Source organism: Carcharhinus amblyrhynchos, chromosome 7, assembly GCF_965287045.1.
Source record: "Carcharhinus amblyrhynchos chromosome 7, sCarAmb.v2.hapA, whole genome shotgun sequence".
NCBI lineage: Eukaryota > Metazoa > Chordata > Chondrichthyes > Carcharhiniformes > Carcharhinidae > Carcharhinus > Carcharhinus amblyrhynchos.
This window is the reverse complement of record NC_137330.1, coordinates 45,261,244-45,405,422: the sequence shown is the minus strand read 5'-3', so window position 1 is coordinate 45,405,422 and position 144,179 is coordinate 45,261,244. Positions and strand designations below refer to the sequence as shown.

General features: G+C 41.1%; 1 protein-coding gene across 1 annotated transcript; it reads right to left on the bottom strand.

Moving 5' to 3' along the window:
* Nucleotides 1-63,131: 63,131 nt before the first annotated feature.
* On the bottom strand, nucleotides 63,132-133,184 carry apoba (apolipoprotein Ba). The gene is made up of 28 exons (XM_080193420.1): nucleotides 133,130-133,184; nucleotides 131,753-131,865; nucleotides 131,099-131,244; nucleotides 129,946-130,099; nucleotides 129,184-129,339; nucleotides 128,945-129,066; nucleotides 127,165-127,250; nucleotides 123,030-123,255; nucleotides 121,242-121,469; nucleotides 119,756-119,873; nucleotides 119,516-119,662; nucleotides 115,725-115,936; nucleotides 113,478-113,715; nucleotides 110,072-110,251; nucleotides 109,798-109,986; nucleotides 109,213-109,380; nucleotides 107,059-107,264; nucleotides 106,804-106,965; nucleotides 98,994-99,115; nucleotides 97,664-97,874; nucleotides 95,891-96,069; nucleotides 92,353-92,552; nucleotides 87,906-88,048; nucleotides 79,954-80,336; nucleotides 70,649-78,439; nucleotides 70,136-70,250; nucleotides 67,577-67,760; nucleotides 63,132-64,670 (listed from the first exon to the last, which is right to left on the bottom strand). Exons 1-28 carry the CDS (start codon nucleotides 133,182-133,184, stop codon nucleotides 63,207-63,209), a joined length of 13,698 nt encoding a protein of 4,565 aa, XP_080049546.1. The 3' UTR covers nucleotides 63,132-63,206.
* Between the last annotated feature and the right edge of the window lie 10,995 nt (nucleotides 133,185-144,179).

Genomic DNA, 144,179 nt, shown 5'->3' with positions numbered 1-144,179 from the left:
GCTTCTTCAGTGGCACATTGCTGAGAGTCTGGAGTGATTGTGAAAATGGCACATTTCCTTATGTAAATATAAGGATATCATATAAAGATATTATGTAAATATTTTGACACACTAATTACAAATTATTATTTTCAACAAAATAAGGAACTAGGTAAACTGGACTACTGTGAAAATAGTTACTTCATCAGGATAAGAATTAGAGGACACAAATAAACTCAAACCCAATTCCAGCCTTACACCAAGGATTTCTGATGGTCTTTTTGTAGGGGGAGGAGGAGAGTTGGTTCTTGAAGTTCCCGTTCGTCTAAAGCAAATTGATAACTGTTAAGAGGGGAATGTTTGGATATCCTGCTGCAGGAGTTTCTGTTTTACTAGCCCTCTGAGGGACCTATGTATGGGTGCAGAGGTGCATCTGGTGAGAACTGGCATAGAAAGCTGACTAATTGTCAAAATAATGCCCCCACTCAGTGAAGTATTTTTAATATGTTTACAAATGAGACCACGTGGGACCTTTGGAACTTCTCTTCCGTCACTAATGACTTGCACTGGGTTTTCTGATGCCATCATGGAATTGGCTAGCATCCTTATCGTAGTAACATTTTTGGTGGATAGAGTATAGATTAGTACATTATACCTAAGTACTGTTCACCATTATTCAGTTTATACAATTATTTTTATTTGAAAGTGGAGTTTGCACATTCTCTCTGTGTCTGCATGTGTTTACTCCAGGTGCTCCAGTTTCCTCCCACAGTCCAAAGATGTGTGGGCTAGGTTGATTGGCCATTCTAAATTGCCCCTTAGTGTCCCAGGATGCACAGGTTAGAGGGATTAGTGGGTAAATATGTAGGGGTATGGGGATAGGGCCTGGATGGGATTGTAGTTGGTGCAGACTTGATGGGCTGAATGGCCTCTACCTGCACTGTAGGATTCTATAAGTGCTGCTGGCTTTTCCTTGTAATTGTTTTTGTAACTTGCTTAGCTAGAGTAATTTATTGGGAAGTATTTGAAGCATATTGAATGATATTTGTTCCTGAACAGCCAGACATTATTTATATCCTTAGGATAACTTAAAGCACATTTTAAATGTCGACTGAAGTGCCAGTTACTGATATAGGTTCACATCTAATATAAATCTCCTTTTAATCACTGAGGCATAGATAAGTGTCCTTTCCTTCCAGTATTAGTAATTTTTATATTTTATGCAAGGATTGGAAGATCTTTATGACGATGTTGCCTCGTATTTTAACACCCTCTTCTTGACCCTGTTCAATTTATATATTGAATTCAAATGATCCACTTGCTTCCTTGGGACGATGAAGAGATTTAGTAATGCCCATTTAGAACAGTTTCTCCTTGGAGGCCAGATTCCTCCAGCTTTCACATTCCAATGCTGATAGGGAGGATGGTTATATAAACACCTGCTACAACACTCAAAGTTCTAAGGGGCCAAAATACAAGCTGCTTGTGAAATCCTAACTGCTATCAGCTACTGTGTTAACAGCAGGCTCCCTTGAATAATGGCCAGAAAAGGTATAGAATGTCCATTTTAAGAGGAGTGCTTTTTTACAGTTATAAACAGTTGCATAATAAATCACAAAACCTCGTCTATGTTCCAAAAAGGCTGTCAAAGGCTACGCAGAATCAAGTGCCTCTGAAATGAACTTCTGAAACCCTATAGTTCTCATTGTGCACATAATGTATTGAAATATTAGAGCTTGGGGAATTTGTGCCCTATAAGAACACATTTCCTTCCTCTGCCGCCTCCCCCCTCACAAAAGCCAAAATATGAGACAATAAATTTTAGAAACATATGATTTGAATAATCTATAGGTGGAATACATTAAGTTTAATTTTATGATTTTTTCAATCAAAGATGGGGCAAGAATCACTGTGTATAAATGGTTCTGGGGTGGCCATGTTAGAATTAAAAGTAGGTTATTCAACTCAGCTCACAAAATACTATTGAAAAAATTCACATCTTTCATCTGAACGCAAGAATGCTGCCTTTCTCTTTAAAAACATGCCGCAAGGCTCTGAAATTAATATATTTGGAAAATCTAAGATAAATTATATTGGGATCAGTCAAAACATCATGACCTTGGTTTAAAATACCGTTACTCTTCAGGTGTTGTGACTGGTCAATTCGATCAAAATCCAACATGTGTGGTTAAGTTCCCAAATTCCTTTTCTTTTGTCAATATTTTCTCGCCACGTACACAAAGGTATTTTTGAAATAATTGTGGCATAGGAATTCAAGTATGCCCATTTTTGCACACTTGTGGATGCACCCTGCACATGAATGGCTGTGTCCAAGGCCCATTGGGCATTGGGACCTCAGGATTCATTATCATCAAACTGGCAACCTGCAGATAACCAACACTGGCGGAGAGAAGTCAAGGATCATACTGCTGAGAAGTGAACAATGGCCCTCGGCTAAGGACCTAATACTTAAGGGATGAGATCCACATAGACAGGAAAGCGACTGGTTTATGAAAGAGGTTGATGATGTTGGGAAGGGAAGTGTGATTGGCTTGTGAGGAAGTATGATTGATTCAGGAGTGTTGGGGAGGTGGGGGTTATCTTGTGAATGTAATGCTGGCCAGTAGGCGGTAGGTATTTGTTGGGACAGGTGGCTAGAGGATAGAAGCTAAGTTATATCAGGGCAGGCAGAAGTTGGGAGTGGAGGAAATGGGGAGAGAGGTTGAGCTGGCAGTTGGAGGGGACGCAGTAATGCCTAAATTATTTGACTGAACGGCATGATGGCACAGTGGTTAGCACTGCTGCCTCATAGCGCAAAGGACTCCAATTCCAGCCTTGGGTCACTGTTTGTGTGGGGTTTGCGCATTCTCCAGGTGCTCCAGCTTCCTCCCACAGTCCAAAGATGTGCGGGTTAGGTGGATTGGCCATGTTAAATTGATCCCAGTTTCGGGGGGATTAATAGGATAAATATGTGCGGTAACAGGGATAGGGCCTGGATGGGATTGTGGTTGATGCAGACTTGATGGGCCGAAAGGCCTCTTTCTGCACTGTAGGGATTCTATGATACTCTATGATTCTACGACTGATTGGTGGGGAGGACCATACCTGTACTTTTGGCTGCAAGCAGACTTGTTTCCTGCACAAAGCCAGCCTAGTGCTTGTTGCATTCAGGGGAACCTAATATAGTGCAAGGGATCTCAAACAGGAATTAAGCCTTGATTTGAATGTGCATATATCTGAACATATATTTCAGGCGTGAACTTGGATGCCGATATTTTAACCTGGTAGTGGGCTCATTTCCTGCTCAGAATACAAACGTTTTACTTGTCCAATTTTAGAAAATGGTTTATTGCCTGAAAAAATATTTTATTTTGCACCACCTTACATTTACTAAAATTGCCTTCCACCTGCCACCATTTTCTCAATAACCTTTTTAACTTTCTTTCAACTTCAAGATTATTTACTCTGCTTCCTATTTAACATATGACTTCTACTCGGATAAGTTTATGTTCTTTTGAAGTTTCCGCCAAAATGCAAATGGATCAGTCTGCAGACACATAGCAATATTGCTGGATAAAGACTGAGGTGTGGATTGACTCCCCAAGTGGGATTTACATCAGTTGATATTCTATCAGTCTTCTGGCTCCTGGAATATCACCTCTTTCCTCAACATGCACAACTTTACTTGGGTTCGACCGTGCTGGTTATATCCGGGCCCTCATCTAAATCATTAGTCTCCTGCTAGAATTACTTTTGTTATGCACTAGAAAGCCCATGCAACTTCTTTGATTCTGAACCACAGCACCTGCCAATAATATGTTAATTAGAAGAAAGATTCCATGTATTATATACTTTCTGAGATCCCAGAACCACAGGTCCCAAAATACTTCCCAGGGATCTTTCTGTGGACATGTGGTCAGGGAAAATATAGGCACTAACCCCATACAGCTTTCCTTACAGTATTCCTTGCATGAGGAATTCTGAAGAATTGCATCCTTGCCCAACTCTGCATCTTTGAACATTGAAGCTCAGTACAGGCATACAACAACTGGAAAGTTTTCAAAGGGCCCTGATTGATGTCTTAATGAGTATAGTCTTAATTTTGTGCTTTTTTTGCTCCCCAGCATTGCACTACTCCTTGTTTATTTGGTGTGGAAGTTTACTTATTCACATTTAGCTATGTTCATTGTGCCACATGGGAGGTAATGGTCATTTTTTTTGTTTTCACCGTGCCATCTTAAGTTACCATTTTTTCTTGAGGGGAAAATATCTCTTCGATGGAGTGGAAAAAACCTTTTCTATAATTATCTAATATCAGTTCGGGGTAATGTTATTTGATTCTTAATTTCAACATACAATCACATTCTCAAAGGCAGTTAACAATGGCAATAAATGTTGGCCTAGCCAGCAATGTCCACATCCCAAGAATGAATTAAACAAAAATTGATTCTTCACAGACCTGATTACAGAATCAAGAAATTGTTGACAAAATGTAGAAAAGGAAAGAATATTGACATCAAACAAGAAGCTATATGCATTCCATTTAAAGTTTTTTAATGATTTGATCAGCTGTAAGGTTTTCTATCAGGCCAAAGCTACTGTCGAGACACAAAGAGAAAAGGTCTGAAAAATGTGTATTTATTTCTCTAGATGAATAAATTATGTCATTTTTGCAGATGGTTTAATATTTTCATAGAGTGAACATGTTCCAAGCAGTACGTTCTCATATTTTCACCACTAAATGCCAACACAGCTAAAGCAGCATATAAACAATCTGCATTTTTCACATCATGAAAATATCTTTTCTTAGGTTAATGCTTTGTTTTGCCATGTTCTTCTCACCTGCATGTTCGAGCCTATTACTGAAACATAAATTGCTGCTGGCAAGAGTTTATTTCACATCTCGTCAATAACTAGAGTGGGACATTTGCATTTTCAGATGGCAGGAATCACCCAGCTGTTCACATGGCCAGCATTTAGTGATGGACCACAATGAGACAATTCTTTCTGCTATTCCTATAAACACTCATGGTAATAATGTTCTGAGGTACAGGTTGTTCATCTCGTGGCACCCTCAAGTTCTAATTGCTTTAATAAGTATATCCTGACATCAATTACAAGCCAATTCCTCTCCACTACATTCTAAGGTCAATTACAGGGTGATTGTCTTTGTGTAGATTGGGAACAACGGAATGGCAAAACAAATCTGGTTTTCTTTGTAGTTTTTATTTATGAACATGCTAAGTAGATGTAGCCATTCAGCCCCTCAAACCTAGTCCATCATTCAAAAAGATAATGCCTCATCTGTTTGTGCTTCAAATTCACATTCCCATTACTCCTGATAACCTTTGATTCCACTGTCCATGAATCCATCTATCTCCACCTTAACAATTTTCAATGACCCTCACCTCTACCACTTCCTGCAGCAGTGAGTTCCAAAGTTGCAGGACTCTAAGAGAAAAAAATCTTCTCATGCTTTCTGATACAGAACCTTAAGTTTTATCATTTTGCTACCATTGTAACATCTAGTCTTGACTGTTGGTATATGCTTAGATTTTTTTCTTTCTATTCCTTCACTAACCCTCATTTCTCAGGTTACTATTTTGCTCTGCAAACTTGACTCTACCACTTGATTTGCTAAATCTACCCAAACTTGGTCCCTCACCCCACTTGTTTAATTTAAAGCCCTCTCTACTTTCCCAGTTACGTGATTTGCTAGACTGGTCCCAGTACAGTTCAGTGTAGACAACCCCAACATAACCACCCCTACTTTCCCAGTACTAATGCCAGTAACCCATAAACTAGAACCCACTTTTCCTACATTTGGAGCAGTAGCTGTTCCATGAATTAATTTCTGTCAATTTATTTGCCTTATGCTAATTACACAGCTCAATTAATAATCCAAATAATCCAGAGATTAGAACCTTTGAGGTTTTATTTCTTAATTTGGTGCCTAGCTCCTCATCCTGATTGTGCCAAGTCTTTTTCCTCGTCTTGTCCATGTCATTGGTACCAACATGTACCATGGTAACTGGATTTTCCCCATCCCAATGTAAGTTCCTCTCCAGCCCTGGCAGATGTCCCAAACCTGACACTAGGCAGTCAAGATGTGGATATGCCACCGTTGGATGGGGTAAGCACAGTAAGAAGTCTCACAACACCAGGTTAAAGTCCAACAGGTTTATTTGGCAGCACAAGGTTTTGGAGTCTCACTTCTTCTTCAGGTGAGTCAACTTGAAGAAGGAGCAAAACTCTGAAAGCTTGTACTGACAAATAAACCTGTTGGACTTTAACCTGATGTTGTGAGCCTTCTTATTGGGCAGTCAACACAGCCATCTTGACTTTCTCACTTTGCTGCAAGCAACCGTGTCAATCCCCCTCAATACACTGTTCGCTACTATCCTACATTCCTTTTTTCTTTCCCCACCTAAACTGCTTCCTGTACCATGTGCCATGGCCATCCAGCTCAACCACCTTGCAGACCTCACTTGTAGTCCACACAGGTCATGAGCGTCTCAAACCTGTTTGACAATTGTGAGGTCTAAGGCTCCTCAACTATAGAGTACTTTGTCCCTTTGGCTGCTTCACTCATGTTCACGTTTTTCTGTCCCTCAGTTCTGTCCAAAATAGATGACACTATTCTCAGAAGTGTGGCTGTCTTTTGGAACTCAATGTCCAGGTATTTCTCCACTTCATTTAGGTTGTTCGGTGTCTACAGTTGGGCCCCTAGGACAATAATCCTGATTCAGAATTCCTCAAATTGCTTACACTTTCTGCAGCCATGTTTGTCCTGGATTGCCTTGGCATCCAGGAGCATCCACATTCCACAGTTGCAACACAACACCTATCAGGCCATTGTTAAAGTTTAAAGTTTATTTATTCGTGTCACAAGAAAGCTTACATTAACACTGCAATTAAGTTACTGTGAAAATCCCTTAGTCACCACACTCCGGTGTCTGTTTGGGTGCACTGAGAGAGAATTTAGCATGGCCTATGCACCTAACCTGCACGTCTTTAGGACAGGGGGAGGAAACCGGATCACCCAGAGGAAACTCACGTAGACTTGGGGAGAACATGCAAACTGCAGACAGCCAGTGACCCAAGCCGGGAATCAAACCTGGATCCCTGATACTGTAAGGCAGTAGTGCTAACCGCTATGCCTCCCTTTGTTATTTATGTTATTTAGTTAACTTAAAATAATTCCTATATGTATTACAATGTACTGTGCCTATTAAAGCTAGTACCACTGACAGTTATAAGTAATATGCTTCTTAATTACACAGATATGCGTTTTAGGTATTTCTTTTATTTTTATTTATCTTAAACAACAAACCTGACTATTCCCAATAAGCTTTTCTGCTGCTGTTACAAAAATCATATTATGAAGAAAATCTTAGAGCTATCAATAAATTGTATCATTAATTAAAGATAAATGAGATAAATAGACTTAAAATACTCATCATCCAATCACATATCGGAGCCACTAGTTTAAGTTGAGCGAATATGTCATATAAAGTTTTGGGGAATCGTTACAGGTGCTTTGGAGAAAGAAATCCATCTTTTTCAATTATTCTGGGGGAATTATAAATGAGTATAATTTAAATAAATGAGTATATATTCCATTAACAAGATTATTTTCTCCTATCATTTAAAACCTGGAATACATATTAAGGTGGTTGCAAGCTATGCCAGTTGAAGTATTTCTATTGGGAATTGCCACAGAATTTCACCCAATGGGCTGCTGTAACTTTGCAGAAACTCAGAGGCACGGGTTTCCAACATTTTTCTGATGAAGTTACGATAGCTGATTAGCAGAAGTCCCAAGCAATTCCTAGCTGTAGCATTACTGGGCAGGGGTGGGCTTTAGCAGCATTGGGAACAGTCTTTGGTTTGGTTGCAGTGTCTGAGACTCCTGGGAAAATTGGAGTGGCAGAGCTGGAGATTGGCAGTAAGAGTGAAAGGGGATTTGTAGTCAGCTATAGAAGAATTGATTATTTTTGTAAGATCTTAACAGTTTCTCACTGGCACCTTTCTAACCCTTTTATTTATTCTCTACATTCTTCCATTCCCAAATTCCTAATTTGTTGCTTTTTACTTTGACCTAATCAGCAAAATATTACAGCAAAGGTGTAATGGTAAATTATAAGAAGAAGCCTTGTTAAATCATTGTAATCAGTAGGGTTAGAGCCAAAAGATGGTCTGAAAACTATTTTTCTCCCCCATATTACTTTCAAATTTAGCAGCATCTATGTTCAGGTAAGGAAATTCAAAACATATACAAACCATCAATGCCACTTTGAATTGAATGATCCTAAATCAGACTAAAGAAACATTAAAGGAATGTTAGAATCACTACATATGACACAATAAACAAAGAGTTTAGATTTTTTCCTTGCTTTTTGCAACATAAGCTTTTAATTGCATGCAAGGAATGTTAGAAAATCTTTCTTTATCCTTGAGCATGTTGTAGTAATGAATCCCTTCACAATGTGGGCATTATCTGTAGTGATTCAGCATCCATCTAGTCAAATTGTCCTCTCCAATTTATGTAGCAGGAGCTGAAAATCCTCAGATCCATTCTTTGTGACCCTTGATTCTGACCTTGCCACTGGTTCTGGGGTCAGAGCAGGATCGCTTCATTTCAATCATTGTTACAGGGGAGTGAGGTAGAAGAGCCTCTTTAAAGTTATGTTCCTGAGAAGCCACTGGGCTTATGGGCAATGCTTTTATCTTCTTATATTCACAGCTTCAAAGGCCACTGATAACTTCTAAATATCCTTGCGCTGGCCCCGAAGCGGGAAATATTTATTGACCCTGACTGAATAAGAAGGGCCGGAAAATCCCCTATTCCACAGGATCAATTAATAATGTTTCTCCAGATATTTTCCAGGGACTTCCAGGCCACATGCCTGGCCTGAAAATTCCTGTGCGTTCCACTTTCCCCCATTGCATGAATCTGGGTGCTTCTTACATGCCGACATCCAAGTCTTGAAGTGCAAAGGAGGAAGGGCTATGGGAAATCTGTTAGATTAAACTATTTCAATGACCCCCTCCTCTTCTGACATTAACAGGGCTCTCAGTGGGATTTTCCTTTGCTTGGTCATCAAGCGAGAGATCAAAAATTCAAATCTTTGCTAAATTCATGTCTGACTCTCACTGCTCCCTTTACTCCTGAACTCCTTAACCTTCACCAGTTCTTTTGCTTCTAAGTATACAAGAGACTTTACTGGCTGCTGATGACATTGTTTATTTCTGACAGTATTTCTAACTACACCAGAGCACATACCTGACAGTGAAGAGTTAGACAAAACAGTTTGGATCCTTTCTCTGCGTAATTTGTCATCTCAGATGAGTTACTGTGAGGAGGTGCCAAGGATTGCCTCACAAGGGAAAAAATATTAAAGAGCAGGTTGTCAGTAGGTTGATGTTACACGCATAATTGAATGTGATTCAGGAAGAGCATTAGTGGATTTTTCGGAGAGGAACACTCATTACACATTCCAGGCTGCTGGAAGCAATTATTCAGTGGGATACTGGAGAGAAAATAAAGGTTTCATAACTTCACCTGAACAAAAGTTATTGACACCAAGTTATGGGGTCAGCAATGATGATGCCAATGATTAGTTGATAGAACCATAGAGTCCCTCCAGTGCAGAAGGAGGCCATTCTACCCATCAAATCTGCACTGACTCTGCAAAAGAACATTGTACTGGTATCAATCTCAACTTGTATCTTGTTGGAACAATTTAAATTTTCCATTGTTGCTAGAATTATTTTGTTATTTCATGAAAATGCTCTATGTGCTGGCAGTGTTAAGAGCACAGCTGATGTTAAATGTTAGGATATTCCAAATCCCAGGAGGGAAACTTGGAACGCCTGCTCTCAACTGTACTTTGCAATTTGGTATAATGTGAGAAAAATGTGAAAACAAGTGAAGGATATCCTAAGCAATTTGGTGATGATTTTAAACAAAATAAACATTTATTTAAACAGTAAATCACACAACATGTCAAGTAAAAATATGTCTAACTTCACAGATGATTATACATAATGGGTGGACTTTTCCACCCCTCTCACGATATTTTCTGTGGCGGTAGAGATGGCCCATCATTGGCCAGTGGTGGGGTCTTCTGGTCCTGCAGCTGTCAATGGGTTTTGCCATTGTTTGTAACTTCTGCTGCTGGAGAACCTGCCAGCGGGAACGACTTGGATAATTAGGCCAGTATCTTTCAGGGTGTCCAGTTCCAAACCCTTCTACTTTTCTAAGCTCCAAGCTAACCTCAAACAACATCCCATTGGTTTTAAACTCTAAGTTGAATCCAGCAATAGTTACCATTCTTGGCATCTATATTTTTCAACTACTTCTGATTTAGGATAGAGACAACTGGCTCCTCAAACAGCCTTTCCCCAGGCACAGCGTGTGGTATTTGACACAGTTTCCTGATATGTGGGCTGCAGTCTCAAAACAACTCCCATTTTTTATTCATTCGTGGGACATGGGCATTGCTGGCTGGCATTTATTATCCATCCCTTTCCAGTTGCCCTTGAGAAGGTGGCGGTGAGTTGCCTTCTTGAATCACTGTGGTCCATGTTCTGTGGATTGACTCACAATGCCATTATGAAGGGAATTCCAGGATTTCACAGAGCGACCTTGCCTCTGATGTATTGTTTTTACTTTTGACCTTTGCTAATCTAAATTAACTGTCTCAGAAGTCACTCTTAATTATCTTTAATACAAGTTCACCTTTTATAATGTAAGTTAATGTAAGAGATGCACCCTTATCTCCTCTTTTGAACTTTTACCATCTTTACTTTAACTTTTGACACTTAATCTCCCATTGTTACCAATTTACCTTCAGTAAACATTTGGCTACAGTGTTGTTAGCAGCATATCAAAACACTAATTCCACCAACACAGCCAACATGCCTTGATTACAATTTCCATTTCAAAATCTCTTGTTTTCTTTAACCATATAACTACCAGAGCACATTCCCAATGATTGGATTCCTTTTTTTTCCATTTTTATCACAATATTCTAACAGCAAAAATGGTCTATATCGTACCATATGTGAGGAACAGATTGGAGAATGTTGATTAACACAGTGCTAAAGGTTTTGATGTCCCATTTTTAAAATCAGGTTGTTGCTGAAGTTCAGCATTAACCTTGCTTAAACAAGCAATTCAACATGAAAACTGGAAGTGATCAGAAGAGGTAGAGATGATTCTGGGAAACGTAGATCACAAAAGTTTGCCTTATTTTAAATGACATGCTTTCGAAGAATTGTGGAAGTCGCAGCCAATTATTTTTTTAAAAATGGGAAGTCATCGCCTGATACCTAGGGAGTTTTTGGCAAGTTTGCATATGAATGTTATCATGAAGTTGCAATAGGCACATATACTACTCTTCTGCCTTGTTTCCAGTATTCCACATTTCCAGGTCTTCTTTAATGTGGTGAATGTGGTGAGTGGAAGATTCAAGGTTTGGGGAGGCAGCAACTGTCATCATTCTGCCTGGTTTTCTGAGCTGAATTGTGCTTAATATCAAATGCAACAATTGAAGGGCAAAAATAGTATTCAGCGTTCAGTACCCTTAGGCTGTGTCAAAGAGGTTTTCTCTTCCAAAAGTGTCTGCGTTCTTTCCTCCGCCCCACTGCTTTACATGCACTATTGCTGCAAGAAATTATGCAGAGGGTGGTGACTCAGTTTTCGGTGGCAAAGAGATAAGAGGCCAGAAGAAATTTGCTCAGGGCCAGTGGAAGACTGTGGTCATTCGAGTCAGTGCTATTGCGCCAGAAAAGTTTTAATGAGTTTACCAGTTCAGGCTAGCTAAGGGGAGGCAACAATACTTTCCATGAATTAATTGGCAGGTCCTCCACTCACAATGACCTACTCCCATCAGAATGCTTGAATTGTTCAACAATGCTAGAAGGCTAGGTGGTACTCATTGGTTACCATGATACCAAATGAAACACAAGTATTATTATGTTGGTGCAGGATGAGGTCCATTGTTGTTGTTTTTTGCTTCTCTTCCTCCACCTTGAGGAGCACAAGGGAGACTTTCATCTGTTTCATAGCTGTTTTCTTCTGGAATTTGTCACTAGTCTGTTGTTTGAGGGGCACCACTCACAGCAAGCATAGCTGACCAAGAGTCTGTCTTGCTCTTTACACCTGCCATCTGCATGTGTTGGAAGGATTTTGTCAGTTGATACTCACCCTGTTGCTTGCGTTATAAACACAGCTTCCTTAACCAGAAAAGCCTGGGGTAGGACTCGAATCCAGAGTTTCTGGCTCAGAGGTGAGGACACCAGAATGACATGCATACCAGAAGTCATTGATGGGATGAATGCAGATGATGTAAGTGAAGTAACATCTTCAGGTGAAAGCTGGGGCAACAAGGATAGGATATTATTTCCTGTCATTGATGGATCATTACAGCACTTTAATACTGTATGAAAGTGAGTCAATGTGAGTGGCGGATCAGCTTTGCATAGTAAATTATTGAAATGTGTGGTTGATGATTCTTACCTTGCATGAACTGGTTGAAACTTTTTCTGACGCTATGGCACTGACTGCCCGATTCACCCTCAACAGTGTTCTTCAAGCTCTGTATCTCTTTGTTATAAACAAGTTCTCCATCCTCTGCATAGCCTCCTGCAGCAGGAGTGCGTGAGAAGTAGTAGGGATGGAAGGAGAGATTATCCTGCAACGGAGCGTTTTCAGATGACAAAGTCTGTTTGGTGCAGACCAGTTTGTGGATACCAGACCTTTTAAAGAACTGGGCTAGGGAATTAAATTCAGCAGCTGCTTACCATTTCCTGTCTTTCAGTGGGCAAGACCTCAATCAGTAACATTTCTGCTGCTTGGAATATTCTCAAATTATTAAAATTAGCCTGACCCAGAAACATAAAAATTAAATATTAATCGAATTGTGTTCTAATGGTGTAATGAAACTGATTGGTAAACTCCAGTTAGAATGTGATACATGGCTCTGGCCTCTGTGCTTCTGAGAGACATTGATGTATTTGAAAGTGTAGCAGAGGATGAGTCCCAGATTCCAAACATTTCAAAATAAAGAGAGTATCTGCAGCTTGAATTATGCTCATTCAAGAGAAGATTAAGTGAGTAACATGATTCAAAACTTTATTCTGAATGGAGAAACATTAGCAGGTTCTTTCAGTTAAATTGTGGAAACAGAATTACAGGGGGATGAATTCAAAATGAGAGAACTCATAAGGCAAATGAGGCACAAAGGGAATTCCTTTACACACAGAATGCTAGGTTTCTGGGAGAGACATGCTCCTATGAATTCAATACTCCTGTCAGTCCTCTCCTCCTAAAGGGAATTCGATAGAGACTTGGTAGAGAAAAATATAGGCATACAGCAATATACATTTCAAAAAAAGCTATGGGGCTAAGTCAAAGTAGGCATGTGTTTCAGATAAACAGTGTAATGTGCTCACTGGATAAAATTTGAGACCCAACCTATTTAAACTCAAGGATGATGTCGAAAAATTGTGGAGGTTGTCCATTTTTGTGCTCTGTAATAAAAGTAAAATACTGCTGGAATCTGAATCAAAAATAGAACGTGCTGGAAAATCTCAGCAGGAATGACAGCATCTGTGGGGGAGAGAATAGAGCCAACATTTTGAATCTAGATGACCTTTCATCAGAGCTAAGAGCAAAGAGAATCAGCAGAGATTTATGCTATGAGGGTTGCGGGGGTGGGGGGGTTGTCTGCTGGAATTAGGCAAAGGAAATGTGAATGAAGATGAAGAAGGTGGCGAAAGGTACTAAAAATGTTCATTAAGTGATCAGAATGTGCGCATAGCTCTTAGCTCTGATGAAGGGTCATTTAGATTCAAAATGTTTCTGGGGAAATTGATGGGATTGATGGTGCATAAATCTCCAGGTCCTGATAATCTTCATCTCAGAGTACTTAAGGATGTGGGCCTGGAAATAGTAGACCCATTGGTGGTAATTTTCCAAAATTCATTGAACTCAGGGATAATTCCTACTGATTGAAGGGTAACTAATGAAAGCTGCTATATAAAAAAGGAAGGTAGAGAGACAACAGGAAACAATATACCAGTGAGTCTAACGTCAGTACAGGGGAAGTTGCTAGAGTCTATTACCAAAGATTTCATAACTTGGCATTTGGAAGACAGTGGTATAATCAGACAAAATCAGTATGGATTTACTAAAGGGAAATCATGCTTGACAAATCTATTGGAATTTTTTGAGGATGTAATTAGTAGAGTTGACCCAGGAGAATTAGTGAATGTGGTTTATTTAGACTTTCAGAAGGCTTTTGACAAGGCCTCACAGAACAGACTACTATGTAAAGTTAAAGCACATGGGATTGCAGGTAATATCTTGAGATCGATAAAAAGCAAAAAGTTGACATAAATGGGTCACTTTCTGATTAACAATCAGTGACTAGTGTGGTTCCACAGATCAGTGCTGGGGTTCAACTGTTCACATTATATATTAAGGATTTGGAAGAAGGAACTGAATACATTATCTCCAAATTTGCAGATAAAAAGTTGGGTGGGAGAGTGAGTTATGAGCAGGATGCAGAGATTCTTCAACATGATTTGGACAGGCTGAGTGTGTGGGCATCTGCATGACAGATGCAGTATAATGTGGATAAATGTGAGGTTATCCACTTTGGTAGCAATAATAGAAAGACAGATTATTGCTTGAATGTGTATAAATTGAGAGAGGTGGATATTCAACGAGACCTTGGAGTCCTCTTGCATCAGTCACTGAAAGTAAGTACGCAGATACAGCAGGCAATAAAGAAGGCAAATGGTATATTGGCCTTCATGGTGAGAGGATTTGATTATAGGGATAGGGATGTTTTGCTGCAATTGTCTTGGGCATTCGTGAGGCCACAGCTCAAGTATTATGTACAGTTTTGGTGTGCTTATCTGAGGAAGGATGTCCTTGCTATAGAGGGAGGATAACCAAGGTCTACCAGCTGATTCCTGAGATGGCAGGTCTGTCATATGAGGAGAGACTAAGTTGGTTAGGATTATATTCACTGGAATTTAGAAAAGTGAGAAGGGATCTCATAGAAATTTATAAAATTCTAACAGGATTAGACAGGGTAGATTCAGAAAGGATATTCCCAATCATGGGGGAGTCTGGAACTAGGGGTCATAGTTTGGGGAAAAAGGGGTAAAACTTTTAGAACTGAGACGAGAAGAAATTTCTTCACTCAGAGGGTGGTGAATACATGGAATTCACTACCACAGAATGTTGTTGAGGCCAAAATGTTGCCTGATTTCAAGAAGAAATTAGATAGCTCTTGGGGCTAAACGGATAAAGGAATATGGGGAGGTGGGGGGGAAGGGGAGATCAGGATATTGAATTTGATGATCAGCCATGATCAAAATGAATAGCGGAGCAGGCTCAAAGGGCAGAATGGCTTCAAGTTTCAAAGATGGCCTTTGATTTTCTGATTGTCATCAGCCCACCCCTAGAAATAATGGATATCAGGGACTCACACTTATATATTATATTTCCCTCCTTGCTTTATAATGTCAGTGCGGAGAGGGTATTAAGAAGGTTTGTCAGAAGGAAAGGGGGAGAAATCTGGAAGAGCTCTCTTGCTCCTCCTGACTCCAAGAGGAAAATTTACAACATGCTCTGTGGATCCCTTTATCTTCTCCTTCAGTTGCTGATCTGTTTCACGAAGATGGAAAAGCCATAACTGACAGGTGAATGGTCATCAGCCTGAAACATTAACTCTGATTTTCTCTTTATGAATATTGTCTGGCCCACTGACTGGTTTCCCTCATTTTCTGCATTTTCTTCCCATATTTCCACTATCTGTGGGACTTTGGTTTTGTTTTAGTTATAAGATTGAAAACTGGAGAAAGCAGAGAGGAAGATAGAGTGTAATATAATTGTGTACATAGAACATAGAACATAGAACACTACAGCACAAACAGGCCCTTCGGCCCACAAGTTGCGCTGATCACGTCCTTGCCTACCAAGCCGAAGGACTATCTGTAACTCCCAATCCCATTAAATCCCATATACTACCCCCTTTACTCAGAAAGGAAAGGATGTAAATGCCCACCTGTCTCCTTCTCTTTGGTATTTGCAATCCTTTGTATTTCTTAATTTTTTGACGTAAAATATTTCCATCAATATCTCAGAAGACGAGAAACTGAGTTAACGGAAGAATGAGTGAAGTTCAAGAGCTTTGAAAACAAACTGCTATGAAAATGGCTGAGGGGATGATCTTACCAGTTTGTCCCACTGGTCGATTGGTGAGGTGGACTGGTAAGGTCAGGCGAGATGTGCAAAATTGGGATAGCGCCCTGTTTTTCTCCTCTCGCGATCTTACCAGCGAAATCGTCTTTGTGCCCAGAAAGAGCATGAAGCCTATTTCAAAATGCATGACATAATTTAGATGTCATTAGAGAGTCTGAGACACAATCGTCTGGGCTCACTTGATCTGTCTTGCTCAGTGGTAAATGTTCTCAACAGCGAGGATCATCATCCCCCTGCCTGTCACTGTTGCAATGCCCACCTGGCACATTGGTCATTCGTCTTGAACAGCAGGTTAGGTGTAAGGATTCGCATTCTAATCAGTAATCTCTAAACTGTCTGTGCTTTATATGCTCTGTCTGAGGCCAGAACTCTCCATTCACCTGACGAAGGGGCTAACCCCGAAAGCTTGTGAGTCTATTATCAAATAAATCGGTTGGAATAAAACCTGGTGTTGTCAGACTTTTTACTGTGTTTACGCCAGTCCAACGCCGGCATACCCACATCATGACATTGGCACTGCCCAGTGGACAGTGCCTGAGGGGTGAAGCCATGATGATAGGGGCCATGATGGGGGAGTATGACAGAATGGAGGCAGGGGAGGGAGTTCTGTATTGGCGTGGGGGGAGGGAAACAAAAGGAGGTGTTTGATCGACCAGGGCTGAAATTGGGAGGAGGATTGGGAGGCGGCATTTGGCCAGGACAGCAGTTGGAGGGTTGGTCAACTGGGACAGCAATTAAGGGGTGTTGATTGACCGGGGCAGCAATTGGGGAATGGTGGAGGGCAATTTGGGGTGGTGTCGACTGGGGGGTTAGTCAATGTTTAGGGAGTGAGAGCCCAGCACAGGGAGACATTTGGAGCGGGGGTGGTGGGGATGCTGGTGGGAGGAGTAGGGAGTTTGAAGAGATTGGTGGCAGGTCCTGATGTTTTTGGGGCAAGAGTGACAGGAGATCTTTAAGTGCACTGGGAGATTGGGGTGCCTGCACAATAGCTCCCCTAGAGTTCAGCAGCCAGCCTCACTGGCAGGATGAAACTCTGCCCTGTTCCCTACTAGTGAGTATTGCATTGGAGCACTTGCTTTGATGAAATGCCATAAGATTGCTTTTTTTTAATTCCCCCCAAAAAAAGCCTGAAATGTTCTTATTTTTGCGCTTGTTCAGCATTTAGAATTCTTCTCGTAAAATTCTACCTCAAAGGTCAGAAGTTAGAAAATAAAAATAAAACATAACTTTGCTCATAAGCATGATCCCAGCCTTCGGTTGCTCGCCATTTTAAACTAACATCTTGCTTCCATTCCCACATATCCATCCTCAGCCCATTGCAATATTCCTGTGATATTGGCTAAAACGAAAGATTAACAATCATGTGGAGACTGTATGAGAGGATTTTTTGTTTTGCGTATTCTCACTATGTAGTGAAGTCCACATGGTAGCATGTCTGGCCCAGATGGTTCTCATCTGAGATCCCAGCAAAGTCTTCTTCCATCTGAACCATTTGCCAACAGCCCCAGGAATAAAGTTGGAGGGGAAGTGGGGTGCTGGCAGGCGATAAGGAAAGGACGCCTATGAGGGGCATGCAGGTGAATGGTGGCCAACTTGCAACTGGAAACCTCCATCCTGTCAGGGGAAAGGAGTTGCCTGACAAGGGTTCATGTGGTTAGTCTTTCCATTGTGACAAAATTTCATCACTGAGTCTCAAGAGTAATTGAGACAAGTGGAATAGTGTGAGTGGGAGGGTCTCACACATAACTGTTATCATGCACCTTTTTCAAAGGATGATGTCTCCATGCAGAGTCATGTGACTGGTGGAGGAAGACCCATCTTTGATCTTCCATTGGAAGCCGTGAAATGCACGCAACCAATTAAACACCGAGCAGTGAGAATGAAATTCAGGAGATCCCAATCAGTGCAGCGTGATTATATTTACAAATGCTAAATTTAAACACAATAACTATAGACCTGGGCCATGAATGTTAATTCAAAAGTTCATAATTTCCTCATTTTGCATGGGTGCAGTCCCAACATCCACAGCAGAATTGGAGGCAGCCAATTGAATACCATGTGCTCTTATCTGTGGTAATTTTGGTGGTTGCCCTCTGGAGGTCTGAGGCTTGGAGGGCCTTCTTCAGGCCCCCTGTTCAGGGGTAAGTCCATCCCTTGAGGTCTCAGAAGCTGGAGCTGAAGGGATTACAGGCAGAGGAGCTTGGGAGTGTCCTGGGTGGATACCTAACCCGCCTCCTCCCTTTGGGTGTCCACAGGCCCCTCCCTGAGGAGAAGGAGCCATTGCAGAATTCTCGTACTGGCTGAGGTTATTCATGCAGGCCCTGCCTTCCTAATCTTATCCCTCTCCTGAGGTGTGGCGATCGTCAAGTTAAAAATACCACCGGTCACAGTCTATGGTCATTTGGGACTGTATTGACTTTTACCTGTTACATACTCAAAGAACCCTAATCAAGTTATCAATTTCACTTTCACAAAATCATGTTGCCTTTGCTTGATTATATTTTGATTTTCTAAATGGCCTGACACTGCTCTCTTACTTCACTAATGTGATTCTGATTTGCTGAACAAACACAGCGAGTATTGTGTGTTCATTGTTACACCTTCACTCACTCAAAATAATGGGCCAGAGTTCATTGGAGGTGATGGGGAGAGGGTTAAGTGTGCTTGGCAGCACACTGTTAGTATTTACCATCCTTAGTCTTCTGAAGCTAACCATAACTCCTGGATGTTGGTCCTGTATAGGTTAGCATGGAAAGACTGAAGCTAAGGCCTGTCAGCCAGGGCTCCAACACAGGCTGTGTTGTGGAATACTGTCTCTGCAACCCCTGCCCAGAGCCAGCAAGCACTGAAATCAGAGAGAATTTCAAATTTCACCCTCCCATATTTCTGCTTAAAAAAACTATAAAAAAGCCATACCTTGCTCAATCAGGTATAACTGGATGTTAAAAGACAAACTATTAATAAAATTTGGTTAAAAAACTTGGCCAGTAAAAGTAATTCTCTCTTCCTGGAGTGCTGTTGTGTGGTTCATTGGGAGATAAGAGCATAAGAACATGAGAACTAGGAGCAGGAATAGGCCATCTGGCTCCGCGAGCCTGCCCCGCCATTCAATAAGATCATGGCTAATGTTTTTGTGGACTCAGCTCCACTTATCCACCCACTCACCATACCCCTTAATTTCTTTACTGTTCAGAAATGTATCTATCCTTGCCTTAAAAACATTCAACGAGGTAGCCTCAGCTGCTTCACTGGGCAGGGAATTCCACAGATTCACAACCCTTTGTGTGAAGAAGTTCCTCCTCAACTCAATCCTAAATCTGCTTCTCTTTATTTTGAGGCTATGCCCCCTAGTTCTAATTTCACCCGCCAGTGGAAACAACTTCCCTGCTTCTATCTTATCTCTTCCCTTCATAATCTTATATGTTTCTATAAGATCTCCCCTCATTCTTCTGAATTCCAATGAGTATAGCCCCAGTCTACTCAGTCTTTCCTCATAAGTCAGCCCTCTCAATTCCAGAATCAACTTATTGAATCTCCTCTGCACCCCCTCCAGTGGCAGTATGTCCTTTCTCAAGTAAGGAGACCAAAACTGTACACAGTACTCCAGATATGGCCTCATCAGCACTTTGTACAGCTGCAACATAATCTTGCTGTTTTTGAACTCCATCCCTCTAGCAATGAAGGACAAAATTCCATTTGCCTTTTTAATTACCTGCTGCACCTGCAAACCAACTCCTTGGGATTCCTGCACAAGGACACCCAGGTCCCTCTGCACAGTAGCATGCTGCAATTTGTTACCATTTAAACAATAGTCCATTTTGCTGTTAATCCTATCAAAATGGATGACATCACATTTACCAACATTATTCTCCATCTGCCAGACCCTCACACACTCACTTAGGTTATCTGTATCCCTTTGCAGACTTTCAGTGTCCTCTGCACACTTTGCTGTGCCAATCATCTTAGTGTCATCTGTGAATTTTGACACACTACACTTGGTCCCCAACTCCAAATCATCTATGTAAATCGTGAACAATTGTGGTCCCAACACTGATCCCTGAGGCACACCACTAGTCACTAATTGCCAACCAGAAAAACACCCGTTTACCCCCACTCTTTGCTTTCTGTTAGTTAACAAATCCACTATCCATGCTCATACATTACCCATAACACTGTGCACCTTTATCTTATGTAGCAGTCTTTGGTGCGGCACCTTGTCAAATGCCTTCTAGAAATCCAGATACACCACATCCACAGGTTCCCTATTGTCCACTGCATATGTAATGTTCTCAAAAAATACTATCAAATTAGTCAAACATGACCTGCCCTTCATGAACGCATGTTGTGTCTTACCAATGGGACAATTTATATTCAGATGTTTTGCTATTTCTTCCTTGATGATAGATTCAAGCATTTTCCCCACCACAGAAGTTAAGCTAATTGGCCTATAGTTGCCTGCCTTTTGTCTACCTCCTTTTTTAAACAGTGGCATCACATTTGCTGTTTTCCAACCTGCGGGAACCATCCCAGAGTCAAGCAAATTTTGGTAAAATACCACTAGTGCATTTACTATTTCTCTGCCATCTCTTTTAATGCCCTGGGCTGCATTCCATCAGGATCAGGAGACTTGTCAACCTTTAGCCCCATTAACTTGCCCAACACTACCTCTTTCGTGAAAATGATAGTTTCTAGGTTCTCACCTGCCATAACCTTCCTGTCATTAACTTTTGGTATGTTATTTGTGTCTTCCACTCTGAAGACCGACACAAAATGCCACAGCCATTTTCTCATTTCCAGTTATTACATCCCCCTTCTCTTCCTCTAAAGAACCAATGTTTACATTCGCCTCTCTTTTTTGCTTTATATATTTGTAGAAACTTTTGCTATCTGTTTTTATATTCTGAGCTAGTTTACTCTCACAATCCATCTTACTTTTCTTTATAGCTTTTTTGTGGCTTTCTGCTGACCTTTAAAGATTTCAAAATCCTCTAGCTTCCCACTAATCTTTGCCACTTTGTATGCATTTTCTTTCAATTTGATACCCTCCTTTATTTCCTTAGATATCCATGGCTGATTATATCTTTTTCTACAGATCTTCCTTATTACTGGTATATACTTCTGCTGATCACTGTGAAAGATCACTTTGAAACTCCTCCACTGTTCCTCAATTGTTCCACCATAAAGGTTTTGCTCCCAGTCTACCTTAGCCAACTCCTCCCTCATCTCTTTGTAGTCTCTTTTGTTTAAGCACAAGACACTGGTCTTACTTTCTCATGCTCCATCTGTATTTTAAGCTCAACCATACTGTGATCGCTTATTCCAAGAAGATCCCTAACTGCAAGATCATTAATTATTCCTGTCTCTTTACACAGGACCAGATCTAGATAGCTTGCTCCCTTGTTGGTTCCATTACATACTGTGCAAGGAAGTTCTCGCGGATACATTCTATGAGTATGAACTCCTCCTCAAGACTGCCTTAACCGACCAGTTTGACCAATTGATGTATAGATTAAAATCCCCCATGATAATTACTGTACCATTTTTACATGCACCAGTTATTTCTTTGTTTATTTCTTGGCCCACCATGATGCCATTATTTGGTGGCCTATAGACTACGCATATTTGTGACTTTTTCTCCTTACGATTTCTAATTTCCACCCAATTGGATTCAACCTTTTTTTCTATCGAACCTCTATCATTTGTCACTACCACCCTGACATCATCCTTAAATATCAGAGCTACACCACCTCCCTTACCTTGCTGTCAGTCCCTCTGAACTGTTTGATAGCCCTGGATATTCAACTCTCAGTTGTGACCATCCTGCAACCATGTCTCTGTAATGGCCGCCAAATCATATTCGTTAGCAATGATTCGTGCTGTCAACTCATTTACCTTGTTTCAAATGCTACAAGCGTTCAGACAAAGTGCCCTTATGCTAGTTTTTGTACCTTCCTTTTAATTCTAACACTCCCATTAATAACATCTCTTGAGTTCTTCTTCCTTTTAACTTTTTTCCTGATTTTTGATGTAGTTGGAACCTTTTCCCCACATTTTGACCTTGCTCCCTTTTTTAAAGCTATATATTTTAAATTTTTTTCTCTAAAAAGATTTTTCAGAATATTTTAGCTTTTACATTCACTCAGTGTGTGTCCCAATTTTTAAACTTCTTCAATGTAAAATGTGTAAAAAGTGCTTTTAATTTTGTGCTGTTTTGTTTCCTGTTTGAGTGGCTAAAAATTCTTTAATGTGATTAGCTGCTTGGACAGCCTGATGACAGCTCCACAGTGGAAATGCCCAGTAATTAAGCTGCAATCAGTTGCAGCATGTCTGTAAAGCGATAGAGGAGAGAAGCCAATAAGAAGTTCCATGCTTGTTTCCAAGGAAAATACTGAAAGTGCAACATCCACATCTTAATTATTTCCTAGAGTAAACCTGAAACAACACCAGCACCTAGAGAACATTGGTTCACCAAACACTTGCACGGTGCATATAGTCTGGTGGTCCTATTGGGTGAGGATTTCTCCCTATGGTTTAGCTTTGACCTATTATTTTTGATTGGAAACATTTTTGTGCACAAATAGCTAATTTAGTTGACCGAACCAGCGATCTAAATTACAAGAAATGATTGGCCTTTTTCCTAAAGAAAACATATGTTTGTACTTAAACAAAATGATTCAGCTGTTTGAGGAATAGATCCCTAAGCCTGGTTTCATCTTCCTTCCACAGAATGCATACTTATTCCACTTGTGGACAGTATGTCAAGGCAAACACACAAAATGCCACCATAAATTAAAGCAGTCTTGGTGAAAAGTGGGTTTAGTGCAAACTATTAGTGAGCAATAGTCCTCAGCTTTGTAATTCAAGTCTTGTAAATCAAATTGCTGGGCTAAAGTTTCAACAACTAATGCAATTTTTATGATTGAAATCTGTAGTTTTAACAGATCATAGGAATATATAGACTTCAAATTTCAATGCTTTCTTTGTACTTTAACATCTGATAACATTAATTTTCTATGTGTAAATTTACCTGAAAAGGAATCTGTCCCGATTATTCAATGTTTAAGATGCACCAGTTGTTAAAGTCGGACACACAGACTAGGAAGTTCTCAGGTTTGGTCCTCTTTCATTTCTCTTGAATTATCCTGGTGGATCGTGGGATGCGATAATTAACTGCAGCCTCCTAACCTACTGTGAAAGAAAGAGTTGCCTTAGTTCCTGCTCTTTATCACAAGCCAGTGATCTATGCTGATAATATACCAACGAATTGATTTTGTCAGTAGAGTCAGGTTCAGCTATAATGCGTGGTTATGATACTTAAATAGTTTGTCAAGTCTCACACATGAGGAATGGCCATACAGCTGAGATAGCAGAGGGTTTATAGAATCACTGGCAGCATATTTTTGTGCTGGTAAAATCTTAATAGGAGGAAATGAAAATATTGACAGGGAATCTATTTTGAATGCAGTTTACCTTCATTTGTTGTTGACCCTTAGCTCCTTAGTGCTGACCCTCAGCTCCTCAGCACAGACCCATTGTTCCTTAGCACTGACCCTCAGTTCCTCAGCACTGACCCTCAGCTCCTCAGCACTGACCCTCAGCTCCTCAGCACTGACCCTCAGCTCCTCAGCACTGACCCACAGTTCCTCAGCACTGACCCTCAGCTCCTCAGCACTGACCCACAGTTCCTCAGCACTGACCCTCAGCTCCTCAGCACTGACTCTCAGCTCCTCAGCACTGACCCACAGTTCCTCAGCACTGACCCACAGTTCCTCAGCACTGACCCTCAGCTCCTCAGCACTGACCCACAGTTCCTCAGCACTGACCCACAGTTCCTCAGCACTGACCCTCAGTTCCTCAGCGCTGACCCTCAGCTTCTTAGCGCTGACCCACAGTTCCTCAGCACTGACCCTCAGCTCCTCAGCACTGACCCACAGTTCCTCAGCACTGACCCACAGTTCCTCAGCACTGACCCTCAGCTCCTCAGCGTTGACCCTCAGCTTCTCAGCACTGACCCTCAGCTCCTCAGCGTTGACCCTCAGCTCCTTAGTGTTGACCCTCAACTCCTTAGCGCTGACCCTCAGCTCCTCAGTGCTGCCCCTCAGCTCTGAGGTGGAGATGCCGGCATTGCACTGGGATGGGCACAATAAGAAGTCTCACAACACCAGCTTAAAGTCCAATAGGTTATTTGGAATCACAAACAACCCCTTCAACAGGTGAGTGGAGGTTAGTTCACAAACAGGGCATATATAGGCAAAGACACAATTGCAAGATAATTAGATTTGGAATATGAAGAATGGTTGGAATGTGAGTCTTTATTGGTAATCAAGTCTTTACAGGTACAAACATTCTACGTGAAGAGAGGGATAATCACAAGTTAAAGAGATGTGAATTGTCTCAAGCCAGGACAGTTCATAGAATTTTGAAAACCCAGGCAGTATGGTGTGGGTTACAAGTGGTGTGACATGAACCCAAGATTCTGGTTGAGGCTGTCCTCATGTGTGCGGAACTTGGCTATCAGCTTCTGCTCAATGATTCTGGGCTGTCGTGTTTCTTGAAGGCTGCCATGGAGATCGTTTGCTTGAAGGTTGGGGGCTAAATGCCATTGACTGCTGAAGTGTTCCCTGATTGGAAGAGAACACTCCTGCCTGACAATTGTTGTGCAGTGTCCATTGTCGTAGTGTCTGCATGGTCTCCCCAGTCTACCATGCCTTGGGACTTCCTTTCCTGCACCGTATCAGGTAGACAACGTTGGCTGAGTCGCAAGAATATGTACTGTGTACCTGGTGGGTGGTATTCTCACGTGTGATGGTGGTATCCTGTGTCGATGATCCAGCACGTCTTTCAGAGGCTGCCATGGCAGGGTTGTATGGTGTCATGGTGGCTGTTCTCCTGCAGGTTGGATAGTTTGCTGCGGACAATGGTCTGTTTGAGGTTGCGCAGTTGTTTGAGAGCAAGTAGGCGAGGAAGTGTGGGGTAGGCCTTGGCGAGATGTTCCTCTTCATCGATGACGTGTTGAAGGCTCTGAAGAAGATGTTGTAGTTTCTCTGCTCTGCAGAAGTACTGGATGACGAAGGGTGCTATGTTGGTATTGTCCTGTGTTTATCTTCCAAGGAGGTCGATACAGTTTTTTGCTGTGGCGCGTCAAAATTGTTTATCGATGAGTCAAGCACCGTATCCCATTCTTAAGAGGGTCTCTTTCAGTGTCTGTAGATGTCTGTTGTGTTCCTCCTCGTCTGAGCAAATCCTGTGCATTTGGGGGGCTTGCCTGTAGGGGATGGCTTCTTTACTGTGTTTAGGGTGGAAGCTGGAGAAGTGGAGCATTGTGAGATGATCCATGGGCTTGGCCCTCAGCGCTGACCTTCAGCTTGAAGAGTGCAATGAATTCCTCTCTCCAATGGAAGGCAGCTCCACATTGACTGAAAATGCTAAAAAACCTCAGCAGGTCTAACAGCATCTGTGGCGAAAGAATAGAGCCAACGTTTTCAAGTCTGGATGACCTTTGTCAAAGATGAAGACAAAGAAAATAAATCTTATTTTTTCTTATTTACTTTAATTAATTTATAGTATTATTTTTAATTTTCATTTGTTCCATTGTTTCCTAAAAATCTCATTTTTCATCTTGTCCCCCACCCCACAAGGGCCATCTATCACATACCTCAGGTTGCCCTTCGACATTTTACATCCTTCTTCTGCCATTTTGACTTCTTAATGGACGTCATTAGCAACATTCTCAGCCATGATCACCACCATTTACATTCCCTTTGTCCTTTTGTCTATGACATCTTTGCCAATTACTTCTCGCACCACCCCCCCCTCACCCTTACAGTATAAATCTCATCCTGTTTTCTTTGTCTTCACCTTTGATGAAGGGTCATCTAGACATGAAACATTGGCTGTATTCTCTCTCCACAGGTGCTCTCAGACCTGCTGAGATTTTCCAGCGTTGTCTATTTTTGTTTCAGATTCCAGCATCTGCAATAATTTGTTTTTATCCACATTGACTGACCTTCCCCTCAAGCTTTGCCTAGATGTTGTAACTTATAAATAATCAGGGATCAGACAACCCATGATCTTCATGCACTGTATATTCGTTTCTCTACAGTTGTATTAAATTCCATTCGAGGTATGTAATTAAGTACCTGTTTAACAAACCCAATTGCTTTCCTGTCACATCCGTCCAACAGCAATGTCTTGTTATCTTCCTTCCACTGGTAAAGTAAAGTAATAAAGTAAAGCTTATTTATTAGTCACAAGTAAGGCTTACATTAACACTGCAATGAAGTTACTGTGAAATTCCCCTAGTTGCCACACCCCGGTGCCTGTTCAGGTCAATGCACCCAACCAGCACATCTTTCAGATTGTGGAAGGAAACTGGAGCACCTGGAGGAAACCCATGCAGACATTGGGAGAATACAACATAGAACATAAAACATAGAACACTACAGCACAAACAGGCCCTTCGGCCCACAAGTTGCGTTGATTACTTCTATACCTACTAAGCCATAGACCTATCTATAACCCCCAATCCCATTAGATCCCAGATACTCATCCAGAAGTCTTTTAAAAGACCCCAGCGAGTTCGCCTCCACCACCACTGACGGTAGCCAATTCCATTCACTCACCACCCTCTGAGTGAAAAACTTACCTCTAACATCTCCTCTGTACTTGCTTCCCTGCACCTTAAATCTGTGTCCTCTCGTAGCGAGCATTTCAGCCCAGGGAAATAGCCTCTGAGAATCCACCCTATCAATTCCTCTCAACATCTTATAAACCTCTATCAGGTCGCCTCTCAACCTTCGTCTCTCCAGGGAGAAGACTCCCAGCTCCCTCAACCTATCCTCATAAGGCATGCCTCCCAATCCAGGCAACATCCTTGTAAATCTCCTCTGCACCCTCTCAATAGCTTTCACGTCCTTCCTATAGTGAGGCGACCAGAACTGCGCACAGTACTCCAAGTGGGGTCTGACAAGGGTCTTATAAAGTTGCAGCATTACCTCCCGACTCCTAAACTTAATCCCTTGATTAATGAAGGCCAGTACACCATACGCCTTCTTGACCACATCCTCCACCTGCGAGGCCGATTTAAGAGTCCTATGGACCCGGACCCCAAGATCCTTCTGCTCTTCAACACAGCTAAGACTCCTACCCTTGATATTGTATTCCTTCATCCCATTGGTCCTGCCAAAATGGACCACTACACGTTTATCCGTGTTGAAGTCCATCTGCCACTTCTCCGCCCAGTCTTGCATCCTATCTATGTCCCGCTGCAACTTCTGACATCCCTCCAGACCATCCACAACACCACCAACCTTCGTATCGTCTGCGAACTTACTAACCCATCCCTCCACTTCCTCATCCACGTCATTTATGAAAATGACAAACAGCAAGGGTCCTAGAACAGATCCCTGGGGCACTCCACTGGTGACCGACCTCCATGCAGAAAAAGACCTATCCACAACCACTCTCTGTCTTCTGCAGGCAAGCCAGTTCTGGATCCACAAGGCCAAAGCCCCCTGGATCCCATGCCCTCTCACCTTCTCAAGAAGTCTTGCATGGGGGACCTTATCAAACGCCTTGCTGAAGTCCATGTAAACCACGTCTACCGCTCTTCCTTCGTCAATGTGCTCAGTCACATTCTCAAAGAACTCAACTAGGATCGTAAGGCACGGTCTGCCCTTGGCAAAACCATGTTGACTATTTCTGATCATTCTAAACTTCTCCAAGTGCTCATAAATCTTGTCCCTCAGAAGCCTCTCCATCAACATACCAACCACTGAGGTCAGACTCACCGGTTGGTAATTTCCCGAGCTATCCCTGTTCCCTTTCTTGAAAATAGGAACCACATCCGCAATCCTCCAATCCTCTGGAACCTCTCCCGTCTCCATCGACGACGCAAAGATCATCGCCAGAGGCTCTGCAATCACTTTCCTCACCTCCTACAGTAACCTGGGGTACATCCCATCTGGTCCCGGAGAATGTGCAAACTCCACACAGACAGTGACCCAAGCCAAGAACTGAACCGAGTCCCTAGTGCTGTGAGGCAGCAGTGCTAACCACTGGTATAATGTGGCACGGTGTTGCCTGCTTTGCTGTTCCAAAGCAGCACTTCATGGGTCATTTTACCTCTTGCCTCTCTCCCCTCCTTATTGGGCTCTATTAAACTCCATCCTTGCATGCAGATGTATTTCTTAATTTCATTCTAGCTCCAATTTCAGACAGTGCCCATTCGTCCTACACTCCTGAACCAGCAACAAATGTTTCTCCCAATTTATGCTATTAGTTCCCTCTAATATCTTGAAAACTTCCATCAAGTCACCTCCTAATCTTCTAAATTTTAGGGAATAAAACCATTGTTTGCATTACCTTTTTACATAATAATGCTTGGAGTCCAGGTATCATTCTGCCACATGTATACTGCAATTCCTCCATGGTTGATATTTCCTTCCTAAAGTGTGATGCTCAGACATACTCACAGTACTCAAGGTGCGGTCTAACTAGTATAGCTATGACATGGCTTATATTCCAGTTCCGTAAATACAAAGGCCAAAAATTCCATTAGCCTTTCTGATTATTTTATGAACCTGCTCTACACCTGTTCATGGCATTTTAATCCGTGTACCTGAACCCCTAGGAAGAGGTCTCGAAAAATGTAACCTTTAATACCCAGCAAAGCTTATTGTCAACTCTTGATGCATCAGTTCAAAGTCATGTATATATCAGAGATACTCCACTATTTAATGGTAATTGCTCCTTCGATATGCTTTTACTATTTTGATTCATTACCAGTCGTTATTTGCTCTCAGATTCTTTGTCCATCGTTGTGATGAGAATAAAGTACAAAAAATCTTTCCATAGGGAATGGCATTCAAGAAGGTCAATGGCCTAATGTTAAAATATTCCAAGTAGTATTGTATGCAGTTTTGGTCTTCTTATCTGATGAAGGATGTTCTTCTCTAGAGGGAGTGCAGTGAATGTTTACGAGACTGATTCCTGGGTTGGCAGGACTGACATATGAGGAGGAGGATTGGTTATTGTATTAATTAGTTAGGATTGTATTAGAGTCATAGAATCATAGAGGTTTACAACATGGAAACAGGCCCTTTGGCCCAACTTGTCCATGCCACTCTTTTTTTAAAACCTCTAAGCTAATCCCAATTGCCTGATTTGGCCCATATCTCTCTATACCCATCTTATCCAAGTAACTGTCTAAATGCTTTTTAAAAGACAAAATTGTACCCGCTCCTACCACTATTCCTGGCAGCTTGTTCCATACACTTACCATCCTCTGTGTGAAAAAATTGCCCCTCTGGTCCCTTTTACATCTCTCCCCTCTCACCTTAAACCTATACCTTCTACTTTTAGATTCCCCTGGAGTATTCACTGGAGTTTAGCAGAATGAGGGGGGTTCTCATAGAACTCTATCAAATTCTAACCAAACTAGGTGGGGTAGATGCAAAAAGTATGTTCCAATTGTGGAGGTGTCCAGAACTAGGAGCCACAATATGAGAATACAGGGTAGACTATTTAAGGCAGGGATGAGGAGAAATTTCTTCACCCAGAGAGTGGTCAGAGTATAGAATTTGCTACCACAGAAAGTATTTGAGGCCAAAACATTTGTTTTCAAGGAGCAGTTAGGTATTGCACTTGATGTGATCAAAAGATATGAAGAGAAGTTGGGATCAGGCTATTGGGTTGGATAATCAGCTATGATCATAATAGATGGTGGAGTATGCTCAAAGGGCCTCTTCCTGCTCTATTTTCTATGTTTCTATCACATTATTACAACTTGTAAATGCAAAACAATAAAGAGATCAAGTGTTTCACATCTAATCATATGAGTAGTCTTATTGAAGGTTCTCTTTTTCTCTGGCAGGAGTAACTTCCTGTAATTATGTAAAATTATATTACTAATAGTGTTATTATAATCCATCAACATTGCAAAGCAAACAAGCTCATAGTATAAACATCTTGTAATCAGCGTTAGATCATAAATATCTCTTATTTGTGGAACTGCACATGCTCCTTATTATCAAAAAGCTACATTGTACTAAGTGTGTAACTATATATGTGGAGTTCATTAATCAAATCACTGAGAGCTGCTGGCAGCGCACATCTACCTTTAATATTTGCAAAATAAAATCTGCAGACATAGCAGTTAAGAGAAAAGTTTCTGAGTTTCTGCAAAAAAAAACTGGCTCGTGTTTTCTGATAAACATTGTTGTGTAACAGAATAATGATTATAGCAATTATAATATACAGAGTGGTGAGGCTGCTTGTTCGAAATTATTAAACTGCCTTTGATCTTTCATCTGGTAAAGTTTACTGAGTGTGCTTTTAGTCATTACCATAGAGTAAGATTATTAACGGCATGCGTTGACTTGACGCAGTTGTTACTTCTTTCTCTGTGCAGCTATTGTGTGTATCACAGAGCCATTTAACTTAAATTACAAAACAGGTGTTGTTATATTTATCCATAGTTTGAATAAAGCGCAAAGCTTTGTTTCCTCGGCATCTTCAAACGCAAAGGCTTGTGATGTTCCAAGTCCAAATGGTTAAAAGCATACTGATAGCTGCATACAAGAAAACAAACACCACTGTGTGGTTGCTGGTTTAATGGGGTCAGTGGTAACAGAGAGAGGCTGGATAGTAACATGCAGTAGTGGAATTTGGAGGTAATGATTGTGGAGGAGAGTGAGTGGAATTTGGGGTGCGGGTATGTACTGGGCAAACTCAACAATGTTTGGAGAACCATCTTCGCCCTTATTCAGTCTTGACACAGTTGGAAAAACAAGAGAGAAAGAAATGATTATGGGTGGAGCTCAGGACTGTTTAGGCTGAGTGAAGATGTATTCTTTTTCATTATTTTCTCACGCCATGGAGAACCGGGTGCCAATGATTCCTATTCCCGAGGGTCACATTCTTGGCGAAGGTGCTTTGTGACTAATGAAACATATTCATGTGAGAATCCATCAAGTTTTGGAGCTATATTTGAGTCCAGACAGAGGCATGTGTAAAGGGATGGAGGTTAAATCATTCTAGGGCCACAGCTGCTGGGCAGCAACTAGATGCACACTCCAAACCTCACTAATCCCAGTTAAATGGAAGGCAAACCCTCGGATACCCAGGGAGTTCCGACAATTCTTGCATCTTGATGCAGTCACAGGTGCCACAGGTCTTTGAGGTGCCTTGGTGCTCTCAGAGCTGATTCCTCAGGGACAAGGGATGCCCCCAGAAAATGTGACTCACAAAGCCCATTTGTCATCCACATAGTGCTGCTGAAGAGAAATACAATTCTATGCCTTCTGCCACAAGGTCCTTGAAAGAGCAAATAACTTCTGGTACAATAACAGAAAATGCTGGAAAATCTCAGCAAGCCTGACAGCATCAATGAAAAGAGAACAAAGTTAACATTTTGAGTCTGGATGACTCTTTGTTAGAGCTGAAGACAGCAGAAAACAGGAGTCAGTAGCCACAGTAGTTATATGGCTAGCTCAGTTTGGTTTCTGGTCAACGATAACCCCCAGGATGTTGATAGTGGGGATTCAGTTGAATTCATTGAATGGCAAGAGTAATGGTTAGATCCTCTTTTATTGGAGACGGCCATTGCCTATCACATGTGGTGCAAATGTTACTGGCCACTTGTCAGTCCATATTGGATATTGTCCAGGCCTTGCTGCTATTGGACATTAACTGCTTCAGAATCTGAGGAGTCGCAAATGGTGCTTAACATGTCATCATTGAACACCCCCACTTCTGAACTTATAATGGAAGGAAGGTCAGTGATGAAACAGCTTTGTGGTGATTGGAGGTCGATCATTTCAGCTCCAAGACGTCACTGCAGGAATTTCCTAGGTAGTGTCCTCGGCCCAAATATCTTCAGCTGTTTCGTCATCGACCTTCCTTCCAGTATAAGTTCAGAAGTTTGGATATTTGAGGTATCCAAATATCCAAAGGTATTTGGGCCAAGGACAGTACCTAGGAAATTCCTGCAGTGAAGTCTTGGAGCTGAAATGATTGACTTCCGATCACCACAACCATCTTTCTTTGTGCTCCGTATGGCTCCAACCAAGGGAATCTTTTTCCCCTAATTCCCATTGACTCCAGTTTTGCTAGGGATCTTTTAGTCAAATGTTACCTTGTTGCTAAGGGCAGTCATTCTTGCCTCACCTTTGGCATTCAGTTGTATTGTCCATGTTTGAACCAAGGCTGTAGTGAGGTCAGAAGCTGACTGACTCTGGTGGAACTCAAACTGAGTGTCTGTGAGCATCTTATTGCTATGGGAGTGCTGCTTGACGACACTGATGACCCCTTCCATCACTTTACTGATAATTGAGATTACACTGATGTGGCAGTATTTGATTGGGTTGGATTCATCCTGTTCTTGTGTAAAGGATACACCTGGGTAATGGTTCACATTACTGGGTAGATACCAGTGTTATCCTGTACTGGAACAGCTTTGCCACGGATGCGGCGAGTTCCGGAGCATAACAGGACTATTCCCAAAATATTGCCAGGACCCAGAGCTTTTGTAGCTTCCAGTGCCTTCAGCTCTTCCTTGATGTCATTTGGAGTGAATCAAATTGGCTGAAGACTGACATCTGTGATGCTGGGGACCTCCAGAGGAGGCTAAGATAGATTATCCATTCGGCATTTTTGTCTGAAGATTGCTGCAAATTCTTCAGCCTTATCTTTTGTACTAGTGGTCTGGGCTCTTCCATCATTATTGAAAGGGGTAGTTGTAAAGCTTCTTCTTCCATTGAATTGCTTAATTATCTATAACCATTCATAACTGGATGTGGCAGGACAGCAGAGCTTAAATCTGATTCATTGGTTGTGGGATCACAAACTGTCAATCAGGATCGAGGGTTAGCCAGCTGTGAATGGAAATCAAAATAAACGCAAGTGGCTGGAGGACGAGAGAAGTCCATTCTTCTGACAGCTGAATCTTTTACGAGGCACTGCACTGCACACTGAATTTGTTACAGATCAAAGACTTCAAGTGCAATGGAGAGGGTTCAACAATTTCCGATTGCTGGGAAGCCACAACAACATCAAATCAAAACTGGGGTTGAATGCACAGCTGGGCAGAATGGAACTCTGCCCTCTCCAGATGAAATTGACATCTCCTCTTTGTCAGAGGACTTCAAAAGGGGCCTGCTGTCACCTGCTGACAGGGAGGAAGGAAAATCTCTGCAGTGCTGCAATGATTTAAAATCCTGCCAGGTTAGTGGAGGTTAAAGTAACACGGCCACTTCAGAATTTGCACAGCTGACAGACAGGAATGCAAATGCCTGAAATCGTCATACCAGGAATGATCTTCAGGTTTGTCAGGGCTAGAAGAGGAAATCCAGCCACAAGACCCTCATCCCAGTGGGGAGTGGGGAGGTCATCCCCTTTCCCACAGCCACAGAAACCCCCAGCCCCAGGACCCTTGAGGGACCCTTCCTCTACAGCCTTGAAACAGCAGAGGGGCAAATGGTCACTAGACCTACCTCCTCTAGTCCCCCCAGGGCTCAAAACATCAGGCCAGGGTGTCAGTGCCAGTGCACTGTTGGCACTGACATCGGGGCAAGTGTATTTGCCAGTTGAGCTAATGAGGAGCCCTGTAGAGAATGTTACTTCATGTAATGCTGATGTATTTCACGGTGTTGGGATGGCACGGTGATTACCACTGCTGCCTCACAGCACTAGGGACCCAGGTTCAATACCAGCCTTGGGTCATTTTCTGTGCGGAATCTGTTCATTCATCCTGTGTCTGTGTGGGTTTTCCTCCAGGTGCTCCGGTTTCCTCCCACAGTCCAAAGATGTGTGGGTTAAGTTGATTGGATATGGTAAATTGCCCTTTCATGTCAGGGGGATGAGCAGGGTAAATATGTGGAGTTACGGGGATAGGCCTTGGGTGGGTTTGTTGCTAGTGCAGACTCGATGGACCAAATGGCCTCCTAAGCTAGATTATCCATTCGGCGTTGTACTGATTCTATGGTACAACCAACCTAAGTGATCTGAGAGCATGGAAAATTTTAAAAAAAATGATCAAGGGTTGCTCAAAGGATTGTTCTAGTGTCTATAGGAATTATAGATTCATTTCCTGGACACTGCCACAAGCAATCCAGGAAAATAATCAGAGGGGCATTAGAAGGCATTTTTTAAAAAAATCTTTGAACTTCCTCATCTAATAATCATAAAAATATTGCAGATAGGAGGGCAACTTCAGGAATATGCCTGACAGTGTTGGAGTCCATAAGAGGATTGAGTACATAATGAATGACTAATGGACTTTGATTTAAATAACGTCGAAGGGGGAATGCACATTGCAGAAGAATTCAGTTGAAATGTTCACCAGATATATCAAACAAGTGGGACAGTTTTTAAATCCATTCACTGGCCCATGGAAGGCTTGAAATAAATTGAGTGTGAAAAGCAGTGAGCAAATAGGTCCGATCACACTGGGCTGTAAGTCAGCATTCTCGATGCATTCCAAACCACTTAAGGTGAAAGAAGAAGCTGCCAATGAGGTATGTGAAGACAAAAATCATGCTTACTGGCAGAACAAAAATCATTTGTTAAAGACAGACATTTCAATTCTGACAGCTCACTCCACTGCAGCCACTTGTTACTTAAGTTGAATCAGACATGATGTGAATGCACAAGGGGGAAGAGCATGTAAAGTATGTCAACATTCAACTCAACTAATCGATCAGGAGGTTGGCAAGGATGTATCCCAGATGCTAGTAAAATGAAGTTGTTCAGATGGAAAGATGATTGATTACACTATCTGGAAGATGCTGTGATTATGATAACGTGAGTCACAGCAGATGGTGCTCTCCTCATTTTTTTGGAATCTAATGAAAGTTTTACATATTCCTGAGAAATAATCTCTCCGTATTCCTCATACCAGTGTAAGTAGACCCAGGTAAAGCAATTGAAAGGTGAATAGGCTTAATGATACTGTTGAGACTGTCACAATAGAAACACAAGAGCTGAGTGATGGAGGGCAGCTGTTTTGTTTTCAGATTTTTCTTAGTTTCTCTTCCAGTCTGTGCCTGGCTGTTACAGTGAGGAGCTGAGTCAATAAAATACAATTTGAAATGACCAACGGGGAAAGCTGGTTGATAGAAACAAACCAGGACGCTCATGTTTATACCCAATAGGCAGTTAGAATTTGCTCAGCTTCAAGTTGCTAATCAGAAAATAGGGTCTGTGCTTTGAGAAACACTCTGCTGAACTCTCCCAAGAAACAACTAACAGTGAGAATAACTTGTCAGTCCGTCAGGCACTCTGCACTGCAATCCTCTGACTGGAGTCGGGTATGGGGGGGGGAAGTGCGGTGGGTGGGCTAAACACGCCAGGGAGCCCAGCTTCAGAGTGCTGATGCATCATTTCACAAGGGCACCCAAACCTCACAGTGCACTCCCTCCCTCCCCCCATGGACATTGGAATGCTCCACTCTCATTGGCGGCATGTTCCCCAACCCCCTCCCTGACATGGGTCGCCGGCATTAGGATATAATTCCAATGGATGCCCCCGCCAGATCCCAAACATGACACTAACATGTCCCTCCTGCATGATCCCACCCTGCATAGCTGTGCCCTCCCCCCCACCTCCCTTGTAATACCCACCATGCATAACCCTCCTGTCATAGGCCACTCAGACCCATTAACCCCTGGGCACTGCTCCTAGCACACTGACAGTGTCCGGCTGGCACTGCCAGAGTGTCCAGTGAGCACTGCCTGATGAGTACTGCCTGGCCATGTCCCTGATTACCCAGGGGCTTCAACCGCCTCTGAGCTCTCCGGTGTGGCTCTCATGCCAGGTTTCCACTAGTTCTTGTGCTGACTCCCAAGGCCGGAGGATTCCTTGCACTGGGAGTCAAACAGGCTATGCATATTTAAATATTAATAAGCCTCGCACCCTTTCTAGGCTTGATCCGATTCATATCATTAGAAAGGAATCACAGCATTGTAAATAGTTTGGCATTGGGCGCGGAAACAATTTTTAGGTCCATATGCTATTCTCCAGGATAAGCACAGTCTGCGAGGTCAGAGAACCACCTCCACTGACTCTTGTTGAGAAACAGACATTAAACAACACCTTTAACAAAGTAAAATGTCCCAAGTTGCTCACAAGTTAAATTGCCCCATTTGCACTAAGAGCAGATTTCACAAACAAGAGGAAATATCCCCCAATAAAGTCAGAACCAGACTTCCTGCTTTCTTTTATTCCAACCTCTAATCAGTTTTAGGATGTCTTAAATTAACACAGCCCACAGTTGTTGTCATCCATACAGTAAATCATCAGAAAGTTAAAATATCCTGCATATATACCACATTGTCCCTCATTTTCTTCTCACTTGCGTTATGATCCCCTTGGAGACAAATAAATTATAAAATCTGAACTTTCATGTGACCCCAATGAAAGAAATTGTTGGACAAGATTGAATTTCATGTAACTTTTAATTTAACCATCAAACCAAAATCAACAAAAATGAAATAAGGATTTACAGGAAAATTGAATTCAATAGAATTCATAAAGTACACTTTTAATTCCCGATCCAAAAACAATAGACGTTGTGGATTTACTGACAGCCCTCTTAACACATATGGTACCATATGCAGTTACAAAAACCTTCAAAGTTCTCCCTTCTGCAGTTCAAAATCAACTCCTTATCTTCATATAGGATTGACTTTTCAAGTCAATAGCAGTTTGCACTATACAGATTCCATAATATAATCATCAGCAAAAGGACACATTTCTGTACAACCTCCTTAGGTTCCAATCTTTTTAGCTGTCCCATGCACAGATCTCCACAGCCTGCCTGCCTTGACCTCTTGCTGAAATCTGAACTGTTGAAAGTTCTAAATATTTTCCTTTGGATTCAGTCAGATTCTGCTTTCAGGTCACGTGTCTGATTTCCCAGAAGCCTGATGTCACAGTCCAGAATTCAAAGTTACAACCCATTTCTTCAGAAACTGAAGCTTTGGGACAGGAATTTCCACTTGCAAATTGGGTACGCTGCCTCCCCCACGCTTACATAACATTTGGCATGATGGTGTCAGGTTATCAACCCAACAACGTTGCATCTACCTGCAATAATGCAGAAATTATGCTCATGCCCAAATTGGTAACTGTCTGTTATTTAAAAAAAACTAATTAAAAAGTGTCACAAACAGAATTTGTGTGCTCTCCTACTGCCCATGATAAGTTTATTTTATATGGAAAGAAGCACTTATTTTCTTACACTTGGAGTGTGTATTTCAATTAATCAATTCAGCAGCAACCTTTTATGAGTTTAAAAGAAAGAAGATAATTTATTCCCATACGCTTACCCTGAATTAATGCAATGTTACATACGTTGTCTCTCACACCGAAACACGCATGATTGGATATGGATAAAGAGAAAGTGCCTTTACAGATGACAGTGAATTCAATCTCTGATTTATGGTCCCTGGTCTTCCACTTTGCAGGCCTGCAATTTGTGGAATGGTTTTAAACCTGAAGTGTGGGTCTTGTAAAGCAAAAGTTCGCACCAAATTAAAAGGTCAATTACTTGAAGTTGAGTTTCTAGGAGGTTTGTTCTCAGGTGAACTGACATGTGGAACAGGCTGGGGGAGTCCTTCTCTTTGTTGAGATCTCCCACTTTAAATATATTGCTGTTAATTATCTTGGTGGCTTGATGCCTTGTAGCTAGTTCAAGGTTCATTTTTGACCAACTGACTGTCTGATGGCTCCTGCCAACAGTTCTTAGTTAATTTTTAAAAGCTGACAAAAACATGACAGTCTCACCACATGGCTTTTCACAAATTCCATGTCTTTTCAAAATCCGTGTTATGGGTTCACCCAGTGCAGTTTTGATGGGGGAGGCTATCATGAAATAATGGGAGGTTATAGTGCTATTCACTTCCATTGGCCACAAATTAAGTTTTGATTTTGTCCAGAATGAAACATGGAGAGAGGCAGTCTGGAAACTTCATAGTCCTTTTGTGTCGGTGCACATTAAACAAAGAGATGAATGAATTTGTGGATGGCTGTGAGGATCCTCCCATATGTCCATATTTAATTAAGTACTCACTGGGGATTTGGTACTATCTATAGTTTGAATGCCAAAAGTTATATACTTGGCAGAAGCTATCATAACAGCTTGACTGAAAGTTTGTAGTGTGATACACTTGTACATGAGATCACACGCAATACAGCATAGCAAAGCAATTAACTGATATTTTACATGACCCACTCCATTTTTTGCTAGAAATGTTGGAAAAGTGCTGGAACTGATTCATACCAGGTAGGAGCATGCATTGCAAGAATGAGTAAAAAGAGTTGTGAGCAGAACTATGGCTGACTTCTGCAGAAGTGTCTGCTATTCTGGGTGGAAGCATTTATGAGAAATGCTCCTTCATATTCATTTTTCTGAGCTTTTCAAAAGGAGATTGGGTGTTTACAGCCAGGGCTACAGTGATCTTTGTACACTCCATGATATCACCCAGAATTCACAATCCCCCACTGGCATTGTGCATTCAGGAGAAAAGTTTTCCTCCAGTAAGGAGGAAGGAAGACAAAGACAGGGGGGTAGCCATGCTGAGACAAGTGAACATTGTGGACCAAGCAGATAGGGTACCTATTGCTGCACATAGACTTCTACTAGATAGACAAGAGCAACAGGCACACAGTGGCATAAGACAATATTTTTTTGAGACAGAGTGTACAGATCAAGAATGACATACTTGCAGATGTCAGAGCACCAATTCCTCAGAAGACTATGTCACTCTAGGGAGGATCTTTTGTGACACTAGTATGTCTTTAAGTAATTTTTTAAAAAATCATGTTCTCTGCAGTTTGCAAGCAGGTCTTTTGGTTTCATTGTGGTATTGGCTGCCTGCTTAGAAATCCTTTTATTGTTGCTTCAATGGTTTAAATGGAGTTTTGTTTATTTTTACCCTGGGTTTCATGCAGTGTCCAGGACTTTATGACCTCTTGAATTGTTAGAGGGAAAATTGATTACAAGTCAAAATCAAGTGATTCTTCCCCAGAAGAATCCAAGATTCACTTCTGGTTTGGTTCAGAGTCAGAAGCTGTCCTGGTTGTCAAGTGGCAGGCAGGTCTTTTCTCTCTCTCTTTCTCTCTCCCTGGTATTGAAAATTCTGCTGGCTAGCTGGGAGCAGGTCTTCTGGCCTTCCTGGAGTGAAAATTCTGCTGTTTGTGGTTTGCTATCTAATAACTAGAGTCTCTCTGTCTCTGTTTTTTTGGGAAGTTGTTCTGGCTTCAAGTTTGTCTATGTGTATATCAAGAGAACTGCAGAATCCAACCAAAGGACTAAATTCTACGATCATGTGAGCATTTGTATTTTCTGTGCTAAACCTGTGGTAAGAATTTTCTTTATGGGATTTGTTTGGTTGGAATGGTATTTAGCTGTTAAGGTTTATACAATATCATAGGTTTCTTTTCTTGTTTATAATTGGGAAAGGTTATTGATAATTTTTTTCTATACATGTTAACTACATTCTTAAATAAACTTTGTTTGATAAAAGCTCCCTTGTGGGTCATTTGAATCATACCTGAAGTGAAACATCTCATGCTCATCCTTGCAAAATTCAAATAGCAAAATCTATGATCCAGGCGGACTTCATAAAACATTTTAGACTTTCTGACCTGAATTATAATACTTTGCAGGATCTTACAAACCAGCTTGACACTATTTGAGCAAGATTATCAAAGATGCAACCTTTAGGCATACTCATGAATTCATCACAATCAGCACAGACAAAGCCAGTCATCTGGAATACTATATATAGTGTTGGTCTCTTTATTTGAACAAAAGATACACTAATAGGCATTAGTTGCAGCTCAGAGAAAGCTCACTTGATTCATTCCTGGAATGAAAAACTTATGAACAAAGGTTAAACAGGTTGGGCATGTTTCTGCTCCAATAGCATCTTCTTCATATTTTCGTCACCCAAATGATGAGACCTTGTGCAGCTGTCAATAATTTCTGCCAGGATGCCTTCAAATGGGTGGCTGTGACCAAATTCCTGTTCTTGGCTTGACCTCTCTCATGCTGGACATCCCTCACTAAAGGACCGTTTGGGTGTTCAGCACAGCCTTCCTTTACCTAGTTGTCTGGCGGCTGTTTATTAGTCACAATGTACTTTGTTCAATGTGTAGCAATGATAGGAGTGGGAGTCAGCAGACTGCACACTTATGGGTCTGCCTCCCTTATGCTGCTGAAAGTGGTAAAATCTGGCCCTTAGTTTCTCTTTCAGTCAAGGACTGACTCACAAAAATACAGGCTTTGAAAGCAAAAGTAGTGCAGACAACAGCTCGCAAAATATTCTCCCCTTAGTCTCACAAACAGCAAATTTTTATCACACTATATTTTAAGATAATGACAGATGAGTTAAGGTAAAAACAATTCTAAAGGGAAGGCAGAGCAATTGCTAGAGAATGGGTATCAAGTGGGAGATGATGATGGTATAGTGATAACACCACTGAATTAGTAAAGCAGAAGCCCAGGCAAATGCCCTGAGTACATGGGTTCAAATCCCACCATAGCAGCTAGTAAATTCAATAAATTTTAGAAACTTGGAATTGGATGCTAGTCTCAGTAATAGTGACAATGAAACAATCATTTGTTGTCATAAAGACCTGTCTGGTTCATTATTGCCCTTTAGGCAAGGCAATCTGCCAGTTTGGCCTACATGTGACTCTGGGCCCACGGTCGTCTTAATTGTCTTCTGAAATGCTCAGTTCAAGGGCAATTAGGGATGGACAACAAATGCTGGGTTTGCCAGTGAGACCCCCAGTCCACAGACTAATAAAGGAAAAGAAGTGGTTTAATGGCAACAGTTTGCACCACAGCCCTGGTATTCGATAGCTAGAATCCACACCTAATTATATTTGCAGACGTTTCATAATTAATCTCTTTTGGAGCAAGATGTAACCAATGAAAATGTGTTTTTTCTTTATATTCTGAATGAGTTCAAGTCACATTATTGGTTGTGAAAAACAGAAACTGCGACAACAATTTGGTCAAAATCCTGGAACTCCCTCATATGTACAGCCAGTGGGCTGACGAATGGCAGATGGAGTTTAATTTAGATAAATGCGAGTTGATGTATTTTGGTAGATTGAACTAGGACAGGACTTACTCAATTAATGGTAGGAGGTTGGGGAAAGTTACAGAACAAAGAGATCTAGGAGTACATGTTCATGTGAGCACTTGGGAGTCACCTCTACCACATGGTTTGCAGTCTTTCAAGAAGGTAATTCATCATCACCTTCTCAAGAGCAATCCAAATGGACAATAAATGCTGGCCTTATTAATGATGCTCAAATCCCAAAAATGAATGAAAAGTATCATTAGGCTTATATTTTAATGATAATTTAGGAATTGCATCAGAACATAGGAACATAGGGACAGTCAGCATGGCTTTGTGAGTGGAAAATCATGTCTCACAAATTTGATTGCATTTTTTTAAGGGGTAACCAAGAAGGTAAGCTGAAGACAGTGCAGTCGATGTTGCCTACATGGACTTTAACAAGCCTTTGACAAGGTACCACATGGTAAGTTGTTGCGTAAAGTTAAATCTCATGGGATCCAGGGTGAGGTATCAAAATGGATACAAAATTGGCTTATTGACAGAAGCCAGAGAGTTGTAGAGAGTTGTTTTTCAAACTGGAGGCCTGTGATCGGCTGTGTGCCTCAGTGAATCAGTGCTTGGCCCACTGTTATTTGTCATTTATATTAATGATTTGGGTGAGAATATAGGGGGCATGGTTAGTAAGTTTGTAGATGACACCAAGATTGGTGGCATGGTGGACAGTGAAGAAAGTTAACTTCAATTGCAGCAGGATCTTGATCAATTGTGCCAGTGGGCTGACGAATGGCAGATGGAGTTTAATTTAGACAAATGTGAGGTAATGCATTTTGGTAGATTAAACCAGGGCAGGACATACTCAGTTAATGGTAGGGGGTTGGGGAGAGTTACAGAATAAAGGGACCTAGGGGTACATGTTCATTGCTCCTTGAAAGTGCAATCACAAATGGACAGAGTGGTGAAGGAGGCATTCGGCATGCTTGGTTTTATCGGTCAGAACATTGAATACAGGAATTGGGATGTCTTGTTGAAGTTGTACGAGACATTGGTAAGGAATATTGCGTGTAGTTCTGGTCACCCTATTATAAAAAGGATACTATTAAACTAGAAAGAAGGCAGAAAAGATTTACTAGATGCTATCAGGACTTGATGGATTGAGTTATAAGGAGAGGCTGAATAGACTGGGACTTTTTTCTCTGGAGCATACAAGGCTGAGGGATGACCTTATAGATGTCTATAAAGTAATGAGGGCATAGACTAGAGGGGCATAGGTAGTCAATTTCTTTACCCAAAGGCAGGGGAATCTTAAACTAGAGGGCATAGGATTAAGGTGAGAGGGGAGAGATACAAAAGTGGCCAGAGGGGCTATTTTTTCACACAGAGAGTGGTGAGTGTGTGGAACAAGCTGCCAGAGGTAGTAGTAGAGGCAGGTACAATTTTATCTTTTAAAAAACATTTAGATTGTTACATGTGTATGATGGGTATGTGTAAGAGGGATATGGGCCAAATGTGGGCAATTGGGATTAGTTTAGGGGTTTTAAAAAATGGTGGCATGGACAAGTTGGGCTGAAGGGCCTGTTTCCATGCTGTAAATCTCTTTGACTCTATGACTCTATATGTAGGGGTCTGATTACCTGTTCAATGTCTGAACTGTAGATTGGTTAGGTTAGGATCATAGAATCAGAAGGAGGCCATTTGACCCAATGAGTCTGCACTGACAACAATCCCACCCAGTCCCTATCTCCGTAACTCTATGTATTTGCCCTGCTAATCCTCCTGACACTAAGGTGCAATTTTAACATGGCCAATCCACTCAACCTGCACATCTTTGAAGTAAGAAACTGGAGCACCCAGAGGAAACCCATGCAGACATGGGAGAAACAGATTGTCACCTGAGGCAAGAATTGAACCTGGGACCCTGGCACTGTGAGGCAGCAGTACTATCTATCATGCTGCCTCTAGTTTTTCTTACCTTCACATCTTCCCTTGGAGAATAGCATGATGTGGTGAATGGATTCATGAGCTGCTGAAAAGTCTTACAGAATGTTCCCTTACTGTAACCTTTGTGAATTAATCTACAAAATTGCAATGCAGAAAAAAATTAACCCATCAAACATGCCCCACATGAATAATGGAGAACGCTTACCCGAAGATCAGAGGCCAAATGCCCGTGACCGTTGAAGTGTTACTCAACCAGGAGAAAACACTCTTGCCTGGTGATTGTCGAGTGGTGTTCATTCATCAAGGCAGCCTTCACGACATATGACAGCGCAGAGTCGCAGAGCAGAAACTGATAGCCAAGTTCCGCAGACATGAGGATGGCCTCAACCGGGATCTTGGGTTCATGTCACACTATCTGTAACCCCCAAGATTTGCCTGAGCTTGCAAAATCTCACTAACTGTCCTGGCTGGAGACAATACACATCTCTTTATCCTGTGCTAAACCCTCTCTTCACTCACATTGTCTGTATCTTTAAGACTTGATTACCTGTAAAGACTCGCATTCCAACCATTCTTTTGTAAATTGAGTTTATGTCTTTATATGCCCTGTTTGTGAACAGAACTCTTACTTACCTGATGAAGGGGCAGCACTCCAAAAGCTAGTGGCTTGTGCTACCAAATAAACCTGTTGGACTTTAACCAGGTGTTGTGATACTTCTTACTCAGAGCATTTGTCCAGGCCCCTGGATGACTAGTTCCCTGATATTACCATTCTGTCATCAATAGCATAATCTGCAACTTTTACAATTCATTGTTTAGTTTGAAATCCACCGGGTGGCACAGTAGCAGAGTGGTTAGCACTGCTATCTCATAGCACCAAGTATCCAAGTTTGATTCCTGGCTTAGATGACTGTCAGTGTGGAACCTGCACCCTCACCACGTAGATGTGCGGGTTTCCTCCGGGTGCTCCGGTTCCCTCCCACAGTCCAAAGGTGTGTGGGTTAGGTGCATTGGCCATGCTAAATTGCCCTTTAGTGTTGGGGGAATTAGGAATGTTAATATGTGGGGTAACAGGGATAGGACCTGGAATTGTTGTTGATGCAGACTTGATGGGCCGAATGGCCTCCTTCTGCACTGTAAGAATTCTAAGATATTATGATTAATTGAAAAAATAGATTCAGCAGCCAGGCCAGCACTGTGGAAATGTTACTCCCTTTACACGGTAACCTATGGCTCTCCAGTGCTCAAGCCAGCAAGGGGAAACTCCAGGCTTGCTTGGAGTGCTAGGCCCCAACTCTGCCACCAAGTGCTCACCTCCCAGCACCTGAAGTGGTTCCTGCTTGAACTAAATAAGGCTATTAATGAACCTGATTAGGGCACTTGCCTACATGTAGGCAGGTAATTCTGTTGACCGTCATTCCCACCTTCACAAAGATGGGTTGGAGATGGGTCAGCCAGGGAATTGGCATTCCGGTTGCCTTCCATCCCAGTCCCAGTGGGGGGTGAAAATTCAACTTTATCTCTGGGATTTGATGAGTTCTGCCTGGACTAATTAAACTGACGGTCTCCTCTGTTAGTAAGCGTCCTATGTAGAATAAATTTGGACGGCATTTGTATTTCAGCCAAGAACATTCAAAATCCAAGACAAACTATTTTGATGTTACTGATGGTTTCAAAATTTTAAGCACCAAACTGCACATTGGTAATTATCAAATCCACAATATAGGATAGATTCAACAAAATCACACACACAATTCAGAACTTTGAGAGAAGGAGCACATACCAGAAATTTGGATGCATAGATCAGCTTGCAGTATTTTCCATCTATTGATTTGAATGAACTGAAAACACTGTTGAAACTGAACTTTGTGAATGAATTCCAAGTATGTGCTCCCACCGTGTGTAGCCCTACATTTGGAATGTGAATTTGTTAAATCTGCCCATATAAGTGGGGCTTAAGTGAAATTAAATTTGTCATGGTGAGGATAAACTTATCCATTGATTCTAATTGATGTAGTTCTGAAAATACAGTCGTTAGTTACTCTGTGCATCAGAATATTTAATGCAGTTTTCTTCAAATATCACATGTCACCATTGGAAAGCTCATTATACCAGAGTGTGACCACGTAATTGCTACTGGTAAAATGTGTTTTTTAATAACTTATAATTGCACTGAGCCTACAGCTTGGTGAAACATTGTCAAATAATTCATGGGGTGGTGGGGGGAGGGGTGCAGGGGAGTTTAGACACTGAGAAAATTTTGAAGAATTGAATTCTGGAGTAAAATGTAGGAAAATTTTTGAAGGTGGGGATAGATGAAGTAAATGATTTGGCATTAAGGATAGGGCAGCAGTGGCTAATGGTTGAAGTCTCCTTATTAATAATTGAATAACTAGAGGGGAGATATTCCAGAGTCAGAACAAGTTAATGGAGGTTGCAGAACAGGGGTGGAATTGATGTCAAAGAAGGATCTGTCGACAAAAAACAAGTTTGGAAGTTAATGGGTTGATCTGGACATAAAATAAAGGAACAAAAATATTCATTCAGCCTCTTGAGCTTATTTCATAATCAATCAGATCATGTTTGCTCTGTGCCTCAGCTGCTTTTGTTTACCTTTGGTCCACAAGTGTTGATATGCTTAGCACAGATGAGCATGATCCATCGGCTGCAATATTTAGAAAGGGATCTTCTATTCATTTTAGTCAGGGCTTTAACATATTGAGTTGACAAGTCTTTTAGAATCAATTAAATTCCAAACAATTTACACAAGTCACACCTGATGAAAAATTGGGAAATGCTAATCAGATGGTGTATACCAAGCATTGTCCAGAAACACTGAGTACTTGATAGGGAAATAAACATCAAACACTTAGTGCATCTAAAGGGATAATCGCAAAATCATGATCTGGCAGTCTGGAGATTGTTACAAGGATATCCTGAAACTGTCATCTTAGATCTGGCAGCATTTGTGGGAGGAGGTTGCAGCAGGAAATAAATCCTCGTGGCAGTTGCATAAATAGGTTTGCTATCCTTTTTAGCCATTAGAATTGGAATTTGATTAGGTCGTGAGATGTTAGGGGATGAAAAATAAAAGCTGATCCTTCTTGGTGTTGCCCTAAAGTTGACAGCAAGGATTGTGGATTTGGAAAGAAGTGAAGGTGAAAAACAGATAATTAAAGCTCGGGTCTGATGAAATTTGACATATCTGAGTCAGCTGGTGCTGTAGCCTTATCACATGTCGCATTCTAAAATCGTCTTTTATATCCACAAAATAAACTGAAGAAGCATTCCCTTTTGGTATTTGTTAAAAATGTTATTGTTATAATAAATTATGTGGTTAGAACGTTACTATGTAGGTTTTTTATTAGGAAAAATACATAAACAGAGCTTGACCTTATTAGATTCCATACACAAAGTATAGATCCAGATCAATTATAATGATACTTTGTCATGCATTGTTGTTGTTTTCATATGAAAAGATAATGCAAGATTCACAGACTGATTAACAGTTCGACAACTGCTTCTTCCTTGACCGCAACCATCTTCATATCAATATACGGTAGATAGTTCATCCTATATGAGTACTCATAACCCATATATAGAGTATAAGAACATAAGAACATAAGAAATAAGAGCAGGAGTAGGCCATCTAGCCCTTCGAGCCTGCCCCGCCATTCAATAAGATCATGGCTGATCTGTCGTGGCTCAGTTCCACTTTCCCGCCCTCTCCCCATAACCCTTAATCCCCTCTCTTATCAAAAACCCATCAACCCGCGTCATAAAAATATTTAGCGAGGCAGCCTCCACCACTTCAACGGGCAGAGAATTCCAGAGATTCACCACCCTTTGAGTGAAGAAGTTCCTCCTCAACTCTGTTCTAAACCGCCCCCCCCTTTATCTTGAGGCTGTGCCCCCAAGTCCTACTGTCTTTTTTGAGCGGGAAGAGTCTCTCCACCTCTATCCTATTAATCCCATTCATCATCTTATACGTCTCAATGAGATCTCCCCTCATTCTTCTAAACTCTAACGAGTACAAGCCTAGTTTATTCAGCCTCTCCTCATAGCTCAATCCCCTCAACTCCAGTATCAGCCTAGTAAACCTCCTCTGCACTCCCTCCAAGGCCAAAATATCTTTGCGCAGGTGCGGCGCCCAAAACTGCACACAGTACTCCAGCTGCGGCCTCACCAATGCCCTATACAGCTGCAGCAAGACCTCCCTACTTTTATATTCAATCCCCCTCGCTATGAAGGCCAGCATCCCATTTGCCCTCCTGACCACCTGCTGCACCTGCAAGCTGGGTTTTTGCGACTCATGCACAAGGACCCCGAGGTCCCTCTGCACCGTCGCCTGCTGCAGGTTTTCGCCCCGTAAGTAATAGTCCTTCCTACCATTCTTCCTACCAAAGTGGACCACCTTGCACTTGCCAACATTAAATTCCATTTGCCAGTTCCTGGCCCATTCGCCCAGCCTATCTAGATCCTTCTGTAGACTCTCCACACCCTCCGCACAATTTGCCATTCCCCCAATCTTGGTGTCATCAGCAAATTTCGACACCCTACACTCGGTTCCCTCCTCCAGATCATCTATATAAATGGTAAAAAGCTGAGGCCCCAGCACCGACCCCTGGGGCACTCCACTAGTCACCATCCGCCAATCCGAATAGCACCCGTTGACCCCCACTCTCTGCCTCCTATTTGACAACCAATCCTCTATCCACGCTAACACCCTACCCCCAACTCCATGTCCCTCGACCTGCTGCAATAACCTCTTGTGAGGTACTTTGTCAAACGCCTTCTGAAAATCCAGAAAGACCACATCCACTGGCTCTCCTCTATCCACTGCCCTAGACACATCCTCATAGAACTCCAGTAAATTTGTCAGACACGACTTCCCTTTAATGAAACCGTGCTGCGTCTGCTCTATCAAGCAATTCCCCTCAAGATGCCTCGCAATTTCCTCCTTAATGACGGATTCTAACATTTTACCTACCACAGACGTTAAACTAACCGGCCTATAATTCCCCGCCTTTTGCCTGGCACCCTTCTTAAACAACGGCGTAACATTAGCCGTTTTCCAATCTTGCGGCACTTCCCCGGAATCCAGCGACATCTGGAAAATAACCACCAAGGCATCCACTATCACCTCCGCCATTTCTTTCAGCACCCTCGGATGCATTCCATCCGGTCCTGGGGACTTGTCCACAATCAGCCCCTCCAGTCTGTCGAGCACCGCCTCCCTAGTAACAGTAATGTCATTAAGACCCTCCAGTCCTACCGCCTTTCCATCGCTAACACCCAGCAAATTATTCACGTCCTCCTCTGTGAAGACAGACACAAAAAAGTTATTCAATACCTTAGCCATATCCCCATCCCCTACCACTAGGTCCCCTTTCTCATCCTCTAAAGGACCAACGTTCACCCTAGCCAGCCTCTTCCTTTTTATATATTTATAAAAACTCTTGCTATCCTTTTTTATATTAAGCGCAAGCCCAGCTTCATAGTTTCTCCTACCCTTCTTTATCAACTTCTTTGTCAATCTTTGTTGACATTTAAACCTCTCCCAATCCTCTTCTCGCCCACTACTCTTAGCTACTCTAAATTCCTCCGCTTTTAATTTAACACTTTCCTTCACCTCCTTCGTTATCCACGGCTTATTACCTCTCCTCCTACAGTCCTTTTTGACCATCGGAATAAATTTCCGCTGAGCACCAAGAAAGATCTCCTTAAAGATTCTCCACTGCTCCTCAGCAGACCCTCCCTCCAACGTGCTCCCCCAGTCCACATTCGCCAATTCTTCTCTCATCCTACCGTACTCCCCTCTATTCAAACAAAGGACGCGTGTCTGGGAACCCACTTTCTCCTCCTCCATCTGCACCAGAAACTCCACCATACAATGATCACTCTCCCCAAGAGGATCCTTCACCGCAAAGTCCCTAATTCTACCTGCCTCATTACATAGCACCAGGTCCAAGATAGCTCGCTCCCTCGTCGGCTCCAACACACACTGTTCCAGTATGCCGGTATCCACTGCGATCGGGCATCACATGGCATGTGAAATCAAATTCAGAGCTGGATCTGAATGTTTCATTTGCCATGACACTTGACTAGGGATTAAAACTTCTAGTTCAGAAGCACTATATTGCCATTAAGGCAAAGGCTCACTTTTGTACTGTGATGTGGTCATATAAATAAAGCCAGGAGTTTTTCAATTTGGCCATAATGTAACCATATTTTGCAATCCATTTACCTAGATTTCAATTGGTAAAGCCAGTGATAGATTTTCCAGTGTATCATAAGTACAAATCAGGAAACTGAAAACAACATGCTTGTGATTATCCAATTCATGCTCACAACAGGCCAGCTACTCAAGATGGCAGGCTTTCTCCCAAAACTAACAGAAAGACCTGAATACAGCACCGGCACAGTACGTTAACACAAGGAAGATCACCAGATTTATCTCCAAGATTTATCACAGCTTTTAAAAATCTGAATTATAGAATGTCACATATGAGCAATTAGCTTTATCTATTGGCACTTACATCCAGTACATATTACACTTTACATCCAGGCAAAAAGCACCCCAAGCAAAAATGTGTAACAAAGAATATTACTTAAAAATCCATCATTTTAACCAGGAAAAATGAATATGCTATTATATGTACGAGATGGAAAAGCATGAAATTGATGAAAAGATTTTTAAGACACTTGTGAGTTTAAAGTAATGGGCATAGATGAGTGGGCATGCTGAATATACTAATTCACTTGTGATACTAAAGTGAACAAAGAAAACAATCCCTGCCTGATGGTGTAAAAGTCAATTGAGCTTGGTCCCATTCAACATAGACCACAGATCAAAACTACCGCTTTGCTGGTCTTCAGACTCAGCTTTGAAAATTTCCTTACTAATTGTTCTATGAGGAACGGAAAATAAAACTGTTGATTCTTCCAGTGGCATATTCCATCTCAATCATGGTAACCTATTTTTGTTAATTTTGTTAGATTTTTAAAATCTTTGCCCATGGAGAAGTACCCAGTCTATTTTAAGCTTGGATAGGAAATTCACTGGCATGTCAGTTTTCTGATATGCATTACTGGTGGACCAAGAACCATGCCAGAAGCAAAGACTTGAAATATATGCTCCACAGTCTAAATTTGTCTTTGAAATCAGGTAAAGCCATTTGAAAAGCATGGCGACATTACTGCTGAGTAAAAAAACTGCTTGTTTATCTACCTATACAAATGTACGCTATCCTGTTTACTATGTGTACTGTTTGTAACAGTTGATTCCTATGCACTGATTACATATGCAACAAGTGCTTGGGAAATGTTTCAAGCCTCATCCACTTTGATCATTGGAAGTTATAGCTCAACATCACTGATTGTAAACTGAAGAATATCTTTCACTTGTGGTAAAATTACTTCACACTCACAAAAGACAAGCTCTAATAGACTTCCAGCAGTCACAACTTTTTATTTCTTACTTTGTATGTCAATCTTTAAGAAATGCTAATACTTGAGCATTTTACTTTCACAAACTGATTTAGTTCAATAATGTTTTGCAAGGATAGAAAGGCAATCTCATCAAAGTTAGTGTATTCTTGTGTGTACCATAACACTAACTGCTAATGATCATCTCAGTATTAAAGCCTGACAATGTGTTTCCGATGGCTGCTTATCAGTTATCCCAAAAATCGAAGGAGGTATTAACACAAGTATTAACCTACATTTTTCTCTTTCAGATGCTGTTAGATAACACTTAGCATTTCTATTTCATTCACATGACACATGCTTTGGCACACGAGTTAGCTTTAAATAGCATGATTCAATGAAGTGTTAAGCTTTGAATAATTATACAGAGCTAAAGAAATCATTTATTGAGCCTATTATTAATACATATAATTGAAATCTTTTATCCCAAGGATGATTGAGAAGTAATAGCTTTTATATTAACTGTCACTGCTAATTTCCTTTAAAAGCAATTCACTGTCTTTGGGGCTAATGTGAAACTGTAAAGATACAAAGAAAGTGTGGTTCTCACTTGCTGTTTATTAATGTCCATCCTTACCCACTCTTTGTGTAGCTTTACTTAATGTGACGGCACACTGTGACACAGCATGATTAGCTCAAAGTTTCTCTAATGATCCCAAAGTGAAACTTCAGTTCTTTCTTCCCTACCCATTCCTTCAGCAGATGTCAAACACGCTTTAATAACTGAAAGTACCCAGCAGTTAAAAAATTTCATTAGTTAGACAGAAATAAAAGGAGACATTTTATCAATAGCTTGATATTGGTGGGCTTTTTTGTCAATTTGACCCATATCTAATCAGATTATTGTTGCAAGTGAGACAACTGTTTCTACAGCGACCTAATGTTCTGCCTATTATGTGCACATGATCTATAACCTTTTAAAATACTACTGTGGGAAAGCAGAACACTTCACTGCAGACCCAAGTCATAGATTCCTAACAGGTGGCAGTCTTTCACTTAGCAACATTTGTTACAGAATCCCAATGTTGAGTATATTGGAAATATCAGGGGGCACAGTTTCCTACCAGGTATCCAGGGGAAATAAGCAAAGAGAATGTAAGAAGGCATAATCAACATAAATACATGCAGCTGCTGTCGGTTTATGAACTTGAAGAGATCTACAGCTCAGACCACATCAGGTTTAAAATGATTTGTTGTTATCTGCAGCGCCACCTTATGACTTTCATAAAATAAAGCAGCTGAACAAGGACTTTGGAAGAACATTCAGTCAGCAATGTTAAGAAACAGTTTTTACCTTTGTTTTGTATAGGAAAGTGTTAGTGTTAAGTGCTCCTTGTTAATTATGGATCGATTAATATTCCTGTCCTAAAATACTTTTCTGAAAATTAAGCCAAGAAAATGTTCAGGACCTCTTACAGACCAATAAAGGGAAATTCCAATAGCCATTCTGGCACTAAGGAGACTATTTTAATCTGATTTTAGTAATAAAACAAAATCCTAAGGTATGCATAGCTTACTCTGAAGAATCTGATTGCTCTGAGATTGAATGATCATTCTGTATGATCATTAAAAAATATGTATTTCAGTCGAAAGCATATAGGATATTTTCATTTTGCACAAGTTTGTTTTTAAATGACTGATTCTAATGCCATAGATATATTAGGATTGAGAAAATTAAATTCTAGTTCCTAAGTAAAGCAATTCTGTGGTGGAGATTGATTGAATAGCTTTTTGTTGTAAATTCATTACTGTAGAAATGGATCTCTTTGAATTAAAATTTTCATTTGAGCTCCTATACATACCTAGATCAGTTCATTTACAAGCCTGAAAGAAAACAACAAAAATCTTACTCAAGAATTTTGTCCACCACATTTTGAGTTGCCTCAATTATAATATTGAGAACAGGGATTCCTCTCCTTTCGATGGTGGGAGGGTCATGGACTGGGTGAAATAAGGGATGTAAGGAAAGTCAAACTGCATTAAAGTTTACGTTTATTTATTAGTGTCACAAGTAGGCTTATGTTAACATTATAATGAAGTTGCTGTGAAAATCCCTTGCTCCGCCACACTCTGGCGCCTGTTAGGGAACATTGAGGGAGAATTTAGCACGGCCAATCCACCTAATTAGAAGCAGAGTACCTGAACCCATCCTTACCAATAACCATCTATCTGAAGGCAGAGACATACCTATTTTGGAATGTTGGTGAACAATGCAGACTCCACTCCATTAGGAAGCCCATGATCAAGTTGTACATAAACTTGAAATTTGAGTTCCAACTGACCCCACACAAACACTACCTCTGTTGAGGCCCCACACCTCTGAACATATGCTTTTGGTTCATTCCATATTATTATAGAGGACATCCGCCTTGACTTGTCGGAGGATTCTAAGGTCTAAATATGTACATTACATTTTGATTTTGATTTAATTTGATTTATTATTGTCACATGTATTAGGATGGGGATCGAAGGATATGAACTTCGTAAGTGCACACGGTTTTAGTTTAGTTAGGGCATCGTGATTGGCGTAGGCTTGGAGAGCTGAAGGGCCTGTTCCTGTGCTGTACTGTTCTTTGTTCTTTGTATCACCAACGTTATCCAAACCACAATTCATGGATGCATGAAGCAAGATGCATTATTAACCAGAGCAAACAGTTTTACTGTTTTCCTCATGAACAACCAGTTGCAAAATGAGAGGGCACTATATTTTTCATATCGCACAAACCCTTATATTGATTGTGGATAATATTTGGCCAGAAATAGTTGTTGTTATCCATGTGCACTGCAGACTGCAGAGGTTGAATAGGCTATGAATAGGCTACCTGCACTCTGTAACTTTGTGCCACCACAAACCGTTATGAAACGAGTACGGCATGATTTCTAGGAAGAGTTCTGGACCTTCCCCTGGTAGAAGAGATCACAAACCCACCTAGCAAGTGCTTCATCTCAAGGTGGCCAATCTGGACCTACCTGCCTGAGCTAGCCAGTTGTGCTGCGGACCTGTTGAAGGAACTGTGGTACAACAACAGCACAGCCCATTCTCAGCACCTGGTTGATGGTCAAAAATTGGAAATCCCGGACTTCGATCTCCCACTTGGCAAACGAATCGAACTAAACAGATTTCACACTTGAGTTGGAACCTACCGTAGCAACCTCTTCTTTTGGGGACATTGTGACTCATCCTGTGCAACTGCAGCAAAACCACAGTGCACAGAATCATCAAGGGCCCCGCCTGTGCTTCAGTGGTGGCCTCACTGCCCTATGCCAGGCTGATGAAGAGGCTGCTAACTGGCTGGAGAATTTCAATTTGACATCGAGCTGTTCATCAGTGCTTTTAACCAAGGAGATGATGCCGTCACTTCAGTGCAATGAGGCCAACATTGCGAAGACGGCATCTGCAGTAAGAACCTGGCACTGGATGAGCACTCCACGGTAGGAGATATCTGCACCATGGCTCAGCTCATGACCTCCATGTCTGCGGACTTTTGCTCCATTGTGCTAGACATTGATTGCATGGTGCAGGCACTAGTGGATATCCATGAGTGTTAGCGCCAGAGGACAGCAGTGCTTCTGGATCTTACTCCAGCTACCCCTCCATCCCATGGAGCACGGCGGTCCCCGGAACCCAAAGGAAAGAGGATCGGCAGCAGTACAATCTGGGGCTCTCCAGCTAGGGACCCTGGACATTGCCAATCCATCTGATACCCTACCCTCCACCCTGTGAGGGACACTCCTTCAGACCCTGACACCAAGGAGGGCAGCAATTAAACATCCGTGCTGCCTGAAAGAAGACTTGGATCCTCCAGATACCATCCCCCGCAGGGCATAGATACCAAGACCACCTCAGGCAACAGGATAAAAGACATCTGGGACCTTATTTGTGCATTTATGTGTGGTTGACTGGGAGATGCTGCACAGAATGCCTGAGCTGCCCTGGAATGAGCCATTTGCATAGAAATTCAGAGTGGCTGTGAGTGTAAGGGCCACAGGCAGTGGGTGTACTCTCATTCCATGTTATGCCAGTTCATGCAGAGTCTGGTAGAAGTGGCCCAGGACAGGTACAACTTTCTACGACACTGACTTCTGCAAGTACAATGACTGACTTTGGAAAACTCTCCACTGATACCGAGGCATCTGCAGTGCTGCACCTGAAATAGAGAGAAGCCTAGGCTCCTCCGCAGGGTGCTGGTCCTGGACAGATGCCATGGCATGTTGGTGTCTCTGCCGCTTTGACAATAAGTAAGTTAGGCAGCTAGAAAGACTCCATGATCCCCTAGACCATGCACTGTAACGAAAAGATCACAGTGAGCCAGAAGAATTTGTGAGAGAGTCCGGACCCTCATCCTCCAATTCCTCTGGGACTATCACCCAATTGCGTCACATGCAGTAGATTCCTCAACACTATCCCTCACATCCTTCTCTCAGACACATCTTCGCATTAGTCCCTGTCAACTCCAGCAGGATGTAGCACATGGACTCACCAGGATCTCAGTGACACCAAATACCTGCATTCCTCCAGCCTCCAAGCCCCTTCAAAAAACCTGGCATCATGTTAGAGGGCAGCCAGGTGGCTGCAAGTAATCAGTGTTTGCATTCTGAAGGGGGACCTTGCCAATGCATCCTGTAACGACCTCGATTGGGATGTGTGATGATAGATATCATCATCACACCTTGTGTAGGAGGCATCAGTGTTATCTGTGTGATGTTACCACCTTCCTGCGATTGGCAGCTCACTGCCTGGGACAGTGGCTCGCAAAGTTGGCCTCCACTAAATGGCTGTGCTGTTTGGCTGCAGCCCATTTAATGGCTTAATCACTTAATCAGTGGGGGAGGGTTGGGCTGCCTGTTCAGCCATGTCTGTCTTTTGTGGCAGATGAAGAACAGCGAAATTGTGAAGCCAGCAATTAGCATGTCCAGCCAATTCCCAGATGGCACCCTGTTTCTCCATGGTCATGGGTGGCACAGTAGCACAGTGGTTAGCACTGCTGCTTCATAGCTCCATGGTCCTGGGTTCGATTCCTGGCTCAGGTCACTGTCTGTGTGGAGTTTGCTCATTCTCCTTGTGTCTGCATGGGTTTCCTCTGAGTGCTCCGGTTTCCTCCCACAGTCCAAAGATGTGAGGGTTAGGTTGATTGGCCGTGCTCAGAAATTGCCCCTTAGTGTACTAGGATGTGTAGGTTAGAGGGATTGATGGGTGTAATATATGGGGGTAGGGCCTGGGTGGGATTGTGTTCGGTGCAGACTCGATGGGCCAAAGGGCCTCTTTCTGCACTGTAGAGTTCTATGAAATTCAATCTATTCTATAAGAGGTGGAGAGCTGAGCAGCTCCGTGACCCATTGAGATTTGCCGTGACACTCTAGCACCCCAACAATTGATTTTGGACTTCCAGGCAGTCTCTCCCCTTTGTCCTCACACCATTGCCTGAATGTGGGTTTCAGTTGCACTGCAGTCATCCTCCCCCAAGTGCAAGGTGCTTGAGGCTGCATGAAGGGAAACACAGCCCATTCCTGAGTCCCTTACTCTGGCTGCCAGAGTGCTGGCAGCCTAGCCTCCCATGGGTCCCCACCCAGGTAACTCACAGTCGCCCAGAGTGTGAAACCTTTTGGTTTGAAGCCCTCCCACCTTCTGGCCAGCCCCCACTAAGGAAGGGCACTCTCTCTGCTGTGATATGGAGATGAAGCCAGGAAGGCAGACACCGAAAGCATTGCCTGCATACCAGCCTTCACAACACCTCTAAAGCAAGAGGCACTCCAACATGAAGAGAAGATAAGACCTACAAGTGAACCCTGTGGGCTGCTTCTCCCAATATGGCAATTGTAGGGTCCCCATCCTTGGCCCCAAGTTGCACTTCCCTGTGTCTCCAGGGTCCGCTCTGGTGCCCCAGCGCAGTGAACACTCCAGAGGTTGATGACTGCCTGAGAACTCACCCTGAACTCCTGAACTCCGCCTCAGAGGAGAACATGCCAGGTTCTTGCTTATTAGCTGTTGTAAATGGTGCTGGCATGACATTACAATGGCACTCATTGAATATTCGATGTGTGGGGGCAAGTCCCAGAGAGAATGCTTGCTAATAATATGCTGATGTATTAAAATGAGCTTCCTGGGGTCACATGGCATATTTCACACTACTGTGCTGGTGAAGGGGCTAGAAGATAGGAACTTGGAAACTTGCTGGCACAAATCACGCTTTCCAAGTCTACCCCAATTTTGTGAGTATTTTACCTTTCCCGCGGATGGAGAGTCCGGCCTCAAAATTGCCCCAGTAAGTTAAGACTGTCAACAAAGATTTGACAGATGGAGTATTATTGGGAAAATGTGAACTTGTCCGTTTGGCAAGAAGAATCAAAAAGCAGCATAGTATTTAAATGGGTGAGATTGCAGAACTCTGAGGTACAGAGGGAACTGGATGGTCTGTTACACGAATCTCAAAATGTTAGTGTGCAGATACAACAAGTGATTAGAAAGACAAATGGAATCATAGAAACCATAGAACCCTACAGTGCAGAAAGAGGCCCTTCGGCTCATCGAGTCTACACCGAACACAATCCCACCCAGGCCCTACTCCCATATCAATTACACATTATACCCACTAATCCCTCTAACCTACATACCCTTAGACAGTAAGGGGCAATTTCTTAGCATAGCCAATCAACCTAACCCGCACATTTTTGGACTGTGGGAGGAAACCGGAGTACCCGGAGGAAACCCACGCAGACACAAGGAGAATGTGCATGTTGCAGTTTAATGTAAGGCAGATGGAATATAAAAATAGGTACGTATTGCTATGTTTATATATAATATTGATGACACCATCTCCAGATTCCTTTGTGCAGTTTTGTTCTCCTTATTTAAGAAAGGACGTAACTGCATAAGAAAAAGTTCAGAGAATGTTCACTCAATTGATTCCACGGATGACAGGGTTATCCTGTGAAGAAAAGTTCAACTGCCTGTCCCTATATCCACTGGAGTTTTGGACAATGCGAAGCAAACTTGTTGAAACAGATGAGATCCTGAGTAGGCAGAATGTTTGTTGACAGGATGTTTTCCTTGTGAAAGAGGCTAGAGCTAGTAGACTCAGTTTAAAAATAAGGGGTCTACTTTAGGATATTAATGGAAAAAGATGAGTGCTGTCCTAAGGGGAGGGTGTTAAATTGGGGGAAGGCTAGATACAGCCGGATTAGGCAGGAACTTAGGGTTACAGACTGGGATAGGCTGTTTGAGGGCAAGTCCACGTTTGGCACGTGGGAGTCTTTCAAGGGAAAACTAAAATGGTTGCCAGAAAGACATGCCAGTTAAGAGGAAGGATGGGAAAGGTAGGATTAGAGAGCCGTGGATTACTAGAGATATTGAGGACTTGGTCAGGAAGAAACGAGAGGCGTATATTAGGTCTAAGCAACTGGGAACGGAGAGAGCATTGGAGGAATACAGAGAGAGTAGGAGGGATCTCAAAAGGGGAGTTAGAAGGGCAAAAAGGGGGCATGAAATGGCTTTGGCAGACAGGATTAAGGAAAATCCAAAGGCATTTTACTCCTATGTCAGGATCAAAAGGGTGGTTAGAGGAAAAATCGGTCTTCTCAGGGACAGAGGAGGGGAACTGTGCTTAGAGTCCGAGGGAATGGGGGAGATCCTAAATGAATGCTTTGCGTCGGTATTCACGAAGGAGAGGGGCTTGATGCCTGGTACTGTCTTCGAGGGAGCTGTAGACCAATTGAAGGAACTATCCATTACGAGGGAGGAAGTGTTAGGGCTTTTAGGTAGCATTAAAACTGATAAATCTCTGGGGCCTGATGGCATTTATCCTAGGCTGCTTAGGGAGGCAAGAGATGAAATTGCTGGGCCTCTGACGCAAATCTTTGTCTCTTCTTTGGACACAGGTGAGGTCCCAGAGGACTGGAAGATAGCGAACGTGGTACTGTTGTTTAAAAAGGGTAGGGGGGATAACCCTGGTAACTATAGGCCGGTGAGTTTGACGTCAGAGGTAGGCAAGTTGATGGAGAGGATTCTTAGGGATAGGATGTATGAGCACCTAGAGCGTTGCGATCTGATTAGAGATATGCAGCATGGCTTTGTTAAGGGTAAGTCTTGCCTTATGAATCTGGTAGAATTTTTTGAGGAGGTGACAAAAACGGTCAACGAAGGACGAGCCGTTGATGTCGTCTATATGGATTTCAGTAAGGTGTTTGACAAAGTCCCTCATGGTAGGTTGGTTGAAAAGGTTAAGGCTCATGGGATACAGGGACAGGTATCTAGATGGATTGAAAACTGGCTAGGGTAAGGAGACAGAGAGTAGTAGTGGAAGGGTCCTTTTCTAGCTGCAGGTCTGTCACTAGTAGTGTGCCGCAGGGCTCAGTACTGGGACCTCTTCTTTTTGTAATATACATAAATGACTTGGAAGAGGGAGCAAGTGGTGTGATCAGCAAATTTGCAGATGACACTAAGATGGCTGGATTGGCGGGCAGTGAGGAGCAATGTCTGGCAATACAACGGGATATAGATAGGCTGGTATATTGGGCAGATACACGGCAAATGGAGTTTAACCCTGATAAATGTGAAGTGATGCATTTTGGCCGAAATAATGTAGGGGGGAGTTATACGATAAAGGGTAGACCTATAAAGAGTATAGAAATGCAGCGGGACCTGGGGGTGCAAGTGCACAAGTCTTTGAAGATGGCAGTACAAGTGGAGAAAGTTGTGAAGAAAGCTTATGGTATGTTAGCCTTTATAGGAAGAGGTATAGAGTATAAGAGCTGGAGTCTGATGTTGCAGTTGTATAGAACGTTGGTTAGGCCGCATTTGGAGTACTGTGTCCAGTTCTGGTCGCCTTACTACCGGAAAGACGTGGAGACCCTGGAGAGGGTGCAGAGGAGGTTTACTAGGATGCTGCCTGGTATGGAAGGGCTGGGTTATGAGGAAAGGTTGAGCAAATTGGGGCTGTTTTCCCTTGACAGAAGGCAGCTGAGGGGAGATCCAATAGAGGTGTATAAGATTATGAAGGGTATAGACAGAGTAAACAGTGGTAAGCTTTTTCCTATGTTAGAAACGCACGTTACGACAGGCCTCGGGCTTAGGGTGAGGGGGGGCAAGGTAAAACGTGGATGTTAGAGGGAGGTTTTTCACACAGAGTGTAGTGGGGGTATGGAATGCTCTGCCAAGCAAGGTGGTGGAGGCAGGCACGCTGGAGTTGTTTAAGGGTTACTTAGACAGGCACATGAGTGGGTTGGAGATGGAGGGATATAGGATATTGTTTTAAATAAGGTTCAGTAGTCTTGGGACGTGCCTGGTAACGTATAAGGATGGGGATGATACTAATGTTTTTCTCTTTTAATTCACAGGTGCTTTGGTCCGCCTTGTTGTCCAACGAGGGGCATACACATGATGGGTTGTACGAGGGCTGCTCTTGGTTGTTTTGAGAATAGCCTAGTACTTCATGTCGTTAGTGTACACTTAAACTGGACCAGATGCTGGGCAACACGACAGCTCAGTGACTATCACTGTTTGCTGTGCAGACACATGGATTTGGGCCAGTGTCGTGGGAGCTTGCGCATTCTCCCCATGCTTGCGTGGATTTTCTTTGGGTGCTCCGGTTTCCTCCCACACCCCAAAGATGTGCTATTAGGCAGATTGGTGTAACAAATTGTCCCTAAATTAGTTTTCCCTCAATGTGGAATGCCATAAGCATAGATAAGGGTCATGGGTGGAGGGGGGACTCGTAATGTTAAAATGGCGGCACGGGCTCGTTGGGCCTAAGGGCCTGTTTCCCGGGCTGTTTTGTTCTTTGTTCATTAAAATGGAGGTGATAAGAATTTATCTCTTCCAGAGTGCTGTGAGTCAGTAGAACTCTTTTTTTCAGAGAGCAATGGAGGCAGGGTTATTGAATATTTTTAAGGTTCAGTTAGATAGATACTTGGTTGACAATGGGTTCAAAGGGTTCAGGGGGTAGGAAGGAAACTAGAGTTGAGGTCACAATCAGATCAGTGGTAATCTTACTGAATGGTGAGCAGGCTTGAAAGGGGAATGCCCTACCCCTGCTCCTAGTGTAATCAACATTAATTCTTCCAATATACCTCTGGCAAGTGCTAAGAGTGACAGAGTTTCCTGTGATCAGCCATGCTTAATGTGGAGTGGCATCCCTCAAGCTATAGCCTCTGGTGACAGGCTACAAACCTGTTCCAATAAAAACCAGCTATGGAAACAGTTATAAACATTTATTTTGTCTGCCTAATGTGCCACAAGTTGCTGGAAAGCCTCTAAGTCTAATGCTTGAACATTGGCTTCTGTGTTTTAGATGTTCTTGCGAATGAGTCTTATTTCCTCATGTCCTCAGGTTAATTCCCTGGCTCTATTATCCCTTATGAAAATTAAACAAAGCAAAGCTTTAACTTTGTTGTGTTGTGGCCCTTAATCTTATTTTATTCTCTTATCTCTTCTTTTTTCCTTCCTTCATTTTATAGAGAAAACACTGTGGAGGTTTCACTAATTAACCAGAATAGGTCCTCTTTTCCTTTGGAGGTGTTTAGGGATTTGCGTCCTCTTTCTCTTCCACATTGTCCAAACCATCAACCCCATTTTCTAAAATAGGTTTTCAGAGAACACTGATCTTCAGTTAATGTTTTCTCAATGTCATGAAGCTCTTGACCCAGGATCTTCATGGGCAAGTCATCAGCATATGCTAAGAAACATGGCTTTGTGTGAGAGAGATCTCTGGTATGTGTTGAAGAGAACAGGAATGAGGAATATGCTTGTGAAAACCCATTGTTCGTTATGTGTGGGCAGCTGACTTGATCTTCAAGGTCCACATGGAACTGTTGATTACTAATCATGGAATGAATTAGTTGTATGGTTTTCACAGCAGTTGATTTTGGTGTTTCTACAGCATGCTTGTGTTGCACACTGTATTGTCTGCACAGGACACATCAACAGAGGTTGTTCCTGTTTTTAGGCCAATCAGCTGTACCAATATGTTTAAAGTTTAAGTTAAAAGTTTTATATATTAGTGTCACAGGTCAGCTTACACTAACACTGCAATTAAGTTACTCTGAAAATCCTCTAGTTGCCACACTTTGGGCCTATTTGGGTACACTGAGGGAGAATTTAGCATGGCCAATGCACTTGATCTGTCTTTCAGGCTTTGGGAGGAAACCAAAGCACCCAAAGGAAAGCCTCACAGACACAGGGAGAATGTGCAGACTCCGCACAGACAATGACTCGAGGCCGGAATTCAACCCAGGTCCCTGGCACTGTGAGACAGCAGTGCTAACCACTGTGTCACCGTGCTGTCCCATACACCCACTTAATCTTTCAGGAGGAGAGATAGCAATCTTTGCATTGCCCTCCGGTTGAGGTAAGTGAAAATGTGTAAACTAATGCTGTCAAGAAGGCAATCAAACCTGGACCACTGGGCTCCCAGTTCAACCAGTAAAAAGCTGCTGGAAAGTAATACAATAATTTGAATGGTTCAATCTAATTGAGTATGCATAAAACAGTAGTTGGATTTAAATAACTCATCTGTTCAGTTCAAAAGGAACTGACAGAACATAACACTTGTTTTAAGTGTCTGGGCTCACTCTCAAGTAGGTTACATTGGGAACACGATTCGGACTGCACTACAGGCAATGGTTGAAATTTTTAACCACAAAGTGCCTTTATTTTTGGGGCCAGGATATTTGCGATGGAGTAGGATTTCTGGCAGCTTGCTCCCCCTAGACCCTATCAGAATTCCTCAGGCCACAGCACGGCATAAAATGGATGGGTGTCTGCAGTCTTTTCAGTATAACTCACTCCAGGAGCAGGGTTGCCTGCTGCGTTACTGGGAATGCCTGTTTCTCCAATCGTTATAGGAAACAAAGGCAACAGTTTCAAAGCCTCTTATTCCTTTAGCAAAGCTGAATATGATCACTTTCCTTGCACATACTGTTGCACCTACTAAGTCCAGCACTGACATTTTGTAGCATTATTCTTACATTTGGTTGCTGAGTTGTAAGTATGCTTAACGTCTACTTGCCTACAAAGGATTTAAAATATAGATGATTGAAGGAAAAAAGAACAGAACCCAGTGTAATCAGGTCTCACCCACCTGCTATGTAAATGGTTCTGTTTTGTAGAAAAAAACTGAGAAAATTTGTCCCTGCGCTTATTCAAGTTAAAGAGAGTGATACTCAGTAAAAAATATCTAAAAAGGTCTTCGTATTCTTCTGTTTATCTACTGTTACTTGAATATTTGTGACAATCCACTTGTTTCACATTAACAAATACGAAAATAAAATGATACACGGAACTTGCCAAGTTATTAAGAAGTTTGTATTTATTTTCATTAGAAATGCTGACATAACAAGCGATTGTTTTGTTTTTTCATTCACAACCATCAAACATTTTGCAGGCTACATAGTTTAATTCAGAACAATTTTAAATATTTAGACGAATATTAAAATATTGATTTGTCATTCTTTGTTCTTTCTTCATTCAGGGCCATTTCACTTTTTTGATAGCTCTCCACAATCTTTTTCCAGGCTACAGCCGTGCTTTTTTGAAGGATTTGCTGTCCCTTGGTGTGTAACTGACTCAGTGTTCCTTCTTTCAATTGAGGCATATCATCAAATGATTCCCACTTCAGAGGATGAGGAATATCAAGTGTAAGCTGTCCAGGTTGCCTTTTCATAGAAAGCCCTGTTTCAACATTTAGTTTGATTGCAATCTGTTCCAGGAACCTAAACAGTTGTTCAGTAAATTTGCCCATGTTTTCAATAAACAGATTAACAGCATACACTCCTTGAGCAACCAACTTTTCATAGGGATCATTTAGCCTCAAGATAGCTTCATCTAATTTAGCTTTAATTGTCCGTTTATATGTAAGCATTTGCTTCTTCATATCTAAAAATGTAGCATTCAGATCTTGTTTGATCATTTCAATATATTTAGGAATTGAATCTTTTCCAAACTCTTGAAAGGAAGTGTGCAAGTATTTAAAATATTCATTAAAATATTCTGTAGAATTTTTAACAAATTTGTTTACTTCGTGCTTCAGGTTATTGGCATTTGCAACATTAACATTAATTAATTCTTTAGACCAGGTCTCTATAGATGTTTTTAAGTAATTTAGATATTCAACATCAACACTATGCATGTTTGTTAAAACTTCAAGCATTTTTGTTAAAACTTGCTTTAGTGACCTACTTAACCGAGAAAGTATTCCTAAGGCTTTAGCAGTTGCATTATCACCAGGGACCATGTTCTGCTCCAACTCTTGGAGGTATTCAGCCACATTACCAAGGTTATCTTTTACAATAGTATTAAACTCCGTAAACAATTTTGTTGAGTAATTTAAGGACATTGTGTATAACTCTTGCCCTGTATACTGGTCATCAAATACAGGGAGCTGAAATTTGGTGTCTTTTAAAAATTTGATTGCTGCATCAATTAAGTCCTTCAACTTACTCTGATACTCTAGTGTCAAATTTGAAATGCCATCTAATAATGTGGTGACCTCATTCTCAAAGTCTATTTCTGCTACTTTGTCTGTTGCTCTCTTGTACAATTCATTTGTCGCTTCTTTCACTTTTTGATATTGTGAGGCAGTATCATCAAGTGTAGACTGGAGAAAATTCTCAACTTCCTTAATATGATAGCTTGCTTTTCTAAATGCTTTATCAACATTCTGTTTAATCAAGTCTTTGCCTTTTGAGGGTACAGTACTCATTTCCATTCCAAGGTGTTCCGTGTGATACTTGTTTGCACATTTGTAGATAGCTTGGATCATCTTGGGCACCCTCTCCTTCAGGCCACTTGCCATATCTGCAGCTATGTCATTTCTCCAATTGAACTGCATATGAATGCTTCCAGGGTTCTCCAGTGAAATCTTATGATCCAAAACTACTATTTCAGAAGATTTCTGTGGAAAGAAAAAGTATGTGCATTAATATCGCATTTAAAGATGGAACTATATGTCATTTGAAATAGCTTAGGAGTGACACGTCAGAAAAATTGGTATTCATCCTAACGTTCACTGCTTTACATTGGGTGGAATTCTCCCATCCCAAAGGTGTTAGGCTTGGTGGCAAATGGGAGTGGAGAATCTAGTGGAAGCCAAAAAATTACAAATACATTTGTATAAAAATAATATGAAATTCTCCCAAGAGTGGGTTAATGGTGGTCCTGCAGCTGCCTAATGATGAGAATGGTATTTGCATTTATTTACATTCCATGAATGCTCATTAAAACAGCTGCTTGTCGAAAACTCTTCAGGCCTGCCAATCTTGCATCATGCCAGTGGGAAATCACATAGGTGTCAAACCTGTTCGAAAAAGAGTGACATGCACTCAAAACTTTGGGCTGACTGCAATATAGTCTACCTGCCTTAATGCCAGTCCTGCTGCGTTCAACAGCACTCTACTTCCAGCTCCTTGCCATGCTATGGGACTCATGGATCCTCTACTCCAATAGACCAAAGTTCAATTGGGGGTGGAAGGGTGAAGTGGGGGGGGGGGAAGGTAGCCAGGTGTGCAGGGGAAGGAGTGCAGGGGATGGGAGGTGTAGCTGGCAAAGACAATAGGGGAGCATTGTGAGAAGAGGACTGTACAAGAGTTGATGGGGTGAGGGGAAAGTGTGAAAGTGCACAATTACAGGCAGGTAAAGATGACGAACAATGGAAGGATAAGGGAAGGAAAGCTGGACCCTGACAAGGCTGCATGAAATATTCATAAACAAAGGGGTCAAAGTGTTTACTGGTGGGGGATGCATGCAGACTCTAGATGGGGTGGGTGGAAGTCCACTCAGGGCTTCAGCAGCTTTCAGGTAATGGGCTAGGGCAGAGGGTAGGAATGGCCAATTTAACAAAGACTGGATCCAGAATGTCTGCAGGGATGGTTGCTGGAGGATAAGAGCTATCACTTAAACAGTGGCTAATGACTCCAGTGCATCAATCTCAGACTCATGCCAAGAAAAGGTCCAAAGCTCCACACTCTCCCTCATGGAACAGACCACAGAACCTTTGAAGTTGTGATTCTGATGCCTGAACTGCTCAGGTGGCTCTCTGTGACACACAAAGAGGGTTTCCTGCACGATCACAGTTTGCTGTGCCCTTCACAATCTGATTAGACAAAGAGGTGAGCCCTCCCCAGAAGGACTAGGGCTTGGACTGTGAGCAACATAATAAATGGGATAGGAGTGTTGTGAAACTGTCCATGAGAAAATTGTTATGATGCAAAGGAGGCCGATTGTGTCTACACTGACTCTTTAAATGATCATTAAGACTTAGTGCCATTCCCCTACCTTTTTCCCATACCCCTGTACATTGTTTCTATCTTAATAGTCATCTAATGCTCTTTTTAATGCCTCGATTGAACCTGCCTCCATCAAACTCCCAGGCAATGCATTCCACACTTGAATCATTCGTGTGAAAAGCATTTTTTTCACACCATACTTGCTACTTCTGTAAATCATTTTATATATGTGTCCTTTTGTTCTTGACCCTTTTATGAGTGAGAAAAGTTTCTCCACACCCAATCTGTTCAGCCCCCTCGTAATCTCTATCAAATCTCTTCTTAGTCTTCTACTCTCTATGGAGAATAGCCCCAACTTTTCCAATACATCCTCAGAATTGAAGTTTCTCATCATTGGAACCATCCATATATAACTCATCTGCACACTCATCAATGCATTTGCATTCTTCCTATAGTGCAATGCTCAGAACTGTACACGATATTCCAGCTAATCAGTGACTTGTATAAATTCAGCATAACTTTCTTGCTCTTATACTCAGTGTCCCTGTTAATAAAGCCCAGGATACTTTATGCTTTATTAACTGCTCACTCCACCTTCCTGCCATCTAAAATTATATACGCACATATCTCTCCTCCTGCATTCCCTTAAAAACTTCACCTCTTAATTTATATTGTCTCTCCATGTTCTTCCTCTGGAATGCATCACCTCACATTTTCCTAAATTGAACCTGCCACCTATCTGCCCACTCCCCAACTTTCCTATGCCCATTTGAAGTTCTATACCTCTTCACAGTTTACAGTACTTTCAAGTTTTGTATCATCTGCAAACTTTGAAACTGTCTGCTGCATACTAACATCTAGATTATAGATATATAGTAGGAAAAACAAGGGTTCCAATACTGACTCCCAGTAAAAGAGAATTTGATAGCGGAGGGAGCTCAGAACGGATTCACCCTGGTGAAGCGGATGAAATCATTTATCCATTTCCAGCATTGCATGATTTTCCTGGCATAGTTACCAGTCACGCTGACCCCTCAGGTTGGAGTGGTGAAGTTGGTGTGCTTCCGGGAGCCATCCCTTGGGTACGGACTTGCCTCTGTGCCCAGACTTTTGGAATCAAGATCTCAAGGACATAGTTGCATCGGGGGCAAACCTCTTCTGTCATTTTCTATCTGTGTTCACACAGTCTGCATGATCATACGAAGGCTTGTGGGCTGGAGAGAGTGATATGAGTGTGCTGGACTGACATTTACATATGGTTCCTGGATCTTTGAGCCCAACAGACGGCAGCCAGACCCATCAGGTGATTTAGCGAGATGTTTGCTCATGCATAATTAACGAGGCTGCAAGCATGGAATTGGGCGTAGGTTCACGCCATTCCAGCCAATGGGAATGGCCCTGCCAGAAACACCTACCATTGCACTTTGAGAAAAAAAATGGAGAATTCCTTCCACTGTATGTGCAATGTTTGGGTGGAAACATTATGATTTCGAGGTCAATAGTAACCTAAACACCTAGATATTTTGTTTTTGGCATTCAGTTCATGTTAATCACATATTAAAATAAAGTTACATACCGGCTCATGGATATATACTTTTCCGTACATAACATTTCGTCCGATCTTTTTAACAGCCAATCCAAGAAATCCAACAGCGGGAGAAGAGACTGATGAAATAATTTCATGATTATGCTCCTGCCAACGAATTCTAAGGTTTGTGAAAGTTGGACTGGTGACATCTACTGTCAAATGGCTTGTTAGACTAGTAGAGAAAATTTTTAAAAAAGAAATAGTTATTTACTGAATAAGAAAATGACATTTTCTATTAGCACAATAGCATAATTCATATTTAAAGAGACAAAAGAAAATTTTATTTATGTGGTGGCCGATCACCACATGTGGACCTTGGGTTCCGTAAAAGCTGTGTGATCTATTGCACCAAATTAACACCTGAGCAGTACAATGAAAAACTTGTCCACAAAATCATTTAAAATGAGCACAGGCAAAATTGCTACAAAAACCATACTAAATGTATTGGGGAACAAATGTCTTATTAAGACTAAAATATCAAAAAATTGAAAATTATGACATCTGAAAAGACAAAAGAGAACTAGGTCATACCTACAGAGAACAGGAAAAAATATAGGAACTACTGGATTAGAGGAGGATATATAGTTCATGAGGGGGATTTTCTGCTCCTCCTTTTTTGGGGTGGGGGGGTAGGATTGGCAGCAGGAGCAGGAAATCGAGTCCCAAAAATGCAATTTACACAGGTTAGATTTCCCCTTCCAATCGTCCCTGCCCTGTGCCAGTATTATAACTGGTCCACATTTCAATACATGTAAATGTAATTATCAAGCCTTTATGCCTGATAGTTCTCCCCCCGCCATCCATCCGTATTACATTGTCCATCTACATCGGACTGAGGGCATACCGACATGAATCATGATAGGTATCCTTCAGAAAACACCTGATGAGCAGAACTTGCAAGAGGGGTTGAGGCGAGTGCTTGGCTCAGGGGGGAAGAGAGTCATGTTTGGGCGTTGCCAAGGGGCAGTGCTTGGGTACAGACCCAAGCATGACCCTCTCCCCTCTGAGCCAAGCACGGACCTGAACTCCTCTGGTGGGCTAGCTGGTTCTGCTCATCAGGTGTACACTGTGGGATATCTGTAATGATTCACAGTGGCATGTCTTCACACTGATGTGGATAGACAATCTACGGGATACCATTCTGAATGAGCCCACCCTGTCTCCTGGAATGAGTTTTTTTCTATCTGCTTCACAATACAGTGGAGGAAGCCACCATGGGGGCTGGTGGATTCAAAGCCCTTTTTCCAACCTTCTGACACAAGTCAGGTTCTCAAAATATGAGAAAGTTCCATCCTCTGTAACCAAACCTGAACAAAAACAATAACTTTTCAAACCCTAAACTGCTGTCTCTGCTGCATAACTTTCCAATTTCAGCTAAAGAAAATCTTAGCATTTTGCTTCAGTCTAAGAAGCAGGCATTTGATACATCTAGGCAGAATTTCCTGTTTCTGCAATAAACACAGTGCCATTGTAATACAGCACTCTTGATTTTCCTTCATACTTCAGTCATAGAGGTTTACAGCATGAAAACAGGTCCTTCAGCCCAACTTGTCCATGCTGCACTTCTTTTTTAACCACTAAGCTAGTTTCAATTGTCCACTTTGGCTCATATCTCTTGATACCAACTTACCCATGTAATTGTCCAAATGCTTTTTAAAAGACAAAATTGTACGTGCCTCTACTACTACCTGTGACAACTTGTTCCAGACACTCACCATCCCCTGTTTGAAACAATTGCCCCTCTGGACCCTTTTGAATCTCTCCCCTCTCACCTTAAACTTAGGCCCTCTAGTTTTAGAGTACCCTACCTTTGGGAAAAGATCTTGACTATCTAACTGATCTATGCCTGTCATTATTTTATAGGCCTCTATATGATCACTCGTAAGTCTCCTACACACCAGGGAAAATTGTCCCAACGTATCCAGCCTCTCTTTATAACTCAAACCATCAAGTCCCAGTAGCATCCTATTAAATCTTTTCTGCACTCTTTCTAGTTTAATGAAATCCTTCCTATAATAGGGCGAAGGAACTGTGCACAGTATTCCAAGTATGGCCTTACCAATGTCTTGTATAACTTCAACAAGACATCCCAACTCCTGTATTCAATGTTCTGACCAATGAAACCAAGTATGTTGAATACCTTCTTCACCACTTTCAAGGAGCTGTTAACCTGTACCCCTAGATCACTAATTTTTCCCAACACCCTATTAGGAAAGGCTGTAGAATCAGCAACATATCAATTAACTTTCCATTCATGCTCCTATTAACCTGGAAGTTCTGTCCCAAATATGAAAAAGCCTCTTATTTTGGATTAATTAGTCAGATGTTAAGTCTTACACACCTTTTCCAGGGTAGGAATGTCATAGATGTGACTGACGCTTCAATCTATCATTGGTTCTCATTCAAACCAGCATCAAAATAAAATTTTAACCTTGGCCAGAAAAGTTGTTTATCAAACAGTTGGAAATTTTTTTGGGAATGAAGCAAAATTAAACATTCCGTCAGATAGGTTATCATCTATAAAGTTAATAAAAACATGCACCTTACCCTGAATGCTGAAGAGTACAACTCTGCTGCCAGTCAATACTTAAGTCAGGATGGGAAAATGTATACTTTCCATTAAGATTGTAGGTATCAGTGGTGGTGCTTAAGGTTGCACTTGCTGTAAAAAAGGAGAAAAAAAAACTTTCAGAAATGCACATAATACGCCATCCATTAATTTCAGTGCTAAATTTTTTTTAAAGAGTTATTGTGAAACACAACTATATTAAATAAATTATTTTGATGCTATTGTAAAGCTATACCAGTAATCTTCCATAACAGATACAACAGGTATTGTTTTAAATATGACATGTTTAAATAATTAATAATGTTTAAATATGACATGTTTACAAAATAATGTTAAAAAATTATTGAATTACGCTTTCTTGGAATAACCCGTGAATTGTAAAAAGTAATGTGTTGCTACAGAAAAAGGCACAAAGGGCAAAGTATACTTTAATGTGGCAATAATTAAATACACAGGTTTTAGAAACACAAACTGCTATATTTTCAACTTACCATCTAAATCATATTCCAGAAACCGCAGTGTAGAACTGGATGTTGCATCAATTTTTGCGATGAGGGTATTTGCTTTATTTTCATCTGATTTCACACTTGTAGTCCATGTAGTATTGTAAATTGGTGAGAAAACTTTGACATTTCCAGTAAAAGACTTAAATGCTGGCAAAACAAGTGCTAGAGGTAATTTTGCTTTTAATGGTGGAATCTCCAATGTCTTTGCTGGAATTGTTATTGTTGGCAGCTCAAAGTTTGCAATTTGCTTTGCAATGTTGTCTAGCTGCAAATAATGTCCAGCAATTCTGAAGGATTTTGGTAGAGCAAACTGAGAAATCTTGATTTTGAATTCTGGTACTGTAATTTCAACGTAAGGGATCTTGTAACCCTTAAGTTCAAAGTAAGTAGAATGAATGGTCACTTGAGGAAAGCTAACATTCGGCAAATTTGGCAAAGATAGGTCAAAAGGAAGAGTATTTATATCTGATGGTATAGCAATATGTGTTAAGTTAATGGTGTATGATGGTATCCGAAGGGTTGTATATGGAACTACGAATTCAGGAGTGATGATTATCTTTGGTAGTTTTAATTCTGAAAACCGGGATTTATATGAAGGCACAACAATGTTTATCAGTGGTATTATGATTGTTGGAAACTCAATTTCATCAGGAATGTGGATGTTTCCAATCTCTGGAAGTAGGTCATTAGGAATCATTTCCGGTACATTTTTGACCCATTCAGGAATATGAAGGGTAATCTCAGGGATACTTATCTTTACACCATTGGCTAACATCTGCACTGGCAAAGGGATAAATAAACTGTTTTCACTCTTTGCAAACACTATCAATGCAGACACATTTAAGTGTTGTTGCTGTTTTTCACTAGTAGTCAAGTCAAATTTCAATATGTCCCACAAGTCTTTTTCATATAATGGAAGCTGAATTTTTTTCAAAAAATTTGCATATCCCTGTAGGGAACCAGCCAATTCAAGACGCATTTCTGCTTCATTGTTTAATAGTTCCACCTCTTCACTGAAAACTGTTGACAGGAGGTGACCATTATTATTCCATGTTACTTTTTGCATTTCTGGTTTGATGATTATAGCTATATCATTTTGTATATCTGCGTGCTGCCAAACATTACTGTGTTGATGAGTCTCAGTTTGTAATTTTGCAGTCAAACTCCAGAATGCTAATTCTAATGTTGCCTTAGATTTTTGATGACCATTTGTTTCAAATATTGGAAGTGTCAAACTATTATCAGCAGAATGATCCCATATGGCAAAAATATGATCTCTGGATGCTGCTACAGCAAGCTTTTCATTTGCTTTGATGTTCCAAACATTTCCAGAAATTGAATCAACCAATGAAATTAACTCAAGTTTTACATTTGAACGTGTATTATTTGAACTGAGATAAATACTTGCTTCGTTGTTCATACTGCCAGAAAATTTGTATTGCATAGTTCCTTCAATGTGAGCATTGGTTGATGTTTCCAAATTTAAATAAGATGTAAAATCTGCCAAGGTAAGAGAATGGATGACGCTTCCTTGAACTAAAGGAGATTTTTTATCAGTTGAAGGCATTGACAATTTGTAGTTAAGGGAAATCTTTGATCGCACATTAGGTCTAGGTTTTATTTTTCCGTTCAGATCATGTTTGAAATTAAGAATAAAGCCATCAAAAGGTTTAATTGATGCTTCAGTAGCAATTGAAGCCTCCATGTTTTTCCTTGTTAAGCTTACGGTACTGTCATGCTTTCCTTGAATGGTATCATGGTCAACAGAAATAGCTGTTGCTAATTTCAGTCCTCGCCGTCTTGCCAAGCTTGTTGTTCCTTCTGCTTTGAAGTTTGAAGTAAAGATAGATGAAGATGAGGCACTATAACGAGCAATTATGTCTGACTGGTTGAAGAGTTCAAAGTGAGAATTTAAAGTTACGTAACTTGATTTGAGTGAGAAATCACATGTCAAGTTGCCGATAGCAGGAACTCTGATGGTGTCTTGGATACGTGGCATTTTGATCTTTGGAAATGACAATGCATACAAACTGTCAGGTATATGAATTAATTTTAACTTATACCATGGTACGGTAAAAGTGTATGAAGGCATAATGAAATTAATAATGGGTAGAGAAAATGTTGGCGTAGTAATATTTCTACTGGCAGCAAAATTGAAAATTGGGATTTCTAGTCTATAAGGGGAGACTTCAATCTTCAGTCCTGGTATAGTATACCCTGGCACACGAAGCATTTTTGTTACAGGATTTTCTTGAAATCTGCCAGACTCTCCTTTCGTTACTAAGTTCAAGATCTTGTTTCTTGCCAGTCGAAATCCAGAAGCAGATTCCAAAAGATAATCATTGATCCTACTGTAAAGTGGGTCCATATCTATTTTGAAGCTGTGGAAATCTTTATTTTTTCTGTATTCAGTCTTTATACTTAAGCCAAGTGACTGCTGAGTTGTTCTCAACAGGGTTTTCAGTTTTGCATTCTCCCACAAAGAAAAATTATGAACAGGAGGAATTCTGAATGGTGAATTAAAAATTGAAATTTCAGGGATGGAAATGGGTAGAGTTAGGAAATCAAGGTTTGCATCACCATTCAATCTAAGGTGCATATTGATATTTTCTTCATTATTAGCTACACCAATATCATGCATATATTTGTATTGGTTCAGTGTAGAATTTACTTGCCATGAGAATTGTTGTTCATTTGGGTTCAGGGTCAAGTCATAGTTATTCAGAAACTCTACTTTTCCACTGAGTATTAAAGGGGAAGAAATCTTTACATCAGCACGATTCTTTCCTTCAAAGCCAATTGCAAATGGTTCTGCTGTAAAGCGAAATGAATTTTCCACTATACCTGCTGCTCCACGTGCAAGTCTAGTGTTGTGAGATCCTGTCAACTCTACTTTTAATGTTGCTAGATCAGCTTTTCCATTTGCATTCCCAATACAAACTACAGCATCAGCAATCTTTGCCTCTGAATTCAAGTTCAATCTGGCAGCAAATGAAGGTAAGATCTCAGTCTTGAAGTTTTGTTTCATCTTTATATACTTGGTGTTGGTGTCACCTGAGAATGCAACTATAAGAGCAGGTGTAGCCAGGCTTATCTTCAGTTCACTTTTGTGTGCCCCTTCATCAGAGTGGTCTTTAAAAGACCATTTTCCATTTGCGGTGTTTGTGATAGATAATGCCGTACTTTTTTCATTAGGAGTGGTTTGGATGATGTTAAGAAGTGAAAATTGGCTTGACAACTGTTTATGTGGAACATTGAGGTTGTGACTATAGGTTGTCTGCATTTTTGTGTAAAGTGCTCCCTGTATTTTCATAGTTACTGTATTTATTGTTTCTGCATTATAGGCTTCAGTGGTAATTGTAATCTTAGTCTCTGCTTTTCCATTCACAGAGGGTCTTGTGAAAGTAAGATTACCCATGTGACCAACGGTTATAGCGGTGTGGTCAAACTTTACACTTTCACTGAGTTCCAAATGAGTTTGCTCAGGAGCAGACAGACGGGCATTTGCTTCTAAGTCAAAGGATAGGGTGCTTACACTTGACTTGCCCTTTGCGGTGATAAAAGCTAGGAGTTCAGTGCTGCTTTGAACAGCATTAATGTTATGAATACCAACACTGGTATGAAGTCCATATACAGGACAGTTAAAAGTGAATGTACCACTGAGTTTTCCAAATGCAGGAACCGACACTGTGTGAGGTATACGAGGAAGTTGGAATTCTGGAATCTGAATATCATTTAACAAGAAGTGGTCTAAATTTACATTTGGAAGTTTTATATCAGGCAGATGGAATGCACTGAAATCTATTTCAGGAAAAGTTACTTCTGGCAATGACATAACTGGGAAATTTAAATCTGAAAATGTATTGAACTCTCCTATGGCAATGTCAAATTTGAGTATTTTTTCTATTGTTGTGATGGTAACATTCTTAATGTTTTCCAAATCAATTGTGAAAGCTGGAACAATAATTGAATGCAAGATCATAAATGACGGTACGTCAATTCTCGAAGGAATTCTGATATCATTCAGGTTGTTTAAGTTGACATGGTAGGATGGAATTATTAGATCTGTCAGAGGCACTGTAAATGATGGAGTGTTGAACTCTCCTTTTCTGATAGCACGAATGCTTATTTCAAACTCGGGTATAAATATTAGGCCCAGGTCCAGTTCTGGAACAGTAAAACCTACTTCCAAGTAGATTTGGATTTGATCCACAATTTCTTTGAAGTTGTATTCTGTTGCCAAAATAATAATTTCCTTTTCTGCATAATCATATGCTGCTGAGAGGTGACCAACAATTATTTCATAATACTTCACAGCATCTTGCCAATGTCTTTGCAATTCCTCTTGGATATCCATTTGACTGATCCTAACTCGGAGGTCCTCGAATAAGTCCCCAAAGGTGCCTTCCAGGAAATTGGAAAATGATGTAACTATATTTCTGAACACATTGACCAATGGGTTGATCAATTCCTTGAGATTTCTCTGTTTCAGTCGCTCAATGTAGTGAACCATCAAAGACTGAATTTCTTGTAAAAACTTTTGCACAGCCTTAACTTTCTGTGGAAGTTCTAAGTCTTCCATCTTAGCTTTGATTTCATTGATTATGATGAGGATCTCAGCATTTTTTTCATCAACAAAAGTATTGTAGTCAAACTGTCTTATACTTGTAGCAATTGTGTCAAGGAAGCCATTAATTCGGTCAATCGTTCTTTGGTAATCATGTAATTTTATCTGTTCAGTTGCATCAACAAGGTACTGAATTACTCCATTGTATGATTTTCCAAGTGTTTTTCTGAGCGAGATTACGGCTCCTTGTATTGTATCCTTTACCTTTAATGATTTAATGAGGTTCATTGTTTCAGTCAAAAGTTTCTGAGCCAATATGTCAATTTCATATTTAGTGATTAGCTGGTGCATCGAGGCAACAATGTTGTCAATTTTATCATTAATTTCATAGTGCTCCAACAGCCATAAAAGCCCCTCAATCATCATCTTAATTATTTTCTTTATCTCTTGATCATATATTTTTAGGTGTTGTTCCAGTTTTTCAAAAAGTGCAGTTAAATCAATTTGTTGTCTTAATCCATCTGCAAATTCCTGCAGATTGATATTCTGGAGCTGCAACTGTAGTTCTTGTAATTTAGCATGAAGCTGAGCACTAATTTGATATTTTTCCTCAAGGTCTTGCATCCAAACAGTAAAGTTACTTTGCGTAGCATCCTGGTAATACTTCCACAGAATTTCCTTCAAATCAATGATGAGGTTGGCAATTGTTGAAATTACTTCATATTTTTGATCAATTTCTATCAGCGCATCCACAATTAGGTTAAGGAAATTTTCAATGACATCCTTCAATTTAGCTTTGTCATATCCTTTCAGACTGATTAATTTAGTGTTGTGCAACTCTGTTAAAACAGCCTTAAGGTATTCAGGGATTATTTGATACTCTGTTACAAATGTTAACACTTTATTCCCTACATCATTGACCTCGATGTCTAAATTCATGTCCCGAATGAAATCACTCACTTGGTTTAAGGTTTTCTTGCATTTCTGGACAAACTGATTAACTTGAATGTCCTTCAAGTAATTTTGAATGCCCTCCAAAGTATTTAAAATGACAGTTTTAAATGACTCAAAGTAAGCAGGTAAGTGGTCCAAGAATGGCATGTTGATAACATGAACATTTCCATTTTTATCATATTTCAGATTCCCGGAAATTTGAATTTTCTGAAGCTCAGAACTGAGTGCCTTGGGAAGGAAATTAACTGCCTTCAGACAACTAAAATCAATTTCTGCATCACTTGCAATATCTATGCCTATTTTTTCTGGATTGTTGTAGGCATCAACGGTTTGCATGTAAGTATTATTGTTTAACTGACTCTTTAGTATCCACTTGCTTTCCTGTTCAGTTGGAATGAACATAATGTTTAAACTGTTTTCCAGAAGAGACTTCAATCTTCTATCTGCCAATTTATGTTCAGAGGTTCCTTTAAAGTCATGATGAAGTGCAAAGGCTAGTGGTTCTGCCTTCATTTGGAGCTTATTGTTAAGCTCTCCATCATGCAAACCCCAACCATTCATATATCCCTTAGCAGAGGTATCCGCTGCAAATGTGAACACAAACGGTATAGCTGTAGTGCGTACATTATTTTGAAACTTCAGTGTTCTTGAATTGCACAATGTGTCACTGGAGAATTCTGCAGAAAGTCCACTGATTTCCAGGTTCAGCTTGTGTTTAATATTCATATTATTTAATTTTCCTGTAGTGTTTGAACTTAATAAAGTTTTCAAATCAGCATATTTCATTATATAAGCATGAGCCAAGTGATTTTCCTGCTGCGATCCTGCCAATTCACCTTTAAATTCAATCTTGAAAGGTTCAAGTACAAGTTGCACAATGTGGGAAGCATGTAGCTGTTGATACTGGAATTTGTCGTCAAAATTGATTGAAACTATGAAAGGTTGCATGTGCACTTCAGATTTTTGCTGGTATTTGATGTTAGAATCTAAATTGCTGCCAGCACCGATTGTGTTTGAAGCAGTTAATTTCCAAGAACCAATAGTAAGGCTATTTATATGGTTAAATGTTGTTTCTCTGAACAATGCATTTGTCACTGTATTAAACATCAGCCCTTTCTCTTTATTAAATTGAAGATCAATGGCATTAGTTGCTTTAGTTTGCAGAATAACACTTGAAAATGAATTGGTGGCATATATTCCTTGACTGTTTGCTTTTCCTTCCACATTTAAATTAATTAAGTTATTTTCTTGATCATTGATACCAATGCTCATGGCGGCTCCATGTTGATTAATGACAGTTGTGAACACATGTTTGAGAATGGTAGAATATATATTTATACTTGAGGTCACTTCAGTTGACAGACCACTTTTGCTGATTTTCAGAATACCTTGGTTGGTTGCACCAGCGAAGGCAGTATCTGATTTCATCTCAAGCGCATCTTCAGAATATGTGCCAGACAAGAAGTTGTGGAACTTCTTGTCATAATAATCTGCATTCCATTTATGTTCAACTTTAAAATATTTCTCTAATACTAAGAAACTCAAACTGTTGGTTGCAGCCATCTTGTTGTATTTTCCAGTTGTGTTCAAGGAGAGACTAAACTGGTTCTTCTGATAGTTTAGTTCATCTTTGGTTTCTAATGTAGCACCGTACAGCTCGCCTCGCAGTTTATTCACCATCTTGAGTATCTCAGCATTTTTAGTCAATTTTATGTTACTGCTGAAGTTACCATTACTGAACTCGCCTGAAGTATCACATTTCAGTTCAAATTTTCCACTCTTTGATTTCACTTTCATGAAATTTTTCAAATTTAACCATGATCCTTCTGTGTTTGATGAGAGTGTGAAAACATCCTTTTTAAAATCACTATTCATTCTATTGGTAAGCTGGAGAAATGGTGAATTAAAGTTAAAAATAGAACTTTCACTGTTTTCAAGGGTAACGGAATCAAATCTTTCTGAAGTCCTGTAATTCAAGGTAGAGTCATATGAAGCTATACTTAAATTTCCTGTTGTTCGTCCTTGCATTTCTATGATTGGATGTTTCATCACAGCCTCAGACGATGAAAGCCAAGAGGCTTTTGCTCCCAAGTTGCTGAGTGCAACCAATTCATAGTTTGTCTCAATTGCCATTTGATCTATATAATTATACTTTTGATACAGCTTTATGGAAGATTCTAATAGTTTATGTTGAAGTGATGAAGAGATGCTGTGAGTATATATATCCTCTGTTTCACGTTTTGAAAGTGCAGAACCTATGGAACATAATTATATATATATATATATTAAATTGTAAGCGTACTAATGAAATGTATTCAAAACTGTAATATTCATAGCTATGAAAGTTTGTAATATTTAAAAGATCTAATGGTAGGAATAATGGTAGGAAGGACTATTACTTACGTGGCGAAAAACTGCAGCAGGCGACGGTGCAGAGGGACCTCGGGGTCCTTGTGCATGAGTCGCAAAAACCCATCCTGCAGGTGCAGCAGGTGGTCAGGAAGGCTAATGGGATGCTGGCCTTCATAGCGAGGGGGATTGAATATAAAAGTAGGGAGGTCTTGCTGCGGCTGTATAGGGCATTGGTGAGGCCGCAGCTGGAGTACTGTGTGCAGTTTTGATCGCCGTACTTACACAAGGATATTTTGGCCTTGGAGGGAGTGCAGAGGAGGTTTACTAGGCTGATACCAGAGTTGAGGGGGTTGAGCTATGAGGAGAGGCTAAATAAACTAGGCTTGTACTCGTTAGAGTTTAGAAGAATGAGGGGAGATCTCATTGAGATATATAAGATGATGAATGGGATGGATAGGATAGAGGTGGAGAGACTCTTCCCGCTCAGAAAGGACAGTAGGACTAGGGGGCACAGCCTCAAGATAAAGGGGGGGGGCGGTTTAGAACGGAGTTGAGGAGGAACTTTTTCACTCAAAGGGTGGTGAATCTCTGGAATTCTCTGCCCGTTGAGGTGGTGGAGACTGCCTCGCTAAATATTTTTAAGACGTGGGTTGATGGGTTTTTGATAAGCGAGGGGATTAAGGGTTATGGGGAGAGGGCAGGAATGTGGAACTGAGCCACGACAGATCAGCCATGATCTTATTGAACATAAGAACATAAGAACACAAGAACATAAGAAATAGGAGCAGGAGTAGGCCATCCAGCCCTTCGAGCCTGCCCCGCCATTCAATAAGATCATGGCTGATCTGTCGCTGCTCAGTTCCACTTTCCCGCCCTCTCCCCATAACCCTTAATCCCCTCTCCTATCAAAAACCCATCAACCCGTGTCTTAAAAATATTTAGCGAGGCAGCCTCCACCACTTCAACGGGCAGAGAATTCCAGAGATTCACCACCCTTTGAGTGAAGAAGTTCCTCCTCAACGAATGGCGGGGCAGGCTCGAAGGGCTAGATGGCCTACTCCTGCTCCTATTTCTTATGTTCTTATGTTCTTACGAAATGAGGTTCCATACATAGCAAATGCAGTTTGTACAAAATTGACACCAAAAATAAGCAAATTTAACAAAACTGTTAAGTATCATTATCTATGATTTTGTTCTTTTGATTTGGCATGGTACAAGTTTTGCAATGCAAATTTCAAATGTAAATATTTACCATGTTTTTTATCTTCATATCAAATTTTTAACTTCAGATATGCTCTAATAAAACATTTCATACAGTGAAACATTAATAATCTTAAACTACAAGTTTTCAGAAATCCACAGAATTTAAAGACAAAGATTAAATCATTTCAAAGAGGCTCATGAAGAAATCTTTTACCTTTCAGGTGATAGGACAGATACTCCAGTGCTGAGACGGCTTGGATATCTATATCGGCAGAAAATTGTTTTCTGTCTTTCTTTCCACCGTATTCCGTCATGAAGTTAGACGAACAATTGTAGTAATTACTGTTCATCTGTGTAGCAAATTCCAGCTTGTTAATGAAAGGAATGTGGAGATTGTATGCTTTAGGAACAGTAGCAGTTGGAGTGGAAGGTATTTCTTCAACATCAGATGGTGAATTCATTCCAAGTACTTTCATAACCATTGGTTGGGCACTCAACATTTTTGAAAGAAATAAATTTCCTTGAGTCACTAATCCAGCAAAAGGAATTGGAACTTTAAACTTATTGCCACTAAATGTGCCTGCAATGGAACCATGACTGTAGGGGGAATAAAAAAACAAGGAAAAGTGTATTAGCATATAACATTTTCACAAACTACCAAAAGCATAACAAATTGCATTTGTTCAGTACACTTTACAGAAAGGAGATAGAGACACGATGGACACTAATTAGTGGGGAAGTGAGAAAGGGCAGTGCAACAGAAATGGTAGCACTGAGAAAGGAAATGGTTCAAAATTATTTTGGTGGAGGGGGTTTGTGAGATCAGGATGAATTGTGGCAAGGCAAGAGAACTATTTAGAAAATTCTAAATGGTATAATGCAGAGATTGAATGATAATTCACCAATGGATGGAGCAAGGACGAAGCATACTGACCAAAGGCAGGAAGAAATCACCAAGCTAAGAGTACGATGATACAAAGAGATTTGAAAAGGCAGCACAAATAATTTATTAATGTCAATATTTACATATTTCTTATTTTACTGTGGTTTCTCTACCTCTTACATACATATTTTGGATTTGTTGACCCTGATATTTACAGGGAGACGGGAAGGGTTTGGGGAAAACTCAGCTAGGCATGTGATGTGAACATGCTGCTGAATTTAATAGCAAGATCTCAACTGGCTGAGTGGGGACTGAAGTTTTATTTGACAGGCTCATGCACCTTCTTATGTACAGGAGTGCTGCAAAAGGCACTTACTACCTTGAACTGGCAGCTGCCACTTCCTTTTTACTGTCAGGTTTCCCAAGCCTTGGAAAATTTGCACACTAGCAGCTTTTACATTTATTTCAGGTTCCCTATTACATTGTGCAAATTTAACTTAAATATATTATTGAACTATAATGAGACACTTGTAGGCTTTGATCTTTAACATGCTTGTATGGTAGATGAGGGGAGTGAACAAATTGAGCTCAAATTAATAGGTAACTTTATTTTAAAGGGGGGGGGGGGGTCATCACAGCTTGAAATATTTATTTTTGAGGATTTTTGGTACTTCCATGAGTAAAGCATTGGATTTGGACTTGAGGTATGCCATGTTGGATTTCGGTGAAGGTGTCTTTTTTGAGGAAATTTTTGAGATGTTAAATGTGATTGCGTCACTTTGCCTTAAGGAAAACGATAACTTCTTGTTAATAAACACCTAATCACTTCCTTCTGTCATGCTATTTCTCTAGCACATGTTTAATGTAATATTTTTGTGTCACATTAAAAACTCTGACATGTTCTCTAAATTTTTGTCTCCAAGGTGGACATTTGTGATGCCACTGATATTTAAGACCTATTAGGATAGGTGCTGCAAAGGCACTATTCTTAACAGCTTGATCTACTTAGGAGATACCAAAGTCCAGCTTCCCAATGCTACCTGCTTGTTCCTTGCTTGTCGCTTATCTGCCACTACCAATTCTCCTTTGTGACTCTTGGACTCACTCGCGTGATTGACCTTGACTCCCTGGTGCTCTCTCACAATAAAGAAACACAACCTTCTAAAATCCTAAAGTCCTAACATACCATTATATAAAAAGATTAATTATGAAAAAAGGAACAACTTCAAGTATTTTTAGGATTGTACTCCACTTGGAGTACTGTGCTCAGTTCTGGTCGCCTCATTACAGGAAGGATGTGGAAGCTATTGAAAGGATGCAGAAGAGATTTACAAGGATGTTACCTGGATTGGTGGCATGCCTTATGAGGATAGGTTGAGAGAGCTTGATCTTTTCTCCTTTGAGAGATGAAGGATGACAGGGGACCTGATAGAGGTGTATAAGATGGTGAGAGGTATTGATCAGGTGGACTCTCAGAGGCTTTTCCCCAGGGCTGAAATGGCTGCCACAAGAGGACACAGGTTTAAGGTGATGGGGAGCAGGTACAGAGGAGATGTCAGGGGTAAGTTTTTCACTCAGAGGGTGGTGGGTGAGTGGAATTGGCTGCCATCGGTGGTGGTGGAGGCAAATTCGTTAGGGTCCTTTAAGAGACTTCTGGATGAGTACATGGGACTTAATAGGATTGAGGGTTATAGGTAAGTCTATTAGGTAGAGATAAGATCGACGCAACTTGTGGGCCAAAGGGCCGGTTTGTGCTGAAATTTTTTCTATGATTCTTTTCTATGATTCTATATATTATGAAAAGCTGCTGTAACAGCATTTAATTTTGCAAAGCAAATGACTGGATTTAATCTTATTAGCATTATTGCATAATTGAAAGTCCACTTACTAAAATTATTGCACACTCAGAACAAATGTATTAATAAAATGTTTTTTTCTACTATGTTAATGAATCTTAAATCTTTAGTTCACAGACAAAGTCTCAGCAGGTGAACAGCCAGTTATAATTCTGCCAGCAAATATTATCACATATAAAGTTATGTTACAATTTTGAAACATTGGTTCAGCCTCAAGCAGAAAATTGAATCCTGTTCTGCTCACCACACTTTAACAATGTTTTAAAGGAATTAGAGGGGGTACAAAAAAGAATTCACAGAATGGTCAGGAATGAGGGACTTCAGTTACATAGCGAGATCAGAGAAGTTGGGATTGTTTGCTTTGGGGATGAGGAGATTGAGAGATTTAGATCTTAAGACCGTAAGATATAAATGCTATTCATCCCATCAAATCTGCTCCACCATGCAATCATGACTGATATGGTTCTCATTCCCATTCTCCTCCCTTCTTCCCATAACCTTTGATCCCTTCATTGATCAAGAACCTATCTATTTCTGTCTTAAAGAAACTCAGTGACCTGGCCTCCACAGTCCTCTTAGGCAGTGAGTTCCACAGATTTAGCGCCCCCTGGCTGAAGAAATTCTTCCTCATCTCAGTTTTAAAGGAGCAACCCTTCACTCTGAAGTTGTGCCCTCAAGTTCGAGTCTCTCCCACAAGTGGAAACATTCTCTCTATATCCACTCCATCACAGCCTCTCAGTATTCTGTAAGTTCCAATTAGATCCCCCCTCATCCTTCTGAACTCCATCAAGTATAGACCCAGACTCCCTCAACCACTCCTCATATGTCAAACCTGGAATCATTCTTGTGAACCTCCTCTGGACCCCCTCCAAGGCCAGTACATCCTTTCTTAGGGAAGGGGTCCAAAACTGCTCACAATATTCCAAATGGGGTCTGACCAGAGCCTTATACAGCCTCAGCAGTACATTCCTGCTCTTGTATTCTAGTCCTCTAGAGATGAATGCCAATATTAAATTAGCCTTCCTAACTGCCTACTGAAGCTGCATGTTAATCTTAAGAGAGTCCTGAACCAGGACTCCCAAGTCCCTTTGTGCTTCAGATTTCTGAAGCCTTTCCCCTTTTAGAAAATAGTTTATGCCTCTAATCTTCCTGCCAAAGTGCATAACCTTACACTTTCTCACATTGTATTCCACCTGCTACTTCTTTGCCCACTCTCCTAGTCTGTCCAAATCATTCTGCAGCCTCCCTACTTTCTCAACATTACCTGTTCCTCTACATATGTTGGTATCATCTGCAAATTTAGCAACCATGCCCTCAGTTCCATCTTCCAGATCATTAGTGTAAAATTGTGATCGCAACACTGACCCCTGTGGAACACCACCAGTCATCGCTTGCCATCCTGAAAAGGAACCCCTTATCCCCACTCTCTGCCTTCTGTCTGTTAGTCAATCTTCCATCCATGCCAGTACCTTGCCTCTAACACGATTGGCTCTTGGCTTATTTAGCAGCCTCCTGTTGGGCATCTTGTCAACGGTTTTCTGGAAATCCAAATAAATGAAGTCCACTGGCTCTCCTTTGTCTAACTTTTTTGTTGCCTCCTCAAAGAATTCTAACAGATTTATCAGACAAGGCCTCCCTTTGATGATGCCGTGCTGACTCAACCCTTTTTTACCATGCACTTCCAAGTACTCCACAATATCATCCTTAATAATGGACTCCAATATCTAACCACGACCAAAGTCAGGTTAACTGGCCTATAATTTCCCATCTTCTGCCTCTCTCCCTTCTTAAACAGGGGTGTTACTTTTTCCAGTCCACTGGGACCTTCCCTGATTCCCGAAAGATCACACCAATGCCTCCACAAATTCCTCATCTATCTCCTTCAGAACCCTGGGGTGTCGTTCATCCAGTGCCAGTGATTTATCCACCTTTGGACCTTTCAGCTCCCCTAGCATCTTCTCCTTAGTGATGGCCAATACATTTACCTCTGCCCCCGACTCTCTTGAAGTTCTGGTATGTTACTGGTGTATTCCACTGTGAAGACTGATACAATGTACCCATTCAGTTCATCTGCCATTTCTTTGTCCCCCATTACTACTTTTCTAGCCTTATTTTCCAACAGTCCAATGTCCATTCTTGCCTCTCTCTTACCTTTTACACATCTAAAAAAAACTCTTGCAATCTTCTTTTATATTACAAGCTAGCTTACCCTCATATTTCATCTTTTCCACCCTTATTGTTTTTTTAGTTGTCCTCTGCTTGCTTTTAAAGGCTTCCTAATCCTCTGGCTTCCCACTATTCCACACCTCATGGTATCCTCTTTCCTTTGCTTTTATGCTATCTCTGACTTCCCTTGTCAGCTATAGTTGTCTCGTCCTCCCCTTAACATGCTTACTCTTTCTTGGAATGAATTTATATTGTGCTTCTGAATTATCCCCAGAAACTCCTGCCACTGTTTTTCCACAGTCTTTCCTGCTAGGATCCCTTTCCAATCAAATCTGGCCAGCTCCTCCCTCATGGCCTTGCAGTTTTCTTTACTCAATTGTAGCACCATTTTATCTGATTCCTATGTCTCCCTCTCGAACTGCAAGGTGAATTTGAGAGCAGCATGAGGGGTTGGAATGGGTTAGCCGGGGAGAACCTGTTCCATTGACAGACAGATCAACAATCGACTGAATTTGGGCATCACAGAATCGTTACAGCACAGAAGGAGGCCAATTGGCTCATTCTGTCTGTACAGGTTCTCCAAAAGAGCATTCTGCGTTAGTGCCATTTAACCTGTACCCCTGTGCATTGTTTCTATTCAAGTAATCGTCTAATGCCCCTTGAATGCCTCGATTGAACCTGCATCCACCAGACAGTGCATTCCAGGCCTGAACTACTCATTGTGTGAAAAGGTTTATTCTCACACAATGGCCAGAATTCTCTGGCTATTTACGCCCCACCGACACTGCCAGCAAGAACTGAGAATTTGACACTCAGGCATATTTCCATTCATTGCAGCAGGATGAGAATCCCAGCTGCAGGCAAGGTTACAGAATTCGGCCCCACATTTTCTCCTTTTGCAAATCACTTTAAAGTTGTGCCCTCTCGTTTTGGAAAGAGTGCTGGCATTGGACTGGGGTAGGCACAGTAAGAAGTCTCACAACACAGGTTAAAGTTGAACAAGTTTATTTGGAAGCACGAGCTTTCGGGGCGCTGCCCCTTCATCAGGTGAATCTTATGTCCTCTAATTTTAGACTTCCTTTCTTTTGGAAAAAGATGTTGACTATCTACCTTATCTATGCCCCTCAATATTTTGTAGACCACTATAAGATTACGCCTAAGCTCCTATGCTCCAGTGAAAAAAGTCTCAGTCAACCCAGCCTCTTGTCATAACTCAAACTTGTTCAGTCCCCTCAAGATTTTGAACATCACAATCAAATCTTCGCCTTCTACTTTCCAAGGAGACTGGTCCTGACCTCTCCAATCTATCTACATAACTGAACTTCCTCATCCCTGAAAACACGTCTGAAGACCTCTGCTGTACACTCTCCACACTACATCATTTCTGTAGCATGTCAGGACTGTGCTAGAGCTGTGTACAATGAGGGTGATTGTGCCAAAAAATGGCAAATTGTCAGCCGGTTTTCTCTCCAGAACTTATGACACTTTGTCACAAAGTAACACATGGGCTTGTTTCGTGTTGTCATGTTGAGGGGTGGGGCCTAAGCACACTGGCAAAGTCTGGCTGCACTGAAATTGGGGCACCATGTTTAGAAGAAAAAGTAATCTACCCCCATTCAGCCACGGGGGTCTCAGGCTCCCCTCCAAACCCTGAGATCAGAGCTGGCACTTTTCCTCCATCCCCTCTCCCACCCTTCTCCATGATCTGAGCCCGCATTCACCTCCTGCAATCAGAGCCAGCACCTCTTTTCCCAACGCCCCCCCCACCCAATGGCGCCGGCACCTTGCCTGCACCACACCCGCCTTCCCCTGCGATCAGAGCTGGCATCCTCCCCCGACAATTAGGGCTATCAGTCCCGCCCCTTCCATGATCGGAGCTGACATTCCTTCTCTATGATCAGAACCACCTCTCACCCCTAACAGCCCCACCCCACCCATACTGGCACGAATGCTGGCACCTCTCCCCTTCCCAATGAATATCAGACCCCTTCCCCCAATCCTACCACCTACACAGCCATCACCGGCATTCTCAACTCCTACGTCCGATAGCCTCCCCAGCACCATAAAAAACGGAATCCCACCTTCCAGAGCTCCCCCATGAAGTTTCCACTATGGTCCACTCCTGGCACTGCTCCCTGGCATAGGTCGACACTTCCAGATTGCAACGGTGCTTATCTGGCAGCACCAACCCGTGCCAGTGAAGTGCTAGGGAGCATTGCCAGGGTCTCTCTCCCCCATAGGCAATACTTAGCTGGGCGGATCCCCACAACACAGTCATGTCTGCGTGAACCTGTTGTAAATCGTGCCGACATAGTTTGAAAATGTGCCTCAGGCTCAATATATGGTTAAAAGGGGCTTTAATGTTAATGCATTCAAATGTACCAGAATCATTTTCACATCTGTTGTGGGCATGAATCTGATGATCTCGGCAGTAAGATTCGTAACTTTCAGGTTTTGCTGGATCTTGAGCCCCCACTGCCATTCCCACAGATAGCGAGCACAGGTTCAAGATCATTCCCACTATTCCAGCTGATGTTTAACTAATATCAGGTATGAGTTCAGCATAACTTCCTTGTTCTTGTACTCTATACCCCCTTTAATAAAGCCCGGTATACTGTATGCTTCATTTTCCGCTCTCTTCGCCTCTCCTGTAACCCTCAGTGAGCTATGCACATATACACCCAGGTCTCTCTGTCTTGGAGAAGACTGGAAAATTATAGCCAGCACCCCTATAATTTCCAATCTCACTTCCTTCAATATCCTTGGTTGCATCTCATCTGGTCCCAGTGCCTTGTCAACTTTAAGTACTGACAGACTATTCAATACTTACTTTTCAATCTTCAATCCTTCTGAGAGGTGGAGTTTCATTTTCTGTCACCATGGTCTGGAAAGCATCTCAGTGAAGTGTATTACAAAGTGGAAGAGTAATTGCCCTGGTATGGCGAGTGAACAGGCGAATCCCTGCTCACCTGGCGAGCATGGGAGATGTAGCATATAGAAGCCCTTTCTCTGACAATGTTGTTTTACGAATTTGTGTGGAATCTTATTTTTTGCAGGATTCTTTGGTCCTGATGAAATCAAGGGAGCTTTGAACAGTCTATTGCAACAAGATCATAAAATTTTGCCCTTCGTGTCTGCAGAACTCAGATAGATTGACATTGCACTGGGGAAAGCAGACTTTACCTAACATTGATAGAAACTGCTTTGACAAGTTTCAAAAGCAACTTCTTGCCCCTTGAAAGAAAAAACAAAATGACTTACCTCTTCAGAAATAGATTTTCTGGAGGAGTGAAATATGATTTTATTTGTTCAAAATCCACTGCCTGCAGAGCCTGCAATTTGCTTTGGAATGTGTCAGCATATGGAATATTTGGAGCAGCATGTTGGAACCAGCTATTGCTAGCCTGCCAAAAACAAAAAAGCAGTCTGATAGGTGAAAGGAGAAAAAATGATAAAGGCCTGACTAGCTAGTACTCAGTCCTGCTTGTTCATCGAGTTGAATTATCACAGACAGTCGTCATTTGGCCCATTGAGTAATCTGCTCCCTTGGAACAATCCAGTTAGTCTTAATTCCCCTGTTCCATCCCTGATTACTTCCCTCAAATGTCCATCCAAATATCTGTTGTGTAATCACTGAACTCCTTTAATTCCACCAACCACATCAAAGATGGCAGGTTGTGCGGCATTGCCACTCACTGTTTGAAAATGTTTTTCCTCACATTGCCCTTGAAACTCTTGTCCAGAATCTTAAATCTGTGTTCCCTAGTCCTAATACTAGAAGTTAATGGGAATAGTTTTTCTTTAGCTAATTATGCCATAATTAGTGCAACCTTACCAGATCTCCTTACAATCTCCAGAGAGAAAAATTCAAATTTCTCCAATCTCATAGTTAAATCCTCTCATCCCTGAAATCATTCTGGTAAATCGCCACTTGCACTCTCTCAAAGATCCTCATATTCTTCCAAAAGTGTGGCGGCCAGAACTGGATGTAGAACTCTAGTTATTATCTAACCGGATAGGAAGAGGGACCTGGGTGTACAGGGATACAGGTCACTGAAAGTGGCAATTCAGGTGGAGAAAGTAGTCAAGAAGGCATTCGGCATGCTTGTCTTCACTGGCAGGGGTATTGAGTTTAAAAATTGGCAAGTCATGTTGCAGTCTTATAGAATCTTAGTTAGGCCACATTTGGAATATAGTGTTCAATTATGATCGCCATGCTATCACAAGGATGTGGAGGCTTTGGAGAGGGTACAGAAAAGATTTACAAGAGGTTGCCTAGTATGAAGGTTGGAGAAACTTGGATTGCCCTCACTGGAATGACAGAGATTAAGGGGGCAACCTGATAGAAGTCGACAAGATTATGAAGGGCATGGACAGAGTGGATAGTCAGATGCTTTTTCCCAGGGTGGAAGAGTCAATTACTAAGGCGCACAGGTTTAAGGTACAAGGAGCAAGATATAGGAGGCAAGTTTTTTTTACACAGAGGATGGTGGGTGCCTGGAACTTGCTGCAGCAGGGAGATTGTGGAAACAGATATGGTACTGAGTTTTAAGGGGTGTCGTGAGAAATACATGAATAGGATGGGAATGGAAGGATATGGTCCGCGGAAGAGTATGGGGTTTTAGTTCAGACAGGAAGCATGGTCGGTGCAGGCTAGAAGGGCCAAAGGGCCTGTTCCTGTGCTGTAATTTTCTTTGATCCTTGTTCAGAGTTTTACAAAGATTCAACATAAATTTCCCTACTTTAACGCTCAATGGCCAGGATTTTCCACCCATGCCCCCTTCTCCCTTCCATACCCCCTCCCAAGCCCACAGCGTGGTTTCTGTGCCCGCCTCCCCCACCCATGTTGTGTTTTCCAGCTGTTCTCCATGCCATGTTTTCTGGTTGCGGAGGCAGCTTGCCACTGGCCGCCAGTGGAATCTGTTGGTCCTGCTGAAATATTTTGTTTGGTTTGCCCATTCTGCCATAGGGGAATCCATTGTGGGGTTTTGCCTTCCGCGAGTCCGGAAGATCCCGTTGGTCAGAAGGGCTGGAAAATAGTCATGTTCCTGGCTTTCAAAAGTTAGGGACACTCCATGAAATTTTGTCCTCTTGAGCTACGATAAGGCTGAAATTGGGTGTGTTTAATTGACAATTTTCTGCAGTTGCAAAAGGTGCATTTTTAAATTTATCTGCTTATTTTTTCAGTATCATGAACATTTCAAAGACCTGCCAGTTTTACCATGATGTTACTATATGGCTCACTGATCCCATCAGTTTGAAAGTGTGAGAGGTGGCTAGGGGTGGGAGCGATAAGCATAGCAAGTAATCCTGGAGGGGCCATAGGGCAGAAAGGTGGTGGGTATCCCTCAAAGGCTCCCTTTCTGCATCAATACCCTCCCTCAAGATCCACACCTGTCCCTTCCTGGAGGCTCCCTTTTTCTCTGGTCTTTCCATGAAGACCCCTTCCCTTTCCACATCCTGTGGACCTCACCTCTGTTTCCTATCCACTTAGACAGTATTGGACTCTGGAACTAAAGACCGAGACCTGCTTGTAAGCCCCAGACATGACCACATTTCCAGGTTCCAAAGCTGCTGGGCAACCGGATTGGCCAGCAATCATCTGAGACAGGGCTTCAGCCTAAGGATGGAAACCTCACATGCAGCCAATGAAGAACTGCAATTTCCAGTTGGCAGTTTAGGCAACTCACATCGACCTGGACCACAGTGACACAAGGGACAACTAACCTCGACTCATAAATGTTCACAGGCCACAACCAGGGTCATGACTGTAAGCTGAGGTGGATTTTTGAAAAGAAAATGAACCCATCTTCATTGGTCCTCCCTGTCTCCATGTTTATATAAGCAACTGATGATGCAAAGCTCCAAGTGCTGGAGGGCTTCCCATTGCCACTACAGTGCTAGGAGTCTACCTGCCATCCCTCATTGGTTGACAAATACACAAATGGTCTTTAAATGGCTGGAACTTTGAAGTATGATTTGGATGCACTCGTGTTGTGTTGGAATAGCAATAGCCCCCAGTTCCCAACTCCAGATTTAAAATCCAGGCTGCAGGTTGGGAGAGCAGTTTAATAAGACACTTTCTAATGGAGAAAATAAACAGTTTTTGCAGAGGGGATTGATTTGGCAGTGAAGGGAGGGACAGTTACTTATCGAGGATGCAGTTAAAATCCAACGTTAGTAATGTGGAACAGGATTTTTTGGCACCACACCAGCTCCAGTAGCAGCAGTGGCCAAGACTTGGACTACAGCAGTCCCCAGATTCAAAGCCCCAGAGTTTAGGACAAGGCGAGTACTAGAAGTGTCTGGGGAGAAACACACCAGTTTCCTCGCTGGAATGAACACTCTGCCATTCTTTGGTAAGATTTAGCTCAGTGTTTCCAAAATTTCCAACCTCATTTCAAGGCAGTTTAATTTTTGGGTGTGCTCTCAGCCAACCCCATTATGTATGTTTGACTGAGAACATAAACATTCATTAAGCTTATTGAAACCGCTCTGCTCCACAGAAAGCATTGATTTACAGCTCATGATTGTAAGCTGCGGTCTCTGATGTAATTTTCACAATGTTTGTTCATACATGTTAAAGGGCCTGAATACTTGACACTTGCATTATTTTATAATGAAATTACGTTTTTCAACATAGGAGAAAGTTATGAATGAATTACTTTTATTTAAAGGTTGTTTGCATGCACCCAACTCTCAGAACAGGTTTGTTTGGTTCTATACATTGTACAGTGGTCAGATGAGCATGGAGGTGCCATAACTAAGTGTGAGGGAGTGTGACCGGTCATTGAAATTGAGTGGAAGGTCAGAAATGGCATGGGGATATGAGGCTGTGGCGGTAGATGGAAGTCCCATAGCTTAACATGGGTGGCCATACGAGTGAGTGGAAAAACAGAACTTGGCATAGGGGACCCAAGAAGGTGAGTGGCATGAAGTGGCATGATGGGGAATGAGGAGTGTTTTGGAAGGTAAGGGAAGAGGTATGGGGGCGGGAGGGCCTTTGTGTTTTTACTTCAGCTGGAGCAAAATGCCATGGTACTGAGGTGAAAATTCTAAATAGCCTGCCTCTGCACCTAGCAGCCCATGTGATTGCCTTCAACTTCTTCAAGGATTGGTTGGCCCAATTCCAGCCCACATGCATCTTCTGACAATGAAGATGCTGCCTTTGTGGGTACTTTCTCCCGAGGTAGGTTGGCTGATACGGGCATTTTGCTGACATCCATTACCTGCCTTGAGCATGAGGATTTTAGAATTTTTTATTTTTATGTCAGGTTTTCAGCATTTACATTATTTTCCTGTTAGTGGATTGTTTTGTATATCATTTCCAAAGTATTATACTTTTGAGCATAGTGGCACAGTGGTTAGCACCACTATCTCACAGCGCCAGGGATCCATGTTCAATTCCAGCCTCAGCTCACTGTCTGTGGAGTTTACATATTCTCCCTGTGTGTGAGTTTCCTCTGGGTGTTCTGGTTTCCTCCCACAGTTCAAAGATGTGCAGGTTGGGTTGGTTGGCCATGCTAAATTGACCCTAGTGTCAGGGGCTTCGCGGGATAAGTATGGGGGGTTACGGAAATATGGCTTGGGTGGGATTGTGGTTGGTGTAGACTCGATGGGCTGAATGGCCTCCTTCTGCACTGTAGGGATTCTATGATTCTACTAATAGAATACCACACACTTCCATGTTAAAATACACTTGTCTTACCTCCATTGATTTGGAAACAATGTGCCTTAGTGTCATATCAGTTTGAGGAACTTGTCGATCCAAGAAGTTGTCAAGATAGTTATTCACATTTCTTTGGTATTCAGACATGTCAGGCATTTGTATGTTTCTGATTTTCTCATTAATTGGCTTGAGGTCAGTTGTTACTTCTGAGTTCCATGCAGCTTGAATTTTCTTGTTATCTAGAAATGTAATAAAGTGGAACAAATTCAAAAAGATAAGATCCCAGATCTGAACACAAGTAGTATTCTCTTTTGATGATTTTTAAACTGCTTCACAAATTCATACAATGTGATCATTCTGAATTTTCACCACACTGGAGAGGCTTACTCCCCACCACCACCAGTGACCCCCCAACCCCTCCCACCCAGAACCTAGCACTGTGCCTGGATTTGTTCATGGCCAATCCAATCAAATCACCAGCTGTCTCTACTGGAGTTCAATTTGGAAGAACCAGAATGTGGAATCTAGGGTCTGAAGAACAGAATAGGTCAGAGGAGGACTGAACTTGGTGGATGTGTTTAGATAACCAGGATATCCTTTGGAGAGGTAAAACACCCTTTGGGAGAGTTAATGCATCCAATGGGAAAGGTCAGGAGCCCTTTGGGATTGTTTGAAGTGGAGATGTTTTTTTTATATACAAACTCATTAGAGCTGCTAAGCTGTCAAAGAGCTGTCCAACTGTCATGGAACTGTGAAAAAAATTCCAGTTTTCCGTGATCAGTCCAGATGTCAAGGAATTATCCAGTTGTCAAAGAAGTGTCCAGCTATCAAGGGATTGTTAAGGAACTGTGCAACTGTCAAAGAAGTGACAATCTGTGAAAATGTGCTATCCAGCTATGAAGGAACTGTCAAACAGCTCTCTAGCTATCAAGATCCCATTTGGTTGCTAAGGAACTATCTAGCTATCAAGAAAATGCTAAGGAGATAGTCACCTGTCAAAGTTATCCATGAAATGTCAAATCTAAAAGCTACTCAGGAAGTGTGAAATCTGTTAAGGAATTGTCCAAGGATACTAGGTGGGTTAGCACCTAGTGGGTTAGGTGAGGGTAAGTACAAAGGCTGATGGGTGAAGGACATGAGTTGGTATGAGTTGACCCTATCATGGCCATTCAAGCCAGTGGGATTTGCCAGTCCTGTTGGCGGGCACCAAATTCTCTGATCTTGCCGTAGTGAGAGCGTGGCATGAACAGCCAGTAAGATCATGCCCTAAGTTAGCTTTGGGGGTATGGTGGCAATGGGGTGGGCGGGGGCATGGGTTAGCATAGGTTGGTTTGGATGTGGCATAGAGAATGAATGTGTAGTGGCTAATGGCTGGAGATGCGCTTTGTTTTATATATATATTTTATAAATTAAGCACAGTGCTGAGATACAGAGACAGGTCTTGCAACCTGCCCACCTCCATACTTGGCAGCCTGCATATTCATTGCGGCATTTCCCACCCAGTCTCCTCTTTCAGACCAACAACCTCTGTACGAAAATCCAACTAAAATCCCCTGACACAGCTAATCCGATCTAGGAGTGAAAATCTGGGTGTAAGTCAGTGGTAGTCATACCACATGGCAGCCTTTTAAGATAGCAGTCAAGCAGGTGTAAGGTAAATTATCCAATCCATTTGTGCTGGCATGTGGTTTGAGCCATTTCGTAGCCCAAACCTCATTCACATTCAGCCAGCAAGCTGCAGGCACAAAGCAGGAATCCTGCTTTTTCATAACATTTCCAGGACCGTGGGGAATTTGCCAGCTCTCAGTTTGAGATAGACAACAGGCTAGGCAAAGTGGACAAGTGTCCTCAGTGAAGATGCCAGCAGGGACATGGAGTGTTTTCAGGGTCCAGAAGAAGAGTTTTTTCTTCCTCTTTGCACAGCAAAACATGTTTCCTGGATCATCTTTGCTCGTCCTTGAGTGATCATTTTAAGGCCTGCAGATTAGGCTGCCCAACTGGGGAATGTGTGTCTGGCAGACGTTTCATCTATTTTGCTTACAAGTTGCAAGCTATATCCAACAACTGCCATGGGAACTACGAGTGGTATACTTAAGTATCACCCACGTGTTTCAGACAGGCAGTCTGCTTTGCCCATTTATAGGACTGAACATTGCATCAGATGGGCCTTGGGCTTTAATGGACTGGACAATGTGGCACAGTAGCACAGTGATTAGCACTGCTGTCTCAGTGTCAGGAACCCGGGTGCAATTCTGGCTTCGGGTCACTGTCTGTGTGGAATTTGCACATTCTCCCTGTGTCTGTATGGGTTTCCTCTGGGCGCTCTGGTTTCCTTGCACAGTCCAAAGATATGTTAGGTTAATTGGCCATCTAAAGTTGCCCCTTAGTGTCAGGAGGATTAGCAGAGTAAATACATGGGGTTATAAGGATACAGCCTGGGTAGAATTATGGTTGTTGCAGACTCGATAGGCCAAATGGCCTCCTTCTGCATTGTAGGGATTCTATGATTCTAAGGTGATCATACTCACTTCCCCACCACCAGCTCTGATTTTCAACTGTCTTTCTTAGACACAAACTGGATGGCCAGCAGTTAAAAATTTTTTCTCCTGAGTCTGTTATTTTGGCTTGCTCTCTCTTCAGAAAAAGTATGCCAGATATCAGCATTGAAAGGACAAATTAGATGATTCAATTTGAAAAACTGCTTATACAGTCCTATTTTTATTTTTTTCCTTCCCCTGTCTGGGGGGTGGGGGGGGGGGGATGCGAGGGGACAATTGTCCCATCCTGCTGCGCTGCTTTTGTGGCTCAACGGGCTGGAAGACTCTAGCTGTTTCACGGGCTGCCGGCCTCTCCAGTGGAGATAGGTCCCACCCAGCGATTTTTAACACGATTGACGCTGGTGCACTCTGTACTGCACAGAGTGTGGGAGATTCTTTTCTAAACTTCTGCTGAAAAAAAAGCAGCGTGATTTACTCCAGTTTTTATGTGAATTCAACACTTAGAATTATTTTGGGAAAATCACCACACCCACCCCAGCTCCCAGTCTCCACTTTGCAACTGTCCACAACAGAATGATTGAAACCAGGACCTTACTGTAGGAGGAATTATAGACACAGCTCAATTTTCTGTTATTTTACGTGACAGTGCGATACACAATGACCTATTGGCCGTTGGTTAAGATTCTGGTACTCTATGAGTACTCTACACCAAAGTAACAAATTTAATTACTTACTGACTATACAATCCTAAATAGCATTAAAATATACATTTATTAAAGGTGAGAATTTTACATCTTAGTTAATGTGATAATCGGAAATTTTTCCCACAGACCATGATCTCAGTTTATTACAACATAGGAAAAACATCTACATGATAGCTGCCAACGTTTTGAGAGAAAATATGTTGGAATTGACAGTGTTGGGTTTGTGCTGATGGTTCCTAATCATATTATGAGGACATTCCCATGGAACAATAGAAAAAGAACCATAATAAAGCCACTATCTGCTTAAATTCCAGAAAGTACATCTGCTTCTTTCATAAAATAATAGGTGTAAAATAAACATTATTAGTAGCATACCGTGTTTGAAATTAGTTTGGTATGAAGCCTTAAGATGAGAGATCAAAGCTTCTACAGTGAATTCAGTAAACCATTCATCAGGTAAGTGCCGAATCTGAGTTGCAACATTTGTATTTACATTCAGTTGAGGAATGGTGAAGATACCCTGCAGCAAGACGTCTTTCTGTTCATTATCGTACCTTTAAAAAGAAAACTGCACAGGTCAGAATTGATACTCGCATTTCCATTATATGTGCTTTGCTCCCTCTTGCTTTCATCTCTTTCTCTGTTACATGGGGTTACCTCAATGCTGGTTGATCACACTTTTTGTGGTAGTGTGGCTGTGTGGTTTAAGGTGCTGGATTAAGGCTCCAAATTCTGCAGAAGCATTGGTTCAAATCCTACTGCTGCCAGATTGGATTTGAATTTAGGGTGGCATGGTGGCACAGTGGTTAGCACTGTTGCCTCACAGTGCTAGAGACCTGGGTTTGATTCCCAGCTTGGGTTACTGTCTGCGTGGAGTTTGCGTGTTCTCCCTGTATCTGTGTGGGTTTTCTCTGGGTGCTCTGGTTTTCTCCCACAGTCCGAAAGCCATGCTGGTTAGGTACATTGGCCATGCTAAATTCTCCTTCAGTGTCCCTGAACAGGTGCTGGAGTGTGGCAACCAGGAGATTTTCACAGTAACTTCATTACAGTGTTAATGTAAGCCTATTTGTGACACTAATAAATAACTTCTAAACTTTTTATTCTTCATTGATGTCAGCTAATATTTTCTAGATAATTATTTTAGCAATGGATTCTGTTCCTGCCTCTAACCTTCCCCATTTACCTAGACTGGGGATTGGTGCTCATATACCCTGGTTGCCTGCAGTGTTAGCTGGGTTCTTTTGTGGAAAAAGGTCCTGGAGTGGGACTGCAGCTGCACCTCGCTCAGAGACAGGATGCTGTTGCTTGAGCCAAAAGACCAGTGATATACTGATGTATTGTTAATTCTGCATTTTTGAAGATTGCATTTTTGAATATATGCTTTCATATTCATCAAAGTGTGAGATGACAGTATTGTAGAATTAAATATTTTTCAGCTTTTGCACTGAATGCCAGCATTAAGAACTTTCCAATCTAATGCAGCGGGGCCTCCATAAAATATGAAGATCCTTTTGCTCCAGACTTAGACTCAAAGTCCCTCTTTACTGCACACTGTGAATTTCTCTGAACACATATTCACTTGAGGATTTTTAAATCTATTAAGAGCTTGGCTGAGACCTCACAAAAATTATTTCACATAGGATCTTGCAACTGAAAACTAGGGAGGCCTTAAGTCACTCGGAAGAGACAGATGGCCAGATTTTTCCCATTCTACTCCAGCTATTTTCTTCCCATGGAAGTTGCTCGCCATTGGCTGCTGGTGGGATCTCCAGTCCCACTGAAGTCTACGGCATCTTGCATGGCTTGCTTGCTCTGTCGTCAGAAAGGTAAGGGTTGAAAGTCCGGCCCCATGTCTGAAATATTCTTCTTCCTTTTCCTTAATTGATGTTGATAAGATTGTTATGCATTTCAAGCATTGTTTTTTTCTTTAAAACTTTACAAATCAAGGAAAATATATGAATCAAATATTATCAACACCTTCCTTCCGTTGGGTAAGAAAACCCAATTGACTTACAGGTTTTCAACCTCTGTATATTTTGAGAAGCTGTTTTTCACCATTGACTTTTAATCCAATGTAGATTATTTGTTCTTTTGGCATTCGTAACATTTCTTTGTTATTTAAAAGTCACTGCAATATATTATACATACCTTGCACGGCCTGTGAGGGTCACCTCGGGCACATTTTTGTTTGTGACATCCAATTTAACAACGTATGCTGTATTTTTCAGTGCAGATTTTTCTTCAACTCCTAGCTTCATGCCTACTTCCGTGTCAAATTTTGGAATCTGGACATCGCCTGTAAATAGTTGCTTATTGACGTTGTACTTAATTTCAGCTGTAGCCTCTATATTTTCGGTGCCTGTTTGGTTGGAATAAATTATTATCATGACACTTCCTTCCATTATCTGTACTTTCATTAACATACGGAAAAACTTTATGAAATACATCCAAATTGTTGCCATTGGCTGCTGGTAGGCAAAGCATTGTGCCAAAGGAAAGCCTTTCTAAAATTCCCCAGTGAGCAGGTGACTTAAATTATTATTTTCCATTTGGGTGGAATTCATTCTGCAGCCCCTTGCTATATATGCTGCCACACATTAAAATGAGAGATAACTAGCAAGAGGCAGTTTAACCCTCCTGAGTAATTGATCTGCATGCCTTCTCATTCTTCTCCAAATGAAGGACATTACCAACACACCATGATCCCATTGCAGCAAGATTGCAGAATTTGGCAGCAGGGTGGGCAAATCCCACTGACATGAACAATGGGAAGGTTTTGACACTCATCATTAATTAATCTCAGCCATCTTAGTCCAGAACTGAGCACAGTCACTGTGAAAATGTGTGAAACTGTTCCATGGGCACATTTGCCAGTCAGTGACTGTCAGTGAGCTCCACTCCTGAGACACAACAAGCATCCAGGATTAGAATCAATTATGACTGGCAGGCAACTATCAGAAAAGTGGGATAACAGCACTAGCCAGAAAAGAGTGCAACTGCTGGTGCCTTGTTAACTTTCTGTAACTTCTTCCCAATTGACCAGTTGGTCACCAATCATGGTAAATTTTAAGGAAGATTTTGGGGAGCCGCTAGGCTAGGACCCAGGTCTGGGCACCCCATTTGGTCTCTCACACCCATCTGTGTTGATATGCCTTTATCGTGGCACACAGAATATTCAGTGGAAAGGAAGCAAAATCTACAGAATTCCTAATGTCAGAATTCCATTCTTGACCTTGTCCCTTCAAGGGATACATTTGGGATGGATTTTAGGTTTTGTCCAAAATAACCACACCAAAATCTCAGCCTGGCCCAATTTATCCAAATCTCAGCCAGTTCACTGCTTACTCTGATGTCCCCCATGGAAACGTTGGGAGAGTTCTAGTAGATCCAAGCAATGTATGACATTGTAGGATTAACATGTCAGTTAAGGGAATTTTGTAGATCTTTGGATCCTACAAAAAAATGTAAATCAATGTACCTTCTGTCTGAACAGCAAATTTAAGAGAGTGTTCCAGTTCCTCTTCAATCTCTTGTGGTTGATAAGTTACTGACGCAGCATAGTTTTTTACAGTGCCTGTAGGCATAAGTTCAACTACAACCCTAGGATACACAAATGAATAAAAAATTTGAATGAACCAAAAACACAAGACCAACAATAGGGTTTAAGTAATTATGCAAAAGAAAGTTTACATCACAAGGTATTTCTTAATAACATTTAAATTTAATTCTAATGTTTGGTGAAAATCCAGAATGCTAATTGAACCAACGCATTAAGCGAATACATCTTATTAGTACATTTGTAGTAATAAAATTCAAATCATGTATTCAGAAGTTTTGGTAATTATATCATAATATCATAAGAAGAGGCAATGGCACAGCTGTATTGTCATTGTACTAGGAACATAGGAATTAGGAACTGAAGTAAGCAATTCTGCCCTTCAAGCCTGCTCTGCCATTCAATTAGATCATGGCTGATCTCTTCCTGGTCTCAAATCCATCTTTCTACTGTTCCCCATATACGCCTTTAACCCTTTTTAAAATCAGAAATATATATAACTCCTTCTTGGAACCATTTAATGATTCAGACTCCACTGCACCATGTGGCAGCGAGTTTCACAAATTCACCACCCTCTGCCAGAAGAAGTTCCTCCTCATCTCAATTTTAAATCTACTGCATCTCAACCTATACCTGTGACCTCTTGCCCTAGGTTGCCCCACAAGGGGAAACATTTTTTTTAAAATTCATTTGATTGTCACATGTACTGGGAAAAGTATTTTTCTTGCATACTATATGACAAAGCATACTGTTCATAGAGTACTTGGGAGAAGGAAAGGAGAGGGTGCAGTATATAGTGTTATAGTCATAGGCAGGGTGTAGAGAAAGATCAACTTATTGTAAGGTAGGTTGTTTTAAAAGTCTGATGGCTGCAGGGAAGGAGCTATTCTTGAGTTGGTTGGTACGTGATTTCAGGCTTTTGAATCTTTTTCCCAATGGAAGAAGGTGGAAGAGAATATGTCTGAGGTGTATTGGGTCCTTGATTATACTGGCTGCTTTTCCAAAGCTACAGGAAGTATAGACAGAGTCAATGGATAGGAGGCTGGTTTGTGTGATGGTCTATGTTTGGTCTATGTTTCTTTATCAATCCCTTTTAGTGTTTTATGTACCTCGATGAGATCCCCTCTCATCCTTCTAAGCTCCAGCGAGTAGAAGCCCAAACTGTTTAATCTCTCCTCTTACAATAATCCTTTCATCCCCAGAATTAACCTGGTGAGCCTCCTCAGAACTGCCTCCAATGCCACCATATCTGTCTACAAATAAGGAGACCAAAACTGGACACAATACTCCAGAAGAGGTCTCAACAACACCCTATACAACTGCAACATCACTTTTCTTTTATACCCAAGTCCTTTTGCAGTAAGTGCCAACCTCCCATTTGCCTTTTATATTATACTGTGCTAACATACCGACTTTCTGCAATTCATGAACAATGGCACCCAGATCCCTTTGCCAGGGATTTTGAATCTGCTTTCCATTTGGATAACAATCTGCCTTTACATTTTTTCAGCCTAAATGGATAACCTCATACTAATCTACATGAAACTCCATCTGCCAAATTTTGGCCCATTCGCCTAGCCTATTTATATCCACTTGTAAAATCTCTATTCCTCTTTACTGCTGCTTTCCCACCTATTTTAGTATCATTGCTAGCAATCCAGAGACCCAGGGTTCTGTTCTGGGACCTGGGTTTGAATCTGATCACAGCAGATGGTGAAATATAAATTCAATTAAAAAAATCTATAATTAAATGTTTAATGAAGACCATGAAATCATTAAAAACCTATCTGGTTCATTAATGTCCTTTAGGGAAGAAAATATGCCATCCTTACCTGGTCTGGACTACATGTGAACCAGTTGCTTGAGTGGCCTAGCAAGCCACTCAATTCAAAGGCAATTCAGAGTCACAGAATTGATACAGCACAGAAGCATCTATTTGGCCCATTATATCTTCACCCAGATTTCCGAAGGACTTGATGTCATTCCTCAGCCTTTTTTTCATACTCCTGCACATTGTTTCTATCCAAGTAATAATCTATGAGGCGACTCTCCCAAAAACGTTCCAAGTGCCGGATTCATATGAAAATTAGAGTAACTCCCCCCAGTTTTTTTAAGTAGGATTTTCAAAATGAATCTCCCACACTCTGAGCACTTCAGAGTGCCCTAGTGAGATTCATGGTGAAAATCTGTGCGTGGGCCCAATTCCCGCTGGAAAAGCCGGCATCATGCTCTGATCTCATAGCACCAAAATCGGCACACGCGTAACAGCCTTGCACTGCTGACCTCCCGATTGCTGGCCAGCTCGATCACCTGCCAGCCCCGTGACTCCCTGGAGTATTACCGACCTTCCAATCCCCACCACCCTTCCCCACCCCCCACGATCACTGACCTCCCAGATCTCTCTGGGTAAGCCTAATGTCTCCACACCCTCCCCAACAGACTCGATCTCCATAACCACCCACCCTGCAGTCCCAAATCCCCCAACCCATGGCAAAACCAATCACCCCCATCCTTCCCTCTGCCACCAATCCCTATGCAGAGTGGAAGTGGAACCCCCACCCCCACTGATCAGCCCCCATGTAGGCCCCAATCCCAAGAGGCTCAGCCCACCTCTGGCCCTGCCCACTTGACAATGTCCAATGCCCAGCAGACAGTACCCAGGGGCCCTTTAGTACCTGAGGGCCAGTCTTGCAGTGCCCAGGGGTCGCCCTCTTAACCCTGACCTCCCAGGAGGGTCAGCGGGGTCGGCCACCTAGGGAGCTGTCGTAAACCCCACTGGAGTGAACTACTCCTGGCCAATGTGGGGAAGGGGAGGGGGAGAGACTTCTAAAATTTCTCATCCCTGTATCCATTCCTGCAAGCCTCTTCTGCACTCTCTCCAATGTGTTCTCATCCTTTCTGTATTTTGATCCCCAAAACTGTACACAATATTCCAGCTGAAGTCTAACTAACATATTGTAGACATTTTTATTAATAAAGCCCAATACACTATATGTTTTGTTAACTGTTCTCTCCACCTGTTCCACCATCTTTAATGATCTATGGACATATAAATGAGTTCCCTTGGCTCCTTAAGAATTTTACCCCTTATTTTGTCTCTCCATGTCTTTTCTCTGGAATGCATCACCTCATACTTCTTCACATTGAATGTCATCTGCTACTTATCTGCCCGCTCCACCAACTTTCCAAAGAAGTTCCATGCTGTCCTTTTCACATTTTATCATACTTCCAAGTTTTGTATCATTCACAAACTTGGAAACTGTCCCCTGCACACAAAGACCTAGATTATTAATATATATCAGGAAAAGGGTCTCTATACTGACCCCTGGTGACACACTTACAAATGTTCCTCCAGTCAGAAAAATATCCAATGACCATACTCTGTTTCCTATTATTCAGTCAATTTTGTATCCATGTTGCTACTGCCCCTTTTATTCCATGAGCTATAACTTTGCTCAAATCTGTTGTGTGACACGCCTTCTGAATGTCCAAGTTCACCACATCAACAGCATTACTCTCATCGACCCTTTTTGTTAAGGTGGCATAATGGCACAGTGGTTAGGACTGCTGCCTCACAGCACCAGGGACTTGGGTTTGATTGCCAGCTTGGGTCACTGCGTATGCGGAGTTTGCATATTCTCCGTGTGTTTGTGTTGGTTTCCCCTGAGTGCTCGGGTTCCCCCCCCACACTCCAAAAGATCTGCTGGTTAGGTGCATTGTATCCATGTATCCAAATTAGTGCCAAAGTGTGGCAACTAGGGAATTTTCACAGTAACTGCATTGCAGTGTTAATATAAGCCTACTTGTGACACTAATAAATAAACTTTAAACCTCCTCAAAAAATTCCAGCAAGTTATTTAAACATAATTTCCCTTCTAGAAATCCATGCTGCCTCTTTCTAATCAACCTACATTTTCCACGTGACTACTAATTCTGTCCCAAATAATTGTTTCCAGAAGCTTGCCCATTACTGATGTTGAACTGGCTAATCTGTAATTGTTAGGGCTTAGCCTTACAACTTTTTTGAACAAATGGTGTAACATTTACAATTCTCCAGTCCTCAGGCACCTCCCCTGTGTCCGGAGAAGAGTGGAAATGTATGGCCAGTGCCCCAGCAATTTCCATCCTCTCTTCCTTCAGTATCATTGATAGCAGTGCCTTGTCAACCGTAACTATCAGCAGTCTATTAAACACTTGCTCCTTATCAATTTTGAACCCTTCAAGGGGCAGAATTTTCTCGACTGTCACCACGTCCTGCATAGCGTCCACCTCCTTTGTAAAGACAGATGCAGAGTATTCATTTAATATCTCAGCAATGCTCCATGCATAACTAACCTTTTAAGTCACTAATCAGCCCTCCTCCTCCTTTTGCTATCTTTTTATTATTTATGTGTCAATAGAAGATTTTGGGATTCTCTGTTAAATTGGTTGCCAGTCTTTTCATGAATTCCTCTTCGCTTCTCTTTTCCACTTCTCACCTGAACCTTCTGCTTTCCTCTTGGTTCTCAACTGTATTTTCTACTTGACACCTCTCGTAAACACACTTTTACTTCCTTATCTTAATTCCTCTCTCCTATAGCTGGGCAATAAATACCCTAGATGACAATGTTCACATTGAATGAATTATAAAAAGCAATCATCAATATCTATTGTGCAAGAATGACATGAAAATCACTGTATTTTGCAATGATAGCACCTGCTAGTATGACTGGAAATATACATAACCCCACTATAAACTTGTCAATTGTATGAATCCTAGGATATTTGAACAAGCTCTTAAAAATACAGGTTGTTCAAAAATTTTAAAGTATCTTAAGATTTAGTGATTAGATTATGGTCTCAGTTTAATTGTGTTCTAATTGTGTTGAGGTGAAATGATGTTGCTTAATTACATAGCAATATGTTAATGTTTCCTCTGGTACTTTAACCAAGATGGTAACTGACTTAAAATAAATGTATGAATATATTTGCTAAATTATCGGATAGGACACACACACAAATGTGTTTGCATCTCTTATCACACAGCATGACAACCTTCCAAAAATTATCTGTGAATGCACAGCAGGAAAATTAGTCAAGAATATTTCAAGTATATTCAATATTAACTTTCGAAATAACTAAGTAAGAGTGGCACCATCTGAATAACTCTCTCAAAGAGTAGATATAAACATAGCATCCTTCTGCATTATAAGATTGTAGTGAAAACCAGAAATGATGCATTGGAGTGCAATAATGATATGGAATTGGAACAAAATACTTAAAAGCAATAATTTGTGCTTCACAGATCTCCTGGAATTCTTTGAGTAAGCAATTAAGTTGGCCATTAGGAGCAATTCAGTAGATATATAAGGGCCTTGAAATATCAGGGGCTGTGCTTTAAAGTTTTTGAAAATTGTTTAATTGATTGCTCAAATTGCCCTGAGTTTGTACAAATGACATGGCAAATTTGTTAAAGGTGGTGAAGCAGTATCCCCTGTCCACCCATGCTGAAAGATTGAAACTTCATCCAAAATTGCAGCAATTGGTCAGGGCATGTGAATCACACTTGCAAAGACACTTCAGTAGTTGCTGAAAAAGTACCAATCCTGTACCATGGGTTGAACTGTTGAAAGTGAAGAATGTTGAAGTGCACCATGATACTTCAATAGCACAGAGAAAAGATTTAGCAAGTGTCCAATCAGAAACTTTATTTTTTCAAACTTCTGTTCCCGTAGGATCAGACAAGCTTCTTGGAGCAAGATAATTGATCTTGGAGGGGATGTCATTGGTAAAGTTCCCCTAGTTCTTAGTTGGCATAATCCCCTGAGATTTTACAGGATGATAGTAATATAGTATGATATTCGGCTGTCTCTGTCAGTTCCACAATTCAATTAGTTTGTTTTTCCCATAATGCAACTCTACCTACCCATTAGTGACCGATATCCTTTGACTCTTATTGAACAAAAATGGTTAAATCTCAATCTAGAAAATTTTAATTCACTCAGCATCCACAGCAACTGTAAGACAATTCCAGATGTTCACTACTCTTTATAAGCTCTTAAGATGTTGGAGCTGAAGTAGGTCATTCAGCCCATCAAGGCTGCCCCACCATTCAATGAGATCCTGACTGATCTGATATGATAATGCTGAACTCCACTTTCCTACCTTATCCCCATAACCCTTGACTCCCTTACTGATTAAACATCTGATTATCTCAGATTACAATCATCAAAGTTTAAATTACTTCCTGATTTCACTCCAAGCTATTCTCACTCTAATTTTAAGATTATGGTCCTTTGTTCTGGACTTTCCCATCATACAAAATTGTTCCTATGTTGCACTCCATGAAAGCCCTCCATATTTTCATACCTTGATTAGAACAGCCTTTAACAACACAAGGTGGTACAAACCAAATTTATGAAATTAAATCTTATATGCCACAGTATCATTCTAGTAAATACGTGTTCCACACCTCTAAAGCCATTATATATTTTCTGTTACAAGATGCATGTGATCTAACCAAGGCTTTGTACATTTGAAAGATGCTTCCTTACTTTTCTCTTCCAAAAGTGACCAGCGATCCATTACTTGTTTTGGTTACTTTTCTTTGTATCTGTGCATTAACATATAGGTGGAATGTGAAAAACCTCCAAAGGCAGCCATGTGGTTTCACCAGATATGCATTTATTGATGTAGGGTGACCATGAATGGAGATTCAGCCATACCTTCACCACCAGAACTTAATTAGGATAAGTGCCTTGCATCCTCAGTCAGAACAGATAACTTACTTTCTCATCTCCTATTTACTTTATTCACTTAGTGTCTTCTCAAACAACACTTTTGGCTGAAAAACAATCAGTTGAAAACCAAGTACTCTATTGGCCCATTCAACATACGTACATATTTCTTCATGGCTCAGGCATAAAGACACTGTGGAAATTTGTTGGAACTAATTGGTCACATGATCATGTTAGGGCAAGTGTAAGGAAATTTGATATTGTGAAGAAATAACTTTTCCCCCAAAAGTTTGTGTTAAGGATACAACAATTATACAACTATAAGACAGATGTTTAGTCCAAGAATACCTAAGTTAAACTCATTTTTCCATCTTTTTCAGTTATGATTACCAAGTATCCTTGTTTACTGTATCTAATATGGAAAATGCAAGCTCTTTCTAGAACATTACTAGATGGACTCCATACTTCATTTCTCTCCAAACAATAGCCTCCTTAAACCTTTGTCTTTGACCTCTCCATGCTCAGCTCTAACTAATGCAAAAAGCACACTAATTTGTTAACTCCAAGTTAGAGAACAACTTTCAGCTGCTTCTATTGATTCACTCGCTTCTTGTCCAATAAGGAAAAGCTTCCCTCTAATCGATCCCACATCTAAAATTGAGATATCAGCCCCTCCCCCTTCTGCCTCTAATTTCTCTTCTCGCTCCAAATTAATTTAATCTAAAATCCCCTTTTTTTGCTTCTCAAAATTTAGCTGCACTAAGTTCCCCACCACATTACTTCATTTCTTGGGGTTAATGCCAACTGAATACTGCGCTGACATTGTTCCCTGCCATTCAGAGCCATTATCATCAGTATTCTGCTTTTAGAATTTGGCTTCACATCATCTCATCTCCAATATGCCCTTCATTCTTGAGGTCTGCAAACCTGTTGACAACTTTAGAATTTGTGCCCACATCTTTACAATTCATGTCCATAATCAGTGATGAAAAATGACTCTTGAACAGATTACTAACCTTGTTTCTTTTGTCATTGGATAACTTGAATCAGAGAATGTGGAACCACTGCAAATTTCCAGTCCTGTAATCAATGGTTTGCATGATCCCCATTTTTCTCCATTCGTCATCATGGATGGGAGCATCTCATTTATTGTACCATATATCAGAGACACTTTATTGCTGCAAAAAGGGCAGAAAGATATCTTGTCATAGATTGGCCATGCTTTTGTTTCCATGAAAATTGAAAGAATGAAGGATTCATTTTACACTAACCTAAAACTTAAGAGTTTGATTGATTCTTTGGGTGCTGGAATGCTGAATTTTATCTGATTATTATTCTTCTTGAGCCGGGCTTCAAAACCAGATTCATGATACAAATTATGATTCATCTGTATTCCATTTCTGATAAAATTGGGTACATTGACTCCCAGCTGGGTCACTAATTCAATCGCAACAACTGGTTTGATAAGACCTTCATTCTGCAATAGAAGAAATATATGTTTTCATTAACAATTAATTTTCCAAATTGATGATCAATAAGCAATTTTCAATATCGTTGAAAAGACTTGCTGCTGAAACTTGTAACCTTTTCTGGAGAAAAGGGTGCTGATTGATTGGCCAATGGTTGCTGTGGAGATGTACAATGAGGAGCAATTTCTTCAGCCAGAGGGTGGAGAATCTGTGGAACTCTGCCACATAATGACCTGGCCTCCACAGCCTTAAGTGTTTTAAGACAGAGTTAGATAGGTTCTTGATTAATAAGGAGATCAGAGGTTATGGGGAGAAGGCAGGAGGATGAGGATGAGAAAAATATCAGCCATGATTGAATGGCAGAGCAGAGGCAATGGGCCAAGAGGCCTGATTCAGCTCCTGTGTCTTATGGTCTTATGGAGAAATCAATAGGGGATTATATGCTTCCTAAGTTCCTGCAAAATTCAAAAAAATGCTTGAACATATTCCTTTTGTTTGCATTGTATGGGCCCCTGAATGTGAATATATGTTGCTTCTAGCAAGTGAACTAAGCCACATTATGTGCTCAAAAACAAAGCAAAAGCTGGAAAATCTCAACCAGTCTGACAGCACCTATGGAGAGAAAAGAGCGATAGTGTTTCAAGTCTGGATGACCTATCGTCAGAGCTCAACTGATTATCCTAAATTGGTTATGTGTGTAGCTATCTGAGCACTCAGGATTGTTCAACAAATGCTGTCCAATCATGGCATCACACCTAATAGTAGCATTTTGCTTTGGGCTTTGTGCTAGTTCATTGTGATCTGTATTCTGCCTAATTTGAGCAACTGAAGGAGCATGCTGATGGATTCAATTAGCTAATCTATAGAGTGTAGTGCCTTCATACCTGGCTTACCTCACACTGGTGCTTAAATTTAATACCAAGATTCATTAAATATGCATTATTTTAAAAATATATTGAAATTCAATATGAGCAAACAAATTTATGATAATCAGTTAAGCTTGTAATATGGCTCATTTACATTTGTTAGAAACAACACACATTCAAACACATAAATTCACCATTGGGAAACAAAAGATATTGAAATATGTTCAAATCTTGCACCATTTTTGAATTACCTAGTAGCTTGAGAAACTTATCTTTCCCATTACCTTACTCCAAGGCAAGGTCTCAGCCAATCAACTACCAATCAGTGCTCTTTTTATTTGTAGTATAAATTGTAAGCATTTCAAATTTGGTATTCTTGTATTTTCCCTGATGAGTGTCAGAAAAAAAGCTTTAACGACATGTCTCTCATTTCTACAATATTCAAGTTCCCCACCATGAGACTGTTAATAAATTACTTTGTAGGTAGAATTCTTGATGTCATGCTTCTAATGGAGAGCCTTGGCAAATGAATACACATATCAAAATGTAAAATCAAGAAAGCGGTCCCCAGTATAAACATTTGATGATGATTTCTAATTAACCAATTTTAACTTTATTCAATTTTGTAATAACGCAATTTCTTTAGATTATATGTATAAATGGAGTTCACAACTGATTAATTTACCAGCTCTATGTAAATACAGGAGAAATGATTGATATCTCTCCTGCTCTTAAATATTCTTGTATGAAAAAAACTAAGGATGGTATTTTCTCCTTCCCCTGTTCCTCCCCCCACCACCCCCCGCCTTCTAGCAGGGTGTTTTGTGGCAGTGGAAGTAGCCCATTAACTGATGGCAGGATCTTCCATTCCTGCCACTGTCAATGAGTTTTCCAATTGTTTGCATCCTTCACTGCCAGGGAATGTGGGGGGTCACTATTGGCAGGGCCAGAAGATCCCATTGGCGGGAATTGCTGGAAAGTTCCAGCCTGAATATTTGAAAATGTCAAAAGATGTGTGAGAAAAGATGTTCTGTGATTTCCTCCATAAAAAATCAAATGCTAATTTTGAGCAAGATTAACTAAATATTACCTTCTTTCCTGTAAGTTTCACTCCTACTTTGGCACCAGGTGTTATAGTTCCAGACATAGACAGCTTGAGAGGAAGACCAGCTCCAGTGGGGAGATTAAATTGGGTGTCCATGAAGATATAGTGAGCAAATACGTCACCATATATACCTTTCTGCAAAGCTGGCAGGAGCTACATATGTAAAAAATAATATGTAGTAAAATACAAATTGGATAATCAAACAGTATAAAGTCATGAATGTTATGTGACTGGTTTTAAATAAAGTAAAATGGAAAGAAAATCCTGTGTCTATTTCATGACAAGCTTTTCTACTTTTAACAGTGAAGTTAGCACATCACGGAAGTTTCACAGTATTAAGAACTATCCTTTGTATCTTCAACAAAGTATATTACGTGGAGCAGCAGGTAGTGTTTACTGATGACAGTACACATCCAAATTAACCAACTTCAGCCAGAGGTATTTTTTTTCTCAACCAAATATATATTAGTGTCACAAAGCCAATTCATTTTAAAATTTGGATCTTTCTTTTTCACCAAATGATCATCTTTACATCCTATTCTGTGTCTTGTGTGATTTGATGTATGGTACCTTCGATTGAAGGCTTCGGAACAGATGAAATCCGTTTGACATCATTTCTCCCAGCAGTTTGAAGTCACTGCCTTTGATATATCCCAGTTCATTTCCAAATATTCTCAAGAAAGCTTCTGCTTCTGGTGTTTGTTCTTCAAATTTCTTCAGCATTTTGTGGAAATTGGCTGTGAGCTTTTTCATTAGGTTCTAGCGAACAGCAAGAGAAATATGTGACAGTGTATTCTAAATAGTAAATTCTGGAACAAATCAAGGATAAATCTTAGATACATACTCCTTTTGAATCTTCACCGTTTCTATTGATTCCAAACCAATTGGTCAGCACTTCTGACACCTTGTCTGGAACTTTGCCATTCACCCAGTATAAAGCCTTCATTGCACTGTCGGGAAAAAATCCATTTGGTCCAAACATTGCTTCCAGAGATGGCTCAAATCCTTTGCCATCCAGACCAAGCTGTTTAAAAAGATAATCATATTTACTTTGTATGAATTCCTTTAAAATTATACATTAGCAATAATAATTGATAATTTTAATATAATCCAATTTTTTTATTCACATTAGTTGTTCATTATCTATTTTTCCATTCTCTGCCCTTCCTACTTGTAACTGTCTATCCTTTTGGGAGACATGCTGACACAATGGTTAGCATTGCTGCCTCTCAGCGCCAGGGACCTGGGTTCAATTCCTGGCTTGGGTCAATGTCTATACAGAGTTGGCACACATTCTCCCTGTGTCTGTGTGGGTTTGCTCCGGTTTCTTCGCACAGTCTGAAGGACGTGCTGGTTAGGTGCGTTAGCCATGCTAAATTCTCCCTTAGTGCACCCAAACAGGAGTGGAAGTGTGGCAACTTGAGGATTTTCACAGTAACTTCATTGTAGTGTTAATGTAAGCCTTCTTGTGACATTAATAAATAAATCTTGGGAGACACCCATTCCAATACATAAGAAGGCTGAGACTCACACCAAGTCCTGCTCCCCCACCATCTCAGTGCTCGCTGACTGACATTGACTCCTAGACTCATAGAGAATCACAGTACAAAAGGAGACAATCAAGCCCCTATCTATTTTAATCCCAATTTTCCAGCACTTGGTCTGTAATATTGTATGCTATGACTTTTCAAGTGCTCATCTAAACACTTCTTGAGTGTTGTGAAGGTTCCCACCTCGATGACTCTTTCAGGCAGTGAGTTCCAGATTCCCACTACACTCTGGGTGAAAATGTTTTTCCTCAAATCTTCTCTAATAATCAAGGGGCATAGATTTAACATAAGGGGCAGGAAAATTAATCTGTCTACTATGGTAAAAAATTCCTTCCTACCTACCCTGTCAAAGGCCTTTCTAATTTTGTGCACCACCATCAGATCCCCCGAGGCTTCTTTGCTCTAAGGAAAATAACCCTAGCCAAACTAGCCTCTCACTTCATAGCTGAAACACTCCTTCCAAGGCATCATCTTGATGAATTTTCTCTGCATCCTCTTTAGTGCAATCACATCCTTCCTATAGTGTGGTGACCAGAACTGAACATAGTACTCTAGCTGTGATCTAATGAGAATTTTATCCAGTCTATCATAACCTCCCTGTTCTTATATTGTATGCCTTGGCTAGTAAAGTATCCCATATGCCTTCTTAACCACGTTATCTACCTGTTCTGCTGCCTTCAGGATATACAGACATATACCCCAAGGTCCCTCTGGTCGTTTATACTTCCTAGCATCCTTCTGTTTATTGTGTATTCCCTTACTTTGTTAGTCCACCAAAATGCATCAAGCATTTTCAATTTTTCAAGCAAAACCCCAATTATATATTTCTCATTTCTGTTTTCAAATCTCTCCATGGTCTCACTCTTACCACATCTCCGCCAACTCTAAACCCTGCAGATTATCTGTAAGTATCCAATTCTGGCTTCATGTGCATCCCCAAATTAAATTGTTCAACCAGTGTTGCCATGCCTTCAGGTGTCTTGGTGCTAAGCACTAGAATCCCTTCCCTTAATCTCTCATAGATTCATAGAACCTCTCCTCCTCCCTACATCTTTTAATCCTTTAAGACACTCCCCAAAAGCTGCCAATTTGACTAATTTTTGCATCCACCATATAATATTGTCTTGCATGGCATAATGTCAAGAGTTTGCTTTACAACATACCTGGGATGTTTTATTAAATTAATAGTGCAATATAAATACAAGTTACTAACATTTGGATGGGCAGTGTGGTGGAGAGGCATAAGGTACAAAACTCCTGCCAAATGTCAACTCCAAGCGATGTTGAGGATGAGATCAACACTGAATTCAGTGAGTGATGGGCAAGAGTAGGATGACAAGTTAGGGTCCATGGCAACAAAGAGAGGCTGTGACTGACAGAAAGATGGCCAAAGACTTCAATGAGAGGCTAGGAGCAACACTGCTGACAAGAGGTGCTCTAAAAACCATTAGCCTGCTGGAGCTTGCAACTTTCACTATCATTTCACTGCCAGAATTCCCTAACCCTGAGGAACCTTGCCAGTAACTACTGTATGTCTATCCGGCTCTCAACTGCATTGTGGGAGCCTGAATTAAATATATTAATGAAGAGCTCCAGCATTCCAAATCTCTCAGGCAATCTGTTGACTTAAAGATAGTACAAGGTGAGAATGGGGTGGGTTGGGACACATTGGTTGATTTCTTTTTTTAAATTTTTAGCTATGGTTACACTTTATCCTGAACTGTCTTCAACCTATCGTGAGATTAGGTTAACATTAAAGCTACTGTGTTAAACTGGCACCAGCAAGCCTCTGAGTTTACAACAAAAATGTCAATATTTACGTGTGAGTTTAGACAAGGAATTCCAGTTGGTTATTTAATTATCTCAACTGACTTCAGTCTTCTCCACAAACCACTACAAAGAGGAAGGTCTTAGTCGACAAACAGAGCAGGAAGCTTAACTTTTTTTTTTCCACCTTACCTTCATTCTGCTTGCGATCAGCAAACGTCAATGTACACCAGACATGAAACATGAGACCGTCTCGCTTATTGCTAAGTTACACATACGTGTATTACATTGATCAACTAACCCATTGGGAAGAGCTATCTTAAATCTTCTAGTTTTCTAAATTTGAAAACTCTTGAATGCATAGCTGACATCGTGTCTGGGTCGAGCTGCCAGAGGCAGTAATAGCGGTGGGTACGATTTTGTATTTTAAAAAGCATTTAGACAGTTACATAGGTAAGATGGGTATAGAGGGATATGGACCAAATGTGAGAAATTGGGATTAACTTAGTGGTAAAAACTGAATGTCAGTACTGACGGTAACCATCGGGCACAATGGTGGCAGCTGCTGGACACAACGACAGTGGCCACCAGGCACTCGGTAGTGCCAGTTGGATGTCAGAGCAGTGCCAATCGGGTGGAGCCTGAATGGGAGCCATGATGCGGGGGCTATGATGGGGGGGAGGGTAATCATGCAGGGGTGAATCACGTCAGAAGTCCACGATAGGGGGGCACATTGGGTCATGACGGGGGGGGGCGGGCAGCGGGGCGCGCATGTCAGGGGTAAGGCAGGGGTCTCATAGGAAGAGTGTCAATGCCAAAGGGCCTGTTTCCATGTTGGAAACCTCTATGACTCTATCTGCTGGCATTTGTCTAAGGGGAATTTAATTTGATTTAAATTAGAGGCTGTTTGGGTTGCATCATATGTGTACCTACCTCAAAAAGATCCATGGATTGACCAAAAACATTTAAAGTAGTTTCCAGCATTACTGATCTTGGCAAGTATCCTTCTTGCTCAAAAATGACACTGCTTTTCAATCCGGCTGCCAGAGGCTCCTGTTTTCCTGGAATGTTAATTTTTTTGTACACGTTATAGTTTCTAGAAACTCTTCCAGACTTCAACGGTTCAGGGAGATCAGTTTCTTGTAGAGCATCCAATAATTTTTCTTTAAGTCTGTGCAAAAAGAAACACAATAATTTGACTGTGCCACATATGATTATTATTGCCACATTCAGATGTTTCTTCAAAAAGATTAGCAATACCGATGCAACTGACATAGATAAACATGCATGAATTGCAACAATTCTAGGTTCTAATTATTAATTAGGCCAAGGGAAAGAAATATTTATTCTTATCAGCAAGCTCACTGTATGGGGGCGATTCTCCAACCTCATCGCATTGTTAGTAAATTGCACCAATCCTGGAGAATGACATGTGGGCCTAAAAATCTGTTTAATGACCGGCCCCAGACAATTCGCAAGTCTCCTGGCCCCCGCCAAATGGCACAAACTGGATTGCACCCAGAGAAGGCCTGAAGCCAATTAGCATAGCTAAAGTAGCATTTAAACATACATAGCCCGGCCTTCAAGCGTGGTGAGATAGCGAGAGACTAATGGAAACCTGGCATGATGTTCATGCTGGGGGTGTCTTAGAGGCCACTGAAGCTCCTGCGTAGGTGGGGCATGGCTGGGTGGTGCCCATTGAGTAGTACCCACTTGCTGGTGGATATCCACCAGACATCCTGACAATGGCCACCAGGTACCCCGGTAGTGCCAGTTCAGTGTCACCATTGTCCCAGAGCAATGCCAAAGGGGTGGGGTTTGAACGGGGGCCATAGTGTGGATGCTATGATGGCAGGGCTCATGCCAGAGGTCCTCGATTGGGGGGCATCTTGGGGGTCATGATGGGGGGGGTGCATGTCAGGGGGACTCATAGGGAGGGCATCGATGCCAGCAATCCATGCTTGGGAAGGGTGGCGAGGTGGTGGAACATGCCACTGAGCGGGAGCCTGATATCTGTGGGGTGGGGGGAGGGAATCTCTCATTACAATATGAGATCAGGGCGCCCTGAAGCCCTGTCTATCCTCCTTATGGGCGCAATGTTCCCAACTCACCAAAAAGTGACTGAGTGTGAGAGGATTGCGGTTGGGAGTGCATCTGAGAGACCGACATGAATCACTTCATTATTCTTGTCGGTATGACATATAGGGGATGACCTTACCAAAAATATTTTAAGTGCCGAACGAGTGCGAAAATGGGAGGGCTTCAGATCCATTTTTTTGATGACAGGAAGAACCATCTTTTTTGACACTTAGAAAAATCAATGTGGCAAAGTGTAATTCTTGCCAGTAGAGAGAGTGGGTAGAGTCTATTCACATTGGGAAGCTAGTTGTTGACTACTGGAGGATGCTATTTCACATGTGCCCTGATCTCCCACTGTACCATGTACAACAGTACATAGCACATTGGAAGATGCCCATGCTCCTGGCTGATAACAGTCCCAGTTCAGCCATCCGCCAGCAGATCACCACCCCATTCAATCCCCCTCTGTCCACCCTGGCTAATTGCTGTCTCCGTTTCCAATTCCCCAGTCAATTGCTGCCCAGGGTGCCTGGTGGAAGTACCAGGGTGCCAGGCCAACACTGCCAAGATCCGAGGCTGGCAGTGCCCGCCAAGGAGCACTGTCCACCCCTGACCACCTGGAAGGCCACAATGGCTTCTAGTCCCACTGGCAAGGCCACCACATCTGTTCCTTTGGTGGGGGACCATAGCTGATCCTCACAGGTGAGGGCCTCCACTGTTGAGGTCGTTAAGGCAAAGGAGCTCGGATCATTGCATCCCGGGCTCACTAATAATATCTAAATTCAATTATAAATATTTAAAGCCGTTGTGCCCAGGAATACACCACCTTAACAGGGCTGATACTATTGCAAGAGATGAGAAACAGGGTGCAAACTAAGTTTTTCGCCTCTCTCGAGATCTTACTGGCTCGCTACAGCAACCAACCAGCGTAAAGAGCCAGTGATATCGCCCCCTTAGAAATTTTTGGGAGAATTCTGCCCCATATGGATGAATATGGAAACTGAAATGACATAGTGTTCCTTTACAAGTCACCAGTATCTCTATAGTCAAACATGGATGTGGACATTCATACTAAAATTTGCACTATAGTAGTTTACTTACACTTGGACATTAGGATCCTCAGATTTGAGAATATTGGCAAGATGTGTAGAAACAAAGCTTTGGACTTGGATACTTTCAATCTTTGGTAGTTGTCTTATGATTTTTTTTAGATGGTTTGATGATGGATCCTTCATGACTAGTAAATAGGCTCCGAGTCTCTTTTGCACAGGTCCTTTCAAATCTTTGAATACTTCGAGAAGCACATTGCGAAGCTGGAATTAAAATTATTGACATGGCAACAGCTTGATCTGCACATAAAAATATCCTTCAGTAGCTTTTCCAAAGGTGACAGTGGCGACGGCAACTATGCAACAGCAATAAGTAACAGAAAAATGTACAAGATTCAAGTCCCTGAGTGAGCTGCAGTCTCAGCTTGTATAATAGCTGGGCACAACAACAGGCCTTAATACGCGAGGTTAGGAAGGATTGATTAAGCCAGGCTATCGGCTTATGATCACTATCAAGTAGTATGAGTTGTCAAAGACATGTATATCGTAATTTTGAGTTGGAAAGAATTTGGTTCAGCTTTATGCAGGCTGTCACACAATGGGAGTGGTTTTCCAGCTGTGCTCGCCCCGAGACCGGAAATTCCCACTTGAGGTCAATGGACCTTCAAATGATCGGCCAAATTTTCTGTCCCGCCTGCTACAATTCATACGATGGGTGAGACGGGAAATTTATAGTCTCTGTCTACACCCACAAAGAAAGATCTGCCATTTAGGCACAATATGAAAGGACATGAAAGACCATGAAAACCGTGGCTTGAATTCCTGCTCCACTGCCATAACTTAGCCAGAAGTGTGGCAAGATCATATTTCCATGCAAAGACTGACACAGATGAGGAAGAGTAAGTAAAGGGAGAAGATTGTGCATAATTGGGGTACAAAGTAAATACCCAACATTAAAAATAGAGAAACCACCCAAATGTTCTTGCTCTTTCTCACCAGAGTTTCGATCCCTTCCCTGAACATATTTCAACTCATCTTATGGCCCTGATCTAAGTTAAAGTGCCATACACACAAATTTGTGGAAATCACGCAAATTTTGGTGCATCAGGAAAATAAGGGGTTGGATTTCCTGGCGCCACTGTCACTGGGATTGTCTCGTCCTGATGAAAGTCAATGGATTTTTGGTTGCCCTCCGTATCCCCACAATGAGTCCCACTGGAAAATCCTTGCCTGTCATTTTTCTGTTGTTTCTTCTGCACAGTATTTTCTATTTTTCTGAATGTAGTTTTACAGCATCGTGATTACAGATTCTTAAACATGCAATGTCCAGTTGTACACAACTGATGGAATATCGTAAAACTAAAAGAGAAAATACTTGGTTTGCATTTGGTGCTTTGCTTCAGCCTTATGTTGACTTATTGTTGTTTATACCATTACATTGGGACCATAGGAAATAGGGACAGAAGCAGGCCCCCAGCGCCTGCTCCACTATTAAAACCAATTGAGGTGGATCAACTACCAATTCTTTCCACTAACCTGATATCACCTGATGCCATTAGGATCCAGAAATCTATTGATTTACACCTTCAACATGTTCAATTACTGAACTGCCACAGCCCTCTGAGATAGAGAATTCCAAAGATTTACCACCCTCAGAGTGAAGAAATTCCTTCTCATCTCAACCTTAAATGTTATTCTGTTATTCTGAAACTGCGTCCCTTGGTTTTTTTGACATACCAGCCAGGGGAAATATCTGATCCATATCCTGTCTATCCTGCCACGTCCTGTAATAATTGTGTACGTTTCAATGAGATCAGCTCTCACTCTTTGAAACCTTACAGAATACAGATCCAGTTTCTTGAATTCTTTCTCAGAAAACAATCCGACCACCCCAGAGATTTGTTTGGTGAACTTCTGTTGCAAATAACATCCACCCTCAGATAAGAAGACCAAAACTGTGTGCAGTATTCTGGGTGCAGTCTCACCAAGGATCTATACAACTGCAGCAAAAAATCTTTAGTCCTGTATTCAAATCCTCTTGCAATGAAGGCCAACATACCATTTGCCTTCCTAACTCCTTGCTGCCTTTACATGTTAACTTTTGGAGATTCATAAACAAAAATGCTCAGATCCCTTTGGACATCAACATTTAACAATCCCTCACCATTTTTGAAACACCCTGCCTTTCTATATTTTCTACCAAAGTGGATGACTTCACACTTACTCACACTACATTCCATCTGCCATGTTCTTGCCCATTCACTGAGGCTGTCCAAATCTTTCTGAAACCTCCTGCATCATCTTCACAATCCACATTTCGACCTAGTTTTGTGTTATCAGCAAATGTGGAAATATTACATTTGGCCCCTACACCCAAATATAGATTGTGAGCAATTGTGTCCCAAGCCCTGATCCTTATGGAATCCCATTTGTAACAGCATGCCAACCTGGAAAAGACTCATTTATTCCTACTTTGTTTTATGTCTGCTAATCAATTCCCAATCCACAGCAGTATACTTCCAATCCTATGTGTTCTGGATTTGTTTCCTCATCTCCTACATTGGACCTTTTGAAAACCTTCCAAGGATCCAAATACGCCATATCCATTGTTTCCTCTTTATCTATGCTACAAGTAACATCCTCAAAACACTCCAGCAGATTTGTCATTCTGGTGTATGTTAATAAAATTGGCACAATATTGGGGTGTAAGTAGACATTTGGTACAAACTTCAATTTTATCTTCCCAATTAAATCCACACAGGACGTTCTCCCTACTGGTTTCACGTGTGCACCAATTCCAATAAGGAATCAAAGAATGACCTTTCAAAAAAGCTTTTTTTTTACTTCATTATACGCACCAAGAGTACAACCTTTTCTGTTTATGGAATGCTCAACAATCTCTTCTCCAGTGCAATGAGTGTTTTGGCAGATAGTTCCAAGCTTGTTCCAGATCTGAATTAACTAAGGACTCACCACACATTTATCATCCACCTGACCCCAACAGGATCAGAGTAGGGGCTGAGGGTAATTCTTTACGTGGGATGTGCATCACTTAGGAATTAATAGGCTGCATTATTTAACAGAACAATCAAAACAGCAAGATAATTATTAAATTGTTGTTAACTTGCAAATGTGGCACAAAATCATAAATATTGGCAAAAAGGCCAATGATAAAATTCCCTCAATCCTGTGCCACTTGAATCGAGTGTTGTTGAATTTAAACTTTGCCTCGTAATAAACCTCACTGCATGTCTACATATCAGCAATTACTGCAGTGGGTGGAATGTCACATGGGGACTTAATTGGTCTGCTTTGACTTCCTGAGGAGCTTCAGTTCCTGGCCTCATTCTGAGGTTTATATTCCCATAACTTCAAGACTAAGAGGCAAGGGCAGAATACATATCTCCAGTACTCTGGTCTGTAGTATCATTTCTGCTAAGCAGGTTGGGAACCTATTGGAGTTGGATTCCATCCCAATTTCTGACTTATCTACTCCTGGAATGTCTGATGCCCATTCCTAAAAGAAGCAGAAGTTATTAGCCCTAGATTTCTCCAATATCACTGCAAATAATAGATTACAAAATTGAAAATATTCTTGCTATGGCATATTTATAGAAATGCAAGCGGTATTCTAAGTACTTATTCATATCCAAGTGCTCAAAATGACTGGACTTTTCTTCTTCTGTCTCTCATTCCTTCTCAAACTTACAGACTTGTAAAGTTCAGGATTGATGTGATTTAAGCACAATTAATCACTTGTTTCTTTGTAGTATCCTGTTCAATATGTTTCTCAATAAAAACCGCAAAAATGAACATCTTTATGTTTTCCAAAAGTGACATTACCTCATTGTTCAAGGTCATTTGTCTCAGAGCTTGAATTGCAGCTTGTTGAACAGAGGGGGAGACTTGATCATTCTTAATACATGCTATTAGCTTTGCATTAATTTCAGGCATTGCGTTCTCCATTGCCTGTCCCATGTTTCCCAGTGCCTACAAAATGAAAACATAAATCACAGTTATTACCATATTCAATTAATTTCAAAGTGTTAAGAAATCAATTGGTAGAAAATCATATGCTATTACCTTTAGAGTCAGGTAGACACTGTCTTCATCACCAGAGCAGTCATTTCCAATTATGGACATCAAGTAATCAGCAACAGCTTTTAGTTCTGGAACTACAGCCTTGGTTTCATCGTAAAACCTAACAGGATTATTAAAGGATTAACAGTTGGAATGTGAAACTATTTATAATATTTATAAAGACACATCACATCAAAATATTTCCATATAGTTTCATAGCATAATATGGCTATTTCTATTTAGAAATTAACATTAAAATATAAGCCAAAATATAACGTTTTTGCAATTAATTTGTTATTTATAATATGACTTAATCAGTTTCACCATTAAAATGACTTTGCTATTATTGATACTATAAAATTAGTATATTCAAACAGAGATCAAAAGATGTTTTTGGCTACTAAAGGATTTAGGGGATATTGGGATAGTGTAAGAAGTTGGAGCCAGGGTAGAAAGAATGCCATGATCTTGTTGACTGGTTGAAGAAGCTCAAAGGGCCAAGTGCCTTGCTCCACCTCCTTTTTCTTAAGCTTCCTTTGCTTCCCAAGTAATCGTGAATGGTTTGTGTATAATTTGAGCTTTAAATATGTGCGGCCATAATCATTTATTCATTTACAATATCCTCCTTGTGATTGGTAAATTAGATTTCTTACGTTTTAGTTTTCATTCCAAGTTTCATTTTATACCTTGTTGAAATTATTTTACAACCCGGACTTTGTGTAAGGTAATCCACCAAATTTGTCATTTCCATTAATTTATACAGTAAAAGATGGATGTCAAAATATTTGAATAAATACAAGATGTATGAAATTGTTTGGTTAAATTTTAATTACTTGGGAAATGGAAACTATCAGTTTTGCAAGACCATGGGTGGAATTTAATGCCCAAGCGTAATGATGATGCACTCCAATATTATTTATATCACTGCATTGTGTCTGGTACATTCAGCGATTCAAAATTGCTGATTATTTTCAGACAGAGTATGTATGGAGGTGCCGGAGAACAGGTCTAAAAGTTGGATCTGAAACACTCCCAGTTTCAAGTCCACCCAGCAATTAGGATCAAAATGGTAAAATAGGACCCTACATTCAAACTTCTCTGTTTGAGAAAATTGGAGCCATTTATTTGATTTTCCATTAAATGGAGCACTGCAGAGTAGTACTAGTTCTTCCCCTCAGAAATCTTTTAGGATCAGTACGACTCCTGATGAGTTCTTGTTAATTATTTACAGAGACACATTGGGAATAGCTAGCAAGGTTTGCATCCCATACAAACCACTCACTGAAACAAAGCAGAACTAGCTATGTAGATATCAGTCTAAGTAAGGAAATAAAGGGAAAGACAAGTCATTCAAAACTTTTTTTTAAAGGTTTGACACAGTCTCATAAAAATCCTCAGCTTATTTGACATTTGAAGCCAATATTACAATTCTATTTCTGCAAAACTTGTCACATGTATGAGAGGTGCTTTTATTAACAATTGCACTTACTTTCTTATTGTGTGGCTCAGGGCGTAAAAGATACCCCGTGTATGCCGAAGCTTTGCCTGAACAAGGGTTTCCTGAATCAAACTTGCAGATGGTGAAGCCATAAGTCCTACGGCATAGGTAACTGCATCTACCACCAACGGATGGACTCGTTCACTTTGTAAAATTTTCAAGATCACTCCAAAGCACTCTGGAGTACCACACTGGAGAAGTGCTTGAACAGTAATGAGTCTTTTAAAATGACAAAAGGGAGTTTAAGTAAAGAAACTCAGGTGAGTATTATATACCAAAATTAGCAGGCAATGATAATAATGAACATACATCTTTAATCTCAGAACTAAACAACAGCTTGTCCTTCTAATCTCCCCTGTTATAGGTTATCAGTGCTGATGATTATTTCGGGGTAAATCAAACAGCAACTTCTAACATCTGTAGTTAAGCACAGAAATCCTAAGTTCTTGTCCAGCTACTCCACAGGATGTGTTGTAGCAGCATTCACCTTCACCAAGTGTGTTGGCACTGAAATGCCTGAACTTGCTATAAACTTGTCCACCAGTTCCCCCTTATGGGTGGCTGAGAAAGTTAGTGCATTCAGCAGTTAGTGGGCTTTAAATGCTCCGGTAAGTGATAACCACTGTGGAAAAGTTCCGCTCACCCTGAAAAAATGATTTTCAAAGTGTGGAATTTCATAACCCTCAGGAAAAGTGTGAAAATTAAGATATGCTTTTACTTTTTGGTATGTCTTTAATGATCTTTCATCAATTCTTTTAAATTCCAATTTATTTCCTAGTATTTATTTCACTTTCTGTACATCAGTTAAATTTAAGGATATTTTCTGCTATATGTTCACTAGTTTGGGCAATGTGTGGATCAGTGAGAAGTAATGGTGTGATATTTAGAATCATGGAATCCCTACATGCAGAAGGAGGCCATTTCGCCCATCATCTCAGCACCAGCTCTCCAACAGAGCTCTTTCTCAGACCCACCACCCCCCCACCCTAACTCCTTAACCCCACGCATTTACCTTACTGATTCCCCTAACCTAGACATCTTTAGACACTAAAGCGCAATTTAGTTTGGCTAATCCACCTAACCTCCACATCTTTAGACTGTGGGAAGAAAACAAAGCACCCGGAGGAAATCCACACAGACATGGGGAAAACGTGCAACCCCTACACAGTCACCTAAGGCTGGAATCAAACTTGGTGCTGTGACGTAGCAATACCAACCACTGTGCCACCCGGTGTAGCACTCTTATGAATTCCAATACTAAGAAAATACAATACTAGGTTGGCTGTTCTGTCAGCTGGCATTATGCAGAACATGTATGGTGTGCCCTCTACACAATACTGCTCTTTATAAGGGTTAAGAGCTAAATTTGCCTGTTAAATGAGCCTACCATCTGACTCAGGTGGGTGCTTGGCAGCCCAACAGAAAGCCATGGGACGGTTGCTTCGACCGGTGCAAAGACATTCAAACAGCAGTCCGTCACATTATAGCATTTCTTATTTGCTTCTACCCTATTTCTGTCTTGTGAAATGCATCAAAGTATGTCCTGATAATACCAACGCAGGTTGGGAGCAATGACGTTAATGGGTTATGTTGAAAGGAAAACAGCATTGGTTAGCATTAAGAATTATTAATAATTCCTTAATGGACTCATTATTTGAACCATGATTTACATTATAAACAGAAAGTTGCTAGTAATAAAATTGTTCTTTTAGCATCCACTATTTTATGCTCATTTTATGGATATGTACAGTGAAAGAAATACCAAATTATCTTGATTACCTGGATGCTTCCACTTCAATGAATTTAGGTAAAGCAGTTTCGAAAGTATCTTTCTCCATTCTCCTCAATTCAACAACAAATTTTTGAAACAGATTAGCTCTCTCCTGGTTTGCACCACTCTCAGATAGTTTGACCAGATCCTGTAATAATGACACTGTAGAATCTATATTCTTTACTCTACTATCCGCATACTCCAAAGTCAATTCTTTCAAGACTGTTGAATCATCTGGAAAAGATCATTTAAAGAGAGCTCTTAGTGTCCATGCTGAAATAAATCTTTTATCCATAATCATGTTGCCTGGACATTATAGAGGGAGTTTAACTGGAGGTAGGTTTGGGAGGTGTGAAGTCCACCCAATATCACCTATTTGAAAACCAGGCTGCAAGAACATAATAAGTATGATCAGGATTATACGATTTGGCTATTTGAATCTGCTCTGTCAATCAACAGGATCATGGTTTTTCTACAACCTCAGCTAGCCCCATGTCCTTTCAGTAATCAAAAGTCTATCATTCTCTGTCTTGAATATATTCAACAACTGGATATCCACAATTCTCTGTGGTACAGAATTCCAAAGATTCATAACCTTTACAGTGATTATTTTTTCCTGATAACAGTTTGAAATGGCTTACTTCCTTATTCTAAGGGCAAATTTTCCTATGTTTTTCATGATGGAAATGGCTCACCATTGCCCTCTGGTGGGATCTTCTAGTCTCACTGAAGTCTACAGCATTTTGTGTGCTCGCCTGTGCCATCACTGGGGAACCCGCCACCCCTAAGACTATGACCTGTATTCCAGACTCCCTGCTAGAGGAATTATCTGCCTGGCCTTTATTTTGTCAAATTCCTTTTATCTGTTTCAATTAGATTATCACTCATTCCTCTAAATTCTAGGGAATATAGGCCTTGTCAACTCAATCTTGCCTCATAGGACATTCCCCTCATCCCAATGAACCTTTGCTGAACTTCCTCCATAACCGGCTTCTCAAACTTTGGGTCATAACCCTCAATGGGATCACATTGCAATTACTCTGAGGCAGCAAAAGCTATCATGGAGCTCACGCTGACGTCTGACAGGTGCAAAGTTGTGTTTTTTCTTTTCTTTTGTTGGAAGGCATGGCTCAATGGATTGCCCTCACCGGCCAGTAACTAGGTAGGCGCTCCTCGTTTTTGGAGAAACCCTGTCTTTTCATCAATTTACCCTGTGCTTGATTCCTCTCATTTCCTCCCCCAACCTCCAGAAGAGCAAAAGCCCCCTTCTCAACAACTGAAGCCTCCACCTCAACTCAACACCATGAGGCTCCCAATACACTGCTAACAACTCTCGTATCTTCCAAATTTTCACTCGGAGTCTCACTAAGTCTGAAGCATTTTTTTTAACTTCATTCAGAGGATGTGGGGGCCACTGGCTAAATTAGCATTTCTTTTATTCTCAATGGTAATTTCCACTGGCTCAGGGGATAATCAGAGAAGTTCTTTGTTTTAATTTTTATCCCAGCTTTTCAAGTTCTCTCAGAACCTCATTCATGATTTTATTTGTATCATTGGTTCTTACATGAACTACGGTGCAGATATGATAGGCCAAAGGGCCTCTTTCTGTGTTGCAAATCTCTATGGCCAAACCTTCACCCCACTGCCCACCACAGGAATCAGAGCAGGCAAGGGTGAATAATGGGAAGGCCTGTTGACCTCTGGCAGAATTTTGCAATTTCGGGACGAGCAAGACCATATAATCCCACCTCATGACTTTAAATGGATCCTCCTCTCCTACTTCAAATTCTTCTCAGGCTGAGAGATAATATCTCTCTTTGGTAACTTTGATAACTTTGGTACTAGACAGGCAAAACAACCTTCAGAAATCCCAGTCGCAACTTCAGAGAGCAATATCCATTTCCCTAACAATACACTCTTTTACCATCACTTCATTGCTTTTCACTCTCCCCATTTGAATGGCTTCCTGAACCATGGTGCCATGTCACTTTGCTTATTTATCCTGTAGACCTTGCCCTCATCCATACAGATAGCATGAACATTGAACCTGTTAGTAAGAACACCCGAGGCATCCCCAACACAACCATATGGTCTTGTCCTTGACCACTAATCAGACAAGGGCCATCTGTAAAGCTAATGGGTCTTGCTACTTAACTGAGGTTTAGGTGTTTAATCAGCACAGCTTATTTTATTTTTAATTCCTTGTTATCCAACTGCACACTCAAAACAGCTCCAATGAGGCAATTGCCTATCTTTTAGGGAGGTCACAATTGTGAATTGCGAGGTTTAGAGTTAACCCACCCACAGAGGAATGGAGAAGTGGTCGGAGAATATTTCAAACAATTCTGAGTGGGAAACAGGGAATCTCAGAGCAGCATATTTCTTTGTGGGTCTGGAGAAGTACTTTTGCACAATCTGGATACCCTGAGGAAAATTTCTGACCTGCTATCCTTCCCCAGGTTTTACTGATCATAAAGTAAAGCCAAAAACATTGATTAGCTTTCCATGATGTAGACCACTTGATTTTCCTTTCCAGAGAAGTCACAGGCTAGAAGGTTGGATGGAATGTATTCTAAAAAAGAAAACTAAACTTGCATTTATATAGCACCTTTGATGAACATCGGCTATCTCAGAGCACTATTCAACTAACAAACTATCTTTAAACTGTGGTCCCTATTGCACAGCAACTCCACTGCAGTGTTAGTGTAAGCCTCTTTAAACTTTAAGCTATTGTAATGTAGGTAACACAGCAGCCAATTTGCTCAGGTCAAACTCCCACTAACTGTAGTGTGATAATGACTGGATAATATTGTTTTCTGATATTGATTGAGGAATAAACATTAGCTAGGACACCAGAGAACATAGAACATAGAACACTACAGCACAAACAGGCCCTTTGGCCCACAAGTTGCACTGATCATATCCCTACCTACCAGGCCTATCTATAACCCTCAATCCCATTAAATCTCATGTACTCATCCAGAAGTCTCTTAAAAGACCCCAACGGGTTCGCCTCCACCATCACTGATGGCAGCCGTTTCCACTCACCCACCACCCTCTGAGTGAAAAACTTATCCCTGACATCTCCTCTGTACCTACTCCCCAGCACCTTAAACCTGTGTCCTCCTGTAGCGACCATTTCAGCCCTGAGAAATAGCCTCTGAGACTTCACCCTATCTATACCTCTCAACATCTTATAAACCTTTATCAGGTCACCTCTCATCCTTCATCTCTCCAGGGAGAAAAGACCTAGCTCCCTCAACCTATCCTCATAAGGCATGCCACACAATCCAGGCAACATCCTTGTAAAACTCCTCTGCACCCTTTCAATAGCTTCCATATACTTCTTGTAGTGAGGCAACCAGAACTGCACATAGTACTCCAAGTGGGGTCTGACAAGGGTCTTATAAAGTTGCAAGAAATTCTCCCACTCCTCTTTGAATTCGTACAATGAATCTTTTACATCTGCCCAAACAGGAAAATGGGACATCAGTTTAATATTTCATCCAAAAGATGGCATTTTATTCCCCATTCTTATCCATTCATTAATGAAAATACACCAAAATTCCTAATACAAGGTACCCAATTGAAAATGCAAAGTCATAAAATTATCTCTACCCTTCATATCAATACACAAATACTTAAATGACCATATTCTAAATCATACAGTATTCTACAGATTTTAAAAGAAATGTAAAATGACAAGCTAGAGACTTTGGGCAGGATTTTCCCATCCCGTCTGCCATGGAATTGTAGGAACAGGACCATGCAAAGATCCATTGACCTTGGGCAGGATTTTCCAGTCTTGGGGCGAGCGTGGCCAGAAAATCCCACCCTTATCTCCCAATACATATATAACTTGAAAATATTTCAATGCGTAAAACCAAGATGAAAAAATACTGTAAACAAAATCTAAGAAACAGTAAGAAAAAACAAAATACTGCAAGTGCTGGAAATCTGAAATAAGAAGAAATACTGGAAAGACTCAGCAAGTCTGGCAGCATCTGTGGAGAGAGAAACAGAATTACCTTTTGAATTGGTATGACTTCTACAGAGTTGATGCTGCCAGGCTAACTGAGCTTTTCCAGTTTTTTTTTGTTTCTATAGCCATAAAACATTCAGAGTTTAAGATCAATATCTTACCACTAGCAAAGTATCTGATATTAGATGGACTGAAATTTTCAAGTTTAAGTGTCTGCTTTACTTGTGACTCAGCTCCATTTTGATTTCTAACAAGGAAAAAAAAATCACTATTATAAGTACTTTATTATGATTCCATTGATAAAATGCAGTTTTATGATTCAAATTACATAACATTTAACATGCACTTCGGCAAGGTTGGAGGCCTAAAGTTAATTCTAACATTTTTAGAAAGCTTCTCCTATTGCCCAGGAGACCGCCTGTCGCTGTAAGATCTTAAAAAAAAATTTTGTTATTAACAGAGAGGCAGGCAGTTCTCTGGTAACATCAAAATGTATCTGGCACTCTGATACTGGTACGTGAAATGCCATGGACTTATAGAGAGGATAATGGAGAAGTGCTGTTATAACATGATTCCATGTCCCATTGCTGCATTTCTGAAACAATAACTGCAATAAAAATTGTTCTTATTTCCAAGAATTAATAAAAAAAAGTAACAGGCAGAAGCTTTTTGGCAATTTCCACTGGTAAGGAAGTGGGCAGAACAAGCCAAATACACAACTTAAGTAGTCTGAGGCCTCACAGATGTTCTATCTTTACCATACTTACTTCAAAGATTGAAATGGACAACTGTTATAGCAGACAGAGGTAACTTAAAAATGCCTCCTGGCATCTGACTGTTTTTCATAGTGGAAGCGTTAATCAAATTGGAAGATTGAAAAAAATGTCTTTCTTTAACTAATTGGTTAGTTTACCTGTGAACTTATATGCACAAATTGTTTATAGCGTATGGAATAAAATGGAGGATACATGCAGGAAGTAATGATTATCAGTGAACGTGCCAAAGATCATTGCAAGAGCTAAAGCACAAATGGTTTATTTTTCTTAAATTGCCATACTGAATGTGTATTCAGCAAAATAAATACATTTACCAACGGTTCTCAAAGAAGAATTTTCAAGAATCTTTTTTCTCTGAAGGTTACCAGTTTGACAAATATTGTAAAATGTACAGGTGTTTCAGTTTAAAATGTGTTTTAATATGAGGGCTTGGGAGAGGGAAGAGATGAACAAGAGGGAGAGGCAGATCAAAGTAGTGAGCAGGATCGTCAATATCAGAGGGAAGAGAGGGAGGACAGGGAGGGAAGTGGAGACTGGGATAGATGGTAACTCAGGGGAGGTGGCAAATCAGGAGAATAAGAGAGGGAAGCAGTAAGCAGGTGAACTGGAGGGTGAGGGAGGGAAGTTGCAAATCGGGAGAGGTGGTAAACAAACAGATAGTAAGTTGTAACAGTTACTAAGTTTATCAAAAGTTAGTAAGTTATTAAGAGTTCTTTAGTGTTTAAGAATGAACATGAAGATTTTTGGATCATTTAGATTCAAGGCAGCCAATAGGTTTTTAACGTAAAATTTACAGATCAGGAACGTAACTCACTCTTACTATATGTTTTCTAATGGGTAAGTGATTTTCATTTAGCAGATTTTCATTAAAATGCCAATTTTGGAAACATATTAAGAGTGCTAAAAAGGTATATAGTAACATGCATAACAGCATCAAACAAGACAGCCCAAAATTTACTAAACAAGCAAAATTAAAAAACAACCTAAACTCTTTAAAACACAAATTATTAACCTAAATACATATTTTAAAATGTCAGAGCAGGTATTCTTATATTTTCTTGCTCTATTGTGCCAAAATATAATTTTAAATCTATTACAAGAAAATGTGAAGATGTAGATTTGTCATCCAGCAGTTTTAAGTGGTACTTTAGGTGAAGCAACTTACGTTTGAGTAAGAGACAGCAAACTGTGCTTTTCATTGCAAATGGCTTCTGTTACATGCTTCTTTGCATCAAGGGAATAACTGCAAGATTGACTGCTGCTCAGCAAAGATGCCATGGGAATGTGCTAAGTATATAAAGAAAAAGGTTTTAAGAAAGAAACATCACATAATCAAACTTGAATTTGCAATAAAAAGATGTCTTAACAATATTCACACTTCAGTAGGTATTATTGTTTTCTTACCAATCCTGTAACTAGTGCCAAAGGACTTCTGTAGTCAGTAATAGGTGTGAATCTATTACAGGCAGTAAGATCTCTTTTGATTGTCATTTGAGTAGCTGCGTCATTCACCCTGTTGTCCACTGTGACTTCACTTGTGCAGTTACCATACACAGTAGCCTGAGTCACAAAGGAAAGAAAAAATTGCATTTTTAATAAATATTTGTTTTTAATTTCCTCAAAAGAAAAAAAATGATGCTAATGCCAAGCCATCTTGAAATCAACATCCACAATCAAAATTATTGATCTGGCCCTTTCCCTTTACCTGTTTCTTAGTTTGCCCTGTACTTTGGGGAAGTTAATGAGTAGCATTCAAAGATTTTTTGAACTAATGTACATTTTTCACTAATATCATGAAGGTAATACTGTTTCGGAAATGTTCTAATTTTTTGTTTTAATCAACCTAGAGAATTTACATTCAAATGAACCTAACAAAACTGATTCCATTTTGCACATTTTTTTAGGAATTAACCCAATGGAAAAATACATTATTTTCTTCAATTTAAATTGCAAAATTGATCAGTTTCAGTTCCAGGCAGAAAACTACACCAAGGTATAGAGACAGCTAATAACGTTCTTGGAAATTATGAAAAATTGCAGTTTGGGCCAAGTAATTTTACTGTAGAAACTCTGCAGTAGAATGGACATTTAAAACATAAGCATCCATTTGGATTTTTTAGTAAAAGCACTAGAACAGTGATAAACTAATTTTAAAAAAAACCTTACTATGTCAAGTGTCTGTACATCTTCATTAGACTCCATTGGCACCAGAAGGGCAGAAATGATTCCTCTTTTGATGTTGAGAATGTTGGTTTTTTCATTTTTATTTGGGTACAGATTGACACCCAAGTGTCCATTAGTTGTGAATTTCAGTTCATACCTACAGGAAAAAAGATTTCATAGAATTTAGAAGTATTGTAAATTAATTGGTCCAATGCAAACTTGCCAGTATTGGCTCTTCAAACAGGTTGTTTAATCCAATCCCATTTCCTTGACATTTTCCATAGCTCAAGATTGTAACTGATGAGGAGTGTCACTGGATCCATCTTTGTTCATCTATCCAGAAAGACTGTAATGTCCCCTATTTAAACATCCAATTTTGTTTCTTGATTTATCACAGGATTGGCAAATTCTTTTTGTGAAATCTAGATGTGTCAAATGAGTACAGTTCAGGCCAGGTATTGAGGACCAACAAGCCACAACCAAAGTATACCTAAAAGATGTCTGAAATTGAGTTGAATTAGTTTTATCCAGTTATGGATATGGGTCCTCTCTTAGTGAGAGATTAACAGCTGTTTAAGAGACTTTGAAATTGGAAGTTGCAAAGTTAAGGAAGAGCTAATGTGCTCTCCTCAAAATGCATCAATGACTGTTACAGACTAAGCAGCTGTCGGCCCCAAATATTAAATGGGCCACTGACTGGTCCAATGTAATACAATCCTATTAATGTAATTTAAAATCCTATTAAAGTAATTAAATTGCAAACTAAGTACTATTCACAAGTCACAAGGAGTACTGGACAAAATCTATCAGAAGCATACGGTGAAGAAGCTTGACTGTCTTATTTTTTTCAATGTGATATTAACTAATTTAAGAACTGAGGAATGTCTTATGTGTAAACCATTAAGCTGCCTGAAAGGCAAGCAGTTATTTACAACATTGTGTCTTTTAACAGACAATGGAAGAAAACTGGTTGTGTTTCTGAGTTCCGCTGCTCGTCTGACATTATTTCAGAAGAAGTACTGCAGCCGCCTGCGCCCGGTACGGTATTTAAACCATTTTACCAGTCTGGGACTGTTCAGCCAATGCTATCGCGGGTGACATGAGAAGCCCCACTGGAATTCACGTATCAAGATTCAGAAATGCTAATGTTCCTCACTTGGACATAGCTTGCTGAAATTCTTCAGTATCCTTGGAAAGCGCGAACATAGGCTTGCCATCGTCACTCACGCTGTTCACTTCCTTCAGGGTGCACGCATTTATCTGCATGCTGTAGGAACAGTACTGAGGAACTTCAATTTTCACCTGTTGAAAAGAAGCAATACTAAACTAATAGTTTCAACTGTCTTTTCAATTTCAGTTAACGTTTCTAAACAATGCACAAATTAAAAACTCCTGTGACTAGCTGATACATGAAAAAATATTTTAAAATCATGTATATTATCTGTTATTTAAATCATTTATAACACCATATTTATAGATATTTTACACTTATTGAGCTATAATCAGAAACTTGTAAAACTCTTTCGTTCAATTGCATTTGGCAAAGAAATTGCACCTTTTACGTTATTTAGGTTGAAGCATATCACGATGTTAACTATATTTGAGTAAGCGAAACATATTGAAGGCACCCAAAGTTAAATTGTAGGTACAAAATAGACTGTGTCATTACGAATGAGATCTTTCCACCCGACTCGCCATTTGGAAATATATAAAGATGATTGGGAGTTCTTCAAATGTCTCTGAGTGAGCTCTGGATCTAAATGTTGCATTTCTGTACGTAGGAAAACGTCGACAACAACGTTCAACTTACAGCGCAAGAGATCTGGACACCGGATACCGAGTTTGACCCACCCATTCCATTGGAGGTTTCAGCTTCATAGTTGTAAAAATACGTCTTAAGATTTTTGAAGCGGCTTGTTCGTCCTACATTGGGCAAAGTAAGTACATGTTGTAATTATTAGGCCGGAAAAACCGACATCTCCAGCAATCCCCACCCCTAAGGTTTATATTATCACGTTGATCAATCCGACCCTGTTGCCCATTGACAAAATGTGTCGCTTCAGGATGGTCCGGATTGGGGGGGGGGGGGGGCGGGGGTGGGGTGGGGGGGAAGCTGCACCATTCCGATGCACCACCGGACGGCGCTATTCCACCAGCCGAGCGCTGAGAATGGGAAGAATTGGCCTCTTTCTGCAGCCAAGCAAAACTCCAAGCTCTCACAAACAAAATTCTTGACAGAATTTGTTGGGCCATACACATCTTCATATGCGGCAGTCACCAGCAGGCAGGAAAGTTGCGTCTCCCCACGTTATTTTTTTTGTCCTCCGAATCCCCGACTCCAAATTCCAGAATTGCCCCATACTCTCCTGATTGGTATGATATCGCCTCAGAATCACAATCTGTGCAAATCAGAATCACAATCTGTCCTGTCCAAATCATGAAATTGCGGGGTTTGGGTATGAGTTGATGCCAAGTACCCAACGTGCGATTTGATCTCCTCTGATTTCAGTGGTCTGAAACATTTATTAATAACTGTGTTCAGGTTATTTTCAACTGTTAAGTGGTTAATACATTGTGACTTACTTGAACAGAGTGTGGGCTCCCTGCCTTCAGATCGGTCTTCTGAAAAAGTGAAGAAACATTTTACGTGCAGATTTTGTTTTAACAAATACAACCGAACTGAACAGCGCATCTCTCCTTTCTCGGTTCTCCGCCACTGCCCTTTGAGACATCTCACAAATCACCCTCTGAATGCTTTGTCTTTTCATTTGTGAAGACACTGCATTCTGATGTAAAAAGTTAAATATTTATAAAGTCAAGGAGGAGAAAAACTTCATGTGACCCAGTTTTTAAACACATTTCAAGCAAATTTGGGGTTAATTAGGTGGGTAGAGGTCGAATATTGTTTTTAAAATAAAAAAAAAGCTTCTGCATTGTTACTAAAGTTGTATGAGTGTTTTTTGTCAAATCAATCTAAACGAATTTTTACAACTTCGATTCGGAAGGTACGCGGATTGCGCAGGAAGTCACGAAGGTAGGTTACAAAAATGTAACTGTCACATAAATTAATAATTTCAAACACGCTACAGCGCACAGCATGTAAAACACCATACTGAATATTATATTGTATTTTACACCGAATTTAATAGACCCTGATCTACTATGGTGAACATGATCGAAAACTTACGTGCAAAAACACAACTGCCAAAGAGCAGCAGGAAACCAAGCTTCCTGAAGCCCATGTTGAGTTGGGCTCCAATCTGCTGCTGAAATGACTAAGCTGCGTCCTGGCACAGTACTTATATAGTCACTAAAGCTGAGCCAATCTGTTTATGAAGTTCATTGCAGTTGCAAAAGTTATCGGAAAGTCCAAAGGTTGAAACCTGGAATTTTTTTTCAAGCAACTGGGACAAAGGGAGCTCAGATTTTGTTCCAGAATGACTATAATTTGCAGTAGAAATAGTTTTTCTTTGTCAGCGTACTGACAATCGAATCTTCTTCTCAAACGAGGAAAGTACCGATGGCCTACGGTTGATTCGAAACTGATATATATATGTATATATGACCCCGGCAAGCTGAAATTGGTTGGAACCAGTTTCGCACGGACGGACTAAGGTGACATCATTCAACTCAGAGCGAAACTCACGCAGCCTATCAATATAATTTTAACTCCAGATCTGATCGTGCCTGTGGACATACTTTACCTCGAATGAATATAGGTGGAGTTTGCGGAGGCGGGGGGAGGAGCCACTTGTTCTTTTGGGCAAGTTTTTTTTGCGGTGGCGAGTCATGACCAGCGATGATTTGACAAGAAATCGGCTGCTACTGTGTGATTCTAGACAATAAAAGTAAGTTATTTATATAGCAGCCCAACACATCCCAAAGCAATTTCAAGCCAAAAAATTATTTTGAAGTGTAGCCGCCATTAAAAGATAGAGAAATTGGCAATCAAATTGTGTGCAGCAAGATCCCACAAACACCAATGTGATAACAACCAGAAAATCTGGTATGGATAATGGGGATAATGATTGGCCAGGACATCAAAGTTAAGCTACCATGTTCTTCATTACAGTAATGCCATGGGATCTTTGATGTGACCCCACAGGCAGACAGGGCCATACTTTAACATCACATTTGCAATCTGAAAGACAACACCTCCAATATTGCAGCATTCCCTCAGTAGGTGACATGGAGATGCTAGCATTGGACTGTGGTGGTGGGCACAGTGACAGTCTCACAACACCAGGTTAAAGTCCAACAGGTTTATTTAGAATCATGAGCTTTTGGAGCACTGCTCTTTTATCACCTGATGAAGGAGCATTGCTCTGAAAGCTCGTGCTACTAAATAAACCTATTGGACTTCAACCTGATGTTATGAGACTTCTTACTGCTCCTTCAGTACAGCATTGGAGCGTCAGGCTTGATTTTTGTGCTCAAGTCCAGGAGTGGGACTTGAACTCACTTAAATAACAAGATGATATTGGAATATATCACAACTACGACATTGTTTTACCAATAAAACTTTCACAATATCATTAATGCATTGTTTATTTTGTTACAATCCTAGCTGATGTTAATATTGAACAAGTCAGATCCCAGAGGGGAATCTGGCTTGATAGATCTCAATATTTTTTTAAAAAATTGTGGAACAATTCTACTGTACAGATCCACAGGATTCTTCTGATGAGCTTTTATCACAAATAATAAAACATTTAACAAACAAGAAAAAACACATTACAACAGAGAGAAAGATTGGAAAGATCTTATACAAACCCAATAAGATGATTCAAACATTCACTATTCCTTCACTCCAGCTCTATCTTCACAGAAACATATAAATTCAGAAAGATAAAACAATTTACCATGTCTATCTTATTCTCTAATATTCAGGGTAAGCATGGTTAAGCATTTAAGTTAAGTGATAAACTGGGGTCAGACACACCACACTCCAAACTAAATGTCCAATGTGATCATTGCAGATTCTATGGATTTCTTGACAACCCATCCAGATGCTTGCCACACTGTAAGTCATGTGGTCTTGCTTTCACAAGGGAGTTTCCAATCTCCACATTCAAAGAACTTGCTTTGGAATTCATTCTCACTCAGATGGATTCAACAAGGATCCACCACCAGAGTTTCAATCTCACATTCTGAGCTTCCTTTCTGCTAAATTCTGAGTACACACAAGCTTCATCTTCCAAATGCCATTCCAGCTCCTCAGGTGTGGCCAGAACATCATTGCTCCAAAAATCCTGCAGTAATAAGTTGCCAATTTTCAACTGCCTCTTCAAAACATCAGGTCTTTCTGTCAAGCCTCTTTGTTTCAAGTGTGCTCCCTACAGCTCTGCCTTTAATTTGGAACTTATTTCTCAGCCCCTTTCAACATAATTTCTAGAACCTCTTTCTGATGTACTCTGGTTTGGGATCTTCTCTTTAGTTTGGGACCTTCTCCCTGTCCCCTTTCTCATGTCCTGCTCGTTGGGACACCTCTCAAATGGCATTCTGGTTCAAATTACCTGACCTGCTGTTTCACACCGTTTCACTACTTTTTCCTTGCTTTCCTTCTGCACCTGTGCACAAAACCTCTTTTCAGCCCAAAGACATGAAAATTAACAAGCTGCATGTGTGACCATTTCCTGGCTGGCGCATGTGCAGAGGTCTCATTGTCCACTGGAAACTAGAGTCCCTGGCCTCCAAATCTCAATTTCTGACTTCTGACTCATCAGCTCAACATAAGGTAAGTTTTTTGAGTTTCATAACACTGAAGTGGGATGTACTGTATTTATTAGTTGCATGGAGCTGATGTCCCCATCGTCCTTGAACCCTCCCCTCTATCATCCAGCTGAGTACCTGCTGTAATTTCCTGGTTCCCTTCCAGTAGTAGCCAAAGGATTGGCTGTAATGGCTTCTCTTCATAGGGATGCTCCAAAAATTTATTCTTGAATACTCTCCACCCTCCTCCTGCATTTCTCATGTCAATGCTGAACATCAGTCATATCATCTAAAAACATATGAACCTGGAGCTTCTTGTCCCAACAATAGAGACACTAAGAAGTTCACTGATATTGAGGCCACAATTGCAGCACAATGTCTGTGGAGCTCACTTATGCTCACACCTAGAAATTCCAGCAGTGTGGGCTGCAGAGGAGCCACATTGATGGTTGCACCAGGACCTGACAGTTGGGAACCTGGGCTGATTGCCCAGTATGTGCACTAGTTTTTATGTGGATTTCCACTTCATAGAATTCATACAATTGCTACAGAGCAGAAGGAGCCCATTCAGCCCAGCAGGTGTGCACCACCCCACCCTCTCCCCATAATCTCACACATTTATCATTAATCCATCTAATCTACACATCTTTGGAGCGTGAGAAGAAACTGGAACACCTGGAGGAAACCAGACACGGGAGGAATGTGCAAACTCCACACAGACAGCCACCCAAGGCCAGAATTGAAGCCAAGTCCTTGGCTCAGTGAAATATCAGTGCTAACCATGGTGCCACTATGACAAGAATAATGCAGACTGAAAACCCTGATTTGTTTTTTCCCTTAGCATGGGGTCCTGGAATTAATGGAACTGTCCATACTGCTCATTTCAAAACTGCTTTGCACGATGCTTTCCAGGTATGTTGAATTAATGATAAGGTTAGTGAGAATCAAGATCCCCCAAAAGCAGGAAGATAATTCATTTGAGGTTCACCTAAAAACTGTTGAGGCAATATTTGTGCTATCTCACATGATGCCACCATCTCTCTTGCTGTTATATTGAATGTTAATATTCACTATTTTTTCTCTGATGATGTTGAAGTTGGCAATGTGATATTAGTGCTCATCACCCTAAGAATTTATTAGTAGTCTTTTTTCCTCTGCTTCCTGCTTACAACAGTTCCTGATTAAGCTTCCCAATTTGAATCATTTCAGTTGTCAAGGTGCTATACTCTGGGATTTCCTCCCTCAATATCTCTACATTGCTAGCTTGCTTTCCTCTTTATTATGATGCTCCCTAAAACATACCACCTTGACTAAACTTTGGATGATCTCTCCTAATATCTCTTTAGATCTCATTGAGACGTATAAGATGATGAATGGGATGGATAGGATAGAGGTGGAGAGACTCTTCCCGCTCAAAAAAGACAGTAGGACTAGGGGGCACAGCCTCAAGATAAAGGGGAGGCGGTTTAGAACGGAGTTGAGGAGGAACTTCTTCACTCAAAGGGTGGTGAATCTCTGGAATTCTCTGCCCGTTGAAGTGGTGGAGGCTGCCTCGCTAAATATTTTTAAGAAGCGGGTTGATGGGTTCTTGATAAGAGAGGGGATTAAGGGTTATGGGGAGAGGGCGGGAAAGTGGAACTGAGCCACAACAGATCAGCCATGATCTTATTGAATGGCGGGGCAGGCTCGAAGGGCTAGATGGCCTACTCCTGCTCCTATTTCTTATGTTCTTATGTTCTTAGATGGCTCTGTCAAATTTTGTTTGATAAAATCTATGAAGTGGATTAGAAAATCTCAATTTGTTAAAGATGGTTTATAAATAAAGTTTGCATTGTTGAGTGAATGTTTAATAACTGAATGGCTTGCTGGGTCACTTCAGAAGCATCAGGACAAAATGATATAATGTAGGACTAAAGTACGCCAGACTAGGTACATACACAAGTTTCTTTCCAGAGAAGCATTAGTAACCTATGGCATAATTTACTGTCCTCCTTTGTGGCGAGTTTGGTGGTGCAGTGAGCATTCAGTCAGACCAGAAGGTGATGGGTAGGGACATGTCCTCTTCCTGCTCTGCCACCAACTAAGGTCTCTATGTGGATAATTAATTCCTGCTTAAGAACTTCATCCTACTGTTACTGCTAGTAATCAGGCGGTGCATGGAGGAATTCATCATTAGGGTAGCATAATAAGTAACCTGTGTGGACTTGTTTTCCAACTTTGCTGCTTCGCTAGGGTAGAGGAGTGGCCATGGGAGTACTCAGTGAATGATAAAGGGATATCACATCAGAAGGAGGTGATCACTGAGAGTCACCCTCTCACCCTTCCAGCTGATCCCTACCCTACACTGCTCCCCTATAACCCCATTCTCGCCATCACTCATCTGTGGCCTTGGTCCTTCCACAATCCAAGATCTCGCTGGATTGTGGAAGGCTTCTGTCCGGCCACTCTCAGGGGGCAGGATTTCTGCCCACGTTGTCCTTGATCCCGAAGAAAGTCCACCGCTGGCCTGTCAACTGCCTGATTGCGTTTGGCATTTTGCAAGCCCATCACCAGCTCCATTAAATATTGTATCTATTTTGGCTTTTGAGACAATCTGGGAGTTTCCACAGCTATTTTCCTGATGATAGATTTTTGTCATCCAAGTTGTCAATTTGTCATGGTGGGATTCAAACTCATGACCTCTGACTTTCAATTCAATACCACAATCATTATAACACCGCACCTTCCTTATATAGGGAGAATAATCAGTTAAGGAGGTATCAGTAAATTGCTGTTGTCTGCTAAACTGTAGGCCGGATCTTTGTAGCCGTTCACACCGTGGGATCTTCCGGTACCACTGATGGTGCAACCCTGCCACAGGTTTCATGGCAGCGAGGGTGCATTTAACAGGAAACCCTGTTGATGACGATGAGACCAGAAGATCCCGTCACTAGCGAATGGCAGGTCGCCTCTGCTGATGCAAAGCACGCAATGAGTTGCGTGGAAAATCCTATTTGTAATCTAAGATGATTCAGCACCTTCAGGATAGTGTCATGTTTTTATAATGATATAAAGGCACCAATCACTATAAGGGATTAGGTGAACTGGTTTTGGGTTCAGTTATTAAGATCAGGCACATGAGGATAGACATACATGGACAGAAATCTTGAAGACACAGCAGCAGAGCTGCTTCTGCTTTGCTCCACATAAAAACTAATGTGAAATTAAAAACTGGATCACAGGATACATGCCTTCTGCTGATGTCATGCTGCACACTCTGAAATGCAAGAATGGTGGAAGTTAGGAGAACAACTAGTGCAAGTTTTCAACCAAGCTGCAAAGCAAGAAGGAGTTTTACCATGCATTGTGAAATGAAAGAGTTTCCAAGACATTTTGAAATAAACAAGCGGGCCTGCATTTCCCTCCACACAGTCTCTCAATATGTGTGATAGTTCACAACAAGCATTGTAATCGTATCATTTGCATGGGAGCAGGATAAGCAACTGACAACTATCTTGGAGAATCCAGTTGGCTTTCAATATTTTGTGTTGCTATGCAAACTATAACATGAAAAATCATACTCAGGAAACACATTTGATTCTTACAGAAAACACTGGAAAAACTCAGCAGGTATGGCAGCATGTCTGGAGAGAAAAACAGATGTAATGTTTTCAATCCATATAACTTCTTCAGAGCTCTGAAAAATAGTCATAATGACTCAAATGACTCCACTTACGCAACCATGAGCACCTTCTGCTTTCAATGTCCCCACTGTCTCGTGTTCTACACATCATGGCTCTGTGGATGGGTCAATGACTCAAAATGTTAACTGTGTTATTCTCTCACAGATGCTGCCACTGCTGCTGGGTTTATCGGTATTTTTTGCTTTTGTTTCAGATTTCCAACATCTGCAGTATTTTGATTTGATTGTTGCTCTCACCGATCACTGACTTTCTACCCTGCTCCAGCTACTCCATCCCTCTTATACAGAGTATAGTGAACCAATTTCTTTCTCCCTTTAGCTCTGAAGAAGAATCATATGACTCAAAACTTTAAATCTATTTTCACTCTCCATAGATGCTGCCAGATCTGCTGAGATTTTCCAGCATTTTCTGTTTTTCCACTAATGCTAATGATCATGGAAACATCAACAGCCTAGTGCAGCACCTAAATAAGTGATGGGAAGAGGCAGCAGTAAGAATTATTAATTTACACAAATACTTCCTCATTTATTCATCTTTACAAAACTGTATTGGACCAATACAGCTATCTGTCTGTTAAGCCAACAGGAACATTTGAGTCATTGTGAGTCTCAAGTCTAATTAGCTTAGTCCTAGCTTGCTACTTTTCCTAAATAGGCGTCTTATTACAGCGAACCACTTGGCCTGTGGAGAAATTCTGTGTGGGAAAAATACTACTCTGGCTGACAAGCAAGGAGGATAATTGGAAGGCCTGAGAAGGCTACCAATTGCAAAGGGGAATGGTCATGGGGTTTCAGTCACCCGCAATATTCTTATGGATCCTGTAAAAATGAAATAAAAGATTTGGGACCATTTGTCCCTCAGAATTGCAGCCAGGACACTATCTGTGCCGTAAGATCTTTATCTGCATACTGAAAGAATCTACCACTACAAACTACTGGGCATCTGGCTACCCTTGGAAGACCTATTCCAACACGTAGTGGCTGGTGCATCAGTGTATTTTGAAGGTTGGTAGGTGATACTATGCCATTTAAGAGGTACCACCACATTTAAGCCAGACGGGTCTTATTAAAATCAGGTCCCTGTATCTTGCCTGCACAAGGTGGCAAAAACAGCTAAATAAGTCCATAACAATCAAAGGGAGATAATGTATCCATACTGTACAGTGGCTATGATAGATAATTTAAAAAAGGCAATGATAAATACTGGCTATTTTTTCAACATTGTAATCCCAATACACACTTAAGTCTTAGTTTTAGTCAGTTTTGGATCAAAATAACTTTAGAGCTATGTTTTAAAGTTTTTATTAATATACTTCTCATAGAATCATTTTATGCACTGAAGAAGGCCATTTGGACCATCATGCCAAATATTTATTAACACCCTTAACCAAATTCTTGAAATTGATTCTGATCTCTATTTCCATGTAAAAGTTTGTTTTGACAATTCAATGTCATAGCAATGTAGAAACATAGAAAATTGAAGCAGGAGGCCATTCAGCCCTTTGAGACGGCTCTGCCATTCATTATGACCATGACTGATCATTCAAAGCAAGAGCCTGATTCCATCCCCCCCCCAAAACCCCGCTTTCCCACCTCCCCCCCCCCCCCACCATTGTCATTGTCATTTATTCCTTGGCATGGCTTTATTTCAAAAAGTGTACTGAACTTAAGAAATAATTCTATCATTAGATGGGTGAAATTAACCCTGGGTGGGAACTGACCAGGTCATGCAGATTGAAACTGGGTAATACTCTGTCAAGGTCAGGAGAGTCAGTCACCTGTCTTGGCTTTCCCTCTCCCAATTCTCACCCTGAGATAAAGGGTGGAATTCTCCGGCCGCACTGGTCTAAAAGCCAGAAATTCTCACCTGACTGTCAATGGGGCTTCACATTGTCCGCAACCCGTCCGCTAAAATTCCAGTGGCGGGCGGGATGGGAGAATTCTGGCCAAAGTCATTTTTAATTAAATGAAGTTTCCAGAAGATTATATATGTTATATCTTTCATGATAAAACAACAATGATGGATTTTGGTGATATGAACAAATCTATTCTTACAACAATGCAGTGCCAGTAAATCCCGAATGGACATGAGGAAAAGTAGAAATTAGTGCACTTTTGTACAAAGGTGTAACAAATATAGCAACTCAGCAAAGGCAGAATGTAAGTCCAGTGTACCACAGTCAGAATACAATCCCAGTGTACCACAGTCAGAATGTAAGCCCAGTGTACCACAGTCAGAATGTAAGTCCAGTGTACCACAGTCAGAATATAATCCCAGTGTACCACAGTCAGAATGTCAACCCAGTGTACCAGTCAGAATGCCAACACAGTGCACCACAGTCAGAAAGTAAACCCAGTGTACCTCAGTCAGAATGTAAGTCCAGTGTATCACAGTCAGAATGTAAGCCCATTGTACCACAATCAGAATGTAAGCCCAGTGTACCAGTCAGAAAGTAAACCCAGTGTGCCACAGTCAGAATGTAAGTCCAGTGTATCACAGTCAGAATGTCAACCCAGTGCACCACAATCAGAATGTAACTCCAATGTACCATAGTCAGAATGTCAGCCCAGTGTATCAGTCAGAATGTAAGTCCAGTGTACCACAGTCAGAATGTAAGTCCAGTGTACCACAGTCAGAATGTCAGCCCAGTGTACCACAGTCAGAATGTCAGCCCAGTGTACCACAGTCAGAATGTCAATCCAGTGTACCACAGTCAGAATGTAAGTGCAGGGTACAACAGTCAGAATGTCAGCCCAGTATACCACAGTCAGAAAGTAAACCCAGTGTCTCACAGTCAGAAAGTAAACCCAGTGTATCACAGTCAGAATGTCAACCCAGTGCACCACAGTCAGAATGTAAGTCCAGTGTACCACAGTCAGAATATTAGCCCAGTGTACCACAGTCAGAATGTAAGCCCAGTGTACCACAGTCAGTGCTTTCTTTCTTCTTCTGCTACGTCTTCAAATAATTCAATGAAGTTATTTAAGCATGCGCTTCTTTTTGGAAATACATGAAATTTTTTATCGCATTGTTTGTCTTTACATTTTTGGAAATGAGGTAAAATGGGCAATAGACGAGTAACAGCTCTATCTGATTTTCTTTACCATTTATATCGATGGGCATCCAATTCACTATACTACCAGCAACGATAAATTTCAACTCTCCTCATCTTTTAATAAAAGCTTCCAGTATCCTTCCTAGTGGACTCTAACTTTATATGAATTTGTGATAAACTTCATTTGATATGAAATTGGTAAATGCTCCTTTCTTTTGTAAGGAATCAGCTCATACGATAGTGTGCTTGCTTTGCATGTGAGAGGCAGTGTGATCAATGTCCACATTCTCCATTTTGATTTTATGGGTGGCACAGTAGCACAGTGGTTAGCACGATTGTCTCACAGCGCCAGGGACCTGGGTTCAACTCCTGGCTTGGGTCAATGTCTGTGTGGATTCTGTACATTTCCCTGCACCCCCACCACCACCACCACCACCCCCCCCCCCCCCCCACCCTGCCCCCACCACCACCCCAACCGGGCCTGCATGGGTTTCCTCTGGATGCTCTGGTTTTTTCTCACAATCTGAAAGACGTGGTGATTAGGTGCGTTGGCTATACTAAATTATCCCTTAGTGTGCCTGAGCGTGGTGACTAGGGGATTTTCACAGTAACTTCATTGCAGTGTTAATGTAAGCCTACTTGTGACACTAGGAAATAAATAATCTTCCTGAGAGGCATTTTATTAAAAACAGACAAAATTTAGCAGATTAGCCGCAACTGTCAGTTACAAAGAAACATAAGCCTGAATTTCATGCCTGTCAGGTGTGCAAGGTCAGTGAACCTGTGGATGTAAAATCCTCTCACGGGTGAGATTGTGTTGTGAAGGTGACTCCATGCTCTGTGGCCAAGTAAGGCCTACCCAGCATGTAGCGCATTTTTCAGTTGGTCTGATGGCCCAGGGCAGGACAGGAATATGTCGGGCAAGGGTCGAATAGGACCTTAATGGGGAATTTAAAAACTATGGGGGTTGCTCCTTGGCTGCTGTCAGGCATTGTAGGGAAGGCTGAAAAACTGTCTGCAACCATTAAACTAAGTATTCCATTGTCCAGTAATGACCTCAGCACCCGGTGGGCACGGAAGGTAGGAGGGCAAGTCTGGTGGGCACTCTGCTTCCTGTTACTTCAACACCTGGGAACGCTGTTAGAGGAGATCATCTCTGGTACTACTAAGAAAACATGGGCAGGAATGGCCACTTAGGTCACTGGGCACAATGTGATATACCATACCTGGATACAGTGCCAAAAAGGATTTAACAATCTTCTGCAGTTGGCAGGGATGAATACAGAGGTGGCATGGAATAGTGTGGAAAGTATAGTTGGACAGCCATTTCTCATCATGCTCAGCAGTGTAAGAGTGCCAATAGCACTGAAGCCTGCATCGGTCAAGGTTAGGCAGTCCGCCACTTGGCCTGAGTGCATTGGATGTTGAGGTACGCCACTCTGATGTATCCCACAACCCGGGTCTCGGAGGAGGGTGGGCCAAGCTGGAATGGTGCTGCAAGGAGAGGGAGAACAAATGAACAAGAACACAAGAAATAGAAGTTGTAGACCACCGAGCCCTTCAAGCCTGCCCTGCCATTCAATACAGTCAAGGCTGATCTATGCTACCCTCGACCCCTTTTCTGTGCCATTTCCCCATAGCCCTCTGTTCCCACCTTCACTTTGGATGCTTCAAATGATCTAGCCTGGAATCTCTATCCCTTTGGGATAGAGAATTCCAGAGATTCACCAGCCCTGAAAGAAGAAATTTCTATACACCTTATTTTTAAATGACTGGCCCTTTTTCTT

Bases quoted from the DNA above. Each gene is read 5' to 3' on its own strand.
- apoba (XM_080193420.1), bottom strand. From the start codon at position 133,184: ATGGGCTTCAGGAAGCTTGGTTTCCTGCTGCTCTTTGGCAGTTGTGTT. The intron at 127,251-128,944 runs GTAAGTTGCTTC...TTTCCTTGTTAG, and splicing joins TTGCTGTCTCTTACTCAAAC to AAATCAAAATGGAGCTGAGT. The intron at 115,937-119,515 runs GTAATGTCACTT...TTTTAATTCCAG, and splicing joins AAATGACCTTGAACAATGAG to CTTCGCAATGTGCTTCTCGA.